Source organism: Tauraco erythrolophus, chromosome 14 (assembly GCF_009769465.1).
Source record: "Tauraco erythrolophus isolate bTauEry1 chromosome 14, bTauEry1.pri, whole genome shotgun sequence".
NCBI classification, from domain to species: domain Eukaryota; kingdom Metazoa; phylum Chordata; class Aves; order Musophagiformes; family Musophagidae; genus Tauraco; species Tauraco erythrolophus.
In genome coordinates, this window is record NC_141478.1 from 21,867,688 (window position 1) to 21,997,173 (window position 129,486).

A 129,486-nucleotide genomic window follows, 5' to 3' on the forward strand; every position below is an offset into this window, starting at 1 on the left:
CTTGGGCCAGTAGCACGTCTCTGAGAGGACTGCTGGATGCGAAGTCCAGTCAGAGCCAATCATAACCTCAAGGCCCAGGCAACACTTTTTGTAAGAGCTGTGTTTACAGCATCTTTTTCCAGCAGGTTTTGCAGGGTAATGCTGCCTGGCAGGCAGGAAAATCTTACATAGACCCTGCACTTGAAGAATTAACACAGTATCCGGAGTCTGGCTCCGTTTCTGTTTGAGGTCTTCCTTCAGTCTATGATCCACAGCTTTGTCCTTTCTCACATGGTGGCTCGTCCTGCGAGGCCAATCACAGTTGCTCTGTCCTTTTTTACAGGGAGTTATGTATGCTGCTGAAATTAGAGTCTTGAGACTCCTGTAAAGGTACTATCTGATACTGCCCGGTCAGAGCCCAGTACAGAATGTTCTTCAGGGCTTCCAGCACTTCTTTCGGAAAACATCTCAGCAGCTTTCCTGGCAAGCAATCCCTTCCTGATGCCTCTACCTTACCTTGCTATTTTGTGTGTCAGAGTGAACCTGATCAAAGTGTTACTGCTACTGAAAGACGGAAGCTTTATTTCCCCAGCTACCTCCCACACTCCACTGCTTTTAGGGCCTCTGGCTCTCATCAGGTGCTTTAATGTACTGATGTAGTCTACTAATCTGTCAAACAACTAAAGAAGCAAAGCAAAAAAATAACACCTATTCTGGATTAGCAAATAGAAATGTTTGTTTGGGAAGATCCCATGAATGCAGGGAAAGGGGAAGGGAGAGCAGAGCTGGAGGGTGAAGGTGGCCTCTCCTCTTTCAGCTGGTAGATGGGTGCATGAAACCACAGCTGTACTTTCATCCTATTATTTTCTTAAACATTAGGAAAAACTGAAAACCTGGAACCAAATTTCATGGTGCAGGGAGATCTCTCCCCCGATTATGCAAAAATGTTCACGGGGTAATTATCACAGCAAAGCACATGCATGTAATTGTAATTGCAGTTCTAGGTAAATTTGGGCAGAGTTCAGCCCTTAATAGTGAATATTCTGGGTGGAATCTAAGTTAGACTCAAAAGGGGAAAAATACCCTAGCTTGCCTCAGTGAAACTGGGTGGTGACTGTATGTTTGTACTGCTGTTAGAACTTCAACATGTTGTTCAGGATGCAGACTGTTCTTTTCTGCTTCATACTTAGCCTGGTTTCATCTGTCTGGAAATGGCAACTGCTGGGGTTTGATAAACGGATTGCGCAGTTGTCCAGCATCACGGCGAGTGTCGGCCTCAGAAACTCCGTTATATAACGAGCCCCTCCGTGATTCACCGGCTATCCCTGCCGGAGTCAGCTGGGAGAACCATTCTCCTGCTCTCTAGCGGTAAAAGCACAAAAAAGCCAAAACTGTTTTGCTTCTCCAGAACAAACTCGTACGTGCATGCCTTGCTTTTGCTGCGCAGACCTGAAAATGGCTGCCAACTTCCAAGTTGGTAACTTGGAAAATGGAAGTATCTAAATTACCCAAAAGAGAACGAGTTTAATCAGTGTATATGTATGTGCATAGTGTTACCTGAGAGTGTCAGAGCCATCATTATGCTGAATTCTGGAAGCTTTTAAAGTGAGAACTTTTCGCTTTTCTAGGAGCTCTTGCAGGAATGATTTTCAGAATGAGAATTTCTCACTGCCGTTAGCGTAGACAGCCCGGGACACACAGTTGCTCAGTTTGGTTACAGCCAGTAGATGACAGCAGTAAGCAGACTCACTCGTCGGTTTGCTGCCACTTGGTGCTGGGATAGGCCAGAGTTGAACAGCCCTGTGATGTGGTTCATCAGGGAATAAAAGTGGCCTGTGAGGCCGTCCTGCGTGCTGAAAGGAAGTGGCAGCCTGCTGCAGAAGATGGTCGCCAGCATTGTCTGCCAGGGGCACCTCGAAGGCCGCTGCTGGCAATTCGTGGAAAGTCAGGGAGCCATAGCTTCTTCCTTGGGAGAGCATGGGTCCCGTATCTAGGCATAGCTAATGGATTTCTTGTAAGGGGCTTTCAGCAGGTGCGTACTGTCTTTTCAGAGACTGGAGAACTGAGAGGTCAGCCAGTACAACTGGAGGCAAAGCTAGAAATAAAGTCCTTACCCACCTCCCTACCTCTTATCTCAGGAGCGGCTAACTAATGTTTTAATTGTGGCTCACGAATGTCTGCTGAGGACATCAGCAGTCTTACACATCGTCTGCGATCCCTTATGCCAGCACAGACAGCACGATGTGCGTGGAGTGATCTCTGGAGCTACCACTCCACCAAAGACTGAGGTCCTGTAGCAGGGAGGCTCCAGGCTGGTTGGCTGCCTGTCAGCTAAGGACACAATCCTTAAACACATACCTATAAATGTAGTTGAGTCCATACTAAATTGAAGGTCAATCTGGATTTTAAACATGCAAACATTTCAAAACAGTGATGTGTACAGGAGCCTCTCTACAGTCTTGTAAAATAAAATAAACAAAAAGTTCCCTTTAAAGCTTGCTTTAACACAAGCAACTCAGAACAGATGAGTCAGTGCTGGAAAATTGCAGATTATTCCTTTCTCCTTCCCTATCCAGTGGAAAATCAGGAATATAAGCTTTTCCTTACAGTCACCTGCTGATATGTGAGTAGTTCATGGTTCGATGCCTGGATAGACAATCCTCAGCTTAACTGCTTCAGTTGCTAAAGTATCTATTTTAATCAGTGTTGCACAGCACCCTCTTCTGCTGAGAGGTGATGAGAAGTGGAAATCCCTGGTCTGTCTTCCTCTTCCTGTCTCTGATAGGCATTTATACACCGAAGAACAAGGTAAGTGTAAAAACCCAATTACAGCAAATAGGGGAGAATCAATAAAGGAATGAGAAGCTGGCAGCCACACAGGTGGGGCTTTATCTCCGCAGCAGAATCCTGACACACGACATTGCAAGAATATAGAGTGCTCAGATGAGTTATGAAGATTGATATTTATGATGATGACTTGCAATTGTGCTATTTAAGAAACCCACCTATTTGGTAATGAAAACCTGCTGGCAAGATCTGATCAAAGAGGTGAGATTGCAGGAAGAGTAAAATAAGATCAGTACATCAAATGCTCTAAATCATCAGTGAGGCACACTACAATTAGAGTTGAATTCAAGACAGCAGAATTATTGGAACTGCAAGCATAAATCCATGTCATGCGTGTGCTGCCATTTCTTCTGGGAAGCACGTGCTCACCCCTAGCATTCCCAGACTGACCTCTGTCAAGGGCAAAGAGATAACGGCTGTCTCCTAACGTGATGATTCCCATTGACTGTGGCATGTTTCAGTTCAGCAGAGGCTACGCAGGCTTTGGGGATCCCCATTTTCTTACCTTAGGAAGGCTCTCACATTCTGGGTCTTCCCATCAGCTTTTGCATCAGCTTGCACAGAATATAGTCCGGGATGTTCATCTGCAGAAGTGGCCCACGGCGCGTACAGCTGGGTAGAAGCACAGGGACCAGGTGGCTGTGGGTGGCGGCTCAGAGACCTTAGCTGACTTTGCCTGGGAGATTGTTCATTGTTATTGATCTGAAATGCAAAACAACCTTGAAACAGCAGTGCCTTCTACCTTTTCTGACTACGAGCCTTATCTCTTTTTTCTTTTTTTCACTTCCACTTGCTCTATTTGTCTTATGCAAACTTCCAGTTCCTAATAAAATACTTGGCAGTGTACAATATCTGCAGCAAGGAAATCAAAGGTGAATAAGGCCTTCTGAATAATGCAGTGCAATCTCTTGTATATGGCATTATTAACTCTTTTCTTATGCATTGAAAAAAAATACAATGTCAGACTATCTAGTCATAAAGTTCCATTCTGGGATTTCTTTTTTGGTCAGAGATGTCTACTTAGAATATTCCTATCAGATGGAGATTGAAGAGAGTCATTCCATTTTCAGTGGTCGTAGCAGCTGGTAGATCATGTTTAGTAAAAAAAACTCAACGTGTTTTGGAATGCATTTAGGGAAATGCTTAGCAAAAGCTGCTTTGAGTTCAGTGACAACAGCTGGATTTTGGTTTTAAGAGGCAGTGTCGAACAAACACAAGTGGAGAGAAATAGCTTGTTCCACTGGACTGATTATGGGATGAGGAACTAGGAAATCCTGTATTTTAGTTCCTCACCTGCCACTGCTTTGCCGAGAGGCCTTGGTGAAATCTTTTCCATTCTCTGTAGTGAGCATCTTGCTTATTTCATCTCTTGTAGCATTAAAACTTGCTTCAGTGAGCAGTCACGAAGGCTAGCAGCTTGATACGGTACAAATGTGCCTTGCTTGGAAAATTAAGCAGTGCATATGGTTTCCCTCTTTTAATTTTTGCTAGAGAGGAAAACACTGGCAATCGGCACTGCCCAGCAGTGTACATAGAAGTGATAATATGTGTGAGTTCCTGTTCTCACGGGGGGAAAACACAGATCTAACAGCGCTTCTGTCTAGTTTCCCCCTATTTCAGGAAATCCTCTCTCTTTGATCCCTTTGTAAAGAGGAACTAGAATGAAACAGTGGATTCGTAAGGAAAGAATCCCTCAAACTAACTTGGATTTTTGGGGATCTGTAGCTTTTTAACTTTCTTCCTTTGCAAAATGCTGCAGAATGGTGACTAACGATGAGGAAGTGACAGCAAGACACAGGTTTTTAATTCTGGGACCAGCATTGACTTTGTTGTGGTACTCTGGGTGAGGTAACCATTTTTCCTCCTTTTCCCTACACAGAAACTAGACAGAAGGTGCTGAAGTGAATTTGTGCACCTACTGTAAGGAGCATCTTTGGTGCAAAGTAGAGTGATCTTATCTCAGTAGCTCCATGTTTTTCATTCTATGTATGCTGAAAAACTGCTAGAGGGAACTTGGTAAATGAATGGTTAGTTGTTATTCAGTCTTCAAAATGGCTCCATCCAGTTCTTTAAAGTGCCAGTTTATTAGTCATTTTACTTAGCTACAAGGCATTAATAAAACATGAAAGGCTAAAGCTGACTTCATTGCACTTGGAAATCCATGCAGTATAGTTACACAGACTGGGAAATCTCATTATTTTGCATTCATTTTCTACAGGAAAATGAACATTATGCACCAGCAAAGTTTACCATTTGTGAGTTTTAATTTGGATTCACCATTAGGCCACACTGCCACGCTCCCAGCCAGATATCTGCAAGAGGCAAAGAGATGACCCCTGAGAATCCTTTGTGAGTCTGTCTTTGAAGCATATCCATATTGAAACTGGAATTGTAATGATCCAGCCTGGTAGAAGCTCTCAATAACACTCAGCCTATGAAAAAAGAAGTGCGTGTGTACTCCCATTTCATGTGAGCACAAGTATCTGACAAGTGTGTGTGAGCCCTCAGGGGATAATGACCCAACGGCCACATGACACTGTCATTTTCCATGTAGGCATATTAGGAGTTCCATCAAAAGTATGAGAGAAGCCAAGGAATAGGAAGGGAGAGGTATTATTCCAGCTCCAGGCACATGTGACTAACAATTTTGCTCCAGGCTGGTTTTAATCAGAATGCCAGAGCTGGCACTGAAAAGTAGCAGAAGTGTAAACAAAACAGAGCTGAATAAGGAGGATGGTAGGATTTCAACAAGAAGAGCATGGAAAGATCTTGGCTGCCTTGCAAAGCTGTGTAGTGGGGCAAGACTCGATATTACGCAAGCACACTGCTGTATGCACTCTGCAATGCACAATCCAATGTCCTTGTCTTTTGAGTACAGTAACTACATGATACACACCTGCTGTGTACACTAGGTTTTACACAACCGAATGTTCAGACCCCAACTCTTACTGCTGTTCTGCTCTGGAGGGAGATTTTCCACTCCAGGTAATGGAGCAGTGTGTGTTTGATGGCTGGTTGATGTTTCCAGGAGATGGTGGCAGGGTCAGAATGGGGATATTGCAAGCCAGGTGCATTGTCAGGTGGGTATTGTGGCAATAGCATTGGCAGCTCCTAGAAAGGAAGAAAGATCAATCCATTCCTGGTTTATAATGATGGTTTTATAAAGGGCACATGCAGCGTTTGGCTGCGGTCCTACTAAAAATGCAGCACAGTGAAATCTGTGAATGGCTAACTGTTTTTCTCAGCTTAGAAAGAAATCTTTAGTAGTCAAATAGATCACTAAAACCAAAACCAGAATCCTGAACTTCTGAGGATGAGAAGCCTCCTTGAGGACATGAACTTGGATAAATATGATCTAGTTCAGTCTACTTGGGAATTGTCAAAGTGGCTTCTGTAGAGTGGAGTCCTAATAGTTTACAAACGTCTTGGACATCTTTGAAGAGTCATCAATAAATGGAGTAAGGGTGATCTGATTTGTACTGTCCATTTGAATTTTCAAAAGGCTTTGGCAAGTCAGTTTTTGAGGAAACTAAGCAGCCAAAGAGGATAAGGGAAGGTCCTAGCATGGGAAGTCGGTGGGCAGATGAAACGGATGGTAAAAGTAAATGATCAAGCCTCACAGTAGGAGGAGAGTGCCAACAGAGTTCTTCAGGGATTTGTGCTGGGATGTAGGCAGTTCATCGTATTCATAAATAACCCAGAAAAGGGTGTGAGCATTCTAGCCACTATTACTGGTCAGTTTTCCAGATTTTATTGTAGGAAGGAACATTATTAACATTTACTCTAGCCTCCTGTGTGACATGATCTAAGACTAACCCAAATGAATTGCAGATTCAAGTCTAGTATCTGGGATTGAGATAAAGCAGGTCTTTTATATATATATATAAAAAAATCTAATCTTGTTTTTAAAATTTCCTGTGACAGACAATCTACAAAAAACTTCATCGTCTTAATCTAGAGTTTCATTGCCCTCAACATTGCAAATTATTAACTTAATTCTGGCTTGAATGTGTGTAGCTTCCAGGCAGCATCGCTTTCGCAGCTGTGTCTGCTGGTGTGAGGATTCCTCTGTGTTCAGGTCTCCACCTCTCCATGTGGGTACTTGCAGATTATTATCAAATAATTACTTATACTTCCTTTAGCTTAACTAAAAAAGATGAAGCTCCCAGGATCTTTTCTATTAAAGTATGTCTTCCAGTTCTTTTCCACTGAGCAGGATTTGGTGCTAACATCTTCTACCACAAGCAGCAAAGGCAGTCCTGTGTACAGTTTATCCACCTTTTGAGAGTCTTCTGCACTGGAGAGGCCTTCCAAAAAAAAGAAGAAGGGCAGAATCACCAAAGCAGCTCTGATACCACTCTCCTGTAGAGCAGGAAATAGGTGCATGGTTGAGGGCTACATGTTCTAGCTAGCTCAGACTAATAGATCTGCCTCTTAACAAAAAGCCCAAGTAGCTAGCAAAGTCTTTAGACTACTTAAAGTCACAGGAAGATGTTTTAACAAATTCTGTGTCAGCCCTAGGCTTGATGGGAAGATCAAGTCATGTGGAATCTCACCTTCTTTAGGTCTCACAGCAAGACTCAGTCTTCTCTATTTATTCCACTCCAGACTTCTCCCTGCTAGAAAAATTGAAGTGTTCTCTAGTACTGGAAAGTGTGGGTGGCAAACACCTGATCTGAACCTTTGCCCCTGCTGAGAAGTTTGAATTTAAAAAAGCAACAACAAAATGGTGAGCTTTTCCCTCTATTACTCATGAACTGGGTATTTTTATCACCACACATTTCTAAATAAATCCTGTCACCTAATCCCGTTAAGTGAAACCTGCAAATCCAAGGAAGTAGAAGTCTGTTGCTCCACTGAAACAGGGATTTGTAAAGGGTTTTGCAGAATGGTGAAAAACAAAGACAGCACAAACAAGCACAGAAGTAGCTAATAATATATACAATTTTTCTTTGAGCAGACTTTGAACAGCAGCCTGTCGAGCATCTGCTATGACATGAAGTTGCCCAGAAGAGGGAAAGTGGTATTTGTTGTTGTTCTTTAACCTCAAGTGCTTCATCTGGGGTGGAGTGTCCACTGAGATGTCGCCAGCTTCACAGTGCTGTTTAGTCTGACATCCCTCTATGAGAGCAGCAGGAGAGAATGATTGCAGTGTCTAAGTCTGCTTTACTAAGCTACTTTATATATATATGTATGTATACAGGTTTGGGGTTTTTTTACAGCAGTAGCAAAGAGAAGCAGCAAGCACTGCAGGAACATGTATAACCTGGGAAGCTAAATGGACAGATGTCTTGTGTCACCTCAGGCAAGTTTTTTAGGCCAGACCCACTGAAGCATACAGGTGCTCAAAGGTTTTGTGTATTGCAGTGTGTAACTCCTGGGGACCCGACCAAGCCGGCAGTGGGACACTGAGCCTTTCTGTCCTGTGCCCTGGGGGCTCGCCAGGGACTACAGGCCAGCCTGTGTGCTGAGCAGGAAGCAAACTAGCCACGAGGGAAATGCTGACAAAATCACGTAGCCACAAATTGCTTCTCCTTATCATTTCACCACAGTTCAGCCATGTGCAAGGCTGCATCTACCTTCACATCATCTCGAACCTTGTCACAAAGACTTAAGCTTTTTTTAAAAAAAAACCCACCCAGAACAGTTCTCACTCTTTTCTCCTAAATTGCAGCTGGTGAAGCGAACACCACTTTCCTGTTCCCCTAGTGTCCCACAGAAAGCATCTTGGTGAAGTTGGTTCATTGAACAGAAGATTTAAGATTCCATCAGTCAGTGGGAGAGCACAGGAGGGAATATATTCTGTCAGCTAATGGTTTAGGGGAAAAACAGGATGGGCTGACTCTCCACAAATCACAGGGGAAAGGGCATTGTCTAAGAAGACGAAGTCCAGGGAGCAGCATCTAGAACTGCTGTGTATTGTCCTGCCCTTGTGTTAAACAACACAGAGCAGTAACGTTAGATGCAGAGTGAAGTTTTTTCATTGATTCCACTGAAAAAAGCTTCAGCATTCTCAGAAGAGCCAGGTGAGCACGATCCCTCCCCCTTGCAAAAACACACACGCACAAACACAAGACTACCGTCCACTGAGACAAATTGATACAATGATGAACTGATACTATCAAGGCAACGGCCTCAAGTGTCTGTAGAGCTTTGTTTAAACTCTTACACAAAGGTCAGTGGAGTGTTGAAAACAAATGAAAGCACAGGCTGCGAAAATTAATCAATGGGGAGTCCCTGGGCAGACTTGTAGAACTGCTGCAGCGTGGGGCAGGGCTGGTCACTCTCTGCCTGGGCAGAGCCGAATACAACCAGCAGCTCAGCTCCAGGAGCATTGTTTAATGGGGGCCAGCTTGCGTAGCACTGGGGAAGAGAAAAACTTAGTCCTTAGTCTGAGTCCCTTAGAACTAGGGAGATGCCTGTGTGATAGATAATACAGTCTGAATGGATAGAGCTGGCAAGGAGTGGCCAGAGGAGGAGAGGCACAGGTAAGGAAACGCTGAATGAACCCTCTGGGTTTACTGAGTACTTAATCTTTGTCAAGCGGACAGCTTGCATTCCCTTTTATTAGGAAATCCCACTCTCATTTTCTTGTTAGCCACTTAGACAATACATTGCTCGCTAAAATACCATTTTTAAAGAGAACAGGAAAAGTGCGTTTTCTCTTTTTTCTCCTCTACACATACAACCTTCTTGTTTCCAAAACTTTTGAAAGAAGGAAATTCACTTTTTGGTAAAGATAAAGTTTTCAGAATGTCAGCTTAGTTGGTTATGAACAAGAATGACCATAAGGGAGCTTGTAATGGAAATTCATACCCTCCTTAATGGTAGCATTGCAGCACAACAATATCAAACAGAAAAGTGAATGCAACGGAGACAATTCCCTCCCTGCACTCCTGCTGTATCCTTAGTTTCTTCTGCTGTGGATCCACCCTTCTCTGTCTTTTTTCCCTGCTCTAACTTCTCTCAGCAAAGCCTTCTCTAAAACTAAACAAGCAAAAAGGAAACAGACAGCACTGAACTGGCATTTGAAGACCATAAGATTGTTTACTCTGCTGCTATATTCTCCTCCTCTGCTGTTTAGACTGGGACTGGACTCCCTTCCTCTGCTGGGGCTTTGGTATCAACAGAATTTTCTAGATGCTTCAGTAACACTTTTAATGAAACAAAAGTAACAAATGACAGACAGAGGCCCAGATTGGCCCTAGAGTGCTTTTTTTCACGTGGAACTGAGGTAAAAACTGGATTAGCAGAAACACCATTGTGCGTGCGTAGACGCAGGCATGTGCAAACTCAGGAAATAACGTCCAGATTTCGTTTAACCACAAGATCTCTGGTGTTGAGTGGGTCATATGCAGTACTGCTGAAAGGATGGTTTCCAAAGGCGAATCCCAGGCAGAGGCGGCCTTTATTTTGATCTCATACAATTATTTGCAGCCTTATCCACTGAAGCCTCTTCCCTTTCCTCTACTTATCTAGTGGCTCACCAAGGCTCTCAGCGCTGCTGACAGTTGCAGACAGTGCTGCTGAGCAGCTGACATGGCGGTGGCACAAATCACTCTTTTCTCTTGCAAGTTAATGGGAATGTCTCAAGGACTCAGTCCGGCCTAACCTGGTTGCCTGTTTGCAGAAGACATACTTACTCCAGTAAGGAATGAAATGCAGGCAGAAATACCATGTCTCCCTTGCCTTTGGCCTTGTTTTTATTGGTGGTGAAATTCTCCTGTGTCGAAGTTGCTGAGTGGGAGGGGTGAAACATCCCTGTGTGGGTAGCAGCGTGACCAGGAGTACCTGCAAGGGGTAATGATAAACTGGGATCCTCTGCTTGAAGCTCCTCTACTGCCATATTGTTTAGACATGCTGGCTAAGCTCGTTTTTGCAATTTTGCTAACTTCAGGAATTCAGAAATCATGAATAAGCATGAAAACGTCCGAGTTTGTTCTCTAATATCATGAAATGACTTTCAGCTCCTTACCTGAGGAAATGAAGCTTAATCAGTCATGCTTTGTATCTATCAGTCTGTCAGTTCCCTCCTACTAATGTTTCAACCTGTTTGATGGTTTAAAACAAATTTGACAGGGATTTTGTCTCAAAGACAGTATCTTCCTACGTGTTTGTGAAAGTAGGTAGATGGAGTAAAGAGAGAATTCCTGTTGAGTCATAGAGTCACAGAATTAAAAGATAATTTGATTTGGAAGGGACCTCTGAGGGTCTTCTGCTCAAAGCTGCTGCAGCCTACGGCACAGGCATCAATAAATTACTACACATCAGGGAATCCATATATGACAGTACAATTATGAATTATAGAGGAAAAGTTTGTATTGGATCCTGCACATTAGACATGGGAGACTCCAGTCACAAGGCATAAATCTATGAGAAGTTTCTTTCATAGCCATTTTGATCACAGAGCAGCTTGTTTCTAATTAGTCTCTTATTTCAAATTTTTAAATCTTCTGCTTGTCTTCAGCAATTTGCTGCAGGGAGGCGTTGTTAAGATACATCCATTAAGATTATGAGTTCTTAAATCAGAGCTGTATAAATGTCTGACAGGTGATACGGCTGTGAAACTTTGGTTTGCAGTTGCACCAACAACATGCCGTGGAGCTCATTTGATTCACTCACTGAGGAAGAGAAGGGGTTAAAGTCAGCCCTGACAGAATTCGGCTCACTGAGAGCAGAGTCGGGGGCTGCCGTTGCTGTTGTTGGAGACAGTCGCACATTTCCCATCAAATCCATAATCAGAAATAGTCCAGTTCATGTAGACAGAAGAGGCATCGGTGGGACAGACTGGTGGAAAGGGATCCATTATTCTTTGTGAAGCTGCAGCTCATTAAGCGCCGGCGAAAGGCGCTATTTTGAGAAAGAGATGTTTGATACTCACTGAACTGATCCAGTTGGAGCAAACCTCCCCATGCCGTCTCAAGCCTCTCCTCAATTCCAGATGAGCATAGAAAAATAAGCTAGTGCTCGGTTTTTAGACAGAAATTTGATGGAATATACATTTGGAAGGCAAAGTTTATTGAAATCTAAAGTATAAGCTCAATATGAGCATTTCAGTGTGAATATTGGAAAATTCATTGGTAGAGTTTAGACCGTAATGTAAAAATGTAGATACTTTGTAAACTAAAAGTAATTGTGACTAAATCATATAGTTGCTCTAATCTCAGCAGCTTCTCAGAGTCTATGTAATTTCTCTTCCTCATAGCTTCATACCTGGTTACCTGTCTCTGTTTTTCTATTTTTATTAAGTTTTCTCTTCTCCAAGGGGAATATTAAAGGTCAGGTGGCAAGACGCTCTTGCTAATCAATCTGTTTCTAGCTATGATTTTTAGCTGCTTTCTCCAGTGAGGATTACCAGCTTTTGCAAAACGTCTAAACATCCTGAAAATCTCAGAGGTTTATTTTCTGCATAGTCTGTAACTTCTTTCCGTAGATACCAACATGGCTGATTCTTCGGATAACATTTCCTTTTTTTTGCAGTCCAGTGGCAAAGCTGTTTGTTAGGTACAAGCCCATTCCCCGTAACTCCCGTGTATCTTAGACAAGTGCTCCTGTTCTGATCTTGGTTGTAAGGTTGAAGAGAAGAGGGATTGCTTCAGGTCTGTTTACCACTGGAAGCTGGAATGAATATAGCTTTCCAAGTACTTCCTGATACAAGCTTTTCTGTCCTGTTGTGTGTCTCATCTCCTGCTGCTGCCTCTCTTGCCAGGCTCCACAGTCTGTTGTTGTTAGGGATCTGTTTAGTATCTCTCTGCTTCCATTGATGAACTTTGAACCATTCTTTCTCTGAACCCAACTCAGTTCTTGCACAGGACTTCTTCCTTCTGTCCCGACATCCAGCTTTGTGGAACTTCTCCCTCTCCCTCCTGCCCTCTGGGCTGACTCCCTAGAGTCCAGCATCCTGGCACTCATCTCATTCCCCATTGCTCAGCTGTTTCCTTTCTCCTGGCCAGATGCTCAGGTGCCCTCTTCTCTGTGCCTTAAATGGGTTCCCACATAGGTTCCAGCAGTTCAATCCCCCACTTTGCAGTTTCTCCAAGGAACGTGATAGAGCAGTAAGAAAGCAGTGGCTGAATTTCAACGAGTACAAGTGTGACAGCACACTCGGGTAATTAATAGGGGTGAGGGGGAGTTAGGGTTTGTGTACTTATGGTGATTATTTCTTTATTATCTTAGAGATATGACATAAGCTGCAGAGGCAGTGAGTGCAGACACTACCACTACAACTTGGAGGTAGAATTTCTCTGTTTTGTAATGCTGAATATTTCATGGATTTCAAATGCCAGTTAGGAGTTACTCGCTGCCTGCTAGGAACAATATGCAGCTTTGAAACGACTTGCTCCCGTTCTTCCAGTCTATACCACATGTTTGTTGACCCCTTTTTTATCTGAGGATCCAAGGGTTGAAGGGTGATGGCTGAAACTCTCACCCAAGCACAGGTGGTCCTAACAGGCCAGTGTGCAGAAAGCTTGCACTGCTGCTTTCTGTACGCTGAACTTGAGGATGTCATTTTTTATGGTGCTCAGTCTATTCTTCTGTAGTTCGGAGCTCATCACGAATGTGATTTTTCACATTTGCATTGCAGTGCTGGGTTTTTATTAAAATAGCACCGCATATATATGTACATATATATGTGTATATATGAGCTGGCAAATTCCCCTAAGAAGCAAGTGAATCTTTGGCTGCTTCATCTGCTTTCTCCCTACTAAATCCATTCCCTTTGTATCTATGCCAATTCTTGGAGCAGCATCTGACAAACATTGTTAAAAAGGAGATCATTTCCCTCAAAAACAGTTCTCCCTTTTCATGGCAGGTGGGTTGTCTGTATCCCCTCTGAATGTTCTGTGCAGCCAACGATAGGCAAGACTTAGTCCTACAAGTCTTAGCTTTTCCAAAATGTTCTAATAATGCGCCTGTAAAGGTCCGTTTGCTGACATGGAAAGCATTGCCATAATGCCAACAATAAATAACATCCATGATAGTAGTTTCATACCATTAGACAAGGATAATTCCCAGCCTCCTGCACTTAGTTCTTGGAAGGCTCTCAAAGAAAATGTCATTACTTTGAAGTTCTCTGGACACAAAATTGTCATTGGGTTTTAAGGACTTTAAAACTTTCTCTGAGTTTGGTACCTGTAATACCTGGAGCCAAGTTTGTAGAAGTGTTTAGGAGCCCACACTTGGTGATAGAGTTGCAGAAGAATGCACCTTCTGGTTTTTAGCACTTTGGGCCACCTGCGTTGGGCTATCTGCTAGACATGGCCTAGAATTGATACAGCACTTAGACTCTTATTTCAGATAAGCATTTTTTTTTGCAAAATGGGACTGTAGTATTTGCTAAAATGATGTGCTTGAAACATTCCTTCAAAGCAGGTGTGATACTGAAGTGAAGCTTAATGCTTTAGAGATAGATGTAAAGGTTAACAAACATGGTCTCAAAAAAAATTGCTTTAAAAAACTTCTCTGTATCTGAGGAATCATTTATAACTGGACACTGGTGGCTGGGAAGTGCTAGCCAGAATTCTGGGCATGGGGATATCTGTGTGCTTCTGTAGTTGTGCAGCAGTGTGCCAGTCAGCCTGACTCAGTCTTTGCACCTGATTGTTTTCTTTCCTGGCTATAGAAGTGATAAAGGAGCATTCTGCTGCTTGCATGCTCTGTTGCGTTCTTTCTCCACTTCAGGGCTGTAAGAGAATCTTGTTTGTGTCATCAAATAAGGCAGCACTCGGAGAATAATCCCAGAAAGGCCAGGAAATAAAGAGTGTGGGTATTTTCTGCGAGCCAGCTAGAAGACCTATAGCTGAAAGAGGACGAACAGCTTGATTCCTTGAGCACATCCTTTATTGCTCTGTCATTCTCTGGGAACATTAGGGACTGTGTTTAAGAAGCTGCATCAGTTTCAGATGTTATGCACCTCATTAATCAAAACACATCCTTTTGGAAGGCAGTTGATTGCAGCTTAGGCACAGAAGTGCTTACACCTCAGCATCCATAGTGCCTGGAGGAGGGAAGAAGAGGGAAAAGGCCTCTAATGCTATCACGGGCTTAGTTCACATTATCTAATCTACAGGAGCATTTGAAAATCGAGATTTATTTCTCCCGAAAAGCTTGTTCTACCAGAAATTGGGATGAAAATATTAACGTTAAATAATATTTACATTAGGTAGCTTCACTGTAGGGTATTTCAAATGAGTCACAGCCAGTCTAGGTTGTGCCAGGAGGTGGGAGGAGAAGAGGAGCAGGTGAATGCTTCAGAGAAGGGATTCAAGAGAGAGAGTGAGAGAGCAGGCAAACAAAGATGAGGAAGCGTGTGCTGCCTGTGTGTATGGTGAAGTCACTGCTGATGGCTGCCTTTCCATGAAGTAAGAGCTGAAGTAACATCCTGCTGCTTTAAATGGCAGAGTTACCTTAGGCGGGTGACAGGTGACTCCTGGAAGGGAAAAGGTGAATATTTGCTTATGGAAGCAGAAGTGCAGAGATCGGGTGAGGATTTCCTCACTGCTTGCAGTGGGAATTTGTTGCTTGTGTTCAGCCTCCCTGCCTGTCTGCACAGTTCACGTGGTTTCCTTTTCCTAGGAGGTACGATTTGAAACGTATAAAGCAACAAACATTCTGGAAAGCTTCAGCTATTGAAGCCGTGTAAAAATCTCTGCAAACAGTCTCTCATAGGGCTAAACGGTCTTAATTTAACTCCATTGGTTTCAAAGGCTTTGCACTAGGAAATAATTTGAGCTAGTTTATCAATCTAAGAGCTGCTTAAATGTAGCAGAATAAATAGCCATTCCCAAAGAACCGCGGGGCTGGACTGTTTGCCACCTCTTTTCTCAAAAAAAATAATCTCTCCAAGAACAAAATAGTAGGGAAAAGCCTGATTTTAGCCTTTTTCCACAGCTTTGGCCTCTATTACACGAGGTGCATTGTAGCCAGCAGTGGAAGGAAGGAGGATTCCCATCCGGAGCTGTTGTTTTCCCAGGACCAACCTCCTGGTAGACGACGGCAGGCGAGGATGAGCCGCAAAAAGTGCTGACTCAGGTGCCCACTGGGAAGTGGGTTTCCCCGTGTCGTAGGGAGAGCCCACGCAGCCCACACACTCCTTCCTCCCCAGCCCAGCCTCCCGCAATCCTGTAAGGAGCTCTTGGAGATGCAGCTTGCGGGTTTTTTTTTTTGAATGATTTCTACAGATCCAGCCCCGCAGGGGAGAAATAATGTTTTGCAGGTCTAAGGGAGAAGGGAGGCAGCAAAGGAGAAAGAAACCTTTCAAACCTTCGGTAGTTTGCAGAGGTACAAACCCCAACGTGTTTCCCAGCACGCAAACTTCTGCTGGAAAAGACAGGCGCTCCCCAAGCCCCTGCTTTGCATGCAAGTGAGATTTTCAAGGTGAATCGCTGCTTTTCCTTTAGGATTTGGATTCGCCCCTTCCCACAAAACCCCCTGTGTCTTCACAAGCAAACCCCAGCAGCCCACAACTCCAGAAGGAGAAAGGATCGTCAGCATCTAAAAGGAAAAGGAATCTTCTTGCTTATATATGTATATATTTTTCATACTTATGATGCTGCTGTTTTTAAATTCACGGTGATTTTTGCCGCTAGCCCCAGGCTGGCGGTAAGCCCGGCACCGGCGGGCGGCTCAAGCCCGGCGGCGGGAGCCCTGCAGCGCCGGGCGAGGCGGTCCCTGCACCCGGCAGCGGCGTTGCGGCTCCCGTTCCGCCGCACACCCCCTTGGCAGCCGGGCGTTGCCCCTTTAAGAAGCCCGGGTGCTGGCTCAGGTAGGCAGAGCCTGTGTGCAGTAGTCGCTCCTATGGCAACCCAATAGAATGGGATGGCTTCATGAATATTCCCTGGAGCAGGGGCTGCGTGAGGAATAAGTGATGGCAGTGATGTAAGCAAGCAGTGGCTGCTGCAGGTTGCAGTTCATTGTGTTATTGGCCGGCAGGTTGAGGAGTTTGAGGCAGCCGGGCTTGAGCTTCGCTTTCTGGATGATGTCTGCCCGCCGGGAGACACGGCACATTTGCATCTCGAAGCCAACATGGCAAAGCGGCTGCTGCTGCTGCTGCCGCCCTCCCGCGCCTTCCAGCCAGAAGTGTGTGGCTCTCCTCTAGACTTCTTGCCCAGTGCTCTGGATCGGAGCAGACAGGGATTGCAGTAACACTCACCAAGGGGAGACAAGCAGCAAGTAGCCAAATCGGGACAACGGAGGAGGGGGGGGCTTTTTTGCCTTCCCTCTTTTTTTTTTTTTTTTCCCTTCCCTTCTGGATGCAGAGCCTGTGTTTTGATGCAGAGCCTGTGGATGCCACAGTCTGGTAGGGAGATGACACGCCAGTCTCTGGTCCCTTCTGCCCCTTGAGCTGGGGGCAGGGGCCCGGGGGGCAGTGACGGTTCGCCTCCTTGGGCAGACCGGGGAGGGTGTCTCTCCCTCTAACTGAGCAGCAGCAGCAGCAGCAGCAGCAGCAGCAGCATCGGCCATGGACAAGCTGCCCCCCTCCATGCGCAAGAGGCTCTACAGCCTGCCCCAGCAGATAGGACCCAAGGCGTCGATCATGGACGAGGAGGAAGACAGCGACAAGGACACCCGGAGGAAAAGCATCAGGCTGAAGCCACTGCCTTCGCCCTCTGCTGGGAGCACCCGAGCACTCGGGGGAGACCCCGGCAGAGGGGGGGACCCCGGCCTCCTGGAGACGGAGGCAGGCAGCAAGGGCGCCAAGACCAGCACCAACGGGGACTGCCGCCGCTTCAAAGGGAGCCTGTCCTCGCTGACCAGCAGGCACCTCCACGACGCGGCCGAGGAGAAGAGGCTGATCGGCGGGGAAGGGGAGCCGGCCTCTCCCAGTGAGGACAAGAGCCCCCCGGGCAGTGGGGAGCTGGAGCAGGGACTGCCAGCGCCCGCACCACCAGCATCCCCGCCGGAGCCCCAGCAGCAGCCCCCCCGGGCTTGCTCCTCTACCTCCATCAAAGTGGAAGGAGGTGGAGGGTGCGACCAGATCACCCCAGATGAGGAGCAGAGGCTGGGCCAAGCCGGTTTCATGCAGAGGCAGTTCGGGGCCATGCTCCAGCCGGGGGTCAACAAATTCTCCTTGAGGATGTTTGGCAGCCAGAAGGCCGTGGAGAGGGAGCAGGAAAGGGTTAAGTCTGCCGGGTTCTGGATCATCCATCCCTACAGCGACTTCAGGTACAATCCCCCCCCCTCCCTGGCCCACTCCAAACTAGCTGGCCTGCCCCCTCCCCTACCAATGTCCAGCTCAGACCTTTCCGCACAGCGCACACACCCAGACAGAACTTTCCTGGGTAATTTCCTAGTGAGAGGAGCTGGAGGACACGTCCGAGATCTGCTCCAGTCAAACAATCTGCAGGTTTCATTGATATTTAAGCTTCATTTTAGCATCCCCTCACTATTATTAATTTTAAATTGTGTTTTTAAACCAACAAATATCTTTCGCTTTGGCTTTTTATAAGGGAAAGCCTCTCCGTAAGTTCAGAGTAAATGGGCAAAAATGTTCCCACCTGATGCACAACTCTAGACTAGAGCGTGGTGTCTGCCGCTTAACTAGTCCTACATCTCCAGTTCAGAACGAATGGTCTGCCTGATTAATGGTTGAGTTCCCGGTTTTGTACCTTAAAGTCCTCTCCCTCCTCCTTCCCCAAGAGTTGGGGAAGGATGTTGCTACCGTTGCTGTTCTGTACGGCTTCTTACTGCAGCATTGCTTGTCGGGAATTGGGATGTGCAGGGGATAGCAGCATTCATTAAGAAAGAACTTAACACTTTCAGAGTCTTACAGAGAAAGATCTTTTTCTTTTGCATCTGTAGATCCTTATTTGCAAAATTAATTTGGGCAGCGAATAGTTAACATTGTCTTTATGAAAGTAATGGTTTGCTTTCACTCAGGCAGGAACCTTTCTGTGAAGGTTAATAAGGAAATTAATTTGTAAACCCTAGAGCCGATTTTTGTGTGGTTCTGTGTAGCAGAAGGGTTGTGTAAAGTAAAGTATTGCCTACTGCACAGGTGAATTGTCCTCTGCAATATGTATGTAAAGTACTGCAATCAATAATTAATTACTTAGTGCAATCAATGGCTAAGGTTTATTGCTTCAGCTTTCATTACAACTGGCTTACATCTCACATTTAAAAACACGCAGTAGAAGCACGTTATTCAAACTCTACAAACTACATGATTTTATTAAGTTCTTGGACTCTTCAAGAAACCTTGCATTATTCTCTAAAATACAGTGAGCAAGATAATTGCAGGAAGGAGTTCCAGGGTGGATTTGGGTGCCCAAAGACAGAAGCGACAGAACCCTCTTGGCACTACCTTTTAGGGATTTAGCAAGCAGTCCGCACGCTTGGAAAATTCAGCACTGGCACTGAACAGATTCCTTGATATTTGCTTGGATTAACAAATGTTATTAGAAGGCTACGTGAATTGGAAGGCTGCACTGTCGTTTAAATTCAGTGCATTCAAGTGTCCCAAGCGCACAGCTGACCGAGCATATGAGGGTTTCCAGTAGCTACAGCATGATACGTAGTCCTTGCAAGCACGATCTTATGCAAACCCTGATTGGGAAGAGTATAAAACTGCCTCCCAGTTGTGACTGAGCAAGTAACACCTCACCAACACAGTGAAATGTGTGAGTGATTAGCTTTAAAAAGAACACCACCAATTTCATACTCTTGGCTGCAGATCTTTGCATTATTTGCCACAAGTCTGGAGTCAAAAACTAACTACTGTGCTTCCCTGGGTTATTCTAGCGAGGTGTTCTCTGTGCGTCGCACCCTCAAGGAATTATGGATTTAGTCTCTTGATTGTATTTGGATATATGCAAAGTAACGTTCAGTTTGCCTGTCTTCTGTGTATCTGTATAGTGGATTTATTCCCTTCCGTCTTTATGACTAAGTTTTCAGCACAGAACCAGACTGGCAAACTTCAGTAAAAGGACTGTCGCAGGAGCTGAGGGAACCACCTTGCCCAAGGTGAGATGGCCCTAAGAGTTTATTTTTTTAAGATCCTAGTGAGCCAGTGCTTATTCCTTAAAGTGGCACAGTAAATTGTGAGGTAAGCTTTTATTGCTGGGGTACTTGGCCACTCCTGGCCCTACACAAAGGTGTGAAATATGCGGGCAAGCTTCGACTCCCAGATGTTAGCAGACTCCTGATCGCGCAGAGTCTGCTAACACTCAAGTGTTCGTATCTATGTATGATTCGTTAGCATTAATAATAAAATCCTCCTCTAACATAGCTTTGCATTTGTGCATAGAAAGCACAGTGTGTTGGATCTCTGTACCCTGGTGCAAGGCACACTCTGCTTGGGGTCAGATTCCAGGTAGGCTGATATCTCGCCACTTTGTGTTTCTTCTGAATCGATGCTAGAAGCCCAGCACACACATATGTGCTTTCTCCCTACTGCTATATAGCGACATCGGATGGGGCAGTGGTATTGATCCTACAGAGAGACATCTGGAGAGACCAGGAGGAGTTGGATGCACTACTGTATGGTCAGGATGTGTATTTTCTGGGGAACTTTGTTCACCCCTCTTTCGAGGTCACTTGCAGCGTATCTGTTTGAATATGAGTGCCACTTAGAGAAAGTGCGTGGGCTTCCATGAAAAATGACCTATGAACAATGGCTGCCTTGAAAGAGAAGAGTGGGAGCTTTCCCAGATTCTGTTCGGGTTTTTTATTCCCTCCGTCTCTGCGTGCTACTAAAGCATCTGTCTTGGAAACAACTCACAGGAATATGAATAACATTTTTTGACCTCTGAAATGCAGCAGATTGCACCAAAGAGCAGATATTATCAAAATATTTGCAAGAGCTATATCCTTGACCCAAAGGACTCTGTTTTCTGCTTTGCAAATTACGCAGTGCAATGTGTGATTGCTCCTTGTTGTAGATGGGTGCAGATTCTGGAGCGTTAGGATCTTGTAAGAGGCATGGGTCTCTGCTATCCTGCACTTTGCTGTCACCAGAGCTGTGCAGCAGCATTTGGTGTACAAGTTTCAAGTTAATAAATATTTAGACCCAGATCTTCTTTTCTGTCTTTTTGGAGAAACCAGTTTCACCCTTGAGAGTGAGGTGTGTCTCCAGGTGTTTTTGTAGAGCCCCAGCCCTCATGACTTCTGTCTCAGTACAGCTTGAGAGGTGAAGTTTTAAATGAAACACTTCAGCCCTATTTACTGGAGCTCGATTCTGCTGCGAAATGACATTGGTGTAATTCCTCTGACTTCATGGAGTTGCTTCTCCTTCGCGCTGTCTGAGAGGAGTTCCTGGTTTAGAATAGAACAGAGGCTTTCATCATAGTCTCATTAAATTATCATTTTAGCATCCAATATGGCTAATTCCGGCGGCAAATCTATGACCTTCCAAGAGTAAGGCAAATTAATATAGATTAAGGCTCTGTTGATTTCTGCTTTTAGTCCATTGTGAGGGGAAAAGACAGCAAATGACCTTTATAAAAACCAAACTCAGTGCCCCTGAGTACTCATGACTAATGCAGTGGACTAGTTCTAGAAGCACTTAAAAAGTGTCTTAGCAAATTCTAATGAAAATGAGAATACTAGCTCCTCTTCTGAGGTGCAGATGTATGTGCTGGCAGCTTGAGCTTATTTGCATCTGTGGTTGATCGCACATGGGGGCAGAGCCAAACTGTGTTTCCTACATCGAGATTTATCTGCAACTTTGAAAGCTTTTTCACTGGATAGATAGAATTGTAATTTATGGCTTAGAGGAAGCATTGATCCAGTACAATGGGTTTAATAAAAAAATTCCAGACAAACAATGATCTGTCTAGTTTGTAGCTGACTGAAGCATACTGGTTGTAGCTGCTCTCCAGAATTGCTTGCAAAAGGGTGTAGCATGCTGCTTTTAGGAAGGCCCGAGAACAGATAATGCTATCGGAAGGACCAAAATAGTCCAAACAGTGGATGTAAACAGAACTGCACATTATTCACTGCCCAGTAATCTATTAACTTCTTGACTGAAAAGAGAAGCTGCTGCCTCCTTGAAAACAATGCAAAATATTGTAGAATTTTTCAACTTCAGATTGTAGAATTTGTCTTTTCACTGTTCTCCCTTATTTGTAATACTTGTCTGCAAACAGATCCTTTTTTTCGTTTGCTTCCTCTGCTAGTCCCCCCTATCTGCTTGGGAACCTGGGGAGATTTCTCTGGCACCAAAAGACATCAATGCTCGGGTGTGATAGATAAGGTAGGGCAGTTCCTGAAGAACTAAACCATTTGCTCCTCTTCATGCCGATCCAGACCTCAAAGCAGGGTCATTGAGACTGCCTTCTCGTGGGGTATCAGTGGCATTTACTAATTACAGTACTAACTGCTGAACTCAATGCCACTGGTGGGACTGGGCAAAAATGGGACGGATGCGTGTTTACCTTTTCCACTCTCCCGAGCAGAACTGATTTCCAGAGCGCCTCACGCAGTGCTGCTCTGTCTGTGGAGATTGTTTTCACTCGTAAGCTTTTCCCTGTTTTGTCAGCAGGGTGAACAATTTGTGAAGCACGCAGCACTGCTCGCTGACTCTGGCAGTTCGTTTGGGTGGGTGCTGCTCTCCCAGCTCTCAGACAACAATGCCCTTTTCTTTACCTGCTGCCCAGAATGCTGCTTCTTGTGCCAGCCTTCCCTTCGTGCCTGTCCACCTTCGGAGGCTGCCCACGGATGGCCAGCTCTGATCTTGTGACTTGCCCACTGCTCAGAGCAAAGTAAGATGAAAGCTGCCCATTGTGTGAGCCTTCTGTAGGGCGTATAGAAGTTCTGGCTCAGTGAAACCTCTGCTTAGAGGGAAAGGTCGGGGAAACAGTTGCATTAGTAGCAGAACCCGTGCCCGTCGTTGGAAACAAACACAAAGTGTGAGTCTGGCACGGGTTTGTTGGTAGGCAGCTCCATAAACTTGGCTTTCTTCTTGTTCGTGCTGGTGGCGGTCGCCTCAAAATAGTGTGGGGACACTGTTAGCAGAGGAAGGGGAGATGCTCTCCTGAAGTCAGACCTTGCTGTCTTTACTGCAGACAGCTTTCCTGCCAATTTCCAGGGCAGTTTTGCTGGAGCAGAACGAGGGGATCCAAACAGGAATAATATGAGGGATAATCAAAATCCTGCTGAACAGCATGTGTTGGACTTCTGTTGTCTTCAGTAGACTGTGAATCAGGCTGCAGGAGAAAAAACATGGATTTGTGACCATGAACTGAGGGGACCAAACAAGTGCAGCCGTACTTTCCATGTCCATACGCAAGTCATTGCATGCTTCGTGCCCTCGTTCACCTGTCAAGAGGTGGAGGATAAAAAATCCCACCCTGGATAATCAATATGGGGATGTAGGGTTTGGGATGAGACATGTTCAGATGCTGCAAAAGGCAGCGTTTGAGAACAAAGGCCTCAGTAAATGAAACACCTCAGTGCATCACCGTAATGTGTTTTAAGGCTGTAATCGTATAATATTTGGGTATTTTCACTTGTGTTCATGTGCAGAAAATGAGATGAAAGAGTAAAAATAAATATTAAAGCAAACATTGAGATTTAAGGAAGTGCCATGATTAAGATTTCCCGGACAAACTTAATTCAGGCCCTTTGTACAAATCTCTGCCGATAGATGAACACATTATCTCTTCCACGGAAGCCCATGCCTTGTTCAGTGCACACAGGGATGGCTCCTTTGTGAAAAACTATTTAATGTTTTCTCTATCTCTCCTTGTAAGATAGCATAGCATATTTATTCCATCTTATTCAGATCCTATTTTGAAAAAAAAACAGGTTAATTTCCTCATGGCCTTTTTTTTTTTTCCTGTGGCACTTACAAAATATTTAACTATAATAGCAATACATGTTCATTTTGCTTCCTGACACCTTGGGTGGGAAACTGATGCTATCATCCTCAGTTTGTAGTGAGGTGGCAGAGACTCATAGACGTTGGAGTCAAAAAACATTTATTAACTTGGTGTAGTCAATTCGAGGACCTGTTTTGCAGAGTACGTATCATTATACAGCACACCTTATGCTCAGCTCTCTGCCTCTGTGGGTGCTCAGTAAGGAACCAGACGTCGCTGTGGCCCAGAAGACAAGGGCACAGAGGTAATGACTACCTGTTTTAAGAGTAATGGGTGCTTTCAGGGGATTGGGACGTTCTGATTTGGACTATTCCTTAGACTAACTTGGTGAGCATCCAGACTGAGAAATAGACATGCTGATCTCACCCGCCCTCTTCCCAAGCCTCTGATGTTTGTTAGTTTATCTGTTGTTACAGCAAAAAAAAAATAATCATAGCTGTAAACAATGACATAGTATTCTCTTTAATCATCACCTAAGAATATTATTCTAATTACAGTTTTGGATTGAGCGATTTGCCTAACACCTCTGCAGGAAATTTTTGGCAGAGACGGAACCTCCAAGGCACCACTCATCTGCCGTAGCCATCACATCTCTTTCTGCAGCTCCTTAGCTCTTTTCCTGCAAACTTTCCCGACTGTGCAAGAAATGAGCTCCTATAGAAAATCTCTTTGCTACACACATTCGCCTCAAGCCCTTCCTCTCATCTTGAATGAATTCTGTGGGAAGAACTGTTTCGAATCACGTGGTGACTGTAACATAACACATATGTACAGCTAACCTCCGTCCTGCTGTTTCATAACCTGAGCTTTTGACTTTGCAATCTAGTTTTTAATACAGTGGTTTCGCACAGTTGTTAAGGTTTTAAAACCCAAATCAATCCCCATCCTCATCATAATAATATCTCTGGGTTCATTAGCAGATAGAGGTCTTTTTGAGGATATGCTGCACTGCCCTCTGCTCTGAATTAAGCAATGGCTGTAGCAGCTAGTACCAGCAGAGGAACGATGATGCACCAGATTCTTGGGTAACTCTCCAGGCTTCGAGGAGAAATTTGCTCTGCTTATTACAAACTCACTGGTTGTTTTCTCCCCAGTACCTAAACATGACACCTTCTGCCCCACTCTCTCCAACCTGTTGTTTTCCCCATCCCTCGCTTCAAGTTTGTGTTTCCTATCTCACCAGTCCCATCGCCGTATTCTGGCTTCTTGTGGCAGGTTCCATGTCCAGCTGGTCCCAGGTCCCAATACCCAGCTTATCATCTGATCACTGTTTTCCACCTCCCCTTGGTTTTCAGTAATGCCTCTTCCCTTCCCTTGCCATGTTCCAGTTGCACTATGTTGCCCACAGCAGCTTATTCAGTCCGGTTCCCTCCTCTGCCAGCCTCTGTCCTTATCCTTCAGGTTTTTTTCTAAGTGGGTCTCCCCAAATTAGTTTACTCTCCTTGTATATATTCTTAGTTGCTATCATCCCTCTGACTCTTCAGATAATCTCTGTTTTCTCAGTCCCTGCTTTCCTGCATTTAAGAATGGATCATTTTGCCTAGTAATTTAAAACCCTTCTACATTATCCCTCTTTCCATCCTTGGACACTACCAGCTCAGCAATGTTTAGACAAACTCTACGCACTTTTTATTTTTTATTTTTATTTTTTAAACTCAAAATATCTCAATCCTTGGAGCGAAAATGATGAATTGGTATAGAAGTATGATCCCCACTGCATTAGTGTGAAGCAGATTTTATCTGAGGGAAGAAGGTGTTTTCTAAAGGTTTTTATTGGTAGGCACACTCAGAATCAGGGGAGGACTTTTCAGTACTATTATAAGCAGGTAAACTTCAGTTTTCAATACAGTGTTACTCTGATTAGGTAACTGTGCTCCTACTTTCTGTGGCGCTCAGTTTTCTTCTGCTGTAGAGTCACTGCTGCTGCACTGAAATCCATTTATTATACAGATAAAAGAGTGATCTTTGTCTGGAGATAACACAGTGTCATTTTAGCTTGAAACTATTGAAATTTGTCTTTGTTTCTGATGTGTTATGAGCATCTCATTAGCGAGCTCATGAATCCCTCAGTTTGCTCCTGAAACCAACTATCTGAGCTCTCATCTCTGCCAGAGCGTAGATTTCTTCCTTTCTCTTATTTTTGAAAGCTGTGTTGGTGCCAAGGCAGTTATAGGTCAATTGAGTTATTGTTGGTTCTAATTGGCACTCTAACAAGCTATTAAATCAATTTACCTACAGATGAATGTCACTCAAAAAGAAAGGTGCCAACTCCTTTTCTGTCTTTGAGAACTTCAAAAAAACCCATTTCCACTGAGGACTGTAAGGAAAAGGCAGTCCGTAGGGAAGGGGCTAGTGAGAGTGTGAGGTTTCACCCCTAAATATTTGTGCCATGTTGTCTATGGCTGAACAAGGCCCAGGCTGTTCCTGTGTGCCGAGGGGTGAGACTATTTCCAGAACTCAAGGCCAAGAAGAAGAATTAAGAAAATCAGTAACTCTGACAAACGCTCTCCTGTCCCTTCCCTGGTTTATAAGAGAGCATGGGTTTATTTCCATGTGGAGATACCTACGTCCTCATCTCCTTTATTGGTTCTCCGTGTCCCACGTGCGTTCCTGTGGCTGCTGATGCAGGTGTAGTATCCACAACCATCTTTCAAATCAGGCAGCACCTGGCTGGTGACATCATTACCTTTTTGGTGTCCAGTGCCCTATAACTTCATGAGATTTACTTGCTCTGTGTTGCACAAGAGTCAGAGTTACTATGGTGAAGAGGGTAGATTTAAGCTCTGTTCTGAAACGTTTAGATAACCTCTTTCTCTGGAAGAAGTAGAGTGCTCATTCCCACATCATCTGAGCATTTCTTAGTGAGACGGTTGTAAACCAGTTGCTTTTCAGCCTACAAGTCAGGACAAGGTTTCTTGACCAAGGGGCACTGCAAGTTCATGCTGGGGTCTCCACATCAAAGCTGCTTTATACGTGACAGGCAGTTAAGAACTGCTCAGGTGTCCTTGCTTAGAGTGGGCACATTTTTTTTGGTGAAGCACAAGGCAGATGAGAACACAGCTTGGCTCTGTGCAGCTCTACAGCTCTGCAGTGCTGACAGCACTAAACCCAGGGGTTTGTCAGCAGACAAAGCAGTTAGGACTCCAGAAGCACAGAAGAGAGAGCAGATGTGTGCTTGGCTAACAGGGCGCTATTATAGAGACCGTTTTCTGCCCCTTTTCTGTGTTGAATTGTTTGCTACCTGGGAAATCCCTCTACAAATTGAAATTATTCATTCCGTGCAGTATATTCACAGTGGCTGACATCAAATATGGTCACCCCGTGTCTAGTATTAGCACCAGACCGTAGTCAAACCAGGCTGTTAACTCCTGAAGCGACGCTGCATGTAGTGGGGGAAGACAGTGCCGGTGAGAGCAGAGCCGATGAGCATCCAAAGGGGAATTCCAAGGTCAGCTTGTGGGCCCACCACTTGGACATTAGAGGGGCACAACTGCTTCCCCAGCGATGCGCAAAAGCTAATCTCATTTGTGGAGACTCGTCCAAATGTGCTAATTAAGGATTTAAATCTCTGCCTCTTTGGATGGAGAGGTTGTCTGTGTTTCTGCATCTATTGTTAAAGAGCTTAGAGGCAGGAGAGGTGCTGCAGGTTGCCAGCTGACTCTAGTGTAGGAGCTATAACTCCTTTTTTTTTTTCTTTTCACAGCTGTGCTCGGGATTCTTGTGACTGCCAGGAAATCAGTAGTTGTACACTGAGAAACTCCTCATCCCTGTACACAGCTCCAATGAGACTGTATGCAGAGGAACTCTGATGGGATTCTGTTTTCCTGGTCAGAGCTGCTGGGCGCTGTTACAGCCTGATGCTCAGTTCCACCTCCTGCATGTTTGGGGGCTGGAAAACCTCATGAAGTACATTTGGCTTTGCCTGGGTGTGGGGAAGAAATGTCTTGTGAAGTTATCAGCGCTCCGAAGCTTGTGAGGGAGATAACAGCTGCATTCCAAAGACTCGGGGACTCCACATTAATAAGTCCCTTCCTCCCAGCCGTTGCTTCCCACGTGATTTCAGGGCAAGGTGCTAACTCATCACAGCGTTGTTACCCAGCGCAGTGTCTCAGCCGCAAAGGAGTGGTGCGCGCGTGCGTACGTGCGTGTCTCCGGGGGATGGAGGAAGCGGAGGCCCCGGATTATCCAGCCCTGCTCGGCGTGTTCTCTCACCCCCGTCCACCTTTGTGACTAGGCTGGAGGGATGGTGCCGAGGGCTGAGCGGGCGCAGTGGCACCCCGGCTCTCCGCAGGGAAGTACGAGTTGCATTAGGCAGAGCGTAGCAGTGCAAAGGTGACGTCCCCTGGCAGTGGCAGGGTTCGGACTGGCTCTCCCAACAGTCAGAACGATAACGGAAGTGATAAAGATGGCTGACTCTAGGCAGCTTTTTTAACAATAGCAAACCCACATTCATTAAGCACGAATTCTTGATGCTTGATCTTTTCGCCTTTGCTTTAAAGCACTAATGTGTGCACAAGTCATACTTCTATTAATAACAAGAGGAATGTTTTTTTTCCATCCCTGGTTTTCTGAGAGTTGTGGGGAGGGCAGGAGAAAGGACCAGTCTAGACTACGTATCATGGCCTGTCCTCCTTGATGCCTCTGCGAACCGTTTGTATCATTCTCCCGTTCTCATTTGGCTGCAGACACTCTTTGTGTCACAAGCAATGTATAACAGATAGAAGGGCAAACTGGAGGGCAGGGCGGGTATCTAGTTTTGATGCTGTGAGCTATCCTGAACAGAATACTCTGTGCCTTGATTTCTCCAGCTTTGAAAAGGGGGTGATGGTCCTGTCAGAGGCCGTGGAAGATGCTGTAGAGCTCTAAAATATTTTAACATAACAGAAGATGCCAGAGTAGATTTCAGCAAGGGTGTAGGTAATATCTACAAGGCAGTTTCATGAGAATTTCATCTTGATTATCCTTTTCCATGTACTACTGTAGATTTGGTTCCATCTCTTGTCCATCTTTTGTTAGGACCACAAAAATTGGTAGATCTATGTACTGCTAGGTCATTTCTGATTAATTGGTTCCTTTCTCTTAATAAGAAAACTGGTTACCAATGCCTGTACAGTTCCATGTATGGTGCTATATTTTGTGGCACATTTAGAATTAGGCTGGAGAAAGACAGGAAAAAAGCCTGCACAGGGAGGGAGACAAGACGAATTTTACCTTTTGTGTCCATAAATGAGAATTGTGCAGCCCCTGCATGGGGTTTGGAGATGCTCTAAAAAGAAAATGTTCCATCTGTTCCTCACTGGTCATGTGTATTGCAAAGTGTGTTCCCCTTTTCTTTGGGAACATGTGACTTCTTGACTTTAGTAAACACTCCCAAATAAAAGGTCTGGCTTAGGAGCTGGAAAGATGTCTGTCCTTCTCTGTGGCGTGGCAGCTTTAGAAAACATCCTCTAAGCTTGCCGACTGTCGAATCTTTCAGATAATCTGTTGTGACCCTTGGCTTTTAGTGCAAACGCAAGTGTGCCATGGTTAAGGTGATGCTCTGTATGCTGTGATTAGAGAGCAACTGGGCTTGTTCCACAGCTGGGAACTGGAATACCTGGGTCAAAGACACAAAACAAACTCCAGATCTGGCAATGACTGTTGGCTCAACCCTGCTGCATTTGGGAAGTTTCTGGTCCTCGGTTTGGCAAAACCTCATGTCAAGTTACATTGTTAGGAGCTTCCCTCGATGTATTCCCGTGATGACTGGGCTCCTCTGCCGTCTCTTTGCAGCACAGACACTCCTCTCCCATCTGCTCCTGATCCATCACCCAAATGGGGTGAATTCCTCTGGCTCCTTGTTGTCTCCATACATTGATGGAAAGTGGGGCCAAAGCCTTCCAAACGAGGGCGTGGTTGCATGCTTCTTTTGTGGCACAAACAGGAATTTAGGCTAAGAGTGGCAGCTGTGGGTATGGCCTAGGGCTCCTGCTTTTGAACAGGGGATCTGGAAGCCTCATCTGCAAGTAAATTCACACAGCAGAATCTGCACTGCAGACAAAAAAAGATTTGCCTTGACATCATCTGCCCTGCTCTGAGATCCGCAGTCAGTCAGAAGAGCAGTGCACAGCTCTCAGCCTCTCTAGCTCAGTAGAATTAAGGCTAAGCTTCATCATGAGCTAATGCAAGCTGTTCCTACCCCAAATAATTGGCTGCTGGATGGCTTTGTGTCTGTCTAACCAGTACTGCACGTGGGTGGATGTGTTATGTGTGTGTGTGAATGAGTCTGCTTTGGAAATTAATACATAACATCAGGGGTGCGTTGATAATGCAATACCTCACGAGTGATGTGGATGTGAGAAGTGTAAAACAGAGCTCAGCCTGTCAAACATCTGTACAAAGATCACTCTCCCTGGGACCACAGGATGGTGATTCCCACGTCCAGACCACAACTACCTCTTTTTTGCTCTTCCTTCCACCCTTAAACACCTCAGATGTCTTTCTAGTCCTCCGTTTCCCATAGCCAAAATTTAAAACCAGGGGAAAAAAAAACAGGGACATTTCTCAAAAGCTCAGTCCTCCAGTTGGCACAGCCCTCTTTGCAGGGCAGAGCACCCCTGGTGAACAGGAAATGACAGAGGTCTTGGCTGGTCCGTAGAGATGAAAAATAATGCGTATCCATGAGCATAGCTGTGGAGACACTGATGTATAGAAGTCATGCATGACTTGGGGAGTCAGGAGATGTAACCCCTCTGGGACTTGGCAGCTCTTATAGGGTATTATTTTCACAAGGCTGAGCTGTTCTTAAACACTTCCTCTAGTGTAATCATCACACACACATTTTCTCAGTAATGGCAGGCCATCAGCATTTCTTTCTAGATAAGATGTACGGAGACAAGCTGTGAAAGAGCTGAACAAGATGCCTTGGCGTTCGTCATTCACATTTCCTCAGCTTGGCCCACGAATAAGCTTTAGATCTTGCTTTCTGTACAAGTCCTTGTTGCTGAGTGTTTTTCAGGGAGAGAGCACCTCTTTCAAGTAAGGACAGGTAAGTGGAAACTGGCGCCTGCCCCAAACTTGGATACTAAGATCTGCAGTCCAGTTAGGGCGGAAGACATATGGTTGGCTATACCTTCAGTTGTAAAGGTTCAAGGTGGAGCATAGTTTTCCTACAGCTGGTCACAACAGGAGGAGAGAGAGTTCTTCACAAGCTCTTTGAAAACTTGTTTTTCAAAGGAAAAATATGTATGGTCCTGGTTAGCTCAGAAAGTGGCAGGGAGGATATTCCAAATAAAGTAGTTTTGTGATAATATAAACTACCTTTAGCATTCAAAATCCATGGCTATTGACAGAGGAGACTACTAGCCTGCCTACTATAGGCAGCCAGATAACACTGTGAGTAATTTTACTACGATTTGAATGGTGTGCTTCAGCTTTATTCATACCCTGCCCTGAAGCAGTAGTTGTATGTTGTCGTGCTGTGTACTGGGTAACTGCTGCATTTCACCTCACCGTTAGCCCTGCTGCAGTACTGGGTGAAATGGTTTCTCCACCCACTGGGGTTCTTGTGGATGCAGAAGGATAGATCACCATCTCTTTGAAATTAGGTTTTATCAGTAGACTTACGGAGCCGAATTCGTTGGTGAGAATCCATTTGAGCTAGTGGGGATGACACTGGGAATCAGTTTTATTCCTCGGAGCTACTTTTGGCCTCTCTCTCTTGTATATGTACCTCTGAGGCACATATGGGCACCGCGTCTAGCGCTGTCTGAGACCTGCTACTGTTGCACTACAGTGAGAGGTACCAGATTACATTCACGTTTTGGTTTTTGTGGAGTGGATCTTCGAAGTGAGGTTAGCTCTCCGCTGCTACAGTATTTTAGTGCACTGAATTTTCTGCTCTTCGCCCACAAAAAAGCTATTTCTGGTTCAATGATGTCTTTCATAAAGGAGATCCCTAATTTACAATCTGTATATCTAATGAGCTAAGATGTTTTTGGATATACCTGAGAGCAGAGCTAATTTGCTGCCTGCTTTTCCTGGACCCCAGTGAAAGACCTTCTGCGGTTCCCCACAGAAACCAGGGAGTGCTGAGGATGTTGGCTGGAGTGACTTGCAGAGCTTTCCTCCAGGTACCCTCGTCACTGAACCATCTTTATGCTTCTTTTTCTCAGCCTTCCTGTGATCCATTGAGTGCCAGCCAGTTGGGTTGAGTCATATCACGTTTATTTCTGGTGGGATGAATTTGAAAGAACGCAGTGGAAAACCCTGGTTTTTGCCTTACTACTGAGCTTATTTAAGCAGAAGGACTAGATTAACTAAAAAGAAGAAAACCACAGAAATCACGTAATCAAGCATTGTTGAAATGCACAAGTTCCCGGCTAATTTACATAATATGCTAGCACATCCCTGCTCCTGCCGAAATCAAAGGTTAAGTCAGTGCCTTGAAATTGGGTCCTGTGTGTGTAGAAGTAAAAAACCTACAAGTATATTTAATGTTCTAGAGAAGAGGGCCTTTGAGAGTGTGTTCTTGTTTTGCTTCTAAAGCTGGAATTCGTTGAGACATTGCTGCCATCCCAGGTACCCAAAACAGGGCAAGGAACAGACTTGCCTCTAGGCACCACAAGCCAAGGATAAGACATGTCTTTCCTTTTAAGACACAAAATTTAAAAGTCTGGAATAGCCTTTTGTGGCTGTAACTTTCAGTACCCAGAGCACTTTTAGGTTCTTTCAGGTTTTCTTCTTTCAGACTCAGGACCTGAAGTGCATCTTTCTAGATTGGTGAGGAGGGCGGTGGCATCCACGAAATGTCAGTGCCCATCTCGCAGTTGCATGTGCTTCTCTGGGCTTCAGACATGGATAGACCCTGTCCTTCCTGAAAGACAAAAAGAAAATAGAAGGAGCCTCTGGGATGAGTTCCTGCCTTGAAGTAAGGGGATTTAAAATTTAAACCAGGTAGTCTCGAAATACACACTCATTTGTCAGTGGAATCTGCACCTTAAATAGGCAGGAAAGTACCTGAGTGTCACTGCCTTGGACTTCACTTATTCCTTAAGTCTGTGGTAATTATATTGGTCATATGTCCAAAAACCTTTAAAGAGATGGTTATTTCACATTCACTTTGTAGCGTGTCTGAGCCCTCACGGTGAAGTGCAAATACAGTTTTTTTTTCATTATTTATTGGGTTTTCATGACTCTCGTATCTGCACTGTCCCAGCTGTTTGTAGGAATAGCTGTGTAATATTTCTGTGAAATAGCATGGATGCATATTCCCATTTCATGTCTGGAAAACTAATACACAGAGAAACTCCATTATTTCCTAGCGAGTTACTCACAGGATCTGAACTTGAGTTGCGTAGACAGCACAAGTAGCTCCTCAGTGATAGGACTGTCCTCCCTTTTTCTGCAGTGTCCCTCTAGGTAGGATGGAAACTGGCAGGCTGGAGCCTCCGTGTTATGTATTGATGGAAAATGGGCTGCATCAATCTGAATATATTTCTGAAACAACTTGTTTCTGGCAGGTTGCTCATTCTAAAAATATATTTATTTCTAATTGCTGAGCGGAATGCTTAATGAATTCTTCCTTCCCAAGAACAATTAATCAAAGAAATGATTTAGGGCTGGCACTTGCTCCCCCAGGGCTCAATGGCTGTGTTCCATTGACTTAAATAGAGCAGATCAAGCCCAGCCCATACTGGAAAAGAGCTGTCTAAGCATTTTTTAGTGGTGTCCATCACTATTTGTCTGGATGTCTCTGGCAGAAAAGTGCTATATATATGGGAGGAGCAGCACTGGACATCACAGCAGAGTTACAGCAAGCTGCTGTGTTTTGCAACCGCTGTTTTCCAGTTTTGTGTATTTTTTAGAGAGGGGTATTATGCAAACTCCCAGTGATTGTAATGGGGATTCTGAATGGTGAGGGAGGAAGGGGCTGCAGTTACAACTCACTCTGGAAGGTTTCTTGACTGGAACAAACGGCTGGAGAGGGACTGTGCGAGTCACTGAGACCCTGCAACATGGATAAGAGCTTTGATAAAGGAGAATCCCCACCACGTCACAAAGATGTGCTCTTTCTACAAAAGCTCAAAAGTCAGAAATTTGCAGCGTGTCCTGGAAAGAGCGGGAGAGATCCTTCGACATCCTGCATCTTGGCAAAAGCCAGATATGTGTTAAGTGAAAACACCAGATGCCCTAACATATGCTTCCTTTACAGGAGTGTTGTGCAGCGTGGTCCGTGCCACACAGGAAGATGAAAAGCCAAAATGGCTCCTACCAATCTGATGTGAGGGGTGAGGCCTTACATGCCCCAAATCTGCCCATTGAATTTTTAATATTCCGTATAATTAGTGAGTCAAAGTGTCCTGTTTGGGTGAGGAGTGGGTCTGACTGTACCGTTTCAAGGGAAATACCTATTTTAAATGTTCAGTTCCTGAGTTTTCCATTCTCCTATCTCAGAGCATTCACCAAGTCCTCCTCAAGGAGGACCAAGTTTCCTGCTGCCCTTAAGTTTCTGCTGGGTTTCCTCGTTTCAGTCAGTTTGATGCATAAATATTTCTGGGCACAACAAAGAATAGTTTCTCAGAAACTGAAAAGGGCTGTGGAGCACAGCGGCTCCTTGGATCAAGCACTGCCCTTGTGTGGAGCTGGAGTGCTAAGTTGGAAGCCGAGTTGGATGCCCTTGAGACAGCGGAGTGGATGTCAGGATTCCTGGTCTCTCATCTCCTTTCTGCTGTGGACCTGCATGTGAGTGAGGCACTGACTGCCTCTGTGCCTCAGTTTCCCCAGCTGGCAGATGCTGATGGTGAGACACAACCACCTGTCGTAAGTGCTTTGAGGTCAAAAGGAAAAAATCTCTCGTGAGCTACATACTGTTTCAGTACACGCAGTAATTAATTCCGCATCCGGTGTTTGGAGGGGATAGTGGATTCACATGGATGCCTTAGCACAGTATGTTTCTTTCCAGGCTTAAAATAATCAGAGGCAATTGGACCTTTTTTTTCCTTAACTGCTGCATTTTTAGAAGGTGATTCATTTCTTGTCTGGGGTCTCAGATACCTGAGTAGCCCCAAGATCCCAGCAGCATTATTCTTTTTGAAGATTCATTGTGCTCCAGTCCAGCCTGAATAACTCATTGCAAACAGGAGCCTGATGTTAGCAGCAGGAGGAGTTGAGAAGGAAAAATATTTTCTGCTTCTGTGAAACTGAAACACACATAGTCACTACCTCGTTATCATTTCAGATGTCTCACTCTCTCCCACCTCCATCTTCTCTTCCCCACAGAAAGAGGCTTATGGCTGGCACTTTGTGCTGAAGCTTGTCTGAAACACTGGTGCCAGCGTTAACATTTCCCACCAGGGCTGAAATTGATGATGTAAATCAGTGTTCTTCTGTTGATTCTCCTGGAGTAATACTGATCAGTAGGAGCCAAAGTTTGGAAACAGTGCAAAATATTTACTCCATCCATGCCAATCCGTGGTTCTTACACATCGCTCCTTTGGCATTTCCTCAGCCCCTAACACTTGAAGCCATACTTCTCACAGAGTAAGCAGAAAATTTGCAGTAGAATTGACGTCCCTGTTGACCAAAGTGGTTTTAATCCAGAAGCAATACCTGTTAAAGAAGGTATTTGACTTGGGAGCGTAGGTTTGGAGGGAACTCTGTCTTCCAGGTCATCTTACCCTCATGCTACATAACCACTAGGTGTGTAGTGAAGTGTCCTGGAACATGTTCTGTCACTCTGGCTTTATCTCTCCTTAGTCACCATGTGGTTTAGGAAGTTTTGAGCCTTTAGAGTAACACATCTTTGAATATGATCATTCCAGCAGACCAGTGGAAAATCCCAAACTGCTTTCTGTTACTTCTTTCTGGCAGCTTTTTGGATTCCCATCCTGCCATTAAGCAAGGAAAGAAGTAGAATTTTTTCGCCCTGCCCCTTTGGCATATCCAGGGCTCATGCAGAGTGGTAGGAATAAGCACGCACAGGCGCTGGAGTCTGGCAAATGCTGTTGTTTGTCTCAGATGTAAATCCCAGGAACAATAAAAGTTGAAGAGGGAATGTGAGAAAGCCCGTAAGCCTTATCCTGCAAGCAGAGATGTATGTCCTTGAGTAAATTGCTTCATGTAGCTGAACAACAGCTGGATCAGGCTCAGGTTTGATCCATCTTCAGACACAGGAAGCTCTTCCTCTGTTTTTTGGTCTTTCATCGTAAAGTAATTGGATGTAAATGGCCAGCTACTCAGCTAAATGACATACGTAGTTGTTTCTATGGCTGCTTAAGCCCACTGGTGACCTGCTGCAGAGATGGTTGTCCCGGTGGTGGATGATTCAAAGGTTACAGTGGGTACTCCAAACCCGATTCTCTAGGAGCCTCTGTGAGAGCCTAGATGTTGTAATAAAAGACCTTGTTTCACTCCACTTTCCATCTGGGGAGGCTGGAGTTGTGATTTCGTAATCAACACCAAACTGTGGTATAGCAATACCTAGGAGGAACATTTTTAGCATCTTGGATGGCTAGAAGTCTTTTTTTCAGCCTGGCAGATGACTTAGCTATCTGCTGCATGCGTTTGTCACCTCTTTGTGGCCTACTGCAGAGCCTGAGGGCATAAATTTGTCAATCCAAGGCCAAACAAGAGCCAGCAGAGAGCAGAGCAATGTCCCCTCCACTGTCCCCCACATTCTAAACTGTGATTCTGATCTAGTTGTGTGACTCATGCCATCTCTCTGCCCTATTTTAGTGTTTAATTTTAGTAAATTTGGATTCCTAGTGGTGAGGCTGACATCCTCATCTCATGTAAACTGATATTACGTCAAGAGAGCCATGTCAATACAAAATAGTTAAAAATAGTGAAGAATCCAGCCTGTCATCTCTGTAACTTACCAAGAACATCAGTTGGTGGAAGATACCTGTTCCATCACTTGGTGTCGTGTGTTCTCTCCCACTCTTGCATTTACTCTGAGTCAATATACATAAATACATGTATCTATATAGATGTAGAGTCTGTACCTGCAGATCTGAATCCTGTCAGTGTGAGTTGCTGTTAATACTCTGACACATCAGATTCAGAGAACTTGTCTTTGAAATCTCTACCTGTGTATCTCTGAGAAATCAGAGTCTGGGCACTCTGAAATAAGATACGGTCCCTTTCCTTCCTATACTTGGGTACAAATCAAACCCTTGACCCAATATCGCTGCTTTTTGAGACTATTCAGAACTCCCTAGTGTGGATCCACCTTTCTAACAGGCTGCCCAAACATTTGAATTTGTGTCATCCTAGAATCTGGACATGGGCCAGGGCCTGAACTTCATAATGTCACAACTTATGCGTGTCTTTAGGCTTTAGTCCTTCACATTCCACAACGTATTCATGATGACTTGGAAGCTGCAGCCCTTATTGATCTATCTGTTCTCTACAACAACAACATATGGCACGTTTCCATGGCAATAGGTCCCCCTAAAGGGGGTTCCTTCCTTCAGTTTATTGGTCTTTTTCATTATTAAATCATCAGAGATAAATGCACGCAGATAAGGGTCAATGTCTGGATCAATGGGCAGCAAACAAAGAGGAACTTTTCCATATTCATACAAGGGAGAGATTTCAGAAGATCAAACAATGCAGAATTGCCAGGCCCTTAGCTTGTCAGCCTCATACATAATGTGTTCTGGGAGCTCTATGAAATCGATACCCATCTAACACCTTGAAAACCTGTGGGATTCGGCGTGGGGGTGGGCGCAGAGGAGGGGCAAATCAAGACATATTTATGAGCACAGTAGGGTGGGATATGAAGAGAGGGTTAAGCTCTCTGGCCTGCTACAAATAGAAAATTGTACTTCATTCCCTGACTCTGGGAGGGTGTGGTGGTGTGGGTTCCTTCTGATGAAGTTTGATGAGACAGCCATGAAGTGGAACACATCTTATGCAGTGATGTGGCTGTGTAGGAGGTACTCCCTGGCCACCAGCACCTGGTGTGCTGTCTGTCTATATGTTCCCTCAACAGGGAGCCTGAGATGGTCTAACCTACCACCATTAGGGAGAGGAGTCCATCCAGACAGGCTGGTTTGCCAGTGGTTGTGTTGACCTGGTTTCCTTCTAGAGCGAACTTGTGCTTATAAATCTCCTGCTGAATCTGTACCATATTATCTTCCCGATGGTGTCTCCAGCCACTGCTGCAAGGAATTTCCATTAGATCTTTGATCCTTTCATTGGTGCTATGAGAAAAACAATAAATTGTCTGGGTTCAGTATGTAAATGTTCTTCCTTTGGGCCTTCAAAAAGAGAGGGACTAAGCTTTCCTACAGGTAGTACCCACAAAAATTTCACTGGTTTTTCAGCTTCTTACAGGGGAATTCTCCATGAGCTCGTAATAGCTGCATCCAGGCAAGTGAGAAAATATTACTAATGCTGTTTTTAGTCGGAAATGGGATGTGTGCTCTATTGGCCTCCATATTCCAAATTTAGAGCCGGAACAAATGAAGTCTCTTGTGGCTATCTCTGTTTCTGTGTGTGCATTCCCTAAAGTGGAAATGAAATCTTATTTATTTTTACCTTTCTGGGAAGATTGGGTTCTAAGTATAGATTTCAGATATGGTTTACTCTGTAAGGATGGTGTCTGCAGGCAGGAAGGCAGCAGGAGTTGAGGAGAGTGGTCAATGGACTACTTCATGCCAAATCCACCATGACTTTTCTTATTCTTGTGACATGTTTATGTTTCAGCGTTATTGGAAATGAAGTGCAGGAGCATATTGTTTCTGTGTGATGCAGGATGTCTGCGGACGAGGACTAGGTGTAAGTGTTCCACTACGTTTGCATTTATCGACTGGCAGATCGCACAGAAAACTCTTGAAAATGCTCATGCAATTTCTGTGAAGCACGCCGCAGGGTTCGGTGGTAGGCATTGACTTTACAGATTAGCTGTCCGGAACACTCATTATCCCAGGACAAGTGCAAGCCAGGCAGCAGCTCTGTAGCCTCCGTGAACTCTTCTGTCCTGACATGCCGCAGATTGTAATGAAACGACACCCCGCAATGTTTGCTCAGCCTCCCTGAAACTGAGCTTGGTGATACCACTTGCTGTGTCGTTCACATACCCCCTGCGGCATTTGGAGGAACTTGAGTGCAAGATAGCATTATCTGCTGGTTAGAGTGCTGTTGTCCCAGCCAAGTCACTTCAATTCTATCATCAGCTTTCCTATCCGAGTGAAAGTTAAAAACACTTATGAGAAGGGGTGCCAGCAGCTCGTTGGGATAGAGTTCCGTATTTTTTTTTGCATGCTTGAACAGTGTGGTTTTGGTTCATAACTGGTGCACTTCAACGCAAAGATAATAGAAAGTGGTTGGGGTTTCCCAGACAGAAAAATGGGGAACGGAATGAAGTTGTTGCAGCAAAGCTGCGGAATGTCAGGACTGTCAGCCTTGACTGATTCACAAAGCCTGTTTTAAACTGACTAGATGGAGGCCATAGAACTGCCTCTGTCTTGATAAATCTAGTTATTGTGAAGGACAATCTGTTTCTTGGTGGCTCCTCTAGCAGCTGCCATAGGCAATGCTGAGTGTCTCAGCTATCCAGAAGAGCTCCAGAGGGGAGATTTCCCTGGAGGTCCCAGCATATGGCACGTTCTCACTCCCTGCAGAGGCCAGAGCCCACATGAGGCGAAGGCTTTGCCATTTCTCCTTGGCTAATACGTGATGAAAAAGGCAACTCCCCTGGTAACAAGCTCATGTCGCGTTCTGCAGTTTTTGGCCCGAGCTGGTGGGAAGAGCAAGCTCCAAGGCTTTTAGAGTCATGGCAATAAAGTCCGGGCTCGTCCAAGGGCACTGCCCGCCACGGTGCTGTCCGGACGCAGCACGGGCTGCACCACCAGCTCCCAAACTCTGTGTTTGCTCAGAGCGTTGAGCTGTGTCACGGTTGCACAAACACGTTCCCTGGTAGATTACCCTCAACGTAAGGTCTGCTTTACTGGTTCTCAGTTCTATGAATTCTCCTGTAAAAATCTTTGTCACGCAGATCTTCATCTCTTTACGAAGCCTGACAGTAGAGTGGGTGTATTGTAGGGACTATCAAAGAACTAATAATTTAAGCTAACTCATATTGATATAACACGTTGTGTTTCGTACGTTAAAGAAAGGGCGTAATTCATCATGTACTATGTTATAATTGGGTAAATGCATCAGTGCCTCAGACGTGGTGTTTGCAAATTGTCGGGTATTACAGAGGGAGTAAAAATATTGCTAAGTAATGTGTATATTTATATTTTTGCAATGGAAGAGAAAGGACATTTCCCCTTTGCTGCTACTGATCAAATGACAGTATGGAACCTGACAGGAAACCTCTTCTGAAACTAGGCAACCATTTTTTCTGAATAGTAGTTCTGCCTCTGAATAAGTTACTTAAATCTTTAGTGTCTCATAGTCTATTTATTTGTAACATAGGATGATAATGCCTTCTTAATTTTATCTGTTGGGATTTAATTAGTGTATGAACATAGTCTGAAAAATGCAAGGTGTTGGTTATTGTTTAATAATGTAGTGTTAGATTTAAAAGCAGATGATAGAGAAGCCACAAAAAGCTAACATGCATGGACTGCATGTGTTAAAGTGTTACATAAGCAATAGCTTTCTTAATTTTCCACTCACCAAAATCCATGTAATTATATTTTAAGGTAATAATATGAGCATATGTATTAAAATCGAAACACGGTATGGAATTCTGCGCTGTTCGGAGGGGATTAGGTGAGCAATTATGTAGATTGGAGACAATCTAAGTGAAAGGCTAAATACAGACCACGGAAAATATCTTGCCTCAAGTAAAACTGACAGTTGAATTCAATGAAAATTTTGTCAAAGACAACACATGAGTTTTAAGAAATGCAGATGCAAAGTGCTCCAAGGTATGCACCTGGTTGGTAGCGGAGGCTGTGCTGTGAGAGAGCCCTCCTAATGCACTCGCTGATGCAAGCACTTAAAATTCATCACCACCTAATAGACCTTTTGCTCCTGATAGGAAGGGTTATCACGTGCAGAACTGTATCCCATCTTAGTAACTCACTGATACTACATACTCTCTGGTACCCAGCGGAGGCATCGTGGCGGCTATGGCATCAAAGTTCAAAAGGAAGATGAACAGTTCAGACCACCAGCTGCTGCCTCCTTACTGTCATCTTGAGGAGGCAGTTGGAACATCTTCCTTAGACCCATAGGTGCAGGTAGTCCAGATGTAGCCCTTAACCGCTGTATCAGTCCTGGGTCTGTCTCTCACCACTGTTTATTTTTATGTCCTGGTGACAGGACACGGGACAATGGCTTTAGACTGAGAGAGGGGAGATTTTGATTAGATCTAAGGAAAAGATTTTTCACTCAGAGGGTGGTGAGGCACTGGAACAAGTTGCCCAGAGAAGCTGTGGCTGCCCCATCACTGGAAGTGCTCAAGGCCAGGTTGGATGAGGCTTTGAGCAACCTGGTGTAGTGGAGGGTGTCCGTGCCCATGACAGGGGGGTTGGAACTAGATGATCTTTGAGGTCCCTTCCAACCCAAACCATTCCATGATCCTATGACTTTCCATGTATTTGCACAGCAACAGCTGGCAGTGTTGGTGTGCAATCCAGAAGTTGGATTTGGTGCAGCTCATGTTCTATAACAACTATGGCTGAATGAGAAGCAGCCAGCGCTGCCGAAGCAGGCAGCCAGGGAATTCTGGAGGAGGCTGGGACACAGAACTCTTTTCCTTCTGCTGTTGTAATGCATGGCTAATTACCAGTGCTCTCAGGCGTTTAGTTGGGATGGCAGAGGATACATATTATTTGCATAGATTGGTCAGAAGGAATTAAAACTGTTTGTCTTATTCTTTAGCTAGGTCCCCCTAATCATTTCCCATTATATAGCACCCAGAATATTCTTGTAAGCCATTTATCTCTTTTTTTTGGTGGGTATTCATTTCAAAGAGGTTTTCAAGTGCACAGGTATTTGAATATTTAAATATTTAAATAAATGAAGTCTTTTAGCAAGTGAATTCTTGGGCTCCGTAGCTGGTTAAGTGCCCTTTAGTGTGTTTAGGAGCAGTGAATCACCATGTTCCTCCTATTTGCTCTGTGAATAATGCAAAGTTTGTAACTCTCCAGTAGAAATGCACCTACTCGTATCTGGGAGAAGTAATGCTTCCAAAGACAGGGAGGGATCCATTCCTGCTTTTTCTCTTTCTCTCTCCTTTGTGTTCAGATACCTATTGAATGGCTGCTTTCTGGAGTAAACTTTACCCCCACCGTTGCTGCTCCAGCCACCCTGACATCCACTAGTGCTCTTTACAAAAGATGATTCTATTTCTAGCCCGACTAGCAGTCCTGGGAATTCAAACGCGACCTCTTTCCTATCAGGATAGTTGCTGGTGAGCCCAGCAGTGTCTAATTCAACGTGCAGTCCAGAGGAGGGGAAAGGAGCTGCCTCTCTGGAGAAAAGGGCAGATTTTCCTCAGCTTTTTAAAGGAACAACGTTGCGATTCCTCCCCATACAAAGCAGAGGATGGAGATGGCATTTGTGTCTCAGTAGGTGGCACTCTGTTTCTTGAGTCAGCACCCAGCTGGTGCTCCTGCCTGGCCTTGGCAGAGCAATTGGATTTGTCTTTGGTTTTGGTTTAGCAAGATATGTTCATTAAAGATCTGTTCTTGTAAGGTTAGGAAGGTTGGCCACGGTGTCTGAGCTAAATTCCGTTGCTGGTGAGCGTATCCTGGCTCCCTGGCTTTTTCAGTTAGACGCATTTTTATTTGTGTTTTCTTTCTGTGCGCTTTCAGGCGGCGCCTCGGTTCAACCCAGAGTTGGCTGCCTTTCAGCAGAAGCTGAAAACATCCAAAAAGCTTTGTTAATTTAGAGGTGAGGTTGCTCGAGTCTATTTTCTCTTGACGCTGCAAACACTACAGAGCAAGAAAAGAAGTTAAGGCCACAGATGTGCCCCTCCGAGGGGCAGGCTGTGAGTGCCAGACTGACACAGTGATGCTGACCGGGCTGACCTCTGCAAGTCACTATTTTCTCTCCAAGGGGTCACGATCCTTCCTGAGCTCCTGCGCTGTAATTGCTTGCGCGGCATCATGGAATGGTTTTGAAAAATCAAGGTTTATTTAATTAAAAAAATGACATCCGAAAGCGATATTCCTAGCCTCCTGTTACGTTATGCACTAGACAGAGCAGAAAGATGATCTAACGTTCTGGTCAAAAAACACAAACTAATTCCTACGAAGTGTACGTACTATCAAATCAACTGAGTGACACCAGCTATGCTTAAAGAGCGTATGTTCTCGAAGTGGATTTGCCCCACTAATTCTCAGACACGTTCTGTTACAACTAAATAATAGGAATTAAAAGATCGGAGGTAGCAGTGCATGTTAAAATGTGATTTCAGATCGAAGAAGCGTGCGTAGAGTAGGATGTGGTATAAAAAACCAAGTATGTTTGAAGAAGACATCTGGTTTATATGGTGCTGGCTGTTCCCTGCACTGTGAGCTGTTTGGTTGCACTGAGTCAACTACAATAAAACAATACATTCATATTTATTAATTTTTTATGTAGGCTTTTGGAAACAGGAAGAGAAGTGAGAAGTAGACAGGATATCAGAGGAAGATGTCCATGAGATGCATCTCTGTTAAAGACTTTTTCAAGCCATGTGAATAGCTTCAGATCTGGTTAGACTCAAGGATCAAATTCAGATCCTAACTCTTATTTAGCCTCAGATTTCCGTGGACAAATCCCAGTCTCTTCATTTTGCCATGAGGTTTCTCCATCTGCAAGACAGGGATAATAACTCTGTCTGCCTCTCATGGGTGCAGCGGAGCCAATTTCATCACTGTCAGCTCGGTGGAATCCCTGGGTGAAAGGAACAACAGAAATACAGAAAACATGGGTTATTAATAGCTGGTGCTTGCCCTTACATACATCACATGTGCCGTTAGTCATTCTGACCAATAATTTACAGGGAGCGAAAAGATGTTCCTCAGCGGAAATACAAAATGACACATGGATGATATTAGGCCTCGGAGGTGCTGCGGTCTCTGAGAGTCTCTTCAGTCTAAATCCAGTGGTGCCACCCTGAGCAGATCGTTCTTCATGTGTGGGTAAAATTTAAAATGTGCAGGAGCTGTGGAATCTTAATAGCTAAAATTTAACTTCTGGGCAGTTTACACCAGAAAGGAATTTCCTGTGCTGGAATTGGTGTGCAGACCAAATTCTTGATGATTTTCAGCTTTTTTTGCCTCCTTTGTAGAATCCAAAGGTTATCTCCTCCCTGACACATCAGATACCCTTTTATTAGCAGAGGTGCACTGGATACAAAAGTTTACCTTCTGTGTGTTGTAAGTGATGGCTTTAAAGGTGCGAACTGAGGGGAGCCTGGGACAATAATCTTGAGGCACTAGTACACCATTGAGGAGAAACGTGGTTTAAGAAACACATGGCAATGAATTGTAGCACTTCATCTGTGCTCGTCCACATTGCAGACCGTTGCTTCTCTGCAGACAGTTCAGCAGTTAGAGCAGACTGGGACTGAAAAGCGTGTGTGAAGTGGGTCTGAAGAGCTTAGAACTGGAATGGCAAGAAATGCTGTAAATCAGGATGCGGGACAGATGACGGTGGTATGACCAGCCTTGACTAGAAGAGATGGAGGTAGCAGGAAGTGCTATAGTCAGGCAGAAAGCATTTTACTGGGGTTGTGTGTAGAAAATATCTTACTTAAACTGTGGCCCACCCTAGCCACTGTTGTCATTGTCCCCAGTTCCCACTAAAGTACTGAAATCACCAGCCAGCGTAGAAATAAGAGACAGAAAAATCCAAAGATCTCTGAAGAAAACCACTTACCTTTACGTCTCTGCATGTCTGGCCATGTCTGTCTCATGCCATTAATTTGAAACTTGGGAAGAATCATTTTCTTTGTGCATATCTCCTTCTGTATCCCCCAAGACAAATTAAAGATGGCTGAGAGGTTATTTATTTTCGGTAATAATATCCACACTGCTTCCAGACTTCCTGCTATTGTGCGATTATTTAGATTAATTGACTCGGAAAGCTGCAGCAGCATCTCGAGCCCTTAATAAGGAAGACCACAACATGGATTTATACGATATTTATGCATATTGCTGTGGGACACAGCCTTGCTCTTGGAAGCGTATGGACAAATCTCATCGATGAGTATCTACCAGCACCAACCGTACTTCTACACTAAGTGAAGGCTCGCACGCTACCTTCCTTGTTGGGGCATGGCACCTTGAGAGCAAGAGAGAGATAGTTGATGACATTTTTAGAAACCTCGTTAGTGGATAACTTTGCTCATACTGGAGTCAGTTCCCATCAGCCTCTGCTGAATGTTTCTGAGAATCGCTGGTGTGCTGGCTGGTTTGTGACCTTGTCTGTGCATGAGTAATAGCTGGACTCTTAAACATGCTTTTAGATGCTTTCAAGTGTTATGTTCTTAACAGGGAGGGAGAATCTGTACAAAGGAGGCTTTTAAGGCGTATTCTGCCCGTTTTGTTTTCCTGCTGAGAGTTTAACATTTCAATGTGTTTGCCTCGCTGTAGTGATACGGTTCTGCAGCAGCTCGGTCTGGTCCAAGGCCCAGGCTTAAGCTGAACAACTCTTACCAAAGCTAGATTTTGAGGATCTTTGAAGCAAATCTGTATCTCCTGAAACATTTCAGTGATTTTGACTGTAAACTGCCAGACAGGTGGAGAAGCAGCATGTTCTTGTCCTTCTTCAGCAAACCCAACAGTTTCCTTCCTTGCATCATTGTAAACCCAGAGTTGCTCTGTTGACTTCGCTGCTTTTGAGCTGATTGCTTTAAAGGAAGGCTCAGTTCTCCTCTTTGTGTTAACTTACTGTCACCTTTTTTATCGTCTAGGGAGTTAGGCTTATTTGGTTCTCAAGAGATTAATAATAATAATAATTTAAATGCCATGCTAATTTGTGTGACTCACTGGAAGGGCCATTGCAGCTTTCTGAATGTTGCATCCTCAGGTTTAAGCAACCAAACCTGATAATCAATTTGCTCTGTGTACTTTGCTCCTTTGCTGTGACAAGTGCACCTTAATACAAGTTATTTATGATCCCTTACAGTATTACAGTAGCTGCCCTGCAGTATATAGTGTAGAGCTGATGAGATCTTGGCAGTGTGAAACCACAGTATGTTGGCATCTCTACATATGGAACATTTCGAGGGGAATGGAGCACCACTGCCTTGGACAGGGAGGCTCCTTTGTGAGACTCTCAGCAAATTATGAGACTTGGAAAAATTTTTAGTCCTCGCTCTGGGTGAGTTGGGGCAACACTGTGTGAGTGTGTGTCTTTTACACTAATACCTGGGGAAAATCTTGAAAAATCCCAAACAAATACATTAGGAACTGTATTCAGACTGTGTGTCCAAAACAAAAAATGGATGTTGTAAGACCCACTGGATAATATTGACTTGCCAATAAGTGAAGATAAGCTTTTTGGAGACAGTGCTTCATGGAACCGTAGTTAAATGTTGTCGTTGCTTACTTCAGAAATGAAAGAGATATTTCCAGGCACATGGCTCCAAGCTTTATCAATCATTTCTGTACAACACTGGAGTCTCTAGAGCGTGGACTAAACTCACGAAGTCCAGATTCAGCGTAAGCTTGGCTTAGCAAGAAATCTAAACTGTATGTGGTAGATCACAGCACGGTCTCCAGTTCCATCCTGGTCCCAGTGCTATCAGTGCTAGCTACTTCTAAAGAAGGATCAGGCAGTAGGAGCAAGCCTGATGATTTTAATTTGGATTTATTGGCATACGAACTCTGAAACTTTCCAAATACTTGTTCTCTGTCTCTCTTTACCTAACAGTGGTTGTAGTAACTGCAAGTATGTCAGTCTCTTCTTGGGTGACTCTCAAGTCCCAGTCAAAGTTTTCAAGTGGGCATGTCTAGCCATGTACTCAGTTCCTCTCTGAACCCTGTAAGCCAGAAGATGAGTGTTCCTATGATATTAAGTATTTAATTAGCAGCTCGAACATCAAGCAGACTACCCAGAGCATTGGGAATGAATGACAGTAGAGATGTATAAAGCACAATAGTTCTGTTGACCTGGGTTCCGTGATCTCCTACTCTATAGCTGATCTCACATGTCTCTGTCTTGCTGTCCAGGTTTTACTGGGATTTGACCATGCTGCTCCTGATGGTAGGGAACCTGATCATCATCCCTGTGGGCATCACTTTCTTCAAGGATGAAAACACTACCCCATGGATTGTCTTCAATGTGGTTTCGGACACGTTCTTCCTCATCGACCTTGTCCTCAACTTCCGAACAGGCATTGTGGTGGAGGACAACACAGAGATCATCCTAGACCCACAGAGGATCAAGATGAAGTACCTGAAGAGCTGGTTTGTGGTGGATTTTATCTCCTCCATCCCTGTGGACTATATCTTCCTGATTGTTGAAACCCGCATTGATTCCGAGGTGTACAAGACGGCTCGGGCACTGCGCATCGTGCGCTTCACGAAGATCCTCAGCCTCCTGCGGCTGCTGCGACTCTCCCGGCTCATCCGCTATATTCATCAGTGGGAGGAGGTGAGCAGAGGCTGTGATGCACTTGCATCCTAAATCTTTTCTCCACTTTACGCTGATATTACACAAAAGTGCTTTCTTTGAATGCCCGTTCTCCTGCTTTATCCCAGTGTGAATGCTAAAGAATTGTGTCTTGAGTCTAATGCCATGCTTTTAGCAGGTTCCCAAGGGAGCCTTCAGCATATTGTTACTTACTCACTTGAGACTGTGCTATCTGCTTCACAGTCGTAAGATATGGAATCTGTGGAGGTGATGCGTGGGCTGGGAGGAGAGTAAGTACAGGTGGACTCCCTGCAGGAAGTGTGTCGTTATAGAGCTGTCTTTGAGGAGAGCAGTTAGCCAGGCAAGCGGGGTCTTGCCCCCTCAGAGCCCCAAAAGCTCCAGAAGCAGCTGAGAGGAAAGATCTAGAGACAGCTGATTCACAGAACCTGTCGCATTTGTTTACCCAAGCGTCGTCTTCTTTTACATGCTTATCTCTTGGATAGACGGCTCGGTGATGTATTTATAACCTTCTTGCTTTCTAAATTCTGACACGATGTTAAGGGGAAGAGGAAGGAAGAGCAACCTGCAGACAAATAGGATCTGTTTGAAGATGTAAGTGTCTGGTGAAAAGCAAGAGCCCCGCTACCCCTGAACCCTGTGCTGTTCCCAGGGGAGTTCCAATACTCAGGATGAGTTGTCAGGCCTAATGTGAGTGAAGCCACAACCTTACAAGTAGCTTGAAAATGACTTATTTTTTCCTGTCTCCCTGCTCTCCAGAGCAGAGAGAAAGCTCCCTGCAGCTTTCTCCGTATGTCAGGAGCATATTTTCAGGACAAAGAAAGCTGGTCAAGGCAATTTCATCTTCCTCCCCATACTTTCTCCTCTGCTTTGGAGCAGAGCCTGATGCAGCGCATGATCTAATGCCGAGTGTGCTCCTGGGAATGTGAAGGGAAAGCAGCCATGTAAGTCATGGCTAGATTGGACTGAGCTGTCAGAACACTAACTCATGATAGAGCTGAACCATATCCTCCTCCCAGCATCACAGGCTCAGAGGGGGAGCACTGGTGCATGCTTTACAAATTTCAGACTTCGTCTTTGTGGTGTTACAGTTTGTGAATGCTTCACTTGCAGCAGAGCGTAATGCCTTGTCGAAGTTTGAGATGACACTGTGCAAGGTGCTGTACAGATGTACAGGGAGAGACGGCAACAGCCCTGAAGAATTCACTGCTAAGTTAATTTGCTTCATAGCACAAGCAGGCAGGAAGTGCATGGAGAGATGGAGATAAATAAAGCAGAAGTGTCCTTCTCAGTGTGACTCAGTAAGTCGGAGACTGAGCAGAGCAATGAAACATCTCCAGGTCTGTTGTCTTGGCCCTTGGTGGCATTGCTTCTCTGTCCTCTAATCCGAGAGTGCTCAGGAAAGGCGAGCTGATGGCTTAGGCTGGTGTTAAAGTAGCTTCTTCATATGGATTTACATGTAGCCACAGCAGTGCAGAGCTCCGTGCTTGCTTGTCTCTGCTCCTTGATTTCCTTTCCATAAGGTGGCTGAAGAGGATTTAAGTGTATTTGCTGCTGATTGTACTGAATTTGTTTTAAAAAAATAATGAAATGGAAGCAAATCAGCCCCTTTCCCTGTCTTGCTTCTCGTGCAGTTTCACTGAGCATCCATTTCTAGTTCCAGTCTCGTGACACCAATCGGTGGGGCGTTGTTCCCTTTTGCCGCCCGTCATGGGTGCCAGGGGGCATCACAGCCAGGTGCTCTCTGGGACCCCCTGAAGAACAGACTCCCTGGAGTGATGCAGTGCTGCAAGTGGAAGGGACAGATGGTGTTGGATTGCAGTTGGAGACTGCAATGCAGACTCTGTTATGCATTGCAGAGCCCAGCAGAGCAAACATGATAGTCTTTTTTTCAAACAGGGCTCGACCCAAGCAGCAGTTTCCCGGAGAGGGTATGATACTGGGAGCTTTTCTACCTTCTCAGCTGGGGGAGGGAAGCAGAGAGAAGGGGTGATCCCTTGTCATTGGCACAGTGCATGCTACAAAGCAACAAGGAGACGGGGAAGAGAAGTACTGCTTCATCTTTGTGTGGGAGTAAACGGTTGTGCTCCCTGGAACCTCACTGACAGTTCTTTCTTCCTCTTCCTCTGAAGCGCCTACAGATGATCCATCTCGGAAAGTTCACATTACTCTTTCCTCAATGCATAGATCAGCAGTGATGATCTGGAAATGTTAATTGCTGTAGGACGGAGCAGTGTTGGACTAGGCTTACTCAGGGTGTACACAAGGGACAGGTTGCTGTGCAGAGTTAGAGGAGGAGGAGGGGGTTGCTGAAGACTCTGCCCTCCTTTGCTCCCTCACACTGCCCCACTCTGTGTCTCCTCTGCTAGGTAGTATCCTTCTCTCTTAGGGACTTTCCATATGACTAGATAAACTAAAAATAGTTTATCTATGAGTAAACTATAAAAATAGTTTATCTCTAGTGCTGAGACTCCGGGTCCTGCATGAGGAGGAGAGGGGGATCCAGTATACACAGAGATGTTAATCTATTTACTCTGCCTTTTAGACAAACATTACATCTGTGCATTAGTGTTACTCTGAATGAGTACAGAGGTAAGTGGTCACTTCCTGATTTCATAGCGAGCCTCTCCGTTTCTTCCCCTGCAATTGTCCATGCTCTGCATGAATTTATCACTCACCCTGCAGTGAGCAGAGAGCAGCCTTCTCTACGGCTGCAGTGCTGTAAAACAGCCAGCCACTCATCAGTTCCAGATCAATGCTAGTCAGGAGTCTGTGGGCTCCAGAGCCAGTGGTTTGAAGTGCCTGCACCATTCTGGCTCAGCAGTGGACTGCTCTGACATCCCCTCCCAGATCTGAAACAGGTGCTTTGGGGACTACAGCTGGGCAAACACCCGCAAGTAAAAAGCAAAAAGCAAAAAAACCCAAAAACAATCTAATGCACTCATGCTCACTGGAGTATGAAAATAAGCTTAATTCCAAATGTAGCAGTTTCATTTGCATTATCCATTTTGCATGAGTGGTCCAACGAATGAATTTACCAGTAGGGCAGAATATAAATAGAGTCTTTTTGAAGTGTCTGCCATATCTACCCTGCAGTAGGAAGCTTGATTGCAATGTAGGAAGGCATACTCGCACTGGCTCGAGCCTAGCTTGCCTGAATATCACATCAGAAACTTCAGTGTCTGGTAGTTACCAAGTCCACGAGTGGAGATCCCAGAAGGCTGGCATGGTCTGTGCCTGGAGCTGACTGCCAGGGTTAGATCGAACACGGGTACTCCAGTCATGCTGTGGTCATACCCAGGGAAGCTCTCGTCATCTCAGCCTTTGAACCACTCCAGCAGCTCTTCAGGGTATCCGGGTTGGTCAGTGGTTCTCGACCATGTGAGCGTGGAGGCACATTGTCACTCACAGAGTCAGGGAGTTGGGTCTTCACACTGTTTTCTCTGAGAAACTGTTCAGAGAAAGCAGACTCTGAACATTCAAACGTCCTACAGACCTTATCCCAAGGTCGCCCAGCAGAAAGAATAAAAGCAGAATAATACCATGTAACCCATATACTCAATCAAAAGGAACCAATGCAGTTCAGATTGTGAGTGTTAGACAAAACCAACTCTTTAGGTTTTCCGAAGCAAAAATGATTGATTTTTTTTTTTCCTAAGTGCATTTTGCTGAGCTTTCCCTATTTTATGCACCACATCTACCCCCGTGTTTGGTGCCAGGATGCAGTAACCTATATTTAAGATCAAACTATTTGACTTTGGAACAAGCATCATTTATTGGGACAACAGTAAAACCCTACTCCTGTAAATTGGTTTCCAAGTAGCACATAGGCTAAGAGAACAAAAGTATTTTGATTTTAGAATCTATGTGAGCGATGGGAAGAAAAGGAACTAACTGGTTTTGATATATATCACAATGATAAAATTATCGTGAGAGGATCTTTTCAGATTTTTGTCAGGAAAAAAAAAGTTTACAATTTTTGAAGCTGAAATCTGAAGAAAAGGACAATTTGGTGATTTTCAAACTTGAATGAAAACTTGAAAACTTTCCTGAGTGCTGTCCTTTTCTTCCCTTGGTTTCCATATCACATAGAAGTTTTAGAATGGAAAGAATGCATCTTCCCAGGTCTGTTACTGGGCACAGATTACATCATCCGAAAGATGACATCACTTCTAAGAAGATTCAGAGACATTCAGAAAATGGATTCAAAGACTAGAGGGCCTATGTGGAAGGACTAGGAGAGAGCTTCCAAAGACTGTGAGAATATGGCTCCCAATTGATTTTCGTTTTCATTTGAACAGCTAATTCCCTTAGTTTCTTCTGACCTATTTGTAGCCTTCTTTAAATTAAATTAAAATAACGTGGCTAGTGGCCTGGGGGATGTAATATTAGGCCAAATCCATAACTGGATCCTGAGAAGGGAGGAGCTGGGCAAAATGGCTGTTCTCAAGCAGCACAGCAGGGTCCCATTCCATAAGCAGTTCAAAATAGCTTAGCAGATTTTTTATCGATATGATTTGCAATTCTGTCGTGTTAAATAGCAAGGCAGACCCATGAGAGTAACTCATGAAAACCTCTGGCCACCCTTGAGTAAAATCAGACTCAACAAACACTGGTAATGTGGCAGGGAGGGGGAGGGTGGGCTGGGTTTCTTCCTAAATTTGCATCACCTCATTTCTGAAGGCAGCATTATCAAGCATTTGTCTTTAATGTCATTACAGGAGCTTATTAGAGCCATAATGCAAGTTACAGTCATTTGCATTCTCACTGCACAATCTGACCCAAAACTCGAGCATCTTTTCCCTTTGGAGAAGATCCCGGCTGCACTGAAATCGATGGCAAAAACCTCTTGTTGACATATTGGAAGATGGTTGTTTCAGATTTTACCGCTGCCTTTTACATTGACCTGTTTTCACTTGTGCAGCACAATATCCTTGTGGAGGGAGGACAAACAGAAGGAAACAGATGTTTTCTGTTCCTGGACAGACACTGCATTGTCCCTCACTTGCCCATGGGCAGCTGATGATCCATCCTCTGCCCCGTGCCATGTTACCTTTTAGGAGAAAGAAACCTAAAAAAGTTTTCTGGTGGGTTTGTCTTTAGCACGAAGTTCTACTGTTACAATGCAAATTAAGCTTCCCACCTGGGCGATGGGAATACAGTTTCAAAGAGAGTGTCATAAAAAATGGGTTATAATGAATTATAAGGAGCCAGGCAAATATTTGAATAGCTGCGCAGCTACACAGGTTGCCATAAAAAGGAAAAAGCTTTTTATTTTTTTTTACAGTCACCTTCTGGCAGTGCTTAATGTGTCTTCTGTCAACAGGATGGTATGATCGGGGGAATAGATGGCTTGAGGGGTTGGGATTAGGGCATGGAGCCATTTGTCTCTAGGTCAGTAGCTCAGATCTGGCTTGTAGCAAGTGAAAATCATTTGCTGTCTCATGGATGGTTTTTCTCTCATCTGTTCTCAGTAGACAGGTGCCTGTGTGACAGAATCATCTAGGGGACTGGCCCTGGTAAGCCTCAGGCTGCCTGTAGCAGCAGCCATGGGGTTAAATTCCCCCACACATCTGAAGTGAAGTCCCCACTGACCACGGTGTAAGGGGTGTTAATAAGAGGGTCTTGCCAGTGCCCAGCCTCTGGTTCTCCGTGTCACAAGGACTGGCAGTCTGGGCTTTTGTGCTGGATGGAATTATAACAGTTTTCAAAAGAGACAGGCTGATCTCCTAATGATCTTTAATCACTGTGATAGCTGGTTGCTGCTCCAGCCTTTCATTTGCCTCTTCCCTCAGACTCCTCCTCGCCTACTCCTTACGTGTCCCTCCGCTGGACACTGTGGTAAGTTTGCCTTTCTCTCGGGGAGCTCACGTCTCTCTATTTCTCTGCCAGCACCAGCTGCCTGCAGCTCAACGCCCATATCTTGCCAGCTGCCTGTCATTTTTCTTCAAGCCATTGTTTTTGGAGGGGGGTTTCTGGCAGGCTTTGTTACTGCTGGTGTGTTACAATAACAGAGGGTCCTCAAAGGAGAAGCACTGGAGTCTGGCATGAGGAGATTCATCCTCATGAATTCAGGAGACACTGATCCTGCAATCAGTGTCATTTTCTAAGATTTAATACCGTGGAGGCTTCGCACTTTATTGTTGAGGTGTGCTCCAGCTGCAGTGATTTAGGGACCCTGGACCCTCAGCGTATTGACACAGCCTGCCGCGTTGCTGTCAGAGAGCATGGTGGTCTGTAACAGGGAGAGGAGTCTGGACAACCCTGTGCTCTGACTGCAAAGTGAAGGAAAACTTCTGGGAGCCTTCTAAATCACAGAAAAAGCCTGTGAGCTCAGGAACTGGCCAGGGCAGTGCCTTGCACCCCTTAGGAGCAGAGCTTCACACCTCAGCAGGGCTGCGCCCCATAGAAAAAGCACTGCGAAGGCCAACCTGAGAGGGTTGTACCCTCCATGGAGCTGGAATGGAGCATCTCAGGTTGTGCACAGCCAGCCAGGGCTGAGCCCTGTGGCAATAGTTCGTGTAGTGGCGTATACGTGAGGTACATATAGAGAGCTGATGTCAGGAACAGCCGATGCGGCTTTCGAAGCCAATCAGAGGGAGATTCCCGTTACCGCTTGGATTGCTGATCCACTGCCAAATCTGGTTTTGTCTTTTAGCAGTATGGGAATCGTGTTCTGCCAAACTCACCCTGTACTTTAAGGCCAGTGTGTCTAAGGCACATTAGCCTTGGCAAGTGGTAGCAAATTAATTGCTCCTCTCATTGAAGCTTCTTCCAGGAAGGCACTATTGATTGCATTCATATCAAGTGAAAAACTTTAATGAGGTCGCTGAAGAGAACAGCATTTCCTCGCCTCGCTTTTTGTATTTAGCAAGACAGGGTTGGAAAGGAACGTGCCGAATCCGTAAGTTGTGTGAATGAAGCAACAGCTTGGCCCAAATAGGACTGTGGGCAAAAAAAATCAAGTTGGTTAGTGGTGGTGGGGAGAAAAGGGAATTTTGGAGTGTAAGAAGGAGCACAGCAGCGTGGAGTTGCTTTTTGCCAAGAGAAATTGAAATCAGTTCCTCTCCCCATAGAGCATCCTCCTGTGCTCTGAGCCAGTCACTGGGCAAGGGGAAGTGCCAGATGGGGACCTGAACAGCTGCTCCTGCTGGAGTTGGAGTGAAGGGGAGAGCACATCTCTGCTAGCAGGTAGTGAAAAATGCCCCACTCACTGGCATCCTTAAAGGTTTAGATTCTGGAAAAGAATCTGTATCTGAACAGCTTGTTAGCTAGGTGTGTGGTTTCTTCCATCTGGTTTGCTTTGCTTGTCTCCTCCCTCGAAGCTGGTGGGCACTCTGAGGCACCACTGGACACCAGAGGAATCTCCTGTAGTGAGTACCTACCTTGTCCATTTTGTTCTAGTAGGGCTGGTGGGAGAGAGCACCCAGTTATCTGAACGCCTCGCTGTCTGTAGACGCAACACCCTGTGGCAGGTGCTGTTGTGTTGGGGAGCTCAAGGCAGAGCAGAAGCCTGAATCCCTCTCCCAGACCAAGCTCTCTAGGATGGAGCACAGCATTCAGACCTCAGGCCTCAGCACCACCTCCAGATAATCCTGTGACTGCACGATTCATACGCGCTGCCGTGCAAACAAGGCAGCCGAAGGCACGCTCTTGCCTTTCCAAGGTGCTGTGCACTGAGGAAGGGGGGTAGGGAAATGTCAGCCATGCAGAAAGGTCAGGACCCGTCCTGCCGGCGGGGCTGCGCAGGGACTCGGCTGGCTGCAAGGGCCTGACCCCGTCATACCGGCTGGGGAAAGAAGGAGCACTCTTCCACAGGGCAGCAAAACCCGAGGCCAAGCTTTGGCTCTGAGCAATTCTCACTTCCACTCTAGAGAAAGTTGCCAGCCGCAGTGCAAGACTCTGCCACACACCATGTGTGGGGAACTGGAGCTGGAAAGCCCCAGCCCTGGGAACATGTTTGTTTTTCACCCTCTTGTCTTCTTGCCAGAAATATGCTAATGTCATGCAAGCCAGCTTTGCTTTCCCCACTAGGTTGAGGTGAAAGGAAGAAGAAGTCTTTCTCAGGAAGGACAAGCTTCACTCCTGAGCAAGGCACAAAGAGGTGCGAAGGTTTAATGGGCAAGAGCCTTATTGATGAAGTTATTTTCTGAGCACCGCTGTGAAAAGAGCTGTTTCGAAGACAGTTTCAGGACATGCAATTATCCAGTTTGCCAGCTTAATGCATTCGACTTAACCTCATTTTTATGAAGCAGAAATCAATGTGGTAACTTCTCCAGAGCTCAGAGATGACATTTTATTCTTGCTTCTCTCATAAGGATGCGAATTTTTAAGCTTCCTCTTCTCCTTTAACTCCTCCCTCTTCCAGTTTTGATTAAGCAGGAATACCCCAAGGGCTAGAGGAAAGGGTGAGGCAATTTCCACATTCCCAGAGTCACACTAGAACAGAAAATGTTTCTGAAATCTCTTTGCAATACATGGCAAAATTTTCCTTATTGCCTTCTTGGAAAAGGACTTGGAAGTACATCTATATCTTCACTACAAGAACCTTTTTATTCATTTCATTCAAGCACCACTTCACCGGGGAAGAATTCCGAAGTGTTATTGACAGTGCTGATCTTCACCACTGCTTTTCGGTCCAAGGAACGTGTGTCCCCTGTTCTCCGCTCTCCCAGCATTTGTCACCTTCTCAACTCCCACATGGTCAGGGATATTTTGGTAACTGTTCCTCCTTTGTGTCTTCTTCCCTTCCTTAAGGAAGAAGTCCTGCAGAACAGCAGCTGTCAGAGCTGTGGGCTGGATAATGCCTGTCCAGAAGTTCCGCAACAGGAGCGTGCAATGGAATTGAAGGGAGTAGGGAAATTGCCCTTCTTTTCATTAATACGCCTCCTCTCCTACCCCTGGCACTTCCTGAAGTGGGTTGCACCACACATGTAGTGTCTCACATGTGTCTAGTGACACATGCAAAATCCTTGCAGACTAAAGATAAGACTTCACCACAAAAATCTTCAGCCCAGGCTTGCCTTGCTGCCACCTTACCCATCGTGATTCTCTTACGCTCAATAAAGCGAAAGTGCTTTACTCTTCTGATTCTTTCAGGTTGATGTGAGTTATACCTCTCCCCCTTCCCCTGATCAGTGCCCTGTGACTGTTTTTTTTTTTGTCACAGAAGTTGAGAAGAACATTTCATCAGAGCCCCTTCTTCCAAGCTTTTCCTAGTGGATCGATGGCACGGCGGTCGCGGAGAGCGGAGCGGCGCAAGGCTCCCTGCGCAAGCACAGCGCGTGAGTCAGCAGCGCTGCCGTCGGAGGCACTGCAGCAGCGGCCACACGCCGTGCACTGCTGAGCTGGGTCAGCTGCAGAGGAGCCTGGACCATGCAGCACCCTCAGTTCTCACCCCAGTGCTTCTCTACACCATCTGGTTGGTCAAGGGCAGAATGCAAGGGTGTTTGTGTGCATATGCAGAAGGAAAGGGGAATGAAGACTGTGGGCTTTGGCTTTTTAATCTAAAGGGAAAACTATTTTCCCTGACAATGTAAAATGGCAGTGGTGGCCCTACGTACCTTGGCGGAGTCATGTAGCAGGCGGTTCCCTGCTGAACCGCCGGTGATTTTATCGTTGTCGTTTGCTCATCCAGTATTTATGAGGGAGAAGCCAGAAATCAGGGAGGGCCTGATCATGGGAAACATTCTGCCCTTCGTGATAGCTGGAAGAAGAAAGTGAGAGATGTGATCTGAAAACAGAAACACCAAAATTCTTCTTCTACTTTCCTTCTGGGCTTAGGATAAGCCACATGCCTGTGGTCCCGCAATGTTCTTTTCCATAAAGTGAAGATGACAATGTAGTCACCTCACGGATCTCAAACAGCTACAGTTCGTTCACGCTTCTGAGGTGCCATTAGGCCTGGGATCTGCTCTGACAAAGACCCTGAGCAATCCACTGAGATACCACAGTGTCTCTGATACCACCACTCTGCTGAGTACCCTTTGGCAGGTCCTGCCCCCAGGGCTGCGGAGACACTGTTCCTACTCTTCTCTAGAAACAGAGCCCTAACCCAATGTGGGCCATATATGTCTTTATCTTGGCACACCCTACTGTCTCATGTGGCTTTCCATTATTCCCTCATGTGTCTAATATCCTTTTCCTTGACTTGTTGCCTTGAGGTCATGGTGGTAACACGAGCATAGAAGAGAATGGGATCATGGTTACTCTGTATCTGCGATCCCTGAGGGTTTGGAGAGAAGGATACTGTTGGGGAATATGTTTCTCAGGCTTGGATCCGGCCAGAATAGATCATCAAGAAAGGCTGATGGACGATGAAACGTGTGAGTGGATTTAGAGTAGAAGGAGACTCATCTGAGGGGAAATCTTGAGGTAAGGAGTGAGTCAAGTGTGGGCCAGGAGGTGAAGATGACTAGAGGCAAATTGGAGGAGTATTAGTGGAGGAGAGAGCAGCCACACTGTGGGCAGTGAGCTCAGGGAGGAGAAGTCACTCTGCAAAACAGTGCCCAGAGCTGGGGTGTGCTCAGAGCTGTACCCCAGGGAGCAGCTGGGAGTCTGCCCCCCGTAGGATCACTTTAGATCTGGCTCCACTCTCTCATGGTGGAGCCTGTGGAGGGTGAACTTTGAGAGAACCTCTCTCTGTGCTGGCAGTGACAAGCGATCAAACAAGCAGCAGCAGTGCTTCCTTGTAAACACTGGGAAGAAACTGTGAGGATAACGTCCCTTAAAGCAGCTGACAGGCCTGCTCTTCCTCAAGTCCCTGGAGGGGGTGGAGAGCAGTTAAGACGCAGCAGCTGTGTTTGGGGTTTTTTTCATTTATATATATTTTTTTTCACCCAGCAAGCTGCTGGGTGTTAATTCCTCTTGATTTGCTGTGTCTCAGTGCAGCCCAGTTTGGAGAGGCTGTCCCTCGAATAGGGTTGATTAGACTCCTCTCCAGTATGCATCACCCAAACATCCACTAATTTCACTTTATCCCAACAGTGTGCCTGATTTTTCTGATGCTACAAAGAATTAAGCAGAAGTTGTGTAGTTATTAATACAAACTTGGTGCATCCAAACTCCAGAGACTTCTGTCAGGGCCCAGCAGTGATCACCAACGAAAGGTCCTAAACAGATAAATAACTTGCAGTCATCCTCTCATCTCCACCACCCAAAACTAGTCCTATCTTTTGGGCCCAGCTCTAATTGGTTTCTGCAAGTTGCAGGGTGTACCTAGGGGAGACAAGACATGTCAGCATGACCATGTCACTGAGCAACTTCCTCCATTTCAATGCTAGAAGGTTGCAACATCCCCCTAAATTGACCACACTTGTAAAGCTTCCCTGAAAAATGTGAGTGGTTGGTCAGGGAAGCTGTGCCTCTGCTACACTGGGAAGTTGTTCTAGCACATCACAGAGGCCAGAAAAGCTTGGGAGCAGCGCTGACGGATGGCTTCGCTGGCAGAGCCTTAGCGTGGCCCTTATGTGCCACAGGAATATCTGAAAAGACCATCTAGAGAAAGCCTCGCCGGCTGCACACCTCCCTGCAGGCTGGCAATATCCCCCACAGCTGGAGGGGAACATTCCTCTGGTGGGTTTGTGTAAATGTGTTGCAGTGCACTGATGAACTTTGAGTATTGCATGAGCCCAGCACTTCTTCAGTCTTCCTGTATCTCCATGCCTGCTTTGTGCTGGAGCAGCTATGGGAAATACAAAGTGAAGCCACAAACGAATCATGGAGAGCTTGTGCCGTGATCACCTTCCTCTCCATTTCCCTGTTACTCTTTCATGCACAGAAAAGATAAAAAGGACTGTTGCTTGCTTACAGGTGGAGAGAGGAAAAAATACGTGTGATTGAGGTTGGTTGTGCCTTCCCCAGCAGGCTCTTCCCCCTCCCCACAGTAAGCCTTGCTTCTCTGCACTCCGAGCACTTCCTTCAAAGGTCTGTCCCCTGCCAGGATGCGCAGACATCCTACCAGCTGCCTTTTTCAGGTGGTACATCACCTCGAGCTTGTAGGTATGAGGAAGGACAGATAAGAACTTTTCCCTTTTGCTCTCTTCCTTCCAGACCTGAAAGACATGCTTGTGATTTTGTCTTGAGGATAAGGCAGACCCAGTCCAACTCTGGAATGTGAAAGAAATGCGGAGGAAGGCCAGCAGGGTGGGAGGAAAGCAGAATGAAGAGGGCTTCTGAGAAATGAGACAGTAGGAATGAGAGATGGGGTAAGGCCTGCTGCATCATCTAGTGTGTCCTGGCACAGAATTGTCAGTTTGATCTTCAGGGGCTGTTGTCAGATAAGTTTTAGCTGTGTCAAGTAGCAATATTTTGTCAGTTTTTCCGAGATGTTCATCTTGCAGTGTTGTCTTGTATACTGCACGTGGGATTATTTACTTTCCAAGGCAGTAGATTGCCGTGCTTAGCCAGGGCCCACCGAGAGCGAGTGGGCCGGACAGTGGAGAGCCAGTCTTTGCTGTTGCCAGGGGGAAGAGCTTGGCTTCTCCAGCATGGAAAACAAAAGGAGAGATCTCTCTCGTATCCACTGTGAGGGAGAGGGGTGAGCATGCAGCTGTGAGCAGATTGCAGTGCCGTCCTACTTTGCTGCCTTCCATGGTGCTTGTGGGTAGCGAGCAGCTATGCTTCAGGGGAACTTGGGGAATCCTTCCTGGAGCTTCTCTCCTGACCCATGGCAATAACGATGCTGCTGCTTCTCATGTACAGAATTTTGCCCCTCTCCTTGCCCTCTTCAAGGTCATTTTAGCAGCTGGCAGGGAAGGAAGAACGCAGCCCATTTTAGGAAGATGGAAAAAACCCTTCAGTTTCCATCCTGGCTCGCTGTGAGCACTGGGAATGCAGACGATGAGGTCTGGAGCCAGGCTGGAACATGTTCCTCTGGCCTTTACCCTCTCCTTCCTCCCCCTTCCCGAGGCACAGCATGCCGCAAGCTCCTCCAGGAGACGATTCCTTTAAAAGGAACCTTATCGCAAACCACTCTGCCCTTATCTGCAGCCTTCAGACGGGGACGTGCTGCACAGAGTGCTGACTGGGGACCTGCACCAGCTGGCAGCAGCTTTCCATCTGCTGCTGAAAAGCAGCAGCTCTCTGGACTTCCCTCCCAGCCTGTCTGCAGCAGTGCATCGGCTAAACCAGCCATGCACAGTCACAGGAGAGGCTTCCCTCCTCCTTTTAAAGGTTCACCAGCATTGCAGGAAAATGCATATGTGTCTCTGCTGACTTTGCCCCAGTCTGGATATCAATAACACCACGGAGCAGGGACCTTACAAGCAGGATCATACCCCCACTGAATCCCCCCTGGCCTTGGTGAGAATTCCATAGCCCCTGGCCTGACTTGTACTGCTTCATCTTCCCTGCTCTTTGTATTCCAGCAAACCTGCTGCTGTGGGCTACAAGTGCAGTGTGGGAAGCTCCTGAGGGTGAAAGCGTTGGACCGCTCTGCCATTTCCGTGCCTGATAAATGTCGTCCCAGCCTGAGCGATTACCGGCTGCAGGATGTGCTGCTCATTTCAGCCTTTCCTTCCTACCAGTGCCTGGCCAGCAGCAGCAGGCGGAAGGGAAGCAGCCTCAGAGCCCAGCGTTTGACCCCGATCAGCTAATGGGGGTGAGGAGATGGGGAAGAGGCAGTGCTACAATCAGTCATTTGAGTGAAGCTGGGCCACTTTTGATTAGCTAGCAATTTTTCTGGTTGTTTAGAGGAAAATTTGCCTGCATGTGTTCCGTCCTTCCTGTGGGAGACATGAGCTGTAGGACACCACTCCAAAACTTCCTGTACTGTTTTGGAAGGAGGGAGAAGCTGTTCTGTGGAGAGATCTTTCGAATAGAAGAGGGGGGAGAGGGTATCTCCACAGTGATTGAAGTGGAAAGACCAAGGTAAAAGAGACGAAGCATATTTTGTTCCAGACAAGGCATTTCCTCAGCAGGAGGGCTGGGCATCAGCACCCCACATAGTGGCTTCTTGCACCCATCACTTGTTCACAGATGGTCCAGAGCTTACCCTGTCTGACAGCTGACAACCAGCTCCTTGCCCCTGAGGCTGGCACTTCAGTGTACTGTGGGTGGCTTTCTGGAGATGGGAAGGTGGGAAGGTCGCACCGATTCACCAGCTTAATTGACAGCTGGCCCAGGAAAAGGGATGTGCTGATGGATGGGAGGCAGCTGCCAATTCCAGATGCCAGCACTGGTATCGCAAAAGTGGCAGGAGAAAGGGCCAGGAGCAAGCTGGGGTGGCAGTGGGGAAACGAGCCTGGGATATAACAATGTGAGGGGGGTTAGTGCATGACTCTGTGTTGAAAGCCTGGGAAATGTGGCAGACCAGGTGGCTGGCTTGGAGGCTTGACTGCGAGGGCAGCGGAGTGCTCCGAGTCCTTGGTCTGGAGCCTCCTGGGAGCGGGATAGCAAGCTGTGCACTTTTCTGCGTACTGCTGGAAAGATCCGAAGCCAGGTGCGAAGGGCTGAGCTCCCTGCAGTCGGTAATTACAGGAGAGCACTGTCAGCCAGTTCACAGGCTGACCAGGGAGAGATCTTCTGGATTCCTGGAGCGGTGGCAGCTGGAGGTCATCCGTGGTCATCAGTTCTAGTGGAGACATCCTTTCATCTTGCGTGCGTGGGTATATTTGTGTATGTGGGGCTGACAACGTAGGGAAGCCCAGCTGGCTCGCTGGAGGGTGATGGGACATACTGGCCAGACGCTTGTCTTTGTGGCTGGCCGGCCTGTCTGTGGCTGTCACTGCTGGTCTTCCCTTCGTGATTTTTGTGATGATGAGGATTTGCCAGGTCACCTTGGGTGTGCTGAATCGTAGCGAACATACGCTGGGTTGGGCAGATCCAGGTGCAATCGCAGCTGCTCACGGAAGCTTCCTGTGCTCCGTAGCAGCCCTGGTTGCTGATGCCCTAAATGATGTGGCTTCCTCCCTTTCCTTTAGCAAGCTAATGCTGCTAAAGAAGCCTTGCGATCAGTATTTTTCCCTGATGTTCAAATTAGGGTTTTCCCTAATTGCATCCCAATACATTCTACTCCATTCCCCTCACTCCATCCCTAACAATCCTCAACGTTTTCCTTCTCACCTCCCTCTTGACATCCAGCAGATCTGAAGAAGAGACAGCTGCCAAATTCTTTCTCATTAGTCTTGTCAACAGCGTTTGCATCCTCCATGATATTTAGTCCACAGATGAGAGATGGGATCTGTAATGAAATCCTGATGTTCAGATCATTTCTTATCTCTGTGGTAGGGAGAGTTATGTAGCTCAGATTCAAACACCGATCATTTGTTAAAAATGTGGACACCAGTGTAAGCCTTCCAGAGACAGAGGTGCCTAGGGTTTTAGGGACATCCAAACTAGTAACTGGGATATCAGACATCTGTTCCTCACTCCTTTCCATTTTCAGTCTTCCCACTGAGAGCTGCGCAATATTTGATCCCTCAGGTTATTTTGTTTACTGCCTTTTGGAGTGTCCACACTCATCTGCGTGCTTCAGAGCAAATCCCCTTGAGGAAATCACCAGTTCGTAGGTGGTCATGAAGAGAAACTTCATTACCATTCCAGTGTCTTAGTAGCTGCCCACCATGTGTACGGAATTCTGAAATGTGGTGCTGCTGTGAACCCAGAAGATAGTCTTGTAAGCTTAGCGAAAGGAGGCTAAATCTTCCGTCTTGTGGGATTCCAACTGTACTGGACACAGAACTGGAAAATCAGATCCTGTGGTCCTGAATTCATACTAAGCCCTAAACCGATGGAGCAGGCTCATATCTGCCTTCTCCCATTCAGGCTTTGAACTCTGAAGAAGTCAAGTTTGGTGTTCTGCATTTGCTTCACCCCATGCTCAGTTTAACCTTCTCTTTTTGAGGCATCCCACCACCCCTGCTCCAGCTGCTGGGCTGGCAACAGTCTGAGAAGGGGTCGAGTTTGCCTGAAGTTGGATTTCAACCCAGCATTTCTTACAGTGTGTGTTGCTCTAGCAGAACTCCTTGCCTGCAGCTTAACTCCCTCTTCACTTTGTGAAGGGGAAAGCACCATAAACACAAAGAAGGAAACTAATAGCGTTATTTCAAACAGAACCATGCAGTCCGGGTGCTAAAGCATTCCAAAATGAGTCCTTTAACATTGCCCAGGAAGAACGTCCCTGCTGCCCTGCTGGTTCTCCTTGCCTGATCCCATATGTTGCAGCTGCTCCCGGTATCTACATCCTCTGCCTGACATGCTTGTGTCCTGATTCACATTTCTTGCTCTGCCAAAGCTTTACGGGGTCAGGGATCCGGCTTCATTTATAATCACCGCTGACACTTAATAATAATTCTGCCTGAGGTTAGAAGCGCTCATGGAAAAGACACTCATTACAGTGAATGCAAACCACTGAAGCACTGCACTGGTCCCTTCTCCGTCCCTTCTTACAGCATGGCTTACTCTCCAGGGTGGAAATCTAGTCCTTTGCTGCAGTTTTACCACTCTATTAGTACTGGTTTTGGGGGCAGAAAAGGCAATGTCAGCCTTTCTTTACTCACTTCAGCTTGAGTCTCAGCCTGTCTAGTGTCTGCACTGCACCTGTACAAGCACACATCCAGGCTCGGACCACACCATAGCCTTACTTCTTCCAAGGTGGAGGGCCTGAGTATTTTCTGCCCTTTTGCACAGCTCTTATTCGTGTGGTCTGGATAGATCAAGTGTGACTGAGACTGAACACCATCCAAGAGCAGATATCCCGAGATATTCAGCCCTCCTGAATTCACTGTTGACACTTTGAACTGGTCCTACAGCTACAGCCACTTCTAGGGATGGAGAAGTGTGTGCCATGGGGCCAGCTCCACATACGTACTGCTTGCTTGGAGTCCATTCCTGCTTTCCAGTGTAGATATAGCCTCTGTGTACACAGTCTGTAGCCTTTGCAGACGTACCCAGTGTAGACATAGCTCTTGGAAAGCCCAGTCAGTCACAGAGAGAAAGAAGATTCTACCCCAGACTCCATTTCTCTGAATAAATATTCAGAGGTGTTGACCGGGGAGGCTCTGCTGCGGCAGCAGGCAGTGAGCTACCAGGGGACTGCAAAGAACGATCAGTGCTGTCGTTTTCACGTGTTTCATTTCTCTTGGTAATTTTTCAGGGCTTCTGCCATCATTTCTTCTGCCCATTTCTTCTTACACTAATGGGGACAAGTTTTCCTACTGCTGGACTGGGGGCCTTCACAGCAATGAGGTGCCATTAAATCAGATGAGGCAGCAGAAGTTGAAGAACGATCTGGACCGTAGAGGGCAAGGCAGGAGAGGTCGAATGAGCAGGTTGTGAAGTGAACTCCCAATGGGCTCAGTTTCTTTTTAAACTGAACAAGAAACCAAGCGGAGTAAATAGGAAAGCTTAAAGCAGCTCCATTTCTGTTTCATAGTATGACTTCTTTATAGAAGCTTCTTCTGTAGAGCTCCATGCTATCTGGTTCTCTGCTGGTGGAGGGGATAAAAAAGCAGAACTGGGACTGGGGGAGCACAGGGTGGAGACAAGCATTTATATTAAATGGCCATCATAGGATAACTGAGTATAAAAATATCCCAATTTTAGTTACTTGGTCTGCTTCTACACCGTAGGAGTAAAGTGAATTCAGAAAAAAACTGATGAGAATGATTGAGAACAACCTGGAATAAATGTAAAAGTTTGAAATTCTTTCCTTCAAGGGAAAGAGATTAAAAGGAAAAGCCTGTAAAATAATAAGTGAGCTAGAAGAAGAGGAGGGCCATATATATTTTTCCTGCTGTATTCAGCAAAGATATGGAGCAGTCAATGAAATTGAAAAGGCAGTAAATTCCAAATGCAGTCAAGGAAATACTCTTTCAGACAGTGTGTATTCAGACATTGGAGCTTCTTCCACAAACAGCACAGTTCAAGAGCAGTTTGGATGTTTATGTGAACTGTAAGTATATCCAGAGTTGTAAGGTAGGCAAGAGCTTTGGAAGGTTAAAAACCACTCCTGCTTCCAAGTTTAAATCAATCTCTCGGTATTACACACTCAAGTGAAGGCTTCCAAGGAGGTGGGTTGTCATCCCTCTGCCTGATGTGAGGTTTCTTATGCCTTGCTCAGAATTAACTGATCCTGGTTGCTGCCAGAGAGAGCTTTCTGGAGCAATTGGGCGCCACGTCAGATGTGGTTTGACCTTGTGCAGTTGTGGTTTCAACTGAATTGGGTGAAATTCTTTGTGTACGCTGATTTGAAGGAAGCCAAGCTCACAAGCCAGGAGAGGAGTGAATCAGGAGAGAGTAGTGCGTCCCATTCCCGTCAGGATTAAAAGGAAAAGTTGAATAGATGTAGCAGCAAAGCCATTTCAGAAGGAAAGCAGCAAAAATTGGGCCAAAGCAAGTAGCTTTGTTTAAATAATCCCATCACTCAATGTGCTTTTTGGAGAGAAATACCAATAAAATACTTTACAATCCCGATGCAACAGAAAGAAAATGTTTCAGTAAGACTTTGTTAACATTTGTGCCAGCATCTTGCAAGGCCGTGATGGTGTCTGGGTCCGTTCCACCAGTGCCAGAGAAGTCCCTGGTATCAAATGCCTCTTCCTTTTTGGAGGAAAAGGATAAAAACCTGCCTGTGGCAGGGTGTGGCCTTTTAAAAGCAATTGCTAGTGTCTTGTCCCTTTTAGATGGTTGATTGGTATGGGTTTGCTGCAAAGATAGAGTGTTAAGAGTTTGAAGATTCATTTTGAGGACAGAAAAGCCCCGTACTGTGAGTATGAAGAGGGACTCCTCTTTACATCGTCAGCTTGATGACATGCCTCCGGATCTCAAGCTTCAAGGAACAGCTGGAGGCAGAGGGGACAGCAGCACTTTTTTATAACAGCCTGGTATTTTGCTTGAATGTACAACATCTCTGTCAAACTATTATTATTACTATTATTATAATAATATTATTATATTATACCCCTGAAAGAGCTGTGCAAATCTCCTCCTTCTCCCTGGCTGCAGCTCTGGGGATTTTCGCCTTGATACCTGTCATCAGGCAGCATTTCCTGTTGGATTTCTAATTAAAATGGCAGCCTTTAGGGACTATGTTCCTGCCCAGCATATATTAGTGCAGGTTTAAGAACATTTTAGGTAGAGTTTAAATACTGTTTTTAAACATCTTTGTTCTGGCTTAGTTCATTTTTTCTATAATCAGCCAAAATATCTATATACTAACCACAGCAGGAATTAACCTGACATACTTTCATAAATATAATCTACACTGTTTGTTGCTTAAGAAACAGTTTTCCCTGCCCCAGATTCTTAAAGCAAATAAAAAATGCACCCAGACACTTCACCCCACTCTTTGCTCTCCTCCTGGGATCGATGTGAGAGTAATGGCTGTATTTCCTCCAGCCGCAACTCTTCTTCTGATTCCTCTGTGTCTCCTCAGCCTCTGCTCCGTGAACATTCTGAGAGGGTGCAGGTTTTCTGAGTTATATTACTCAGGGAGTTCTTTTCACTGCGCTTTTCTTTTCAGGATGTCTTCTCTAAGGTGCACGTTGCAACACTGAAAAGTTTATATCTCTATTATTACTCCGAAAGAGTAGGAGGGTGTTTGTCTCCCTGTTACTTGCCCTGAGCCGGATGCGACGTGTGTGACACACTGTATACAAGTAAATTTGCATCAGTCTGCAAGGAAATCTTTTGGCATTCTGCCGGCAAACTGTTGAGGTTCCCCAAAAGATAATTCAGATCCTTGTTGGAAATATTCAGACCAATCTCCGTCAAAGCAATTTAGGAAAAAACCCAACACTAACAAAGCAATTCAAATTTGTGCTACTAGGGACCGAAGAGCAGCCTACCCAGCAGCCTGGCGTTCCTCTCTCCTGAATTTGTCCAAGGCTGCAGTCAAAAATTGTTATCACTGTGGTGTGAAGTGCAGCGGTCATTTCATCTGCCGTTTCTGAAATGTTACCAGCAAGAGGAAGAGTGCCCGAAGTGGATCAGCGGAGCCTTCGCAGGCAAATGCTCAGCCCATCTGAAAATCAGGCCGTTGTGCTGAGCATCCTCAGCCCGTGAACTTCGGTCCCTGTTAAAATCCAGTGTCACCGAGCTTGCAGCCGGAGGAGCTTTCATTATCTTCACTCACACTCTCTGCCTCGTGGCACATGAAACCATTCAAGTCTCCAGGCCTGCCAGGCTGCTTCCTTTCACGGGTGTTCCAGTCTCTAACAGCACAAAAAAAGGCAAAGGTGGAAGTTGTCCTTGGTTGCCGTGGTTGTAATCGAATTAAACTGGAGGATTGGGTTAGGTGGAAGGTACTCCGTCTCCCTGCGGAACGTGAACCGTCCTGGCAGGCTGAGCTGTGCGGTAAGCAGCAAGAGGTTACGCTTGAAATGTAGAGGTTACTACAGAAATGTAGTCAAACGTAACACGCTGCCGGCCTCGGAGGGCACAGGCAGCGCGCAGAAACGTACCGGCTCTGTTTGAAAACAGGAGGAGAAAGCTCGCCATCACTTCGGATGTCGGGAAGCCTACTCCTTTAGCCAAATGCTAGCCGCAGAGCCGGGAAGAGATCGGGGTGGAAATGTGTGTAGCTGCAGTTCTTTTAAAGAGCCCCCAGGACACGTTTTGGCTGCTGCCCCGATCTCTGTGTGCTGCTTCTAGAGGGTCTCCCCCACGGAGGTTTAGCTGTAGGCCATGTTTCTGTAGGGAAGAGCCTGTAAACTCTTCTGCTTCCAACAGCTCGAGCCTGTTCTAGGATGAGGTGGGGGCCTCAGCTTATGCAGAGGGAAGTGTTTTGAAGACAGACGCATGCTTGTTCCATTTTGGGGTGTGCGTTTTTTGACCCAGCTTCTTTAAGTGCACTGTCTTAGAAACAGTTGAATAGGGATCAGTAGAGGGTTAATATGCACGTGCTTTTCTCCCTTGAGTGAAATGCAAGGTGGATTAAAGAGATACTAGTTGACCAAGAGTAAACTGCATTGAGTTCTGTAGTTCTTCAGCAAGTTTGCACTTACTGGGCAGGACCTAATGAGTTTATATTATATCCCAGGTCATATGAATCCGTAAATACGTTAAGTGACCACCTTGGATTTTTCAAAACCTGTTCTGAATCTTAAACTAAAAAATTCAAGTGTGACTGAAAGAAATACCAAGACAAAGGCCACTGCTAATTTCTTTTGCGACAGCTTTCTTTAGAATGGCAGCTAAGGCTATTTTACAGGCAATCTGAGTTTTGAGAAGATGATTTTCTTTCTCATTTGAAGGGTCTGTTCTCTTGATCTGGTTTTCTTTCTCCCGTGTTCTGGTTGTGTGTTTATGGATACAAATACAGCTGGCAGTCCTTGGTTCCCCAGGCCAGGCTCTTCCATGTGTGCAAATGGAGATGGGGAGGCACTGCGACACACCAGACGTTCATTTAGTCACTGTCCTGCTCTTAATAGTGATCAAGTGCTTCAGAGGGAGCGTGCGACAAATTCCAAACCAACAGCTCTCAAATGATCTGCTCACAGGTAGATGTATTCTTTAGACGTTTTTTAAGCACTGAAGAGGAAGGATATCAACCAATTTTTAAAAGTTATCATTAGTCAGCCATTTATTTGCTTAGGCATGTATTTAATATCCTGCCAAGTTCCTGGCCTGAAGGATTCCTGCGGCAATATATTCCGCAGGCTAAACTGCACTTTGTTTGGAAAAAAGAGCATTTCGTTTCATCAGCTGATCCTTCACTTTGATAAAAAGTCCCCTTGTCTAGAGCACTAAGCCTATCCCATGACACTGATGTCTTTCTGGCATACTTCTGCCTTACCTGCCTGTCACCATTTCCTCTCTGGACCAAACTGTCCCAGAAGGTGTTCTGTAATTACTGGTTTTTAACTCCTGCCTGTTAATCAGGGATCTTCGAACCATGGTATAACTATTGCTTAGTGCAAGGGGAACAGCTACAAAGCAGTATGTGACTCAGCCCAGCTTTGAAACCTGCTATTGCTCCTGAGAGGAAAGAAGATTGGGATCCCCTTCCTCAAGACACCTATTTATACGTTTTTTTAACTTCCTGGCTGAAAATGGATCCGTGCTCCAAGGGAAAAGGTGTCACTGACCCAGGTAATGGCATAACCTGATCGATATTGCCATTAGTATTTTGACTCATTACTTGTCCATGCTAACTGTTTTAATTGACTTTGTGCCTGGTAACTTAGTGCACTCGGCGGGGGGGGGGTCCCACTTAGCTCAGTGAATTTTTGATCAGGCCACAAATGAGGTCCTTGTGACACAGTCTGCAGCCTGGACTCACCTACATCATCTGAGTCATCCATCGATTGCCTCATCTTGCTGCTCAGCTGCCTTTTCCAGCCATGAATACCTTCACTGAGTGCCAGTCCAGCGCAGAGCCGTGTGGACCAGCCTCTCAGACCACTCGGTGCTCCTTCTTGATGCCATTTCCAGGCCTCGAGGCCCCAGTTTCCAACCAGTTGTCTCCTCCTCAGGTATTTATGCTTCCTTCCCCCTCAGCCTCCCAGATATTTCTTCCCCTAGGCGTATCTATGTATAGCTACTGAGCTAGACAGACCTTTTGCCTGATGACTGTGGTCATTCTTAAACTTCCAAAAAAGCCTGTGACCTATTTCCAGAAGTGATTCATTGCCAGCCTCTCAGAAGAGCTACAATTCCCAAAGATGCCGATAAGAGCCGTGAGAGATTAAAAAAAAAGCCTAGGTAGGTAAGATATCTAATTCCCACTGAGAACGAGACACCTAACCTACTTACAGCTCTGGGGGCTTGATTTTATTTTTTTTTTTCCTTTTTCCAAAAGCATTTAACTATATCGAGAGATCCTGTTGAAAACCTGAGCCGAAGGCGTATGAGAACATAAGCCCCATTGAAAAGCAAAGGGGCACATCCTCCGAAGTCATAGAGGTTCTTGAAAAAGGCCCCAGTTTTTGCGTTGCTGTTGGGACACATTCCCTGGGAGGTGAAAATGCCATTGTCCCCCTGCGCTGGAGGCACCAGCCAGCTTCTGTCCCTGCTGGCCAGCACCCATGGGAGCCTTACAGCTCGGTTCGGTGGAGGCAGAATCCAACCCAAAGTGTTTTTTCCTAGAGGTTTAAGGAAAACTATGCAGGAGAGACGGTGGTTTGAGTTGTGCTAGAAAATATTTTTAAAAGTCTGTGTCACGTTGCCGTGGTGACAAAAGTTCTTAAAATGATGAAGATTAAAGTCTAGGCTGGGAATGGTGGCATGGGGAAGGGAAGGGGGGCTGTTGTCATGACAACCTCAACTTGGAGAGTGTAAGAGGCAAAACACATGGTGGTGGCAGGATCTTTGGGGTTTATATATATCTATAAACATCTGCCATTTATGCCAGCTTTCTCAGTGCTAATTAGTCCTGCTATTTCACCTTTCTCTGCTGTAAATATTTTCCAGGAGACACACGTCTCTGAGGGAGAAGGCAAGAAAATGCTTTTTTTTTTTTCTTTCATTTTCCCATGGGCTTTCTACCGTTCTCTGTCTATGGCTCCTCAGCTCCTACCTGGAGAAGAACTTCCATTAGCCACAAGCAAGCTTCCTGGGAAGAGTTAAATCATCTCGGGAGGAGGTAGAGGCTTGCAGACTTGCATCGTGTTCTTACAGAGCTTTAACAGCACCAGGCTGCTGCAAGATCGTTTCTCCCTGCCCTGCGTGCACATACACTCTCTGGCTTTTCCCGGCCCTGATGCGGCTGTTCCTGAAGGTGAAGGGTACCTCCTTGGGCTCTAGGTAGTAGCCACACTACGTGGGCAGTGGTTAGAGCAGGGGATTGAAGCTGGCATCCCTAGATTTGTTTCAAAACTTTACTCTCAGCTTTTGGTGCAAGCTCTGGCAAGTGGCTTTTCCCTTTGATGTGCCTCATTTTGCCCGTGTAGAATAATGGAGATCACGCGTTCACTGGAGATATTGCAGCACACCAGATTAATGTCAGCGGGGCCCCTCGAGACCTTCAGATGAAAACTGCTGCAGCAGCACAAAGGATTATTATATTTTAAGTGTAAATCTACTTGGATATCTCCCTCAACACCTGGCACTCGGTGCACTTCCCTCAAACTCGCTTTTCCAGGCAGCCCTGAGACAAGCGCAGACCACAGTGTTTTCCCCCGTGAGCGTTAAACTTCATGAATCACGGACCTGATTCTCCTCTCGCACTGACTCCGGGCAGCGTCAGCAACTCCGCTGACATTGATGATGTCAGCTGGTGCAAAGCAAGCATAAAAAGAGAATCAACCCCAAACTCTGGCCTTCGTCTAAAACTTGATCTTCTGGCTATAGTTTTCCTTGCTGGCACAGCAAAAAGCAGGCACAACCAAATCCCACACCGCCTCAAACTGTCGAGCGCATCCCTGAATCTGCACGCTGCTTGCAGATGTAGCTGTGTGCCACAGATGATTTCCCGTCTCCAGTCCATCTGCTCTGTGCTGGCTGGTGTTTTCAGCGTTGTCCCAATACAGTCTGGATCCCAAAGCTCCCTCCCTCCCACACCATGGCACCGCTCTGCCAAACACATTGTGATTAGCGCAGCCCGAAGCTGTCTGACCCAAAGCTGATCCTTCGTTAGGGACTTCTACTTCCCAGTACACTGTGAAGTTGTAAATAAGCCCAACTGCTTTCCTTTATATAATTTTTCTTCCTTAATTAAGCTCCTTTTCGGCAGGCCAGCCTGAGCAACAGGTGCCTCAGAAATTCAGAGTTTATATCTTTGTATATTTTAATGGCAAGAACAGCATTTTGTCGATTCTTCCGAAGGAACCAAATGTGTGGCCTGGTGAGTTACTGGAGACAGCAAACTTTTTGGAGTCAAACTAGTTCATGTTTTGGCACAGCTTAAATGTGACATCATTGGGAGAATACCTAGAAAGCTGGGGAGGGTGAGGAAGGAGCAAGTAAAGGGCTTGATGATGCATTTCGTGTAGCAGCATCAGCAGCTGAGATCTTTTGCGTTGCTTTGCTGAAATGTCGTGCTTCCCAATGGTGTGGGTTTACCCAACAGACTGGACTTCCTGGGGAGCTGCCCTTTTTCTCCTGACTCTGATTTCTTGTGTGTCCTTACAGTGTCTGAGTTGCTCCGGGGTTTTGGCTCTGTGCGCGCCTTGTGTATGCTGGTGGCATCCATGCTTCGGTGCTCTAATGTGCATAATGCTGTGTGTGCCTGGAGAGGATTTTTCCTCCTGGGGGGAAGCCCATCCTGCGAGCTCTGCATGTTGTTTGTCTCTCCCCTCGCTTCAGCCTCCCAGGATGGATCTGCACATCAAGGCTCCCAAACCCTTCCCCTCTGACATGGGTTGTGTCAGTCAGGACTCTTGCTGAGTGCGGAGAAGGTGACGTTTTGCCCCTTGCCACAAGAATTGGCGCTGATTTGCGGTAGTGATCCCTAAATGAGAAACTCCACTCTTTTTCCAGTGAGCTGCATTTAGTTGGCTGGAATGGGTAAGAGCTTAAGCTGTTGTCCAGTCAGTTCTCATAGCTAACCAGGGTGAGGCCCAGCCGCTGAGTAGGTATGTGATGCAGCAGCGCTGCAGCTGATGATGCAGGGACTTCGTACAACCACCCTACAGTAATCTGTCTGACAGTATTTTGGGCTCAGAAAAGCTCTTCACAGCAACCACCTGGCCCCAGTATATCAAGAGATTAACACTTAGGTTTGAAAAGGCAAATAATGCCTCTATGAGGAAAATGCAACTTTACCTCCGTTGTTATCTACAAAAGCCAAGAAAGGAAGAGTGAAAGACATGTCAATTTTCCTCCCCACAGTCCACAAATACTCGTCTTAAGTATAAGTAAATACGTATTTCCTCACAGCAGAACAACCTTAACTGTGACTAGAGCCCTTGGAATAACATGTGATACTGTTTTGATTCTCTTTTGAGATTTGTGTTTCCTTTTAAGGTATTTGGGTTTTTAAGCCATAAATTAAGAGTAAATTCTTTTGCTTTGTATTACTCTGGAGCAGTATCACAGCTACTCGATTATCCACAGGGGATTTATCACAGTCGTGTATTAACTCTGGTGTGGATACAGACACCGGCACTGGCTCAGGACCAGCAGGCTTTCTTCGTTTGGCTGCAGCGCTCCAGGAACACCGCTCTGTCGCTAGTAGAGGTAGTGAAGGGCAACAAGCAGTTTCACTGCTTTCCTGTGGTGCAGAATCTGTTCATAAACCCCGTGGATGGAATTCAGTTCTGTGTAAAGCCAGCGTTCAGCTGAGCGAGTGCAGACTCTGTTAGCTCTCTCTGGCAGGGTGTTTAGCTCCAGCTGGCTCCAAACGGAGTCATTACCATGCCTCTGCATTTTGGTCCCCAAAACCCAGAGGCATGGGGAAAGGCAGAGGGTTTTGCAGACCCTCAGGAAAACCCGTTTGCTCCCAAGCACGACACCTCCCGTACAAGCAGAGCCAGCGGGGATGTGCAGTCGCACCCCAGCCCGCAGAGCTCGACGCGCTGGGGAGCTGAGCGCAGAGGCAGAGGCTTTGCCGGAGCTGGGCCAGGCCTGGCAGGGCTGGAGCAGCCTGTGCCTGGACCCAGCAGATGCCCTGCACAGCACTGCCCGCAGCGCCCGCTCAGCGAGCTGTCAGTCTCGGGGCACTCCAGCCTCCGCCGCCCTCGGCAGACAGACAGACACACTCATGCCACATCGCTTTCAAGGATCTGAGAAGTTCTGGTGGCCTGTTGGTTTGATAGCCACGCCAAGCTGGGTGCCAACATACATCAACATGCCTAATTAACATGTAACTTTGACTTCAGTCCGAGCCCTTGTTCCACTGCCAGAGCCAGGCCCGCGCTTCTCCAAGGTGTCCTTGATTTCTTCCAGCTCGAGTGATCAGGTTAGAGGAATCCTGCTGCAGTACAGAACCAATTGAGGAGTACTGTACAGAGTTATTTGGGGCTGATGAGATTTCGGATTCGTACTGATAGGATCCCGATAGCTGCTTCTGTAGAAGTGGGGTTTCCAAGATGGAGCTCTTATATAACTAGAGATGACTTCGTTGAGGAAAGTTGTGGTCCTCCCACTTTCCCAAGCTGTCCTTTCAGAAAGTGTTGCAAGGTGTCCTTTGGCTAGAAGCACAGAGCCGACTTCGTAACAGGGGTGCTGGAGCCACAGCTTGTTTTGGACAATCAAGAAACAGGGATAGTAGCTCTATCAGACAACACCCTTGGAAAGAGGTGCTTTTAAACATGAATCCGTGCTTTGTCCTTCTCCTCCTCCTCACTCCTTTTTCCAAATCACAGGCAGCAGAAAGCTGGAAAGCACAAGCAGTTCCAGGGGCAGAAGGAGGTGTGATGCTCCTGGGACCCAGCCTGGATTGTGTTACAACAGGGCAAGAAAGCCCTGAGTGTTAATGACGAAAACCAGAGAAGTTCCGATTACCACTCACGTGGTTCCTCTGCTCCTGGACCAGCTATTCTAGAATGTTTCTTCCCCACCTCGCCCTGGCGAGCTAGAGGCTGCTTTAGGGCAGTGCAGCGATGCCTTAGACACTCTCCAGCAAGCTACTGGAGTCAGTATTCCCAGCAACACAGGCACCCATTTACAGTAGGAGCTTCTTCTCAGTGAAAGGTGTTCACACCCCTTCAGTTATTCCCGTGTGCCGCACAGTGAGTGTTTCTTATTTTTCTCTTGCGTGTGAATGCAAATGTATTCCGAGGAGTGGGCATGAGCTGGTAACTCCTGAGACTGACATTTGAAATGGGATTTGCCTCACTTGCATTCAGGTTGAAGATGATTATCTAGGTCTACTTTATGGGCAGCAGAGAGAAACAGGAATTCCTGAGGCACAGTGCATCTCCTTCTCAGGTAGACAAGTGCCACAAACCAGATGTGTCACCCTCTGGGTGTGTGTTTCCATCCAATGACTCTAATGATACAGTCTAGATCTCAAGGCCCAGAGTAGGTGAGCTAAATCCACCCTTGCATAAAGCAGATACTGTCCCTTCCTGTGCGGGAGGTTTGTGTCAGCTCAGTTGTGATCCTTCCCTCTACTCCGTGCTGGGCATGAGAGGGCAATCCCAAATGGCCTCTCTGAGCTCTGCAATGGGAACATCCGTGTGCTACAGGGGCAGATGCACTCTGGTGTTAATACAGAGGCTGGACTCTCCTCCCCTTTGTGCGTCTACACTGGGTCCTATGCTTACAGGTGGGTTACATGATGGGTGGTGACCCAGTGGTGAAGGAAGACCTGTGAACCAAGACATACGTACGCTCTGCACAGAGCTGCCATTTCTCAGCTGCCAGCAAACGTGTGAGTTATTAGTGCATGAGAGGAGGCAGCGGGGCCTAACAGCAGAAGCAAACATTTATTCCTGTTTTTCGGAGGTGCACTGAAGAATTAAGGCTTTCTGCCCTAGCCTGACTAGAATAGATCCCAGTCATCGTATAAGAAGCTCCATATCCATTCACCTTTCCCCTGAACCATCCATTCCCTCAGGCTTTTCACTCTCTGCTTTTAATATATGAAAGGAAGAAAGGCACTTCCTAAATCTGACAGGGTTTCTCCCGGTCCCTGGCTGGAGTTCCCTGGGTTACGGGAGGGCTGGAGCTCTTTGAAAAACACACATAGGTGGGAGAGGAAAAGTCATTAGCGCAGTAAAACCCTGGCGATACAAAAGCCCCGTTCAGAGATCCTTCTGCAAACTGCTGCTCTGGCTTCATTAAAAGCGTAGCCCGTGGCTGTCGCTCAAATAGGCCGGATTCGCTTGGGTTATCTAAATGAGAACGATCATTTCTGCAATGGAAAAAAAAAAGATTAAACCAGTCGGAATTACTCTTTATGAATTATGTGCTCAGCTTTCATACTGACCAATTGAGTCAGTATCGAGGGCTGGGTTTCCTAGAACAGCCTTTCATGCTGGATTTTGGATGTTTTCTTCTTTTCAGCCCAGAAAAATCACTAGAATGGCCTTTCTCACACTAAGAGACACTGTGGACTCCAGCTGCATCTCCGCTGCAGCAGAAATAATGGAGTTTAGAAGCAGTTACCCAAATCATGCATCCTTCTGGTTTCCAGTGTTCTGCTGTGGCTCCCTCCTGGTCTGGATGAGCATGTCAGCATCTCCCAATGCGTATGACCTCGTGGCATCCTGATTAGGTGGGGAAGTGTTAATATCTGGTGTGGAAACAGGCATTCAGATTGGACAACTAGCTCTGGCAACAGAGCGATGAGCCAATTTAGGCAGCTAAACCGACAACCACGATTCCTTTCTTTTATAACAAAAACTTTCTGCCTTTTTAGCTGCTTCAACTGACTCGCTGTGGGATCAGAGGAGGCCGATCCCTGGTACAGGCAAAGATGACAGGTACATACTGCCATGGGTGGTTGGAAGGAGAGCGACCTCCCTTGCCAGGGCAGCAAGGAGCTATATGGACTTAGCCATAGAGTCACATAACACACCTATGGCCATATTCCCTCTCGCCAATACTTCTCTGACAGCCATGTCCCTCGGTAGTCACCTGCCCATCCGGAGGTGATTCCCAGGTGGCTGGGTCACCCACTGCACATGCCTGTCTACCTACACTTTAATAACAATGCAAACTGGAAATTGCTTTGCTATCTTCTATAAACCTGTCTCTGTGCCTTTTGGTCCACTGGCTGGTGCCCCATAAGAAAGTTGTGTTTACAGGTTTATTTTACAGCAGAAGAAAAGACAGTAAATCCTGCTACATCCCTAAGGAAATGATGAGCTTGGATAGGTGTTGCTGCGTGCTCTGCATGGCTCACTTGGAGGCCAGTTTTACAACAGTCACACTCTTACAAGAGGTGTGGTGGCAGGTCAGGAAACAGAACGTGTGACCACACAGGGCTGGAGCAGCAGGGCAGGGCCGAGGTGAAGAGCAGAGCTGCGGAGGGGGCACTCTGTGGGTAATGTAGCAGAGAAGCTGTGGGATGGAGTGAAGGGGCTGTGGCAGGGCTGTTGGGGAAATCCAGGATGAAGAGAGCAGGAGGGGCTGTGGCAGGGTGGGGTAGACAAGCTCTGTGGGAAGCTTCAGGCTGATGTAGCCACATTAGGACAGAGCTAATTGAAATAAACCCTGGAAGGGAGTACCATCCTACAGCTCAGGGTGGAAAAGCAGGAATGGAGATGGGATGCGCAGCCTGATCTGATTCACAGTAGTCTTCTTTGCTCTTCACATTCCTCTGCTTTTTGTTCCCTTCCATTAAATCCAACTAGGACATTGGGTCACCAGATTGCGAGCTGGGCTGCAAAACAGCCAGGCTGCTTGTGCCTTCAAACCATGGGGAGGCCTCCTGAGAAAGCCCAGCTGTGGTAGCTGACAGCAGTGAGTCTCTCTGCTTCATTCACACACAGATGTCCAAATATTTCACTCCTCCTCTACCAGAAACAGCAAGACTGTGTATGGGGAGCAGTGATTAACGTTTCTCCAGACAAGGCTCTTGGGCAGGACACATTGACAGGGCTGGGGCATGGCCTCCATCCATCCCACAAATTGCTGTGGCAACACCACAGCACGTGGGAGAGGATGTGAGATGTGTTCAGAGTCTGTTTTCAGGGTAATGTTGGAGTGAAAGGATGTCCCTCATGGTGGGAGCACAAGCTGTCTCCTCTTTGCATCCCAGCAAGCCAGTTTCATTGGAGAGGCTGTTCTTGGCTACAGCAGTGTGTATTTAACCATCAGATTCTGCAGCTCAGAGGAGAACCTAAGGGAAGCTACACTGAGTCCACTGCTGCATTGATCAGTGTGACCCAACAGCATTGTCTTCTTCTACTCTGGATGTTGCTGGGGTTGTATAGTGTGGACCACACTGGGTGTTTGGCAGGAACTTCAAGATCCAGATCCTATGATGCAGTTGGCTTCTTTAGCTGGAAGCTGACACCCTGTGAGGACTAAGGGTGCCGTCCTTCTTGGGTCCAAACCATTGCTCAGTGACAGGCTGAAGGTCTCCTCTCTTCATGAACTGCGTTGTTGGCAAACAAGGCCAGAAGGTGGGCTCTGTGCTGAGCCACACAGGGCCAGCCATGCTTTCCAGACCCATCTCTCCTCACTGTGGCATGTTGTACAGTAGGGAAAACCAAACCTGGGCAGATAGGTAGTTCAGGATAGCAGTCGCTGGCGTGCCCTGTGTGTCTTGCTGTCACCACAAAGTGGGACATAAAAGAGCCAAACACCTCCAGTGTCCCCATAACACACCACTGGTAAGAAAAAAATAGTGTCAATCAAGTAAGTCTTGACTGCATTCACAGTTTTTATAATAGGGCACCTGGATTTCTCAGTGTCTCCTGTTTATGGCTAATATATGGACAACACGGCCATAGGCTCCCTTTGCTTTAGAGCACTGACTGCAGAAATGTGGTTCCAGTTGCCATTTTACAGGTTTCTGGGCTTCCTTGCTAAAAACTGCTATACAGCTCTGCCATGTTTCTCTTTTCCTTGAACCCCTTCACTTAAGACTGGAAGTGACAGAGGAGCAGAATACGAGAAATACCAGAAAATAGTTGACTCTGATCCTCTTCTAGAAGCTGCTGCTGAGTTCAAGGCCGTTCTTTCTTGCATTTGATACTTGCAGAGACTGCGTCTGATGCCCAGTACGAAGACAGCTTCCACCATGGGTCAGTGCGTGGCATGTACTCAGCAAGAGCAGAAATCAAAGAAGGGCATTGCAGTTAAAAAGATGTAATGATAGAGCTGATTTCTGAGGAGTGGCTGATGTTCCAGAAATATTTGCAACCAAATTATTTTATAAAATGAGTTACAGAGCTTTTAATGTAAATTAGAAGGCGAAATCAAAAGGCAAAGAGGGGTGAATGATTATGGTTTTGTATTTTGTTTTTTAATCTGTTTTTCTGCTGGTTCTGCTTACATCCTGTGACTGACCTGAGCTGGTGCAGCCTTTTCTGTTACTTTAGCAAGGTTCTTGACCCTGATACTGCATCTAATTATGTTGGGTTGGTTGTTTGGGGAGCTGCCATTTAATCTGCTCCCTGTTGGCCTCTGCAGATCTTCCACATGACCTACGATCTGGCCAGTGCAGTGGTGCGGATTGTGAACCTGATTGGGATGATGCTGCTGCTGTGTCACTGGGATGGCTGCCTCCAGTTCCTCGTGCCTATGCTGCAGGACTTCCCTGACGATTGTTGGGTGTCCCTCAACCGCATGGTGGTAAGTGCCTGACGGCCCTCATGGCATCACCATTTCAGCAGCGACCTCCCAGCACTAACATGGTATCCCCCAGTTTCCCATTTCTCCCACCTCCTTTTAGGACTTTCCTCCCCTCTCTAGCAGCAGGCACTTGGAAAGCAACAGAGGCTCCTCGGAGGCAGTTTCTGCAACCAGTCTCAGGGCTGCAGAGCAGGAACCAGCCCCAGCAGATCCTGCTGCGGGCTGCCTGCAGCAGAAGGCAGGAACCAGGTTCCCCCTCCTGGCAGGAGCCAGCAAAGAGCAAGAATGGAAGCGGTTTTCTGCTGGAATCTGGGCATGCTTGAGCCAGAGACAGGAGGCAGGGAGGGTCTTAGAGCCATAGCTGGGTTTGATCCATAATTCCCATTACTGGACCCAAGGAAACTGTTCAGCCTTCTGCTCTGTATCCACTTGAAGGGTTGGTGTGATCACCCACCCTTCTCCCTGGGGAGCTGCACAATATCCCATTAGAGTGGGCCGAAACAGACTCCGCCAAGCTGCGGTTCAGCCTCCCGTCATGGGAACGGTAACCAGACTTCCCAGTAACGTCCCAAGCTGTGCTGCTCACTCTGCTCTTTGCTGTGAGGGAGATTTATACCATATGGTAAATGCACGAGGAGTTCATGGTACCTTTCAACCATCTCACTGAGAATTCAGGATCTTTTATTCAAAGGGACAATGTCCAGTTGATTAAGCAGCAAAAACTGACAAAGCTTAAAAAATTGCCTCTTATTGCAGCTCTTAACCTCCAGATTCCCCCAGCCAGTTTCTTCTTAAAAAAACTAATAATCAGGCACTCGGGCAGAACAGAACAAATGTAAAATGTATAAAAGAACTGCCAACTTCCCATGCCTCCCACATGCGGAGCTGTGGGCACATGCTGCCCATGCCTGAGACGAGTGAGCATCCATGAAAAAGTCGTCTGTTTGGTGTTTATTTATTCATTTCTTCCCTCTGCAATTATCATTCACTTCCTGCTGTTGAAAGGTGCCAGACTGACAGTTCTGGAGACTGGAGCCCTTTATTTATCTACAGCAGAAGAACAACCCATGCAGCAGCTGCCTTCTCTTCCCCCATGCTGCCTTTTTATTATTTATACGGCAGGAGCAATGAAAGATCAGGGCCCCATTGTGCTTGTGCTATTCAGGTTCAAAAGGACATACAGCTCCTCGTCCTGGAGAGCTCAGAGCTGCAGACAGAAATCATCCCCATCCGATGAAGTGACTTGCCCATGGTGCCCTTGCAGGACAGTTTCAGGGCAGCAGATTTGAACCGTGTTTCCTTTATCCAAACATTTGGGTGGAGGCTGCTGTCTGATGGCAACAACTTCTATTTGCTTTTCCCATCCAACCTGGGGGGAGAGGTAAAAGCAGGGTTGCAGAGTTACAAGTGTGAGTTGCACACTCAGCTCTGACACCGCTAGAACTACAACTCAATCTGCAAAGTGACCTGAAGAGTCAGAACAACCAGATCTGCTGGTAACTGGTGTGTGGAAAACCGTCACAGAAGACAATAACTAGCAATGCCAGACACACAGTGAGAGGAAGAATACTCCAGTGGCTGGAACACTGCCTGAAAGTTCTTTTGGGTTCACTTCCCAAGTCTGTTCTGTGTGATCCCAGGCAAGTCAGAGAGTTCTCCCTCTCCAGCTGCTTCTGAGGATAAATAAATACTGTAATGGTATAAGACTAAAACAGTCTGAGAGACCTGGGGTTGTGCTGAGTATGTTGCACAACTGCATGGCACGAGCTAATGCAAATTGGTTCTTGGACACTTTTCACTCAGAGGCAGTAAAGCCAGAAAACCACTTGCAGAGCTGCAAACATATTGGGATCAGAGCCTGATGAGGAGGGAAAGAAACCTAAACTTATATAATCTAGAAAAAGAGTTACCTGGGAGCTTATAAATGGCCATCAAGATAGCTGGGTAGTGAAGGGATAGGGTCTGAAAAGGTGGCAGGAAACAGGACAGAGGAAGAAGAGATTTAGCCTGGGCACCTTTCTTAGGAACCAGACTGAGGAGAGGGGGAAGAACGCATCCCACGGGCAGGAGAGCTCAGCACAGTCTCTGAGAGGGACAGGATTGGAAGTTTCTATCCAGAGCAGATCTTTAGCAGGCAAGAACTCATGCTGCAGGACTTGTCTTCCCAGCCTGGAGAGCCTGTGAAGCTGGGAATTAAATCTGCCTTGTTTGATTTTTTTTTTCTGCTTCTCCTTTGCAGCTAAGTCACCTTCACTTTTTCCACTTAATAAAAGTGAAAAAAAACCACCATTATCTTAGTGACTGTCTCAGAAATGGAGCCTCAGGAAACTGGGGTGAAGAACTGGAGAGGTGGTTATACGCCCCACCATCTGAAGTTCAGATGGCTTCCATTCCAGAAGCTGTACAGGAATATGCCAGCTTCCAAATAGCCTGATTTTGGAGTATTTAACAAAGAGAGTGATTAGTTCTTCTGGAATCAGATAGTTTTTCTCACTGTGAGGTTCTGTCCTCTGATCTCCTGAGAAGATTTCCGGATGTGTCATTGGGATCAGTGGTGGATGTGGATGGCATGATTAGTGCAACAATTTACATATAGTAAGTATTTAGTGAAGTAGTAGGAGAGGCCACTGAGTCAGGAAACAAGAAGAAACTGGTGGTCTAGGCTGTTCTCAGACTTTGATGCCAAGAACTTGATGGTAGTTTCCAGAATGGCTCTGTTTGAGAGCTGTGACGGACAGGGTTTGGAGGTGGGAGGCCAGGATGGCATCTGTCTGTGACAGAGAGTTGGTAGGTTGAATTTTGGGACATTCTCTATTGACCTGGTCACAGCTTTGAGGAGATAAATATACTTGATGCATGACTGCCCTGATTACACACAGGAGCCTGGGGTGGAACCACTGCAGGAATAAAAGGAATCTTCTGAAGCTGCTGCAGCCAAGAGGAGCTGAAAGTGAGGTGCCAAATGCTTTGGAGGCTTTCTGCTTGAGTATGCTGGTGCTGTTCTTCCACCTCTCAGGAGTTTCCCACCTAGCCACTTGGCAGTCCATAAAACCAGCTCTGATTCCGACACAGCAGGAAGAGAAGATTCATCACTTCCCATCTGCTTCCTAAAGGTTTGATCCTCTTCCAGGGGATCCGTGAAGGGTCTGTTGTTGCCAAAATCGTATCAGAGGCTCGATAAATCCCTGGGTCAAATTTGTCTTGGTGTTTTCTACATACTCCATGTTTCATCTTTAGCAATTGTAGGAGTGAGTCTCTGTATGACTTCTTCCTGAACTGGTTATGAAATGGCAGGGAAGGATGGTTCCAGTATTAATTTCTCAGCCCCAGTCTCAGGGGCTTCGGGATTAGCTTCCCTACAGGGCACTTTATTAAAAAGAGAAATGTTAGTGAGTCAGCTGCAGAGCGGCGTGTGTGCAGGCAGCAGCAGCTCCCCAAGACCCTTGCCTGGCAGCTCCTCATCAGAGAAATCTGAGCTCTGCTGGGACCTCAAGCTGCTGCAAACACGTGGCTCGCTCCCTGGGGTATGGTGCTGAACTGATAAACCCTGCAGGGAAGGCAAATATCCCCGTGTCAAATGCAGCGACCTTGCATGGGAAATGCTAATCATCTTCCCTTCTACCAAGAGAAAGAGTAGCTTTCCATTTGAGCTTAGCCCCCCTTCCCTGTTCCCCAAAACACATCGTTGTAGAGTTGCTGGTAGAAAGGAGGAAGAAAAACTGGTGCAGCATGTGTTGTGGAAGACAGAGCAATCCCGCATGGATTTGCTGTGCGATTCCTAACTTCCCCCAAGCCCCTGGTCCAGCAGATCCCTCTCACTCTCACTCAGCAGCCGTATGAAGCTGTGTAGTACATTTTTGTGTTTTGTAAGATCTGTCAGGGAGCAGCAAGAGTAGGGCGGCTCCACAATGGGGTAAGAGCCAGGAGCCCTGGGTGATCCTTGCGTAGGCAATGCCCTCGCCTACTAGGGCATAGTCCTACCAGTCTGAAACAGGGTGGGCAGAGCAGAAATGGTGATAAGAGAGTCCATTGACCATTCCAGTGAAGGCAGGGTGGCAGTCATGTCCAGGGTCTAGCCAGGGAATCCAGTTAGGAGCAGCAAGTGATGGGAGTCAGAGGCAAGGCTGGAAACAAGGCTAAAGCATGTGTTCAGGGCCCGGGGCTGGGCCCAGGTACAGCCAGCTCAGGCAAGGGGTGAGTGCCCAGGCCTGCGCTGGCACTCCAGGAACAATGGGTGCACGGGTGGGAGTCCCAGGCAAGGCGAGTGGTGCGCCCAGAGTCCTGAGAAAATCTCTTCTGTCAGGTGAAGGCCGTGCAAAGCTCTCCTTGGAAATAAGCCCAGAACAGGCAGGTTCTGTCCGATGGGAAGTTTGACCTACCATCTCAATGTCTCGTCCCACTTGCCGGCCCAGCAGTTGCGGTGTTGTCGGGCGAGGGCAGTGATGTTCCGAGGCCTTATTTCGCACCCTGACGTGAGTGGTGCGCAGTAGCAAACCCCGAGTAACAGCTCTGTGGCCAGATAAGATCACTGCTGAGACAGATGTGGGAGTTCACGAGATTGAAATATGCCCTTTCACACCAGACAGCTCCTTAATACTGTGAAATGTTAGTGGTGTAAGTCAGGCATAACATTGTGCCATGGACTGTGCTCCTACCCCAAGAGTTTGCCAGTACTTCTCCGTGACTTTACTTCTCTCTCTCTCTAGTTTTCTCCTGTGAGGGTTCATCCAGGTACACTCACATGTACATCAGACCCAAACACCCTATAAGACACCGTACTGTTTATTTACGTGCTTCTGTAAGGTATTGCAGAACCCAGCGCTGCCTTTGAAGAGTTCCAGGAACGTGTCTCCAGGTATTCAAGATCTGGGCAGAAGCATTGCAGTCCAGACACTAATCCCAGAGAAACCCTTCTAGTACTGCCAGTGTGGATGCTAAAAAGAAGCTAGTCCAAGGAACCACTTCAAAGTCATTTTAACTCCCTTTTGCAAATGCTGTCAGTGCCTGGCACGTGTCTGGGATAACATCCCTCCTGACCATGTTCGGGCACAGCTCTGTAGCTCCATCTTAGCTTGCTTAGAGATTTGATTAACGAGGAGTCATTTTCTTTCTGCAGTTTAAGGCTTCGTTTACCAACCCTGATGGGCCATTTTTGCCACTCCAGTATATGTGGAGTCGTACAACCCCCCCCGCCCCGCCGTGGGGACTGGCATAGTGGTATATTGAGTGTAGGGGTATGGCTCTTACAGAAATGAGCTGTATCAGTGTAAGGCACCATAGTGCTAGTAAACTTGTGTCTACAACACATTTGGAACCTCTACGACTAGTCTGGCATAAAGTACTGCATTCTTGACCTGCCTGCTTATTCTGTGGAAAACAAAAAAGAGTAGTGCAGACCTAAAAACTAAAGATGTACTGAGACCTGTAAGCAAAGAGTCATCACATAGACTGTGCCACGAGGAGCCAGTGCGCTTTACAGACACTCAAAGAGCTCAGAGGTTGTGTCCTAAAGGTAATTGCTCTCAAAGGTTTCCCCCTTCATGGAAGTGCCTCTCTTTCAGCAGTCCTTGATCTCTTCTCCCAGCAGACCACATTGCTCAGGCTGTTTTTTTAAACGCTCCGTGTTTTCCTGCAGCTCTCACCCCTCAGTCTGTCATTACTCAGCGATCTCAGTCTGGCACGAAGCAGGCTGTCCTCCCAGGGAGCCGTGCTGCCGATGGGAATTGGGGTTGTGACTTGTAAGTGTAGAGTTCCCAGGGAGCCACAAATGTTTCTGCGGGCTACGGGGGCTCAGTGATGTTGGATGTTGTAGTTTTGGATGACTAATTCCCACAAAACACTGGCAAGCTTCCTCGTAAACAGCACTCGTGAGCAGCAAGTTGCTGGAAGAATGGCTTTTGAAACTTGAACCTGTCTGATACCCAAATGTTCCTCTTAGGCTCTGATCATTCATGGCCATTAAAGACCTCGGCAGCCAGTTTCCTGAAATATCAAATTCCAGGTCAGCTATTCTTATTCTGTCTCCCCAAATTCCCTTTGGAATTTCAGCTTGGCATTTCTTTTCTCCCTGCTCTCAATTCTGTTGTGAAGATGTGCTGCCCCGTTAAACTACTGCCACACTGAACTCAGGAGGCAGCAGCATTTCTGCAATGTCCAGTGAGAAATGCCTGCATGGGAAAGGAATTCATGTAACACGGAAGGGATGGGACAGGACACCTGCACGACTGCCTCTGCCCTGGTAAAGCTGTGAATGTGCTGCCCACCTTTACAGGTGAGGCACCATTTTAAGCAAAGGTTGGTCAAGTGTGACTGCTCCTGCCTATTGTCTCAGGATGACAACTTCCCTGCTGAGGCAAGGACAAGAGATGGGCTAAAGCTGTAGAGTTTACGGCGTTTGCCATTCTGTAAGTGCAGGGGCCACGTCCTTATGACCGCTGATACTACAGGGCTGTTGGAAAGGGGCTGTGGCTCCCAGAAATGTTAACAGTGAAGGTGCAGGGATGCCTGTGTAAGGTGTGTGAGATGCTTGGTGCCTTCACAGATCAGAAGTGGGTCTGCAAAATGACACAAAAGCCAACTGGTGGAAAAACAGGCCCCCCTCGCTTCTTTGGCCAGGACTCTGAGAACCAGAGCATAGACGTGGGTGAGGCAAAGGAGCAAGGAGATTCACTCCTTCGGTGCTTACACATCAGGCAGCCGCCATGGTCGGATCCTTCCTGCTGCCCTGGACAGGCAGCATTGTACAAAAGCTCTTTGCCTTCATTTGGAGCTGGCTTCCCTTTGGCCTGTGGCTCCTCACACACTGGCAAGCCAACAGAGACACCGATGGCCACATTGTCCCTTGTCTCTCTCTTTGACTCAAGGGTAGTTTTTTCCAGTGCAGGAGGTGAACAGGTTCCTGCTTTGTTAGGGAGGTGAGCTCAGACAGGCTGGCGCCAGCAGGGAACAGTCTCTTCTGGGGCTGTGAATGCGCTGCTGCTTCTGCGTCCGCTTCGCTGTCACTTCTGTTGCTTTGCCTTTCTTGTTGCAGTGTGAATCAGACCTGTCTTGCATAATGTAACCGAATATGGCCAGGGTAACGCTATCGCCAGGCTTTGTCCATGTGCTTATCTCCTAACCGAGCATTAACGCTCTCCAGAGGTTCCAGCTCCTTGCCACAGCTCACAGACAGCACCAGTAGCCTTTGCTTCTGTTTACTACTTACTGAAAAATTTCCATCAACATTAGTGACACTCAGAGAACTGTTTGCAGAGAGGTCATCAGCCATCCACCTGATTGTGATTAGATCCCTCCAAGGTGTCCAGTAAACTCCAGAGCTCCCAGCATTACTGGTCACTGGTGCTGAGGCTGCTGCGTCTCTCCGAACGGGGTTCACCAAAGTATTGCTTGTCTATTTGACAAGCCACAAACCAGACCTTCTCTACAATGACCTTCTCAGTTGCCGTGGTGTGTGTATCTGCACAGCCATATCCATAATGTTAACACGTTCCCAGGAACAGAGAGAAGACTGATGAATGTACAGATTATGTGCTGCGATGGATGTCACTGTAGCTGAGGTATTTTTTCACATACCTTGTAATAGCAGTGTGTGATGACGGTGCATTTACTTGACAAGGTTTTGTGGCAAGGACTTGCTAGCACATAATACCCACAGGAGAGTAAATGTACCTTGAGCTGCTCGGTGAACTCAGGCTAATCAGAATAATCATGAAACCTACCCTGTTTTTTTATCCCTATCCCATGATATAATCGCTGAGGTGCATCTTGTGTTAGTTGCAGTGGGAGAGCGCAGGGTGTCCGAAAGCAGCCCTTGACTTCAGCTGGCTTCTCGCAGGGGTTTATTGCTTCTCTCCAATGAGACCATTTGTAGTTTTCTAAGCTCCCTGGAAAGAGCCCTGCTTCACAATGAGAAGAACTTGCTGTCTGGACATTATCATCTTAATTTTCTGCCCTTCCCATCTCTTCAGGTAATGACCAGAGATCCTGACCATTTCCTAAATTGCTGGGGAGTGATTTTCCCCACTCTAAGATCTTGCTGCTGGCAACCTCGCTCAGGCTCTCTTTTACCAGTCACCAAGTCCATTTCCCAGTGGAGTGATCATTTGCTTCAGTTCCCTCTCCCACGCATGGGTCATTATGAAAATAACCCAATGCATCATCTCAGTTTATCCCAGCTAGCCAGTGTGTCAGACCGTGTGGCTTCCTTTCTGGAAAGTTTTGCTGGAAAGAGGACATGGAATCTGTAAAAGCCAAAGTCAGTTGATGTCAAATGACTACATTTGGGATTTTTTTTCAAATCAGGCGTTCCCAGCACTTCCAAGCCATCAAAGAATTAAATTGCTTGTTTAACATATAGAGGTGCTTTAAACATGGAATTTTGGATCTAATGTTAGGTAGCCTTTTCTGAAATGTGTTCATCTCAGAGAACGTCTTGTCCCACGGCTAAAGCTTTGTCTGTCTGTCTGTCTGTCTCTTTAGAATGACTCCTGGGGGAAGCAGTATTCCTACGCGCTGTTCAAGGCAATGAGTCACATGCTCTGCATCGGGTACGGGCAGCAGGCGCCCGTTGGCATGTCGGATGTGTGGCTGACTATGCTGAGCATGATTGTCGGTGCCACCTGCTATGCCATGTTCATCGGCCATGCCACAGCCCTGATCCAGTCTCTGGACTCCTCACGGCGTCAGTACCAGGAGAAGGTAAGGACTGGGCTTTGCAACCTCTATGCGACCCAGGGGTGGTTTGTGCACTGCATGGAGGAAGCCAGGGCTGTGAGAGGCCGAAGGCACAGTGTTTTTGTTACCACGGCACTTTGCTGGTAATTCATACCCATCCATTCCCTCCAACAGGCCCTCAGGAGGAAACAGATGCAAGATCAGATGAGTAATAGTAGGGCAAGCAGGTGATTTTTGTTGTCCCTGACTGTCTTTTTAGATCAACATTATCGATGTCACTGGTATCTAAAATTGTAAGTCACTTTTTGCTTTCCGAGATCTTGTTTCAAATCTCAAGTGAATGTTTCGGAATGTGTAGCTTTTGTTTAGCAAGTACTTTCTTTAAAAGTGTCCAGATTATTCACTTCAGTGCTCACGAGTGAAACTAGGTAAGAAACCCCAAAGTACGGATCAAAGCTCGGGGGCACTGAGCAGGTTCCCCAGGTAGCTATCGAATTAATTGCACAGTTGTCGAATTGCATAATGTAGGGCACAGACAGAAATGTCACAACTGATCAGCTTACCACTGCAGTGACCGTAACTGGTGGTGAGTTTAAGGTGATGCTGTGAATTTGTAAGATGGGTCAGTCACCGGGATTCAGCCAAAGAGGGGTAGCCCATGGAACTGTGTCAATTCCTTCCCTCTTTCCATCCCTCCAGTATATTGCTCTCCGTACAGTGACATTTTGTTATCTAAAGCAAAGGGGCTGTTGGTGCAATGATACTTTTCCCTCTAGGACATCGACAGGCAAAACTTCTGCCTTCGACTTCTGGTTGAACCAGTAGCCTGCGCCTCCGCAGAACGAGAGCTAATTGAAGGGTGACGTGTAACTGAGGGCAGGGGCCTGAGTGGCCCACGGGTGAGGGAGGGACTTCACCGCAAAGACAGGAGATTGCTGTCAGGCATCAGCAAAAACAACTGCCCTCAGTTAGCAGGGCTGAGGATGCCGTAGGCAAGGAGGTGTTACGGTCAGGATCGTGTGGATACCTTTGGTCTGAAGGTTAAGAAGAGGAAGAATTCGGTGTTAGCCCTATTCTGACCCTGCCTGGTGCAGTTCCATTAGGTGCAAGGGTAGCTGTTGTTCAAGGGGGTAAGGTATGGCTTGCATGCACAGGCTTAAGAAGGGTGAATTTCAAGTTGCTACGTGGGAGGAGGTGGGAGAAAGGATCTGTTAGATGGCGTGGGAACAGGTTTGGGACACGCACATTACAATGCTGGGCCACGGAAAGACCTTGCAGTAGGGCAGAGAGTGACAGCACAGAGGCTGAATCATGCTTGGAGGATAGGGAAGATCTTAAACCACAGCTAGAGCTGGAAGAGGGAAAAAGCCCAGGAGAAGCAATGTGGAGGACTGGGATACAATCAGAACACTGGGCTTTGTATAGAGTTTTACCACTGTGTTACAGATTGCCTGGGCTAACTGAGAGTAAGGTACGCCAAAGAGAAGGACACTGCAGCACTGGGAATGCAAGCTGATCAAATCTGTGTATGCAGAGTATTTATTCAAATGTGTTGGAAGTAGCATAGAAGTCAAGGACTGATTTGCAAATCCAACCACCTGGTCAACCTAGCTGCCGCCAAGTTTACACCTGCAGGACTGGGCACTATGGTTTTTTCCTCAGCCAGGCCTGAAGACAAGGGCAGAACTTGACCCTGGAAGCTGGATTCCAGTCAGTGCTCAGGGATATCAGTCACCAGTAAGCCAACAGGGACTGCAGCTGGGATTGCAGAAGAAGTGTGAGATATTAAAGCCTGATTAGAATTGGAGATGTGAATGAAAGGGTTACTGGATCCAGGAGAAAAGCTTCGTGACAAAGGCAGTGGGTAGAGGATTTAACAAAGGGTGTATTTCATATGTAGTGGTTATAGCAGATTCATTTCCTGAGGTATTCCCTTAGGAATAAAGCCTCAGGGATTGAGCATGTTCATTTTCTTCTTGCAAATTGGACAAATGATAGCCTTAAAACAAATATGTATTTACTCTCCGCATTCCTTAGCACTTGAATAGCCATGATTAAAATGAGGCTGCTTCGTGATTTGCAGCCCTGCAACTCAATTTAGTTGAGTCCTCGTGGGACAATGTGTCTGTTGAAGCATATTATAAGCAAAGAATCTCAACAAGTTTGCAGGTGGATTGGTAGAAGCAGGCAGCAGTTTCGAGCCTTCTGCTGAGTACACCTCCGGGCTGCAAACGGTGAGGCTCAGGCTGCGGAGACTTCAGCAGCTATTCTGGGAGCAGCCGAAGGAAGGGGAGACAGTGGGGAGGGAGGGGGATAGCAGAAATAACGTAGTAAAAGGACAGAAGGTTGTAGCTAGTAACTGAACTGGCAGGCTTGGCTTTGTGTAAACTTCAGGACAGGTTCAGGAGTGAGTTTGTGGCGAGGTTTCAGACTGTCTAGATCTCTGCCAAACCAACTTGTTCTTCCCTTGTACAAACAGGGCTTTTGAGAAGAGGAAGAAAAGCCAAGATGTGCTGTCTGTTGGCTTCAGTAGCAGCCTTGTCTCACTCTGGGCTGGATTCATTGAACATTTGGACACTCAATCCCTGTCCTGTCTAAATCTCCTCCTTCATACTCTGCTAGTTTCTGCAAGGCAGGGAAGCCGTGTAGGATTGATGGGGTGGCAGGAAGCATGGACAATTTGGAAAGGGAAGTTGCACCCTCCAAGACAGTGTTGTGTGGAGGTTTCTGAGTACGAGTGGAGAATCCCATGGGGCACAGAGCACTCACACCAGCTCAGGCACTGGAACTGGCACTGGCACAGCCATCATGTAAGTCTGGCTCTGTGCCTTCCTTAAAAAGCTCTGAATCATAATAGCTCTTTAGATCTGGCACTCTGAAGTGACTATTTTATTTCCAGTCCCAGAGGCAAAGTTAGAAGGGACCTGTCTGTCACATCTTGCATTGCAGAGTGTCTTATGCCCTAAATTATTTGCCCATGGTCATGCAGAGATTCAGTGGCAGGACCTGGAGCTGACTCTTATCTCTTAACCTCAGTCTGGTGTCTAACTCCAAAATATCTTTGCACCCAAGATTGGTGTCTATTTCCTGCATGTGAGAGAATATTATTACAAGTCTATCCTGAGGGATTCTGATAGAAAAATTTCCCCAAGTCATGGTTGTGCAGTTACATCTTATAACTGAATTGGTCTGACAGCTCTGACCAAAGAGGGGCAGCCTCACGTACCCATTCTCACTCCGTGCTCCCACCACTGCTCTCAGCTGCACCGTTTCACTCTTGTACATCACCTTTCATACTTTTCAGACCTTTGCTCAGCTGATTTCTTTCATCTGAGTTAGTTTTTTGCCAGATTAGTGGGTCGAATTAGCTTACTGTAAAGTCCAGTGAGTGCCAGAGCTGGTGCAGGGTGATGGTGGAGGAGGTCCATAAGCAAGAGCAGAGGCACAAGGCCCTTCTCAGGTATTCTTGATCAGCTCGAGCCTTAACATGTAAGTTCATCATTGACTGCAAAATTACCCCACAACCTGCAGTAACTGCAGCTCACGAGAGAGGAGGAGTGTTTCCTGCCCAGGAGATGAATAAACTAGACTGATATGCAAGTTATTTTCATGCTTTATGCAGGTTCCTCTATTAATTTCTTTCTCTAATCCGAAAGCTCAGATGGATTAATATTTATGTCAAGTCACCACACACTCACACACACACTCTCATCCTCCCCAGCAGACTCTGTAACCTTGAGGCTTTTGGGAGCGGTGATTATGCTGCTTACTGCAGCTATGCTCCTCGGAACAAAGCAGAGAGAGACTCGGAGCTTCACTCTCCCATCCCAGCAGGATGCAGGCAGTGATGGGCATCCTGCAGAGAGACTCGGCTCTCCCGTCTTATCTTCTCAGGTACATAAGGAAGAATGACTGGTGAGAGGTAGGAATTGCTGCTGTCAGCATTGCAGAGCCCAGCAAAGCCATAATCTCTCCTTCCAGAGCCTCATCTGTCCTCAAGATCTGTCTGCTACACTGGAATTCCCTCGAGCTCTCTGCTCTCCACAGTCAATCCCCTGCTCCTCCTCCCCTCTGAGCCATCACTGTCTGAACTATCCGATGAACCCTGAACTATCCAATGCCTCTTGTTCTTAAAATACATGTTGAAACTGGGTAGATACTTGCGTATTCACTTGACGTTGTTCTGAAGAAGCACGTGCTGATGCACAGTTGCGAGGGGGCAAGGAGGTAACACTAAAGAGAGAATCACTTTATAAATCCTACAGAAGCACTAATGACATCATCTCTCAGTTCCTGAAACAGCCCTGCTTAACCATCAGCACAGTCCTTCTTGCCACAGTTTTAGCCCACGGTCTGGCTGTCCAAGCAAAAAAGCACTTTACTGCCCGACTATCAACGTTTCAGCCCTTCTGTCGTCAACCTGAATTTAACCAAGAGTAACTGGGGGAAATAAAGGCTGAAAGGTAACAACTGGAATGTACCATCTCTGTTGGAGACCAAGCAGATGTTAGACCAATATTCGTTAAAGGGAAAACGAGACACTGCCCTTGTGCCTGCCTACTACGATGAGAGCTGGGAATCAGTCTTCTGGGCTTAGTCAGTCCTTGCCCTTTCTTGGAGACCAACAGTGTAAAGTCTTAGTAGGCAACAGGTTTAAGGAGTTTTGTTTTTTTTTTAATGGTATGTAATTAAACTGTGGAACTCACTGCTACAGGGTGCCATGGAGGCCCAAAGTTTCATTAGCCTCAGAATATTTAGCCAAATTCACATAAGGAAAAATCTTACAAGCATTACTGAATGCGGTTAGAACCCCTGGCAGTGGGTATCCCTAACCTGCTTTTGCTGGAAAAGCCAGGAGGGTATGGCCAGGAGCTGGATTGCTGTGTGTCTCTTTTATTCTTTCTCCTCTTCCTCGAAGCACCCGAAACTGTCAGAGACGCCCCACCAGGTGAGAGGAGCCCTCAGCCTGACCCTTCATGGCTACTCCCGTGTTTTCAGGCTGGTTTGCTATGCAGCTCCGTGTTCTGAACTGCCTCCAAATGAACATGTGCGGGGAATTCGGCGCAGAGATCCTAGCTGGGGTCCTGGGTACAGTATAATCACATTAGCCTGGCAGCATGCCCTTGCTGATTAGCCCCCCTTCACCCCTCCTTTAAGCAGAGCTAATTAACCTGAGTGTAGCACTGTACTGAAGCTGTATTAATTCGTGTGGCTCCAGGGCTGGCTTAGCTCGTGCTACCTTGGGGACGACACGGCGCAGACACATTGAGATAACTGGTGTCAGCTGCTCTGTTTGCAGAGAGCTGGGCAAAGTCTGCCATTATTCCCACACCTACTCTGCCACAGACCTGTCAGATGGGACATTTCATGTTTGTTGCCGTTCTGGATGGGATCTGAAGTGCCATTCCAAAAATGGTTGGTCACCAATGTCTGTATTCTCAGGTGGCATTCCCAGATCTCTAGAGTCCAAAGGGGTTATGTAGAAGTCCCCTCCTGATCTAGCGTCTCGGTTCTGGATGTTGGGAAAGCTGCAAAGCTCCCTTACTGTTCTGGTGATGTGTGTGAAGGAGAAGGCAGGGAGTGTGCAGCACTTGAGAAATTAAAGGTGTCTGGAAAATCTAATCAAATGCAGAATTTAATCAAACTTCCTGATTGGAAAAAGTTTGGAGTGCCTTGCTTTATCCTATAATGACTGCACTAGTTGTGTATTACCTCAGTCTGTTAAGAGATGGCCTGAGAACCATTACGTCCCATGTTACTGTCAATCAAAGCATTTGGGGTTGATAACAAGGCTTATAAACGATGTGCTGTATTGATTGTGTCTAGAAGCGAGGGCCTCTGATGTGCGCCAGGCTCGGTGTCTCAGCACGGCCTTTAGGTACTTTTTTCTGTAATCAGGACCGGGGTTTCTGGCTGGTTTGCAGTCCAGAGTCAGCGAGTGAAGGGAGCAAAGTTAGATGCAGCTGAAGTTGACAAGAGGGGCCCAGCTTCTCCCCTGACATGTTAAAGAATGGCGGGAATAGTCCCCCATCCCCATCTTCTCTGCATACCCACCCACATGTCCTAGTAGGTCCAAGGAAGTTGCCAGAAAATTGCAGCCTGATGTAAGCTGGCCGTCATTTGAGTGGAGATTTGGACCAGATGACCTTCAGAGGTACCTTCCAATTTATATCATCCTTTGACTCTGATTTGAAGTCCGTAAGTGCTTTCAGGCAGCGAGCACTCAGGATTCGGAGAGAATGGCTGGCTCAGGATTGTGGATCCAGTGCTGCAAGGCAGCTGTCCTCTTACAGATACCACATCCATCTCGTTTTAGAAGAATGTTTGTAAGAAGTAGGTAATGGAGTGGTATAAATAATGATTTGTTCAGTTCAGCTCAACCAAAAAATCAGAAATTTGTGTCAGTTGTTTTTATTAAGGTTATTTAATCCTTTTCATGAAAGTATCCTGGGTTGGTTATAAAATGGAAATGTTTTCTCAATGAAAACCTAATGATTTCTCTTAAAAATGTCTTGCAGTGCAAATTGCCTTCCCTTTATGGCCTTAACTAAACTGAGGTCGAGTAGCTTTTGCTCTTGCAAGAGTATTTCATTGGTTAACTTATTATTCCTTGAAACTGCTTACCCATGTGTTAGTAAGAGAAGTCCCATTTTGAAGCCGTAAACCATGACTTCTCGATGTCTCTGCGGTGGCGATCAGTCAGCACTGAAAGCAGACAGCTCAGTGCCCAGGTGTGTCCATCTTACGGGCAGCAGTGCCCACGGAGCCTGTAACTGCCATGAAGCACAGGGGCACCTGCAGCACCCGCTCCGTGCTCACACGAAGGAGGGAAGGAGGGAGTCAGCGACACCGCGGTGTCTTTGTGGCACATCTTTACAGAAGGGGAAACGAAACTGCCGTGTTGGGGATTCATCTTGGTTTGCTGTATCAGAGATACTGTGATAAGGCTCCGGGGTGACCTTATAGCGGTCTTCCAGTACCTCAAGGGGGCCTACAAGAAAGATGGGGAGAGGCTGTTCAGGAGGGCCTGTTGTGATAGGACAAGGGGTAATGGTTTTAAAATAGAGGGAGGTAGATTCAGATTGGATATTAGGAAAAAATTTTTTACCATGAGAGTTGTAGAACACTGGAACAGGTTGCCCAGAGAGGTGGTGGATGCTCCATCCCTGGAGACGTTCAAGGCCAGGTTGGACGAGGCCCTGAGCAACCTGATCTGGTTGGAGATATCCCTGTTCCTTGCAGGGGGGTTGGACTAGATGACCTTTGAAGATCCCTTCCAGCCCTAACCATTCTATGATTCTACGATTCTATGATTATAACCAGGACTTTGACATCGTATTTCTGCTGGTGGAAGCTGGACAGATAGTTCTGTTCTTTGAGCAACGTCGGCGACAGCCTGGTCCGAGCAGTGTGACTGTGCACGCGCGGGCACCGCGCGCGTCGTCACGGAAAGGAGAGGGCTCTTGCCTCAGCTGTTCTTTGTATCCCAGTGTGGGATTTCTAACTTCATTATCGCTTTTGAAACTCATTTTGGCACTCAGGCGGTAAATAAATAAATAAATACATCATAATGCGAAGCACTAAGCCTCCCTGCTGAGCCGTCTCTCCTGGCAAAAGGCTGCTCCCAGCAATACTGATCTCAAATTGCACACTCACCGTTCCCTCCTCCCCATCTCCAGCCTTTGTCTGGTGGCAGATTCTACCTCATTTCTCTCGTCCTGCTCTTCTGATGAAAGTAACATCGATGTCTTTTTCTCCATCACGCCTCCAGATATGTGGATCCAGTGACACGACCTGACACCTCCAAAATGTCCTGTGATATGAGCTTCACAGTGCTTAATGGATGATAAAAGATTCACTGACTGGGTCTAAAGGTTCCCTGTGCTGGACTACCGACTTATGCTAGGATGTGACCTCTCAAACCTAGCAAGGTATTCTCCTCAGGTGCCTTTCCCTGGCTGGAGCTAGGCATGGAAAACAAGCTGCTTCTGTAGCCATGATGTACAAGTTCATACGTAATACACTCATCATTGCACCACCTTGCCGTGATGCACAGGATTAGACCTTAAGGCTGAGCACCTGTAAGAGCAGACAAACAGGGCATTTCCCACAACATTTAGCGCAAAGAGATTTGTCCCGAAGTTCTTGGATCTGCTGTTCTTAGGACTCCTGAAGTTAACAGACATTTCCAGTGCTTCCAGCAAAGCCGGACCATGTCCTGCGAGCTCAGCGCTGCGTGCTAACAGCACCATCCCCCATGGTGGGGTTCCCTGGCTTGTGCTGTGGCCACTGCAGCAGTGCAGCCAATGGGAAGAAGTAAAAAACTGTTTCATCAGGCTCATAATTGACACTACTCAGTCTGTTGATATCTCACAGCCCAGAAACAGGACTGTCTGAAGCAGAATCCTTGCCAGAACAGGTACAGCGAGGGAGGCAGCTACGGCACGTGATCATTACAGCCATCCTCAATGTAATGAATGTTGTATAGAAAGTGGAAAAAAACCTCCAAGAGTTTTCTGCTGGTGTCTGTGGTCTTCATAACACAGCAAGAGATAGAGAACCTGATTCTAGGTAAGAGAATTTCTGAAGGTATCAGAAATTCTGATTTTCAGAATTCACTGCGGTGAGGGTAAAAGTGTTCCATGTTTTTCAGCATGTAACATGCAAGACTTAAAACTCATCTTGTTGTAGCAAATTGAGCTATGGCTCTAGTACAAAAATTAACCCAGTCTTTGGAAGAACTCAGAACCAGGACGTTACGTAATAGCTTCCAAAGCTGAAGAGTAGATGGATGTGGGTTTAAATTTAGCTCACTAATCAGAAAGTGTAGTGGTAGTAGTAGTAATCAAAAGTAGCAGTGATAATCTTTGGTGCTGTGCTGGGTATGGTCTGAGTTGTTCTGGTTGAATTGGTATTGATATAACCACCAGTTTGCCTGTAGCACACTCTGATCCCCCTCCACCACCACTCCCCTCATGCAGGCACCCCAGCTCTCTTTCCACTTACTCATTCATTTAGAGTTTCCTCTGGTTCCCTCCATGAAGGAATCCAGCTCCTGCTTCAGCCTCAGCTCTAAGCCCATTCTCTTGCTGCCTGGAGGCTGGAGGTATGGGAGGGACAGCATATGCCTGAACACAGCTCCTCTCAGTCACTCTCCTATTGCTATGGTGAAGATGACCCTGTGCACATTTAATTTTATGAATGCCTATATTCTTGTTGGAAAACAGCAGGACAGTGCCCATGAGCAGGAGTATGTATGGAGAGCCAACTGCGTTATAAGCATTGGCAGACTTGGGATAAGCTGCGAGAGCCTGCACCGGTTCTCAGGAGAATTTTGGAAGAGAAAAGAGCAAAATTATTCAAGCTAGGACTGATGCTAGATAGCATCAAGCTGGAGATCGCACCAGCAGTGTCGGCATGATTTTATTGTCTTAAAGAAGTTCACTTTTCTTCCCTTGAACCACTCACTCCTGGAGTCATTTGGCTCTATGAGGATGAGTATTTTGATCATTTTGAATAGGATGTATATCTGGTCGTAGAACAAATCCTGAGCATGGGAATATGAATGGCTTAAAAGACAAAAAAAAAATGGAACTCAGCATTTTTTTGGTTTTGATGATTACTGTACACTTGGGAGCCGCACTGTTTTACTGCTAATCATAGGTCAGAGAAAATAAAACAAAGATGCAGCTGTGTCTCATGCAGACAATCTATCTGGTGAGTCCGTGGCATGATCTTTGCCCCTGTGAAGCACTAATCCACTTGAGAGAGCCACAACGTTTTACATTGTGGCTTCTGATGTGCATCTTAATCCAGTCTCACAGGAGATATGCTGCCAGCGTTCGAAATACTGCCAGAGCATCATGATTTTTCACTTCACTGAAAATGCATTACTCTGCTTGATTCTCCTGTTTCTTACACAAGTGCATCTCTGTTGGCTTCCATGGAGTCCAGATGTGGAGACTGGGACTGAGATTAAACTCCGTCCCACAGTGATCTCAGCCTGTTTCTGGAAGGATGCAAGCAGTACAGCTCTGCGTAGGAAATGTGTATTTATCTTTGGATGGAGGGAGACAAGCACCCCGGGTGCCCTCACTGCAGTAGGTCATGCGTGCGTGCTCGTGTCGGTAGGCATCCTGTGAAGGTGTGTAAGTGTGTTTGAATGAACCCAGATGAAAAACTGGAAATCAATGTTTCTCTGAAGCTCTGAAGAGTGGTGTGTGTGGACCAAAAGCGGACTCAAGGAGGTGTCAGTGCCAGAACTGAGATGAGAGCAGCTCTTCTCAGATGCAGGATCATTTTTATACTCAGAAGTAGGGCAAAGAACTAGTCCAGCCTTTTCAGCCAGTGATTTATTACTGCCAGAGAGAGGAGGATTCGTGACAGAGATTGAGGGTGTGGAAGGAGTTAAAAATATTTCATTCCCTTCGGACTGTGAATGATCTGAGCTTTGGTAGAAGGGGAGGGGAGTGGTGAGACAGCTAGAGAAAGTGGCCAGTTATAGAAGGAAAAATACTCAGATAAATGGTTCCCTTTTGATATATTAATACCTCCTTCAAGGGCTTATTTGAGAAAAAACAGACTTAAGAAAATGAGTTAGGATTTAAATAGACTCGATTGTCTTCAGAGAGATTTAAATAATTCCTAAATGAGCCTTTTTAGTTGAACTCAGAGAGGCCACTAATCTCTGCGCGTTCCTCTGAGCACAGGTCGGGCTGAGGACATGGAGACAAGTAGGAAGACTGAACGGAGAAGTGCAAGGGAGAAAGGAGAGAGAAGGAGGCTGTTGGGCAAGGTAGAAAAGCTGAAAAAAGACATGTGCATCCCACTACACTTCGAAAGGCCTTCTCTTGTGCAATTTTTTCGTGGCCTTTTGGTTGGTCACTGCGGCTGCTTGACACTGCAAGAGTGGTGGCCTTCAGCCTGGTTGAGCAGCTCCAGGGGACGGGGGAAAAACCCACATGAATCTTCAGTTTATCAAGCGTACAGAGAAGGGGCTGATGCTTTCATTCCTGAGCACCTCTGCAGGACTCCATCTCTGCGTAAAGGAGAGTTAAGAGCCCACAAAACTCTCCAGCTGGCATGGGTGAGAGGAGGGAGCACTAACAAAGACAGGAGAGCCAAGACCTGTGCCTCTTGTTAACGATGACAGAGAATTATGGTTTCTTATTTCACAATTTTCTTTTATAACCATGATTTTAATTTCTAATCGGAAGCAGAACCCTTTTTTTCTGGTGAAATGAATTTGTCCTGTTTTTACTCGAGCCTTATCTAGGGACGGTGATCGTAGGAGAATCTGACAAGCCCTAAGGACTTTGCAGAGCAGTAATTTATTGCTTTTTGTTACAAAGTGCGGTAGTGAATAAGCAAAGAGTCTGAGTCGCCCCAGCCAACCTGCGCTTGTGAATCTGAGAAGCTGGGGGTATTTTTCCCAAGAAGCAAAGGTCAGTTGAAGATGATTGATAGCAAGTGCTTATGGTGGAGAGAGGAGGGGTAGCAGGTAGGTGGCAGGCAGCAGGTGATGAGAGGCATCTTGTGATACTGGTCAGTGTATCAAGACATTGGGCTAAGACTGAGAATATAAGGTGATCTTTTTGGCAAATAATTTATTCAACAAAAATACAGCATGAAACCAAACAGAACCGTTTCTGGATTTAGGAAAAATTTAATAAATCTGGGTCAGCAGAAGCTAGGGCCTAATGATTTCCCTTTCCATAATGAGTATCCTACATGTCCTATGTCTGATTTGCCAGGTCCCATGGATGTCTTAAACACTGCAGTGCATCTCCAGTGGCAGTAGACTTCTCTGTTTAGGCTTCTGAGCCAAGCAAGGCCTTCAACTTTCTGCGTTTAAGAGCATAACCTGCAAAATCCTCGATGGGCTCAGACCACTGAGTTGCCCACATGTGAGGTGTGGGTGTCTGCACCCTTTATCTTCCTCACTCACGAACTGCAGACCCTGCGCAGCACCCAGCGTAGCGCCGCCTGACCTGGTGTCCTACCAGTCTCTACAGAACTTCAGCAATCCAAATAATAATTTGTTGCCAATTCTCTGCCTGACTCCCTATGGGGAGGTGGTGACTCGCTTGACTTTGATCATGCTGTAGAGATCATGAATATTTACAGCCAGCTCCTCTGCTGCTAGCTACAGACAAAAAGCTCTGGAAATGCCAGGAAACCCCGAGTGTCCCCTCTGCCACCTTGGCTTCTTAGAGTAATTCCTTCTCCTCTCTGGTGCAGATCAAGTTGTTAGCATGCAAGGCAGCGCCAGCACAGACTGTACTGAGAGCAGAGTGACACTGGTGTGTGCAGGGGAGGTCTGTAATGAGCAGAAGTTTGGTAATTGGGCTCTTCAGCACAAGCTGCAGTAAAGGGACATTCAGGGACAGATTTATCAGGGAGAAGAGGAAAAAGAGGGATAGCAAAGGGGGAGCACAGTCTTTTTTGTCAGCGTTATTTAGCATGGTACATGCTCAGCGTCATATTCTGTGCTGTGTACCAGTGGAAGGGAGCATGAGCATTGCAATAAACACCTTGTCCCTGCAGCACCTTCAAGGCAAGTGGACCCATTTACAGTCCTGTGCCCTTGAGGAAGTGTCATTTGCTCACACAAAGCACCTTTAGTCCCCAAATACTGCTCTGGCATCAGTCAGTGCACTCTTGTGTTCCCCTCTGAGTGACATGATGGAAATGCAAACCATTAGGGAAAAATACAGACAGGTTAGGTGGCACGAGTGCATGGGGCAATAGGGAGCCAGCAAAAGGTGAAGAAGATCTGAACCTGTGCAGCTCTAAGTGGGAGAGCAAAGGTGCCATCATAGCTGGCACAGACAAGAACACAGAGGAGAGGACAAGCAGGCCACAGGAACTGCAGCTTCAACCGGATAACTGTCAGATTTCTGTCTCTGGGTGTCCTTCAGTTTGCCTGTGACGGTGAACATCCAAGGCAGAACCGCGTTCCGCTGCTTTGTGCAGCCCCTGGTGCCGTGGGTTCCTGAGCTTGGCTGAGGCCTCAAGGTGCTGCACACCACTTACTGGTCTAGAGCCAAGCTGCCAGGTCAGGCACCCTCCTGACCACCATGTGTCATGGAAAAACCTTCTCTTGAAGGCACATTGTACTTCTTGCTCTCATTCTGCGCAGGGTTTGGACAGTCTTCGCTCAGCATTATTTGCTGAGAAAAGATTCCCAGTTGAGCACTTCTTACTCATCTGTGCTCCCAGCTTTTGCTGGGTGTGTAGGGGAGAACAGGCGGCTCAGCACCCAGGGAATGAGTTTTCTCCACAGTGTCACTGGCTGAGGATAAGTTTAAAGGTTAAAACGTGGGGCAGCCGTTTGGGGAATATAACAAAGGTGTCTGCTCACTCCCCATGTGTTCAGACAGTTGCTCTCTCCTGCACCAGATTTGTCTGCCTGGGCCTGCCTTGGTGTGAAGGAAGCAGATATGGCTACGGTCTACCATGTGCTTGTCCTCGAGCGGGCGCCATTCGTTGCATGTCCTGGTAACTCCTTCTCTTCCTCTCTCCTCTGCGCAGTACAAACAAGTGGAACAGTATATGTCCTTCCACAAGCTCCCTGCTGACATGCGGCAACGCATCCACGATTACTATGAGCACCGCTACCAGGGGAAGATGTTTGATGAGGAGAGCATCCTGGGAGAGCTGAGTGAGCCCCTTCGAGAGGTAAGGAGGGGGCAGTGACTGGGCGATGCACATTCCTGTCGTCTTTGGCAGCTGTGGAGTTCCCGGTGTGCAGTGTCCAGTCCCAGTGCTTCACAAGGGACACCACCAGTTGATGGGAGGGGTGGGAGGCCAGCGTTCCCGTTAACACCGGCTGCGTGGTGCTCTAATGTCGTGCCCAGCAGAGACAGCACATCCATGCGTCTGAGCAGCCAGATGTGGGGCTGTGCTGTGCTTAACTTTTTGGGAGAGCAAGGCCAAGAAGAACATGGTCCACAGCTTGGCCATGTCTCTGTCAGAGACAGTTTCATTTGGAGGGAGTGACCATCCTAGCCGTTGGCATATGTCTGGAATTCCATTCCCTTGGTCAAGGCAAAGGGAAGCCAGGCCTTTGGCATTTGCAGGACTCCTGCCTGAGTCTGTTAATTGCTGCAGCACAAGTGATGGCTGACATAAAGGCAATGGAGGCTGCAACATGCAGGCCCTGCCACCCACTCAGCATGTGAATAGGTGCATCTTGGCCCCTTCCAAGGCCATGGCAATGTCTGGCAATGTCATCCCCTTTCCCAAAGAGCCCCTGCAGGAGAGCACTCTGGAAAGTGCCCTGCACCTCACACTTCCCTCCCCACACAAACACGTGCCGCTGCCTGGTACAGCATCTCAGTAAACTCCCACTGCATGCTCCCTGATGAGCTGTGTGTCATATATTTATAGAAACCTCTGTGCAGTGTGCTGGCCTGATCTATGCTCCGTCCATCAGCTGTACCAGCAGAGGTACAAAGTCAAAGGAAAGGAGGAGCAGGGCCCACACTTGAGTTTCTACAGAAAACCCCCCTCCCTAGCTGAAGCCCAGCAGTGCAGGCTCTCCCTAGTGTATGCCTCCAGTATGTTACCCACAAGCACTAGAAGTGGTCTTCCTCTGTCTTCTCTGCCCCTACTCCCCAGGTAATGTACCTCCATAGGACAGAGAAGGATCTGAGGATCTACCAGCTGTATTTTAAAACTAGTTCTGCCAAAGACTGAAAGGGCAACCCTAGAAAGAACCCCAGTGAGGAGGAGACAGGTGCTTCCCAGCCCTCTTTCTTCCTGCACCCGTCATCCAGTTGCTCCTTCCCTGCCTGGCCAGGGAGTGTTTTGCTGAGGTGATTTACTCAATATCACTTTCTGCCGCTTTCCGAGTCGGAGCTGACATGGCACAGAGCAGCTCCTGTGCAGTGGAAAGTGCTGTCAGACCCTGCGAGTGACACCGAGCCACAGGAGGAGGCACAGTCCCTGTCTGCTATATGACAGCTGAACAGCTGGATTGGGTTTTCTTCATCCGAGGTTGATGATCCAGCCCATGCCCCAGTGACTGGTGGGCACCTCTCCCTCCCCTCTCTTGACACTATCCCCAGCTGCTCAGGATAATTCTTTCTCTGAGCGCCTTGGCACATTTGTGCTGTTTAATATCTCATTGACAAGGAAGGGCAACGGAGAACATAGGGCTGCCAAGGTGAGTTATAACATTTTCCCAGAGAGGAGCCCTGGGCTTTTCCATGCAGCCTTTCACCAGCGCTATGCACCTCTCTCACAGGCCAAGGTTTCCTGCAGAAAGAGGTGTATTGTGTGTCTTTGGGAGGTCGGGGGTATTGTCCCTGCTCAAAGAGAAAGTATGAATGAAAGCAGTGAAGCGTGGTGTCAAGCTGTCAGCTTCAGCTCGCGCTGCTGCATGCTCTGAGCATCCAGAGCTCGTTCCAGCCTGCACTTAGAGGAGCCAGACTAAGGGAACAGAATTGGTTTTTTCCCCCTGCTTTCTAATGTACAGGTCAAGTGAGGGATCTTCATAGATTGTTAAATGTTGACTAAACATATCTGTGTATCTTTTCTGCTCCCTGTCCCATCTTTTCTCTTCCCCCTCCCCTCTCTCTCTCTTTTGCATCACATCATGGTCAGGAAATCATAAACTTCAACTGCCGGAAGCTGGTTGCCTCCATGCCCCTCTTTGCCAATGCAGATCCCAACTTTGTGACATCCATGTTGACCAAGTTGCGGTTTGAGGTGTTTCAGCCAGGGGATTACATCATCCGGGAGGGCACCATTGGCAAGAAGATGTACTTCATCCAGCACGGAGTGGTGAGCGTCCTCACCAAAGGCAACAAGGAGACCAAGCTGGCTGATGGCTCCTACTTTGGGGGTGCGTGTTAATCAGTCACCTTTACATAGTGATACCCACTGCTATTGCCCATATGTTCCTTAACTTGTCCTGGATGCACAGGGATGGCAGCATGTGGAACTGATACCCCAGGTACCTCCTCCTCCACCCTCTGTCTCTGTTCATCTCACCTATCTTGCAGCTTCCCATATAGAAAATTGTGCAATGGGAGATTTACTGGGACTCATGGGCAGTGCAGGAGTCTAGATAATAAATAATAACAACACGGAGAAGGGAAACTTAGTTCTTGTAGGTTCATTTCTTTTTGCCCCAAGCAAATCTGTGACAGATCTGTGAAGCTGAGAGCCTAAAGGAAATAAATGGAGTGTTCTCAATTCTCCAAGCATCTTTACAGTGCTGCCTAGTCCTACTGTCTGGCATCTGTCATACAAGGTACTGTATAAACACATAGTCCATCATCTCCCCAGCCTGTGGCTCAGCAAAATGTCGTGAAGTTCAGCAGGCAGGTGGAATATATCAGCAGCAGAGGTCTGGAACAGCGAAACTAGCATGAGGTCAGAAAAGACTGTAAGAAAAGATTTAGGATACTGCTTTTATGAGTAACACAGGCACCCCGCCTACCAGAGCCCTGTAGAGACCTCACTGACAGCCCAAGACAAACAGTTCTCTGGTAGATGCACGTTTTAGTACAAGCACTGAGTGCACCACAGTTAACAGCCTACTGAGAGGGGGCAGAATGAAACGTGCCTTTCCTCCCCTTCTGTAAGGCCTTTTCTCCATTAAAAATTCCCTATCATGCATTTCCTACACTGCTCTTAGACTCTTAGTTCCTGTGAAACAGCCTGTCTGCACCTACCTGGAGTACAAGGGTTTTGCACATCCCTAGGAAGTTGGGTCAGTTTGTTGGGATTTGGAGTTACAGCATTGGAGTCAGGATACCCTGACGGCGTTGATTAAAGTTGCCCATGCCATTCAACGTGTTTTAGATCCCATACACACAACTCCTCACGCACATTCAAAGCCAGCAAGGTCCCATAAGCATCCCATAATAACACACTTCTAACCTTTTAGTGCTACTATACCAGAGCTTTGGGGTAGACCCGGAATGAATCCTGAGAGTTGCACTGGTGGATTGAAACCCAACATAGAGCAGAGAGAAGAGTGCTGTCAGTCCTTAGGTCACACCGCCTGCCTTTAAGTGCCTGGCTTAGCTGTCCATACTCTGTGCAATCAGTGGAAAAGCAGGACTCAGGAGCTCTCCACTGAGTGTTCAAGGAGCATCTGTGCCCAAGTCAGGCATTTATGGTAGAGTCAAGGGCTTTCTGTTCTCTTGCCAGCTGAGCATCCTCCTAGGAGTAGCTAACTGCAATGTAAATATACCAAGAGTTAGTAGGTGCCACTAGCTTGGCTTACCCTGACAATCTGTAAGCTTGTGGCACATCTACAAAATACTTTGAAAAACTTGAAAAGACAAATGTTCCGGGTGTGGGGATCAAATTACTACCAGACACCAAGGCCCCGAGTCAGCACAGAGTCTTTACTACAAATCTAGAGAGAGAATTAGCTTCAATGAGAGCACAACTTGACCTTCTGCTCCCAGTGCCCATGAGGAGCTGGAGAAAGACAGCTTCTCCATTCTGAATGCACAAATGATATCTTTGATAATCCACCATAACAAAACTCGACTGGCTAATTAGATCAGCAGAATCCCTGAGGTGCAATTGTGTGTAGCAGCTGCCACAACTGAGCCCCTGGTATTTTGAACTGTTACTGCATGGGCAGAACGTTCCCACTGTTCACGCTGTCGGTGGGAGTGCAGGTAGAGCGCGGCTGGCGGGGAGGCTGGGTGGCAGGTAGGACCGCCCGTGGGCGACAGTGCCAGGTCTTGCATCGCCAGGGTGATGGTGTCTGTCCTCGTGTTCTCAGGCTGAGTCTTTCATTCCAGAAATTTGCCTGCTGACCCGTGGCCGGCGCACAGCCAGCGTGCAAGCTGATACCTACTGCCGGCTCTACTCCCTCTCGGTGGACAACTTCAATGAGGTGCTGGAAGAGTATCCCATGATGAGGCGAGCTTTTGAAACCGTGGCTCTTGACAGGCTGGACAGAATTGGTAAGTAGAAGGTGTGAGGATCTCCTCCTTCCCAGTACTTGCTGTCCTGGCATCCCATCTCCAGGCTTGGACCTTAGTTCTTTTGCTGGAATTGTGAACTGAAGGAGATCCCAGTCTGTCTCTCCTTGCCTGACTTCAGCTCCTACAAGGAGCTCCATTTACAATCGGTTAAATCCACATCCTTCTCTCTCTTTCTTTCTCACACATACATGTTTCTGCCAGCCTGTGCTTCCATTTGTTTCCCTTTCCAAGAGTTCTTTCTGAAGAACCGAGATCTGCAGTCTGAGGCCATCAGGGCCATGCTGATGAATTCACTAGATTTTGAATTTTTGAATGTGTAGATACCCACAGCCTGCCAGGTTTAAGAGAAAACAGGCCAGGCTGTGAGCCCAAAGTCCTGCAAGTCAACCCCAGTATTTCAGCGAAATATTCTATGGCAGAAATCATCTCTCAGCGTGGGCACTCGAGTGTTTGTTAGAGCGTGACCTGGTTTCGCAGGGCTGCTGGCTAGGGTATGACTGTACAGGTTATTGGTATTCAAGTTTTTTAAAGACAAAAACTAGCAACCACATTGATGAGGAAAAATATTCTTTGCTGGTATATCAATGCATAATGAAATTCAGACCATAATGCTCCTTTTTGGGACAGCTTTTTTTCTGATCATAGTAACAAGCAGGAGAAATAACTGGACAAGCAACTGGAGAAGCAGGAAGTGCTGTAGAGAAGGGGAAATTTTGGGTGCTTTCTGATCCTGAAGAGATTCTCGTGCAAAGCTGTCAGCAAAACACAACTACGAAGCACCTGTCCTTTGGACAGAAGTCTTTTGGACTCCTTATAGAGTCCAACTATAAATATATTCAGTAGAAGAAGGTGCCCAGTTGAAAAAGGCATGGAACAATTGGTAAAAATCTAACCTCCCACAGCCCAAAGTAAACACGATTAACCAAAGAGTATTATTGAATTATTATCACTCATAATGACCCATCTCATGATGCTCTCCTGTCCTGTGGGAGACATAACCTGTGCTGCAAACATCCTTGTCTAACTAGAGAAGACCAGGATAACACTCCTTGGTCACAGCCAGAGGCGTTTAACACAGAGAGATCAAGTGACTTATGCAAGGTCATGCAAGAAGCCTTTGCAGAGCTGAGGACCGAGCATTTCAGAGTCCCAGTCTAACTTCTTTAGCTTCTCATTATACATCTCTTAAAACTGCATGCATTTTCATTGCTTTTCAGAATTGTAAAGGTCAGTGCAGGTCTGAATACAATGCAGAAGGTGAGGAGGATAATGGGGTGAGGGGGGTAGGGAATATGCTGGCATCCCAGCAAGGGGTGCAGTGCCTCTAGGGCTTTTCATGCCAGGAACATTGTATTCTGTGCATCTCATTACCTGCTGCAAATCAGAAAGTGTGACCCCTGAGGAAAAGGTTATGAGCTAAATATGTAGAGTTTGGCAAAGCCCATGCTAATGAGGCCCTAGTGTAAGTGGCAATAGTCCCATCACTTGGGTTATTTAAATTAGACTGAACAAACTACTAAGGAAATGTAATGTCAGGCACAACCAGGGGTGGGGCAACTTGACATTATCTCAAGCTCTTTGGCTTTAGATGGTCAGTACTGCTCAGCTTCCCAGCCTGATGCTGTCTGTGACTGTGTATACAGGTGGGCAGGGTATCCTGTGATCCCCGTCTTTTGCTCTGCGTGCCGCTGCACAAGTCACTAAAATTCATGGAAAATTCTGAACCAGCGTGAAGAACCTCACATGCTTCTTCCCCTAGGAGAAATTCCCTTCCACACACAGCTGCAAAATGTTGCAAAATGTCAACATAAGGTCAGAAGGTGACACGGAGCAACTGGAATAACAGGCCCTTTGGTGCAGAGCCCTGGCATTCTGCTCCCCTCCTTTTGCCATTCTGCTGACCTGAGGTGCCACCAGTCCCTGTGCCATATAAAAGGCAGAGACCTTCAGAGTCCTACATTGAAAATCCTAGTGCTGCTCTTGTTTCCCTGGCAATCAGACTTGAGAGCTGCCTGTTCTCTCAACTTTACATCCTCTACAATTGCAAAATAGCATCTTGGTAGCACCTTCCAACTCTGTTGTGCCCAACACTCTTTGGCTGGACTTTTCCTAAATAACCTAAGGGACTTATTCACACCCTACCGAAATTGGCAGATCCCACGGAAATCTCTGTCTTTATAAATAAGGTGAATTTTTTCACCTTCCCTGAAACATGCACCATCCAGACAGAGCAGTGCAGTAGCTGGGTAACAGCACATGACTTTTTAGGAAGTCAAGATTACTGCGTTCTGCTGAGACTCTCTCTGAAAGTAGAGGGATTATGCTAGAGGACTGAAGTTAAGGAACAGCAGTTCATAAAGCCACTCATGAATAGAAGCGAGAACCTTTTGGTTCCTGTTATGTTCAGCTCAGGATCCGTACACAAGATGGAAGCAAATGGGAGCCTCTTTCCAAGTCACTGGTGCATTCACTTAACTCCCTTCTAACTCCAGATGACAACGTGGCCTTGAGAAGCCTGTGCCTCACTGAGTACATGAAATGATTCAGAGGGCACTATTCTGCTTCCAGGATGAGATCCATCCAGTATTCCCCCTGCGCAGTGAGGAAGCAAGAGAGCAGGGAGAAAAATCTCAGTCCATCCAGTCACAGCGACTGGAGAGATGTTCACAGGATTATCTGCTCTACGGAGGATTTGGAAAGCATGATCTAAGCCTGTCTAGGTAGTAGGGAGACAGGAGGAGAAGGTAAGACCTCATCCCTTGAAGCAACAGGAGCAGTACTGGTTGACTGAAGGTGCGATGAGGCGTGCGCTTTGCAGAGCAAATGCAGTTTGAAAGCCTGTGGCTGGGCAGAGGGGAAGGAGAGGGGCAGATGCACCCTGATCCATGTGCCCCCGGCGCTGCCTGCTGGTAGATGGGCAGGGCAGCAGCACGAAGGGCACAAGCCTCCCAGGGAGCTGTCAGCTGCATTGATCGCTCGGCAAAGCGGTGTTGATGTATCCTTCTAACCTCTGCTGTAAATGGGAATTGATACTGGCATCCCGCCCGTGCCATACATGGCTGGGGAAGAAGTTGCCCAGGTGTTTTGCACGTGCAGAGCTCTTAAAGACTGGAAGGGATTAGTCTCCATGAATTGACTAAGGCTGGGATTATACCAAGATCTGTGTCTCTGCTTAACTCTGCTCTCTGAGTAACTTCAGACTGTAAAGAACTCCTCGAGCTGCAAAATATCACACCTGTAACTTTCCGTGGGTTCAGGGCCTGAAGAATGAAACTCAAGGAAATTAGGCTGGTCGTTGATTAATGATCATTTTGCCACTGATTAAATCTTCCTCTTTTTCTTGTTCTTGATCAAGCTGTAAAATTCTTTGTCGTATTTGTGTGTTGAAATGATTTGTTCATTTCTCCAGTGAGTAATTCTTTGTCTGACAAGCGTTTGTGAATCGTCCCAGTTTGTGATGTGCCGGTTAGTTACGTAAGTTGCATCATTCTGTTCCTGAATGGCTTTGAAACTGGCTTTCAGTGACCATCCAAGCTTAAAATTAGATATTCACAAGCGTTTGCACTTGTAAATCACAACCACTCAAATGTTCATCGAAAGTAAATACAATACCGGTCGTGAATATTGTCGAATCAAAATTCACTTACGCCTTCAAAAAATATTGGGGGCAATTATTTTCCATTGTTCATTGTGCTGTAATGAATCCCATAAATGTCTGTCGTAAGGGTGCTCACCATCCGTGTCAAGGTCACTGGTGAGCTGAAAGCATACTTAAAGCCAGAGGAAGCTCTTTTTTCATTTCCATCAGGAATTTTTCACCACGTAGTTTGAAAGGCATACATTTTGAACACCAGTTGCATAGGCGTTGGTACGAGGATCCCAGTTAACCCAGGATTAAAAATGCCTTGCACTTCCTCCAGGCATTGCAGATGCTAAAGAAAAAACCAAAGAAAAGCTAAGACAACACAATGCCAGTCTCTAAATATAATTATGTAATGTGATTGCTGTGCAAGGGTGTCTGTTCAAGATAGCATAGTGGTAGAAGTTTTAAAAGCTTCGTCATATAAACAAGCCGCAAAAATAGCTGTTCCCAAACTTTTGGACTGGGCACCCTATTTGTCAGGTCGTGATCACGCTTCTGCAATTGAAATCCCGTTGGGTTTGCGACCCCGCTTGTCTGGGTCGTGACTAACACTCTGGGATCTGCTGCCTCGGAGGAAGGAAGGGCTGGCCTGTGTCAGGCTAGGTGAACGAGGAATGAGAAGATCTCGGATCTGTGCCAGGCTCTGCCACAGATTCCCTGTTTGTCCTTGTCCTTGTCGTGCCTTTGCTCTGTGCCTCAGTTCCTCATCTCTTCTACAGGGAAAATAATAGGAACAAAGGTGGAGCTCGATCTCTGAGTGTTTCTTAGCTGCCTGCTCCTTTGTGGCAGGTGCTGTGCAAGATGGTATGAATAAATGAAAGAGGCTGAAACGTCTATAAATAAAGCAAGATGTACTCAGCATAGATTTTACACTGTATCCACATGATAGTCCCAAGTTTGTTTACTGTGTGCAGGTGAGTAACCCTCAAAGAGCTGCACGTGTGAGATTAGCAAGCAGATATGATCATAAGGCTATATAAATAAATATATATATATATATATATAGGCTGCTGATACAGGCAAAGGTGCTGTAAAGAGGGTGCTGCAGAGGTGTGACCCAGGTGCTCAGTGCTGGAGTGTGTGTGCTTCGGGAGAAAGCTTTATTTCAAAAGCACGTTGAACTCTGCCCAGCCCCTTAAGGAGGTGGAATCTTATTCTCCAAGTACTGAGCAGGTGAGGGTATCAGTGGCTGAGAAGACATAACGTAGGTTCTCCTGTGTTGTGTCCTCTCTGATCACCTGAATAACCCCCACACATAACTGTTTATGAGGAATCAAAGTTCAAATACCACTGTGTGTATTCCTCTGACTTGAAATCCTCTCCCATCATTTCCAGCAGTACAATGTGGAGATCTGAATCTGACTTTCCCAGTCAGCAAAGAGAAAAAGGCATTTAGAGTGTGATTCGTCTTCTCCTAAGGTGGCTATCTGAAGTGGCTTAAGTGAATCACACCCTGGCGATGCTGTCTAGCACAGAGATGCAGGGTAGGAGCTTGGACTGAAGCAGGAATGGACTATTTGAATTCCTGTTTATTTGGAAGTGAAGGCCCAGACTCAGAGTATTTTCTGTTCAGCCTAAGGAAAGATATCAGCAACTCCCCAGCCATGAGCGAATGCAGATTACTTCAGCTTAATTAAGGTGAACCCTGTTCACTTCAATCTGAAGTGCCATTTGTCACACAACTCTAGAAGAAAAATGAACCTAATACACCCCAGTAGAAGGGACAGTGCGGGGTGGTAATGAGATCTCAGGAGACCTGTCTTTGACTTTGTAAACGACCTTGGTCACATCAGTTTATCCCAACCCATGTCTACCTTGCAGGGTGCAAGTTCTCTGGAAAGTCTGGTCTTCTGGGCAGGAGTCAGTAGAGCCACAGGTGGGTAGCTGGTGAACTGGGAGACAGTGAGCGGAAGCAAGAGAGTTGAAGGAGTTGCAGAAGATTCAATATATTAGTGCCCCATCTCCATGGGTCCTCCAAACTACCGGTTTCCTTTTATATTTAGAGAGCTACATCCACAGCTCTTTGCTATCTGCATCGAAGTATAACATCTGATAACATTTTACCATTCCAACACCTTTTAAAATAATTTTCAACCCCCTCTCCAATTACATGAAGTAGGACCTGCTGAACAACCACATGTCTAGACTCAGGGGACTTTTCCTGCCTCGAAGGCAGTACAGTAGCTATCTGTAACCAGACCACACTGCAAAGCACACGACTGAAAGAAAAACAGTGCCAGAATGTCCAGAGTCTTCCAGAATCTGTCCCTGTCACAGCTGTCAGCTCAGTAGGGCACTGAGAATTGAGTGCAGGAGCTTTGGCTCCAGACACAAGTGCTTCTGCCACTTGAGGAGAAGGCAGCTCTTTGGCTTAAGTCTCCAGCAATAAATAACAGCCAGGACAGTCCAGAATTACACAATTCTTACACCTATTTGTCAATATTCCCAAACAGTTTGCTGTGGATAGCTCTGTGCATTCAATTTTTTTTTTTTTTTTCTGCAAAGCTCTGTATGATGGGCATAAATGTGAAAAGTGATAGGGAAGAGCTTAATTTATTTTAAGTCTTGTTTAACTGTCATGAGATTCATCAGATAACATTATTCACTGTGTATCATTTGACCTGGAGCAGTTTGGTGCAGTTAAAGGTTGTGTTCTGTCTGTTAAAAGAGATGCCACAGATTTTGGAAGATATCTATTCGGTTTCTGGGAGAGGAGAAGCGACCAGTGGCAGGCCTGAGCTGGACAGAGAGGGAAGACCTCCCCTTGGAAAGATAGGGAATTGTTCATTTTAAATATTGGAACTCATTATTGTTGTTAAGATGGTAATAAGACAGCAGATTCAGATAACCTCCTCAGTACGATGGGCTCTACACTGATAAAATTTATTTCCCTTACAACATGACATTTGGGTTTCCTGCAATAAAAGCCCTTGTGTACAGGTGTAATTCCACATAAGCTTGCAGAGGACAGAGCAGGGGAGAGGGGAATATTGTACTTTACATGTACCACCAGAGTTCAAACAATAAGGCTTTAACAGGAGAGAAATGCAGGATGGAGGTGGGTGCTGCCCTGCATGTGTCGGGGCATAGAGCACACATAGAGCAGCTCCTGCAGAGCGGTTCATCGCGAGCTGCACATCCCGTTTGTGATGTATTTACACAGCCAGGCTCTCAGGAAAATTAATCTAGATCAGTTTCTAAAGCAGATTTGTTAAGTGCACTGAACTCGTCTGTGGATGCCCTTAGAGTTGATCCAGCTGGCTTGGCTTTGCTTCCAAGAGCTACTTCAAGTCTGAGCAGAACCCTTTCCATGACAGTTAATACAGTTCGGCGTAGGTTAACTTACAGTTGACAGAAAGTCAGGCTTGAACAGGAAAAGAGCACATATACTGGGAGTTAAGAATTATTTTGAAATCTCTATTCCAGCTGATTTCCCTGTATACACGGACTCTTAAGCCAGTGGCAAGAGCCGGTGCAGCATCTCACTGCTCCAACCAATGTAGTTCCAGTGCAGAAGAGTCCCCTTGGGGCATCGAAGCAGCTGTGGCAAGTTGCCAGTTTCTGAGTATGTCCACAGCTTCTTTGCCTGCAGTTGCCAATTGCTGTATTGCCCCTTGGGGGACGATGGCAACAAGCTGAATTACCGCAGGAGACCAGCTCAGGACACAGGTAACCCGTAGGCAAGGGAGGGCAAGGACCACCTTCAAAGCTGCAACATGCTCTGAGGACTTTGCTGCAAGCAGTGGTCCAAGCAGGGTGTTTAGTATGAATAATAAGAAGCGAAGACCTGAAAGAAGTAACCATGTGGCGGGGGGCAGCCGCTTTGACAGCAGGCCAGGGCAGAAGCCAGCCTAATAAAGTGAGATTATTTCAAATACGTGCAAATTCAGAAAGCAATTTGGTGACCTGAATTCTTAAACTGCAGCCAGTGGGCTTAGGCAGAACTGAAAAGAGAAATGAACAGAAAGTCACAGCTAATATTCCCTGTGTCTGCTCAGAATTTTAACAACAGAAGACTAATTTTGATTATGTGATAGAAGAATTATTGTTGAGTGCTGGCTCCTTTTATGAAATTGCATGAGCCATTCTCCCTGTTCTTTTGTGCCCTATCTACAGTTGAGGAAAATCTGACTTTGCAATTCTTTATTAAGGGAGCAACATCTAGTTGCTTAGTTTCCATAATTTTACATACCCCACTTCACTTCAAAGCACCGGTAGCTTTGCTGTGAACATCTTCTAGGCTCTAAAAATCTTCCTTTCCCCCCCTGTATTTAGCCTATTGTTGCAGTGAGGAAAATAGGGGCTTTTTATAACCCAGAGCGCTCCATTGATGATACTTATTTTTATCTGACTATGGGAAAAAATCATATTGTTTCAGGAGATAACAAAAAAGTCAGTTGTATCATGGAGCCCTTTTAGTCTTAAGTCCTTTAATTAATTAACTGTGCTCCTGTAGTTCCATTAGTTGAACTGACCCTCAGTCCTGTTCAGGAGCACATCCAGCCCAAGGGGCTGCTTGGGAGCCACTCAGTGTCCCCCTTGTCGAGCTGTCACACACCACTTGCCCTGGAGAAACCCAAACCAGCTTCTGTCTCCTCTGTAGAAAGGTAAGGGACCTTGAGCTACCTCAGAGGAAGCAAGTTGGTGCATGGGGTTGTTGCAGATGGCTCTTGCTCCAGCTCCGAGGCATTTCAGGAAATTTGTGTAGTGTTTTTGGGTTTAGGAGAAATGCTGGAGTGGCTTGTTTATCTCAGTACCTAGAATCTGCTCAGCACTTTAATTTCTGTGGGATAAACAGCGTAGAAGGAGGAACTCTGTGACATACAGCCTCCGTGCTTCTGTGATTAGATTGAAGGGGAAAGAGGAGTCCCTTTTCCTTTCTCCTAATGAAGCTTCCCAGTGGCTTAGCAAGAACACAGGACTCGATTGCGGTTCAGCGAGTGTAGCCGTGAGCTGCAGAACAACCTTTCAATTAGGGTTACACAGAGCCAAACTAATCAGCCTTTCAGTCCTTTGGTGGCTGGCTGTCTTTTTTGCTCCCTTTTGAGGCAGGTGCTGTGACAATAAATCCAGAGCAGGAAAAATGAATTTGAAACTGAAGCAATTTCATAAATAAGGGGAGGGAGAGGGAGAAATCATCTCAGAACTACTGGCCCAAGCAAACTTACTTCTACTGCCTCCTTCTGCTGTTGGCTTATGTTTCCCCCTCTACTCTGCCCTCGTGAGACCTCACCTGGAGTATTGCGTCCAGTTCTGGAGCCCCCAACATAAGAAGGACATGGACCAGTTGGAGAGGGTCCAGAGGAGGGCCACGAAGATGATAAGAGGGCTGGAGCACCTTTCCTATGAGGACAGGCTGAAAGAGTTGGGGCTGTTCAGCCTGGAGAAGAGGAGGCTCCGGGGTGACCTTATAGCGGTCTCCCAGTACCTCAAGGGGGCCTACAGGAAAGATGGGGAGAGGCTGTTCAGGAGGGCCTGTTGTGATAGGACAAGGGGTAATGGTTTTAAAATAGAGGGAGGTAGATTCAGATCGGATATTAGGAAAAAATTTTTTTACCATGAGAGTTGTAGAACACTGGAACAGGTTGCCCAGAGAGGTGGTGGATGCTCCATCCCTGGAGACGTTCAAGGCCAGGTTGGACGAGGCCCTGAGCAACCTGATCTAGTTGGAGATATCCCTGTTCCTTGCAGGGGGGTTGGACTAGATGACCTTTGAAGGTCCCTTCCAGCCCTAACCATTCTATGATTCTATGATTCTATGATTCTATGATTCTATGATTCATGCGGGACCTTAGTCAGACCTGCCAGGAAAAGGTCTTTGTCCCACCAGGACTCTGCTGTGTGCCTGTCCTCATCTGGTTCTGGATGGAAGGCGGATTTTCTCCAGAAGCAAGTAATAAGACTTACATTAGTGTGTGGAAACATCATGTAAATGATGCAATTAATTAGATAGTGGAACCAATTAATTTTTCAGTTTGCTAACCAATTACAATTTTGAAGAATGATTTTGGAAAATTCCTCTCCCCTTCAATAATCGAAAGAACATTTTCAGCAATTTTTTTAAATGTTCTGAAGCAGAAATTTGAGACTATCTTGGCAAAACAGAAGAGAAAAATTTGATCCAATGAAATAGTTGATTCAAGTATTCAAGTTGGACTCAGGAACTAACAGTGAAGTGAATGTAATTTCAAAGGAAAACTGAAATGTTCTGTTTTAAAAACTAAAAAAAAAGAAAATAATTCCAAGGTTTTTGCTGGAACTATTTTCTCAATTTGACACAAATTTAAGGAGCTTTGATCAAACCATTTTCCAGTAAATAGTATGCATGTTTGGAAAATGTTAGCATATTCTCCATTTAGCGCTCTGCTAAGGAAACCAGAGCCTGCTGTTTGGCTCTTTCTGTGGTTTCGAGAGCTCCGGTGGTGAAAACATCAGTCCCCTCGATTCATCCGTGCAGCTCTGATGAACATCACGATGGGATCTCATCTGAATTGAGGGCAGCGCTGGAAATTGCAGGCTATTCAAGCACAGACAAGCAAATCTGAAGCCAAAGACAGGTGACATGGAATTAAAAGAGGGTGTGATGGAGAAATTAAAAGAGGTGTGATGATGGAAACACAGAGCGGTTGGTGGTACTGAGCTTTTCGGAAAGCTGCACTAGCAACATCTGCTGTTTCTCCTTCTTCCACCCCTGGCCATTCCTCCTCAGCCCGGTTCTGCTGCAGTCTGTGATCCAGAAAGCAAACGTGGTAGGGTGGCTTTTCTGCCTGTCGGCTTTGAACTCCGTGTGCCGTCTCCGATCTGCATCCTGACCTTGCAGTTGTGTGAGATAGCTACGGATTCCCCATGCTGGGATTTGTACCTTCAACTCCAGAAAGAGAATGATTACAAACCTGCGGCCTGAATCCCTCTTTAACTCAAGTGTGCTGGCCAGATTCTCTCCTACCTGTCAATTTTGTTTAGATAGGTTGTTCCTTCTCTCCAGGCTTAGAAGAATTAGTATTTCTGTTTCTGTTTGAGCAGCTCTTTGTGATGTAATTCGTTGGTGAGCGCATATGGAATTCTAGCAGATACCGTATGGAAATTGCCAGGGTGTGCAGTGTGACCCTCTGAGCCATTCACTCCCTTTCATAGATTTCATAGATTTCATAGATTTCATAGATTTCATAGATTTCATAGATTTCTAGGTTGGAAAAGACCTTAGAGATCATCGAGTCCAACTGTCCCTAATCCCCATTAAACCATATCGCTAAGTAGATCATCCACCCTATTCTTAAACACATCCAGGGATGGGGACTCAACCACCTCCCTGGGCAGCCTAAATCACTGTATGTTCACTGCAAAAATGCTCTTAAGTTGGAAGGTGACGTTCATACTCCCTCTGATGTGCCTCTGGCAGGTGGAACAAGGATCTGTCTGCGTAGGGGATATCCAGTGCCGTCTGTTCCAGCCCGGTATACAATGAAACGGGCATTATACACGTATCCTACACAAGCACTTCCAGTACAGACGAGCTCTCCAGCCCTTGTCATGACATTAGCAGCTCAAAACAGTTTGCCTTCAGGACTGCGTCCTTCCAGGGCTGGTGTCTTTCTCCAAGGTGAGAAAAGAAAGGCCAGTCCATATGCCTCACTGCTTTTTCGGAGGGAGTGATCAGCAGTAGGTAAAACACAAAAGCATGAAGCATCCCACAGCACTACTCGCAACAGGCATGTCCCAAATGCAGCAGCTGCAGCTGCAGAATCAAAACTCTGTCAGCATTTTAGTGGTTTGGGTTTATGGTGCAGTTCAGCCCACTGGGAAGGTTGAGCAGGGACCTGCAGATTGCAGACTTTACCCGCTTTGAACAATTGCGTAGCACTGTTGCGTAGCACTCAGTTGTTAGAGCCTTTATAAAGAGATAAACTCTTGATTTTAAAAAGTACAGTAAAGGAAAAACCCTTAGATTGCTCCTTCTTCTGTTTTTATGGGCTTGTCTAAAATCACAGTAACTCCTGGGTTCTTCTGGAACCGAAGGGGATGGTTCTTAGCAGCTTCCTTCATCTGTGAAGCTCCTTATAAATTGATATGAAATCACCTCTCCTGTGAGAGAAGCTTTGTACTTATTCACAGATGTTTTCCGAGCCTGATTCTTGTGAATATTTTCTGTACCTTTTCATGCTTTGCAGCTAGACACTGGAATCTGGGGTATGCCTTTGTAGCATTGTATGTGGTAGTGACTAGTATCTGCCTTAGACTTTACAATTTCCTCCTTATTTGGGCAATAATTGTTTCATCTTTTTCTGGTGGTAAATTTGGAACTCAGCTAGTCATATTCAAGTCTCTACTGTTTCAGAGTTACTTTTTAGGACACCAGGATACCAGCTAGCCTCTTCAGAGTGTCATTCAAGTTCTGTGCTGCCTGATGTTTGATTTTACATTCGGCTGGAGCAAGAGGCATGTCCTTGAACTCTGACTCAGTTACAGGTATAAAATACACATCATGCACTACAAAACCCAAACAACAATCTGGATGCCATCTATGCGTAGAGATGTACCCACATCTGTACATGAAGATCTGAGATCAGACTGGTAGGGGATTGAATGGAAATTCCTCTAGAATCTCACTGGGAACTACTACCCACATGGCAGCCCACTCATAACCATTCCTTCTTGGAAACTATCAGCTGACCAGTTTAAGCTAGAATGCTATAATGGGCAAATTAAATATCATATTGTGGTCTTAGTCGGTAATATCAACGGCTGACTTATCTTGAAAGTTGTGATTTCATGATCACGGAGACAAGTTTAATGGACAAACTGTTGTTTGCAGGAAACTTAATTGACATGAGCTGTGCTGCCAGACTTTAATTCTTAAAGCATGACATGATTTGGGGTTAAAACGCAGAAGAAGAGGTCCTTCCACATCCCAGCCTCCATTCCATACCTGCTATCTCATGCTCTGCAAATCCGCAGCAGTTGGCAAGATGCTGTCTTGTTTGCCCTGGTCCTGTACAGGAACTAGAAGTGATCAGACAGGAACCAGCAGAAATGACATTTGAATCAGAGCAGAGGTTTGCTAATGGGTGCGGATACATTTGGTTCAGGAGGAGGGTTAATAGAGCTTTTGATCTGATCCAAACTGGCTGGTGCCTCCTCTAGAGGTGACCCTTCTACACTCACCCCCTGAGCTTCAGCTACGAAACGAGCTGTCTACAACGAGAGGGCCAGGTGTGCACACGCACGCACACATGCAGACGCTCTCGCGCACGACTTACGAGGCTGAACCTTCAAAGCCAAACAGCTTCAATAAACAACAGTGAAAAGGAAGCCCATAGGCAGGAGCTGTCGTCAATTCAAACTGGTGTGTGTTGTCAGGATAGAGGACCCCTGAAAAGGCAAGAACAGGGATCTAATCCACACTGATTTTGTAAGAAAATCATTGAAATCAGCATATACCAGCTCCTTATACATCAGTGCTGGCATAGTTACCGATTTGCATTCTGTTGTGAGAACAGAGGTAGGAAAGCTGTTATGAGAGCCCATCCACATCAGAAGGCTTCTCCTCTGAGAAGGCATTTGTGCTCTGGTGAAAGGGCATCACTGGCAGCATCTCATCCCCCTGCATTGAATGGTTGTGTCCTTCAGTCCAGAAGAGTGCATCCCTTCAGTGCCAGGTGCGCTGTCAGGCCAGACAAACTCATTACGTCACATTTTCCAGCCCATTGGAAGGCAAAGCGCTGAGCTAATGTTTTGCTGCAGGCTAGGAAGCCCAGCGGGAGCATGACGTTTGCTAGCCTGTGGTTTCCTTAACGCTGGGGCTGGAAGGGCATGGCCAAGTAGGATGGTAGCTGCAGCATGTCTTACTTGGGCCACCTGAGCTTTTCCAGAATATAAAATCCTTCTGTCCCTTATTCATAGAGAAATTTCCTTTCAACTAGAAACACATACTTGACTTCAGAGTGAACAAGTTGCATAAGACAGATGAGGAAAAGGTGTTGCTGGAGAGCAGCTGAAGACTCAGGACGCTTTGCTGGACTTATATTTTTGAGGTTTGCAAACACAAAAAAAAAATAGAGCCTTTGGATTTATTCTCTTTTTCTAATGGAAGTTCAGATTATGAGGTGCAAAATGAGAATCTTCCAGATTCATAAGCTTTGCTACCAGTCTGCCACACTTAACAAAAGTGACTTTACTCTCTAAGAAAGAATATGCGTCCTGTTGGGCACGTTTTTATTGGATCTTGAGGTTTGTTGAATGTACCACAAAAGCAGAAGATGTGATGTTTGTTGTCTTGTTGCTGAAGCACAGAGACTGTACGCAAATCCCATGATGACAGTGGAGGGAAGACAGTGCCAATGATTCGAGGAAAGTCTGGCAGGAAGCTCTGAGGAAGCCTCCCATGCTTTGACATATCTTTGAATGATTCTTTCTCTCTTCGCTTTCTCTACAGGCAAGAAAAATTCCATTCTGCTGCATAAAGTCCAGCACGACCTCAATTCGGGTGTTTTCAACTACCAAGAGAATGAGATCATCCAGCAGATTGTGCAGCACGACAGAGAGATGGCACACTGCGCTCACAATGTCCAGGCTGCCGCCGCTGCCGCCGCCGCCGCGTCCACACCCACTCCTGTCATCTGGACGCCGCTGATCCAGGCACCCCTGCAAGCTGCAGCGGCCACCACTTCTGTCGCTATAGCTCTGACCCACCACCCACGCCTCCCGACAGCCATCTTCCGTCCTCCGGTGTCCGTCTTGGGTTCCTTGGGACAGCAATCCAACCAGACTCCGAGACAGCTGAAAAGGCTTCAATCTCTAATCCCATCGACTGGGCCTTCTGCCGTTGGCTCTCCCTCCAGTACTCCATCCCAGCTGCATACACCAGGAGCAGAAACCCCTTCGTCCTCTTCCTTCCACATCCAGCAGCTCGCAGGATTCTCAGCTGCCGCCGGCTTAGGTCAATTCCAGGTGGGATCCCCTCCAGGTGGCTCAAGCCAGCCGGGTTCGAGCGGCATGTCCTCAGTGGGACCGAGCCAGTTCCATCAAGCACCTTCCGGATCACCCTTAGGTACGACTCAGCCCATGCAGCAGCAGCCGCCGCCGCAGCCGGCCCTTTCCAGCAGTGGATTTGGGCACTTCCAACAAGCCACAACTAGCTCCCCATCAACATCACTCACTCAGCTCTCATCAAACTCACCCCCTAGTCTTCTCAACCAGTTCCAGCCCACCACGAGACCACTGCAAGGGGGACAGTTACAGCAGCTCTCGGGCAGTGGGACTTTGGGGGGAATGAATCACTTCCAACCCCCCCCTTCTTCCAACTCTCCATCCTCCAGCCTAAGCCAGCTGGCACAGGCCTCTGGTGGGCCGTCCTCAGGCCTATGCCAAACACATCCAAGTGCATTAGGATCTTTAACTGGAACGATAGCCCAGCTCCACCAAGAGCGGCCACCTTTTGCCTCCATGTCTCCACTCCAACAGTCCGGTGTCGCCTCTCCCTGTTACACCCCTTCTGGCCTTAGTCCTCCTAGTCAGAGCCCAGTGGCAACAAGAACTTTTCAATGTGGCCCTTCTGGGGCCTCAGGCTCTCACGGATCTCTGCTCCTGCCTCAGACCGCGAGCCCACCTCCTCAGATCCTGCAGTCCAAGAGCACGCCACCAGTGCCACCGGGACGTCTGAACCAGGACATCAAGTTGATTTCTGCTTCCCAGCCATCTTTGCCCCAAGAGCTGGCTCAGACACTGAGCCAAAGTTCTTCTCATTCCTCTAGAGAATCTGTTTCCAGCTTCTCTCCTTTTCCTGGTGGAGGGACTGGACTTCTTGGGAAGCCTTATAGCTCAATTCCTGGGCGTGTGACTTTACCACGTCAGATGTCCTCAGGTTCTTTACCACATCCGCTGGTGTTCGGGGCCAGTGCTGCAGGCGCTGCTTCTCTGACTGCTGGGGGGCGGAAAGAATCCATAGTGCTCACAGGGGATCTGGAACCCGTCAGATCCAAACTGCCCTCCAATTTGTGAGGACTCCTTCTGAGAGCTGGTTATGTCAGCCGTGCAATTCAGTTCCTGATTAGACTTTCATGAATCATTTTTTTCCTTTTCTTCCCCCCCCTTGCCCTTTTTTCTCCATTTCTTTTGTTTAGGTTTAACTGTGATTAGAAACAAACAAACAAAAAAACCACATGAAAAACAACAAAAAAAGAAGATAACCAGGTATTCTTAGAGCTATAGATTTTTGGTCACTTGATTTTATAGAATATTTTAATACATGGAACAAAAGGATATGAGCAAATTCAATCCAACGAGGTAACGCACAGACAAGGCGTGTGCCTGAGCTGGAACATACGAATGATCAGCCATAGAAGCCACCAAAAAAGGTTTTCCTGTTGAGACAAAGATCCGAGGTTGACATGGGCCGTGAAAGGGAACGTCAGGTCAGGCCTGTAGCCGGTGTTTTCGGAACAGCTCTGGTTGGCCTCGGTTTTGCATTGCTTTGCACCAGCTGTGAACCTGGCCCGCAGCACCTAGATGTGGGGGGACTTGGATGGCTCACTGCACGCATCGGAAAGTTTCACTTCTGCCCAGGTTTTTCTCCTGTGATCAGCAGGTTGCAGAGGAAGGAAGAAGAGGGGCGAGTTCCATTAATGCAGTCCCCTCTAGGGATTTCAGGAGGCCTGAGTTTTTGTCTGGACTCCATCTGAAGAAGATAAAGGTGGTGACCAAGAGATGGACAGGCCTGACTTTAGATGCTTGTCTCTTTCTTATTCTGCTGATGCTCTAGTGGGAACAAGAAACAATCCCTTGTAAGTCACAGGGAAGGCAGTAAATATCCCCTCTGTGGTTTCGTAGGTGTCATGGATGTGGGTTGTGGGAGAAGTCCTGTCTAGAGAGACTCAGCCAGCAGAAGAGCCCGAGCCTCAACCTCTCCGTGCTTTGGAAAGCGTGTGTGCTGCCTTCCAGGTTGGGGTGTGCAAAGCAAGGGGAGGGATGAAGAAAGAAACAGCACTTTAACGTTCCCTCTCTCAGTTTTCATGTCTCAGTGTCCATGGGCTGACTGCTTTGAAGAGAGCTGGGTAGAATGAGATTGAAAAGTGGGGTGCAGTCACCCCAGCCCTCTTCCTCCTTAGCCCAGGGGAATTTGAGCTTTGAGGCACCGAGGGTGATACTGGTGCCAAGCCAAGAATCCGCCAGATTTTTGCAACTCTGTTTATACCGTTAAACCAGATTAGACCAGAAATTTGGCCAGCCGTGGTCCATGCTTCTCCTCTGACGGGGGAATTGAAATCGTTTGCTTGATTTCACCAGCAATAACAGCCTGCACCTGGTTGGCTTTGGGCTCGCCCCGCAGTTGCAGCATCACCGGACACATCTAGGGCCTGGCAGGCACCTTGAGCTGGATTTTTTGGGCTCCCCTGATTTAAGGCAGTCAAAGAGGGATGAAGACAGTAAGGGGCCATCAGGTGTACACAGCGCTGAGAAGCTACAGCCTTTACCTCTAGAGCAAATGTCTGCTTTTCTTTTACTTTGATCTTTTCTTTCTCTTTTCGTGTTTCTGTAGGCCAAGAGGTGTCTCCAGCCACCTCACCGTAAAGAGTCAGGTGCTCAGTTTTTCTAACACGTGTTAGAAACACACGTCCAGCCTCCCTCTGTTTCCAGCTACCATGGGCTCCCTCCAGCCCTCAGAGGGAAAGCAGGACTTCATGCAGCAGTGCCAAAAAACTTACTACTCTCACAGTAATGATACAGGTCCATGTAACCCCCTCTCTTTCCTCCTCCCACCCCCAACTCTCTCCCAAAACACTGGCTGACAGTTGTTTTTTATACCGAATTGTTTGCAAAACTCTTGACACGTGCCTGTATCTGGAATGTTGCTGCAAGCGTTACTGGGCACTCCTGCTTCAACGTGCTTTGGTGGCTCAGAATTCAGATGTAATCAGCTTTGGTCTTCCTTAAAGGGTCAGGGGAACTCTGGAAATGTTTTTTCTACTAGCTACATACAGCTATATATGTGTGAGTGTGTGTGGTGGAAGGGGTGCGTGTGTGTGTGTGTGTGTGTGTGTGTGTGTATAGATTTTATATATATCTCTATATATACACACACGCTTTTCTATCTATAGTATACAGTTATACACATATGTAGTCTATTTATGCACATGTGTAAGCACGCACACACACACATATATTTATATATATATATCTCCTAGTTTTAAAAGACATGTCAATTTTGACCCTCCTGTAGGACTGAGTGGCAGGTGATAATTATAATACGTAGATCCTGCTTTTCCAAATATGTACAGGTTCATCTTGAAACAGAATCAGTTGGCGGAATTGAAGCAGACTCACAGACCCTCTCATGTTTTCAAAGGTATGAGGCAGTTCCTAGAAGGAAGACTCACAATATCCTTTTAAGTTTTATATTTGGGTTAGCCATCTTTTTTCCCCATGTGCTAGAGGGCCCCTAGAATGAGCATCTCAAGAGGTTGGGAGCTGAGCTGTTTGGGTCTGGAGTATCTGATATAAGCAGGTGGGAAAGGTCTTCAGCCCAGCAATGCCAAGCCCTCATGGATGACTGTCCCGTGACTGCTGCATTGGTACTTGAATCTCAACAACCCTGTGGACACTCAGACAAATGGAGGTGCACAGAAACACCCTGAGGGCTGCCCCTGGTAGACGTGCGTTCCATCCACCAGTCTGGTGAACATCCTTCTTCGGTTGGGTTCCTTTGCTTTGTTTTTCACGAGGATATTGTTTGATTTTCCAGTTCTTAGCAGTGCAGTAGCCAATATTGAGTTATTCCGACTGGACCCCAGTCAACACTAGGCTTGTCTCAGTAGGTGGAACTATATTTATTATTATTGTTTTATTTTGGGGGGAAGGGAGGGAAGAGTTCTAGGGGTGGGGTTTGCAATATAAAACACACAATAAAAACCTTAGTAAATAAAAACATGAAAAACTCATCCCTCTGACTTGCTGTCTGCTTTAAGCGTTGAACTTCAGGCAACACGTGATGAGGTTTGAAGAAGGAAAAAAACTTTGGGTGCGTTTACCTGCTGCCACAACTCCACCTCACACGTTCTTGTAGGAGGTTTGTATTAAGCCATTGACAGTAAAAGTTTAAAACTTTTGCCTACGTTTGAATTTTTAACACTACGAAGCAGAAATCTGGTAGTTGTTTTGCAAATGTGTGTATGAAAATCCTTCACGTTAATAGCAGACATGGAAACTCTGGCTGACTTTGTGATCCTTGCAGAAGAGCCTAAGGAGCCCTACCACAGGATACAGACCTGAACAACTTGGAATAGGGACTGTCACAGCGGACAAAAAGCAGGAGAAAGGAAGTAGCCTTTTTGAGGTCTCAGACTAAGCTGGATGGTGATGCCAAGGTCAGGACCTGATGCATTTTAGGAAGGTAAAACTAGCCTCAACTCTTAGCTTTCATTTCACTCCTGTGAGATCCTCTTTGAGTCTTTGTCCAAATACACTCTAGGAAGTATGCATAGAATTGATGATTTGGGGCAGTAGCTCACACAGGAGCTGCATGGCCTCGTGCCCGTTCTTTATGGCCAAGAACACACAGGGCAAAGCAGCCCAGCTGCTGGAGTGTGTCCTACAGCCTGTGGCGGTGAGGTGTAGCTAGATGCCATCCTCCCTGCTCCCTCTCCTCCAGCCAGTTGATATCAAGAGCCTTACCTCTCACCTCCATGCTGTGCCTCACCTCTGCCTTGCTGATAACCTTCTCTGAAATCTCATTTTCTTGGTACCTTCTCATCCAATTTGGCCCTCTGACATCTTGCCCAGCCTCTGAAAGACCTGAATTTGTTAACACGTCACCAGCGTGTCTTTCCCACTAAGATTAGAACAAGGTCTAGGACCTTCTTTACCAGGATTCCCAGAGATGTCAAAAAAGAAAAAAAAAGGAGCCCAAGGGCCATGAATAAAATCAGTATTTGGCAGAGAAGGATGCACAGACACACACACGCTCCTGCTGACACGGCACGGCAGGGGCACGGTCCAGGCAAGACACTCTTTTTCTCTTCCCTCCTGCTTCTGGTGGTACAGGAAAATGGGAGACCCTCCATCAAGCCTCTGACCTTGCCTGGCTGTAAACGGGCGGAGCTGGTGAGGAAAGGGTAAACCAAACATTTTCATTAGAAAATACGATTCCCCTGAAATGTGATGGCTCTGCCCTGGTGGGTCAGTTGTCCCGAAGTCAGTGAGGGAAGTTCAGGCAGTAAAACCTTTGTTTTGCCTTTCAAAAGCAGTGTCTGAGCCAGGCTTTTTTTATTTTGCATGCTGTTGCTGTTACAGGGGAGAATGGGATTGTGAGTCAGTCCTGCCCAACCAAAAATATCTTTTAAAATTACTTTTCATAGAAGATTTCTAAATTTTCAAGGTTTTCAGGCTGAAATAGAACAAAATCCAAGTTTTGAGCTTTTAAATTTCCCTGTGAAACCTGTCTTCTCCACCAGACAGATTGAAGTCACAGCCCCACTGCCATGAGCTGCAGAAGGATGGGCAGGACTGCATCAGGAGGACCTCATGCCCTTCCTGAGGGCCCAGCAGATCACAGTAACACAGTATCCATGAGGTCCTCATGAGAAACATGATACCAGAGGAGACGCAGCTTAGCTGATGATCTTTACCTCACTCAAAGCATTTAAGCACACCTAGTAGCCACATCTCTGCTCTAAGCCATTGTGGGTCAGGATGGCACAGACAGCTTTTCCCTGACCAAGGGAAAGCCCTGGCTTTACTCTCTGGACAAGCCAAAAGAAGCTCAACCAGTTGTAGACCACACTTGGAAGGGCTTGACTGGTTTAGCATACGTGCTGATGCCTCCTTGTCTTGTTGAAAGGACTTAAGACCACACTGGGTTCATGATCCTTGCACACCGGCCGTCAGGAACACACTGTTCTGATACCAGAGCCAAGTCACCCTCCTATCAATAGGGTGGTTTCTCCACCTCCTGATCACTACTACCTCCCCTGCAGTGCCTTGTGAAGACCCAGCCTGCTGGTGAGGGGGCTTGGAGTGGGAAAAAAGCAGAATCACCCGCTCTTGTGATTTCTCCCTTTCCCCAGCTGCAATTAGGCCAGTGCTGTTCAAGGGAATTTCAGCCTTGTCTTGGGAAACTGTCCTGGACTGGGTGCCCACCCCCCTCGCCCTCCCTCCTAGAGAAGAGCAAAGAGTCTCTGGTTATGGGAGAGAGGCAGGGGCTCCCAAACTCGTACCTCTTGGACCCTGCGAGAGATTTTGGGGTGATGGGAACAATAGAACAGACTTATTCCTGGAATGGTTTCCTCCAGGTGCTGGGATTGTCTGAACCCCTGCACCAGCCAGCCTTAGACAGGAAGGAAAGTGATGCCAGACCTGCAGTGAGAAGCAGGTCGAGGCTCAGCTCTTGGAAATGAGGTTTTTCTTCCTCTTGGCAAATTCACTGAGCTGTTTGGACCAGCAAGGTGATGAGGTTCTTTAAGCACAAAATGATGGAGCGCTGTGTGAACACCAGTCTGGCAGGACCCTCAGGTGACCTCTTCGCTTAGCATTGTCCTCCAGTCACAACCACTGTAAGAGAGACCTTGCAGCATCTCTGATGTGTCTCCAGGAACCCTGGCACTGGCGATGGGGTTGTGCATGCCCTGGTTGAGTCCTTTTTTTGATCTCCTCTGCAAATTCGGGGTTCTCATAGCACTGGGCCCAGGACTGGTGAGCTCCAAGGAGGCAACAGGTACCCCACAAAGAACTCCAGTGAATGCCCAGGAGGAAAAGGGATTTGCACCTTTCTCCTCCTTGCTAGGGAAGACATTAGTAAGTTAGGAACCACTACTTTAAAGAAACAAATACATCATAGTGTATATTTTATTTAAAATAAAAAAAAAACCAGGCAGTGATGACAGCTTTTGCTCATTCGCTGCGCTCAGCCTCGGAGGCCAAGCTTGTACCTGCCAGCCCAAGGGACTGACATGGCAGTGGGACATGAGCTGCAAACTGCGTGAGCCAGACTCCGCGTCCTCGTTATTTTGTGGAAGAAGATCATTTTGCACAAGGCAATGCTCCCCTCTGTGTGCCACCCGCAGCAGGTGACGGGCAAATGAGAGGGTTGCTCAAGGCCTGGCACTGCTCGTGCAGGGTCACCCACTGCTCCTCCACCTTCAGGCAGAAGCAGGAGGAAACAGCGACTGGGCAAAGAGGTGGTATCTCACTGCTTACACCCCTGTAAGATGACAGAGGACTTTTCCAACCCCTTGCAGATATCCTGCTGCCAGAGCTGGAGCAGATCACCCACGTGAGCTGCTCTGCAGCCACCTCAGTCCAGAATGCCCATCAAACCACATGTCACTGTGAACATGAGTGACTGAAGGGGCCTCAAAACCTCCCTGTGGGTCTGGAGAGATGGTGAGGCAGGAGGAAGGTTTGGGCACAGACAGTATGTTCATGTCCTCAGGTGATGGGATGGACAGAAATCTTTGCAGCCCAGCCTGTGCCCATCAGCAGGCCCTGTACCTCACTGGGACAAGGGTACAGAACAGGAATACAGACCCCAGGGGAGGCACCAGGGTGGGAGCAGAGTCCTATGGCTGAGAGAGCTGGAGGCCAGGGAGGGAAGGGAAAGGGGCCAGGGTTGGCGTCTCGACAGCCCTGGCAGTGAGATGCTGGGGCTCATGCTTGGACTGAAAGGTTGACCAGGCATTTCTGCTTCCCATAGGCAAGGGCAGTGTTACAGCTTCACTGCTAGTGAACCAGAGACAGCAGCTGCTGGCACCAGCGTGGGCCCAGCACCTGATGAGGCAGGATCTTGCTCCTTGAAGGTAATTGTCCCTGCTCAGCACTGGTGGGTGGCAGCCACCTCTCCAAGCCCCTGAGATGTTCAGCTGCAGCATCAGTACCATGCGAGTCCTAGAAGAAGGGAGGAAAGAGGCCAGCCCATGCCAGGACCCTGGGAACCCCGTGCCAGTGCTCTGCTCCAGTGCTGGCCCTTCTGCCAGGCTGGTGGGGTGGTGCTGCAGAAGAGCCAGACCCAGGTGATGGCTCGGGGGGTAAAAGCTCAGGCGCTGCTGTGTTCTAGCATAAACAATTAGTCCATTTTTGCTGATGGCACTTTAACACCCAGGACTTCCTCCCCGTCTACCATTATCCCCTTGCAGACAGTATCTCACCCCTCCATCCCTGGCAGAGGTGACTGACGTGGCCTGTGAGGGCTGTGGGGGGCCCTTTCCCACTGCTGAACTAAAGCTGGCCTCAATGGGAAGAGAATCAGGGCAGGGAAAGATGCGGTTTGGTTTTGCCCCCAGGAGGCAGAGGTGGTTTTGCAGCTGCTTTTCATCAGCCATGCAGTTCCTTGGTCACGATTCCCCTTTCCCCACACAGGGAAATGCTCAGCTGGAGATGCCTGGTTTTGTGTGTGCATGTGGCCCCTCAGCCAGGCTGTGGCCAGCAGTGTTTGGTTTCTGAGCTCAAGCCTACACTCAAAAATCTGCAGAAATTAAATCGAGCCGTTTAGGCACATTGTGAGCAATACTACATGCCCCTGCCCCGTCCCCGTCCCCTGCAGAGGCGTAGACTCGGCTGAACGCTGCTTTTCTGGCAGGAGGGAACAAAGTGGAGAAGCTGGGACACACCAAGGTCCTGTCCCCAAATCACAGCTGAGCACTGTTTTCAACACAGGCCACCAGTGCTGAAGTCTGAGATCTCAAGTGTTTTCCCTGTTGAAGGTGCTGGGCTGGGAGGCCACACTAGACACACAGGATGACCTTGTACATGAGCTGTCTGCTATCGGTGCCACCCTCCCTGATGACCCTGTTAGCAGCACCTCAGTGAAGCTGTGGGGAAGCTGAGGGTCTGGCTTGCCCAGAGCTGTGCTGTGATCAAAGCCAGTGCAGTCCTGGGGCTTTTCCGTCCTTCCTGGCCCTGGCCCTGCCTGTCTCTGCTCCCAGCAATCCCAAGGGACTGCTGCCTGCATTGGCAAGGCATCTTCAAACCAAGCGCCGCG

At 46.7% G+C, this 129,486-nt stretch overlaps 1 protein-coding gene across 3 annotated transcripts; it reads left to right on the plus strand.

Moving 5' to 3' along the window:
* Positions 1 to 17,287: 17,287 nt before the first annotated feature.
* On the plus strand, positions 17,288 to 121,517 carry HCN4 (hyperpolarization activated cyclic nucleotide gated potassium channel 4). 3 transcript variants are annotated; one of them, XM_086620155.1, is made up of 9 exons: positions 17,288 to 17,991; positions 46,754 to 47,177; positions 79,083 to 79,244; positions 87,723 to 87,941; positions 101,451 to 101,597; positions 103,527 to 103,767; positions 105,692 to 105,856; positions 119,953 to 120,521; positions 120,579 to 121,517. In XM_086620155.1, the coding sequence occupies exons 1-9, from the start codon at positions 17,288 to 17,290 to the stop codon at positions 121,515 to 121,517; spliced, it is 3,570 nt and encodes a 1,189-aa protein (XP_086476281.1). The 3 variants fall into 3 exon arrangements, with proteins under 3 accessions (XP_086476281.1, XP_086476282.1, XP_086476280.1); XM_086620156.1 differs by having other exon boundaries at positions 120,591 to 121,517; XM_086620154.1 differs by having other exon boundaries at positions 119,953 to 121,517.
* Positions 121,518 to 129,486: the final 7,969 nt, after the last annotated feature.

What these genes read in the sequence shown, in the direction of transcription:
- HCN4 (XM_086620154.1), top strand. Translation starts at nt 17,288, where the DNA reads ATGGACAAGCTGCCCCCCTCCATGCGCAAGAGGCTCTACAGCCTGCCC. An exon ending in CATCCCTACAGCGACTTCAG is followed by an intron (nt 17,992 to 46,753) that starts GTACAATCCCCC and finishes CTTGCTGTCCAG; the next exon opens with GTTTTACTGGGATTTGACCA. An exon ending in GGCGTCAGTACCAGGAGAAG is followed by an intron (nt 87,942 to 101,450) that starts GTAAGGACTGGG and finishes TCCTCTGCGCAG; the next exon opens with TACAAACAAGTGGAACAGTA.